Here is a 144,179-nt window from a genome sequence, read left to right as displayed (position 1 = left end):
TACATAGTTAAACAGAGACTTGTTTAAAAATATAGTTTTGGCTTAAATAATAGGCTAACGTGGAATTGTCTTCATTGTGTGGTTAAATAAGGACTCCAGAATAGAGGCCAATATTATCCTAGATATTGACCTTGTAATACACATAGATTCACATCGTGTTTAAATGGAGAGTTGCAGTGGAGAGGCTTAAATAAGTGACTACAAAATAAGCAAGTTAACTTGTCTGAGAGGAAACTATAAAACATATTATGTGGAGTTTTGTGTATTTAAAGGGACCGTCTAAGCTAGAATTTGTATTGTTTAAAAAGATTATCCCTTTAATACCCATTCCCCAGTTTTTCATAATCAAGACTGTTATATTAATTTTCTTTTTACCTCTGTGATTATCTTGTATCCAAGCCTTTGCAGAATGCCCCCTTATTTCAGTTCTTTTGAGAGACTTGCATTTTAGCCAATCATTGCCCTCTCATAAGTAACTCCATGAGGGACAGCACAATGTTTTCTATATGGCACACGTGAACTAACACCCTCTAGCTGTGAAAAACTGTCAAATGCATTGAGATAAGAGGCTGCCTTCAAGGGCTTAGACATTAGTATATGAGCCTAACTAGGTTTAGCTTTCAACTAAGATTACAAAGAGAACAAAGTATTAAAAAAGGGTTTAAGCAGAGCGCTGGTTAATAAAGGGGATACCACACAACTTACAAGAGAGAAAAGATCCTTCTGTCTTATCAAAATGTAGTAAGAATTGTAGTGATAGTAAGTGCGCTAAAAGAAAGCTAAAGGTATCCAAATATTAAAACAAATAATAGGTGTATCCAGTATACATATAAAGGAGTTGGTAATTGTGCGAGGTGTGATACGTGTAAGAATTCTACAGTACTATTAACAAAGAGAGGGGGTGATCTATAAAATAACAGTGTCCGTGAAAAAATGTAGTGGTATGCGGATATCTTACTTAAGAAAGATGATCTATCAGTAGTGTACTAATAATAAAGGATGAAGTCAAAGTATGTGTCAAAAAACGGTGTGATCATATAATATTAGGTGATATATAATATTGTCAGGTAAATTGTTAGTTAGGGTTACAAAGAAACAATGTGTTAAACTAGATACAAATTTGTGAGGAAAACTTAAATATCTAAAAAAATTCCCTTGCAGCCTTATTCATATATTAAATTTTTTTTTTTTACACAATCGCAATCAAATTGAAACTTAAAACAGAGGGACGTCTCCCCATATATAAAAATAATAAAATCAGAATTTAAGCAAGTTGAAATTCCATACTAGATACTTAGTAAGCAACTTAGTAAGCAAACTTTAGCTGAGGAAATGTGTTAGTAATCCACTGTATTATGCAGAGAGAGACAGTCTCTTATACCATCAAAAAACCTTTTTAAATTGTCGTTGCTTCACAAATAGGTTTTTACTGACCAAGTTCAAGGTTTAGGCAATGTATAGATTTCTTGTAGCACAATGCAGTCATTAAACTTTATGGATCTTAATTCTTTAAGATTCTTTCTACTTACTTCACCACTCGTGTGGCACCGATATCCTCTGTTCAGCTCCAAGTTCCCAAACTGAGTCAGTACGCCGCGTGTGTCTCGGCGTCTGACGTCATCGGCAAACTTCAACTGCTGTTACCGTGATAATCGGCTTTCTTGATATTGGAATCACAGGTTGTTTTGGAGATAATCACGCTTTGGTTTTCAAACAGAGGTACTTCCCTGCACTTAGTGCTGATTGCACGCAGGAAAAAGGAGGATGTTGAAGTATGTAATAATGTAAATAACCCGGGTTAATGAGTAAAGTTAAGAAAATCCTTAGATGTAAAATGTCCTTATTCAAGTAGTATTATGTCAAATGACACAGCCACTCAGATCAACGCGTTTTGCTCGCCAGGGAGCTTTTTCATGATAGGTGTGACTGGTCAGGTGTATCCTTATAAAGGTGTCAGAAAACCCTCATTGGTGGTTTCTTGATTGATGTATTTAAGGTGGAATCACAAGAATACTATGTATCTGTGTTTTTTCTGTATATGTCCCAGCTCATTTAAGGTGGATTAGTCTCTATATTTATTCTCAGCTTAAAGAGGAATATCATTTTAGCTTAATGTCTTGCTTACTTAAAAAAGGCTATATTATAGATGCTACTACAGTCAGTTCATAATATTCTAAAATAAGTGATATTCATAAAAAATTATAAAACTTATCAAACATTTTATAGGATATTTTATACAATAATTAATATTCATAAAATTTGTTTGACAGCCATCTGAAACATTTTTTACGATATTTTAATACTGATGTTATTAAAATAATTTTTTATATATATGTATTAGATGGCCATAAAACTTGAAACTTGTAATATAACGATTTTTATAAGACAGATTAGATCTATATGTACATCCTACAAAGGGATTGTTGTCGAGTTGATTATGACCATATAGCCTAGACAGTGTAAAAATTGCAATATAAAAAACTCCCATTAGTCAAACAGAAAGGGTGAGAGATCTAGTTCTGAATTTAAACCTTTTGGGTATAGAGTATCGTATTTATAAATTAGCTCTGCTTCTTTTATTTCTTCTCTATACTGCCACCTCTCCAATGATTATGTACTTTTTGTACACCCCAATATTTTAAATCCTTAATTTTGCCTTTATGGACTGATTTAAAGTGTTTGTATAGATGAGTATCATCTCTACCATTCTTTATATTGCCAATATGCTCTCTTATTCGGTCTCTGACCATTCTTTTGGTTTCCCCAAAATAAAAAAGGTTACAGGAGCACTTAAGAATATAGATTATATTTTTATTGGTACATCTTATGGTGTCTTTGATTGTGAAGGGTTTCTCTATATTATTAATTCTGAAATTTTGAAATTCTGAAATTTTACTAGAAAGATTTAAGATGAGAGGCTATAAAGATGATATCACAGATAAAGCCATAGAGAGAGCCAAAAACACAGACAGAGAGTCCCTTCTGACCTATAAAGAGAAACAAAAAGAGACTAGTGAGAAGATCATGGTCCCTTTTATAACAGACTATAGCACTGATCTGAATGTCATCAAACGAATAATAAGAAAACATTGGCACCTGATAAGAGAAGATGACCTGTTAGGGGATAAAATTATTGATAACCCCAAATTTATTTTTAAAAAGGCAGCGAACCTTAAAACAATTTTGGCACCTAGTGAACTGGAAACAAAAAAGAAAAATACACTAAAACAAAAAGATATAACTGGGAAAAGTATTATGGGGTTTTTTCCATGCTACTCATGTAAAGCATGTGGCCACAGTAACAAACTAAAAAATATCAGAATTAATAATATAGAGAAACCCTTCACAATCAAAGACACCATAAGATGTACCAATAAAAATATAATCTATTCTATATTCTTAAGTGCTCCTGTAACCTTTTTTATTTTGGGGAAACCAAAAGAATGGTCAGAGACCGAATAAGAGAGCATATTGGCAATATAAAGAATGGTAGAGATGATACTCATCTATACAAACACTTTAAATCAGTCCATAAAGGCAACATTAAGGATTTAAAATATTGGGGTGTACAAAAAGTACATAATCATTGGAGAGGTGGCAGTATAGAGAAGAAATTACTGATAAAAGAAGCAGAGCTAATTTATAAATACGATACTCTATACCCAAAAGGTTTAAATTCAGAACTAGATCTCTCACCCTTTCTGTTTGACTATTGGGAGTTTTTTATATTGTAATTTTTACACTGTCTAGGCTATATGGTCATAATCAACTCGACAACAATCCCTTTGTAGGATGTACATATAGATCTCCTCTGTCTTATAAAAATCGTTATATTACAAGTTTCAAGTTTTATGGCCATCTAATACATATATATAAAAAATTATTTTAATAACATCAGTATTAAAATATCGTAAAAAATGTTTCAGATGGCTGTCAGACAAATTTTATGACTATTAATTATTTTATAAAATATCCTATAAAATGTTTGATAAGTTTTATAATTTTTTATGAATATCACTTATTTTAGAATATTATGAACTGACTGTAGTAGCATCTATAATGTAGCCTTTTTTAAGTAAGCAAGACATTAAGCTAAAATGATATTCCTCTTTAAGCTGAGAATAAATATAAAGAGACTAATCCACATTAAATGAGCTGGGACATATACAGAAAAAACACAGATACATAGTATTCTTGTGATTCCACCTTAAATACATCAATCAAGAAACCACCAATGAGGGTTTTCTGACAGCTTTATAAGGATACACCTGACCAGTCACACCTATCTTGAAAAAGCTCCCTGGCGAGCGAAACGCGTTGATCTGAGTGGCTGTGTTATTTGACATAATACTACTTGAATAAGGACATTTTACATCTAAGGATTTTCTCAACTTCACTCATTAACCCGGGTTATTTACATAATTACATTCTTCAACATCCTCCTTTTCCTGCGTGCAATCAGCATTAAGTGCAGGGAAGTACCTCTGTTTGAAAACCAAAGAGTGATTATCTCCAAAACAACCTGTGATTCCAATATCAAGAAAGCCGATTATCACGGTAACAGCAGTTGAAGTTTGCCGATGACGTCAGATGCCGAGACACACGCGGCGTACTGACTCAGTTTGGGAACTTGGAGCTGAACAGAGGATATCGATGCCACACAAGTGGTGAAGTAAGTAGAAAGAATCTTAAAGAATTAAGATCCATAAAGTTTAATGACTGTATTGTGCTACAAGAAATCTATACATTGCCTAAACCTTGAACTTGGTCAGTAAAAACCTATTTGTGAAGCAACGACAATTTAAAAAGGTTTTTTGATGGTATAAGAGACTGTCTCTCTCTGCATAATACAGTGGATTACTAACACATTTCCTCAGCTAAGGTTTGCTTACTAAGTTGCTTACTAAGTATCTAGTATGGAATTTCAACTTGCTTAAATTCTGATTTTATTATTTTTATATATGGGGAGACGTCCCTCTGTTTTAAGTTTCAATTTGATTGCGATTGTGTAAAAATAAATAAAAAATATTATATGAATAAGGCTGCAAGGGAATTTTTTAGATATATTTAAGTTTTCCTCACAAATTTGTTTCTAGTTTAACACATTGTTTCTTTGTAACCCTAACTAACAATTTACCTGACAATATTATATATCACCTAATATTATATGATCACACCGTTTTTTGACACATACTTTGACTTCATCCTTTATTATTAGTACACTACTGATAGATCATCTTTCTTAAGTAAGATATCCGCATACCACTACATTTTTTCACGGACACTGTTATTTTATAGATCACCCCCTCTCTTTGTTAATAGTACTGTAGAATTCTTACACGTATCACACCTCGCACAATTACCAACTCCTTTATATGTATACTGGATACACCTATTATTTGTTTTAATATTTGGATACCTTTAGCTTTCTTTTAGCACACTTACTATCACTACCAAGAGAACAAAGCACATTTGATGATAAAAGTTAACTGGAAAGTTGTTTCAATTTGAATGCCCTATCTGAACCATGAACGTTACATTTTAAATAGACTCTCCCTTTAAATTGTTATAAGTGCATGTTGTATTATCTTGATTTACTTTTTATTCACTTCGGGAAAAGATGGGTTGAGATAAAATATTCAATGGTGACCTTTTTTTTTCTTTTGAAGAATTATATTTCATGGAGAATGGGCGTTTTTTTTTTGTTTTTTTTTTGTTTTTGGAGAGGCCAAAGGAGGCTGAAACTCCCAAGAGGGGAGTATTTTAATTTATTGGCACTATTTAGTGCTATTGTTTACATTTTCTTGTGCCGTTATTTTTTTTTTCTTTAAAAACATCTACACTGTCATTTTCTTAGCAACATTTGCATTGTTTAAAGTCCAATATATAAAATGTTTCAAAAAGTGTTTTATCTTATCTCCTCTGCTGATACCAGCTACTGACATATGCATAAGCTGTTACAGTCATCAAACAATTGCTTGTAGAATGTAGCAAAGTATGGCTTAAGTCTGCATTTACAACTATGTGGAAGCAGAAAAAAACATAATTTTCAGGGTGGTGGTTAAATAAGTAAAAAAAAGTATGTTGAACATTTTAAATTATAAACACACTATTTTTCCTATCCCTTTAAAGGGACAATCTTTTTGCTTTTTTTAAAAAAAAATGTTGTTTAAAAAGATAGATAACACCATTACTACCCATTTCCTAGCCACTCCTTATTTAGTGTTTTTAAATCTTTCACGGCAATGGCTAGACAGTGCTAGTTAATATGTACCATCTAGACTACATTGTTATAGCCTGATGAAACAGTGTGTTACACTGAGAAACGCGTTGCTGTTGGTTTTATCATTTTAATAAACTTTTAAAATTAGTTTATCAACCCTCTTTCTGCTGCTGACCATTATTTCCCAAATTTGGGACTCATCCTCCTTTTTGGAGCTGTGGACTATCTTCCCAGGCCTCTGGACTTGTGGGACTGACCATCGCTGTACAGAACCCCTCTGTGGTTTCTCTGGACTCTCCCTGGTGAGACGAAGATTCCTCTTCTACCTACTGGTCTACCGGACGACGTGTGGTTCCGGACTGCTGGTATTGCACATCTGTGCTTTACACTTTGTGAGTAGGATTCTTCTACCATTCCTGTATTTACATTGAATTACCTTTTGATCTGCACTATGTGGCGCCCTTTATTTTGATTTGTTTAGATTTTCTGGATCTGTGTCACGGCACAACACCCTAGAGGAGCGGCCTACTGTATGAGAGTGACATCATCTGGGACAATCCAGTACTAAAATAAAGGACTGCCTCACCATAATTTACCACCCTTTGGACTATTAGTTTGTATACTTATACATATATTTTTCTGTGTTATATATATATTTTTACAATTTTTCACTTCTATCTATTGGTCTATCATTAGCTTATTTATATAATATTGTATTATATCATATCATATATTATATATATTATATTTTAAGGCTCTTTTTCCCTGACCCTAGGCGCCTCTTACAAGTACTGTAGTGACGATCTTGCCACTAGAGTATTTTTCTATAGACTACATTGTGCTCTAAACATGATAATGCACTGATTGGCTAAAATGGAAGATTGTTAAAAAGCACTAAGATAAGGGTTAGTCTGCAGTTTCTTAGATACAGGTAATCATAGAGGTAAAAAGCACATTAATTTGGTTATGCAAATCGGGGGAATGTGTAAAGAAGGGATTATCTGTCTTTTTAAACATTAACAATTTTCAAGTAGACTGACCCTATAATGCATTACTTTAAAGGGAAAGTCTTGTCAGAATTAAACTTTCATGATTCAGATAGGACATGCAATTTTAAACAACTTTCCAATGTACTTTTATTTAAAATTTGTTTTGTTCTCTTGGTTTTCTTAGTTGAAAGCTAAACCTAGGTAGACTCATATGCTAATTTCTAATCCCTTGAAGGCCGCCTTTTATCTGAATGCATGTTGACAATTGTTCACAGTTAGAGAGCGTTAGTTCATGTATACTATATAGATAACATTGTGCTCATGCCCATGGAGTTAGGTAGGAGTTGGCACTGATTGGCTAAAATGCAAGTCTGTCAAAAGAACTGAAAGGGGGCAGTCTGCAGAGGCTTAGATACAAGGTAATCAGAGAGGTAAAAAGTATATTAATATAATAGTGTTGGTTATGCAAAACTGGGCAATTGGTAATAAAGGGATTATCTATCTTTTAAAACAATATAAATTGACGAGTAGACTGTCCCTTTAAACAAAAAAATACAAAAATAAAATAGAAACTGGTTTACTTAGTATCAGTGTACATATTAATAAGCTTCTAAGTGTTCTGATATCATCCTAAAGGAATTCAGAAACCTCAAATTTTCTGAGTAAAATGTAGATACAATTTATTTGTATATATATATATTAAAAACTTCAAAATAAACATTATTGTAGAAACCGTAAGCTTCAATTCTTTTTAAATTGTTTGTCCCTTTAAGCATTCCAAGATTTATTTACATACTAAAGGTACATACTTCTTAATAAATTGTCAACTATTCTGTCATGCATAATGTAAAATGTAAGGATATAAATACATTTAGTTGGATGGTATAGCTTGCAAATAACTAGTTCTATGCTATAGTGGAAATAGAAGGTAAACTGAGAGATTGTTTTCAGTGGGGTGAGTTGTCAGGTGATGCAATTAAGAAGCTATATACTCTAAAAGAATAGCTGTTGGCTATTATTAACAGGGTTTTTTTTTTGTAATTCAAATGTTTTACTGCTGAATAAATCTACAAAGATCATTACATAGTGTCACAGGTGTTGAATGAGAAGGCAAAAAAGATTACCTTTCCTGTTGTTTTTCACTGCTGCAATGAAAGATATTGCAATAAACAGTCTCCAAAAGTTGCTTTGTTTTTAAACTGCATCTCTATAGCTACAGTTTTCAACATAGGAGGAAAATGCTCATACATGGGAATTGTCCAAAAAAGCATGTCAAGTCATCAGACAATGGTTTATATTCTGCAAGAAGTTTTATGACATAATAATATTGTACAAATCAATGAAGTGAATAATTCTGGAAAAAATGGTACATAGGGACAAAAAGAAAGATTTGAAACTTAGTGAAATAGTTAATTCTTTTAAAATATTAAATAAAATATTTAAAAATATAGTTGAATGAATAGAATAACTAAAAATGTAACATTATGCACAGGTGATAAGATAACATACTGCAAAACAATGCAAATTCTGCTAAGGAAATGACATTAGCAAGTCCTGACTACTATAAATAAGGCATGTGGTAGGGGCAGTTTGACCATCGAAAAAATATAGCAGCAAACAAGGTGTGTACTAATATATTTTGACAGTCTCCACACTTGATTGGTGTATAAATTTATTGCAAGATTGAAACAAATTCTTGTAATTATAATATGGGCCAGTTATCTTTCTAAAAACAGACAAGATTCCCAGCCAGAAACCTGTCCACCTGGCATTGTGGCGAGTGGGCAGCACATGGCTTGCATTTATTATTTTTTTACCTTACAATTACTTGTGCATGTACAGCCATTCCCTCAGCTATCAAGCAGCAATTGCATGACACTAGGGCTTGTCAATCATCTGACCAAGATAATTTAAATGCTTTTTAACTTGCGCTGCAGACTTACTTGCGTGATTATGCACCAGTGGAGATCAGAAACTGCATTTAGACTTCATAAATGGTGCTCAATGTTTTTTATGTTCATTTTATTTTCAAATGCCCAGAGACAGCTGATATTATCAAGAAAAGTGGAAATATTGCCAACTAGAATTAGGAACTCTGTAATAAAGGTGACATAAAAATGTATAAAACAATTTATGAACTTGTAAAATACAAATAAAATGTTAAGTAACATTGAGTATAATGTCTCTTTCCATAGAAAGGAAAACAATTGTCTGAATAATATATACATCACAATTTTGTACACAAAAATGTACATTATTCTTTGGCAAACATATAATATTTATAAGGAGCAGAAAAATGTATTCATTTTTTTTAAAGGAAAGCTTAAATCTAAAGAGTAATAAACATGGCTGACAAAAAAGCCATACAATTGTACAGTTGTGAAATGTCGTAAAAACTGAAATGAACATGAAGCATACTGGGAACTGTCTATTTACAATATGGTAAATTACTATTATACACCACAATATCATGTTGCAAAAGGTATAAAGAGAAAATTTATCTTTGGAACGCATATGGGTCAATCATAACCTATCAGCGTTTTTCCTCAAAATAGCTTTTTGTTATCTGTACGTGTTTTCAAATGATCAGAATGAAAAATGGATCTGTGCATTAAAGCCTGCAGTCGTGTACCTGTTTTCAACAAAAAAAACAAACCCTAAAAAGGCCTTTTTGTGATGTAAAGGGACATTCCAGTAAAAATTTACATACATATACTGGACTTCTTTGCTCATTTATTATATTACCAGTTTTAATATTTTAAAACTTTTTTTTTTTTAATTTTTAAAGGCTTTTATTTATAAACAAAGAAGATAATCATACATGTTTCCAATTACAACGAAAAAAGCATAAAGCTACCAAGAGTGCACAATACAAACAATTTCTTGGCATTTTGTTACATTAATTTGTTGCATAGAGTCTTCTATACAAACTCAGATGTATATATTTTATCATATACTACTAACATAGAATAGATATATATATAAAAAAAGAGAAAAGAGAGAAAAAAGGGGAAAAAAAAAGAAGAAGAAAGAGAGAGATACAGCCACAAAAGAGTAGGTAAAAGTGAAATAGATAAGGGTCCTAATCTCAAATGGTACTCTAACATATATAAAAATTTTTCCTTACCCTTTCTTCTCTCTTTTCCTGATTCTACTTGTCTTAATATACCCCCTTGTCTCTCTCTTCTCCATAAATTATGTGGTGGATTCACCATCTTTAAAGAATAGAAATCTTAGAATAGAAATCCTATCTAATGTCTGGGTGGCGACTTGTGGGAAAAGAGGGGGGCCGGGGAGGGAGAAAAAAAAAATTGGGGGGGGGGGGGGACGACTCCTTTTATTCATTCCTAAACCACGATCTAGGAAAAATACCATGGTCTATTTGCTGTTGTACCCAAATAGATGATTTGTGTTGGAGGACCGCCTGTCTCTGCATCTCAACAGATTATAAAATCTAATAATCTGTTTTGGATTGGTAGCTCTTAAGTTACATTGTTCCATCACCATTTGATGTTGTACTTCTTTCAGGAAGTCTGTGAGTTTAGGGGAATTGTGATTTCTCCAATTTTTCAATATTAAATTCCGACCTGTCAGTATAAGTAAGTTAATGAATCTGTTGTTGGGAACAGCCACACTATAATTACCTAGAAAGAATATCTGATATAGAGTCAGCTTAAACTTTACCCGCATTGTCTTGTTAGCCCAAAAATTAATCTTCTGCCAGAATTGGGTTATTTTAGGGCAATCCCAGAAACAATGTATTAAGTCTGCCTTTTCCTTACAACACTTAGGGCAATTACTTTTAACCTGACTCCATTTTGCCAGCCTAGCTGGCGTGATATAAACCCTATTTAATACTTTCAAATGCGATTCTTTCCATGCACTCATACATGTAGCACCAGTAACAAGTATAATACTTTGCTTTAAGGTCTCACTCTCTACCCTCAGGTTTGCTTCGACCCACTTATTCGTCAGAGCCTCGATATTCTTGATACCCAAAGATTTCATAATCGTATCATAGAATTGAGAGATAGTGTTCACCCCTTCATGATAATGTATTATGACTTGCTTAACCTTGCTGTTGTTTATCTCAGGACCTGTTTCTTGTCTCAATTACTCAAGCCAATGCCTGAGTTGCAAATATGCAAAAAAGCTTGACCTTGGGAGTCCAAACTGTTGAGAGATACTCTCAAACGAACGGAGCCTGAAATTATCATTTTCACATAGCTGTGATACATAGATCACTCCTCTTTCCGCCCATGCCCCAAATGTCGAAGGAACCAAGGCCGCTGGAAAACTTGGATTGCCTAAAATTGGTAGAACTTCTGATTTCCGATAATCTATTGCCAACTCCTTACAGATGTTCTGCCAAGCCTGTATAATAAATTTGAAGGTCGTTAACTGATTAATTTTATCAGGTAGTTTGCTAGCTGTATGGTGTATAATAGCCTTTAATGTGAAGGGTTTTATCAGGCTAGATTCCATCTCATAAAATGAGACGAGATTCTTTTCAGTGATCCAATCTAGAGCAAACTTAGCTACCGCTGCATAGTTATAGAATTTCAGATTGGGACAGGCCATCCCTCCAAAAGCTTTTGGTAGAGTTAACTTAAATATGGACATCCGAGGTTTCTTACCTTGCCAAATAAATTGATTGAAAGACTGGTTAAGGAAGATCAAATCTTTCTTATATAACAGGAGTGGGAGATTCTGCAAAAAATACAGGAGTTTGGGAAATAACACCACTTTGATCAGCATAATTCGCGCTGTAAGTGAGAGCGGGAGGTTACTCCAACTCTGTAATTTGGTAGCTAGGGCCTTAATACATTGTTTGAAATTAAGCTCATACCAGAGATTAGGATCCCTAGTTAGCTTAATTCCTAAATAAGAAATCTGAGTGGATTCTATAAAAGGAAAGTTGTTTTGACTTATAGGTTAACGTATCCATAGAATTTCTGATTTTCCATAGTTTATTTTATACCCTGAAAATGAGCTAAACAAATTACAAATATTTAATAATCGCGGGATAGACGTTGCCGTATTACTGAGAAATAATAAAAGGTCATCAGCAAAAAGAGATAGAACTAGCTTATGCCTTCCTAGCTGAATGCCCTGCAATTCTTGCCTTAGGTAAATTGCCAGTGGTTCAAGGGATAAATTGCCGAGTGCCATGACCCAAAGTTATCTTCTCGGTAGCTTCTCCATTAACTATAATTGAAGAAGATGGCTTATCGTATAACTGCCTGATAAATTGATGGAAAGCGCCTGATATACCAAATTTACCCAATACCGTAAGTAGATGGTCCCAAATGATGGAATCGAACGCTTTCTCAGCGTCGATTGTGAGAATTGCAAGATCTGGCTTAGGAGAGTGTCTCTGTCTTTCAAAATTATTCCAGTAATAGTCAAGGACCAGCTGGACTTTCCTTAAATTTTTAACGGGATTTCTACCCATCATGAACCCGGTTTGGTCAGGATGCACCATATATCCTAAAGGGACTTTCAGTCTACTAGCCAGGATATATGTAAGAATTTTATAGTCCTGATTCAAAAGTGAGATAGGCCTATATGATAAAGGAAGTTCCAAATCTTTACCTTTCTTGGGTATCAAAACTACGTTAGATGCTGCGAATAGGGGGGATTGGGACTTACTCCCTATAAAGTATTCATTGAATAAATTAACTAGAACTGTTGGAATCTGTTCGAGCAGGAGCTTATAAAACTCTGCGGGCAAGGAGTCTGGTCCAGATGCTTTCCCCAATTTTAATCTTTTTATCGCGTTGACAACTTCTTCTACTGAAATCGTTTCGTTAAGCCTATGTAAATCTTCTGTCTCAATTTGGGGTAAAGTCACCCCTTGCCAAAACTGTTGCTTCGAAGAGAGATTGATCTGCTTAGCTGCATATAGTTCTTGATATGTCTGAAAAAAAGCCTCTCTTATTTCTAAGGGATCTGTTACTCTAATATCCCGAAATTTGACTACTGGAATATAATTTTTCTTCTTCCTAATCTTAACAATTCAAGCTAAATATTTAGCTGAGACCCCTTGTGCTCCTAAATAGAGGGCCTTCAGTTTAATTTCTTCTGAAACCGAATGTTGTTTTAAGAACAAATCATACACTGACTTGCTGTCTTTATAGATTTGCCATCGTTCAACCGAAGGGTTGTTAAGATATCTCCTATAGTTATTAGCTAGAGTGTTTGAGAGCTGCTCCTCTCTTTTCCCCCAAATAACCCGCATTTTTGCCATATAGGCCTTAATTTCCGCTCTAAAAACTGCTTTGGCAGTTTCCCAGAAAATTTCTGGTCTGTTTAAATAATCCTTATTATCGGCTTTAAATTGAAACCATCTATTTTGGATCCATTTTTTAAAGTGGAGATTATTAAAAAGATGTTGGGGGAAATATACTCTATGATTCCCTAAAGGGGTTCTATCACTCAAACCTATCTCCAATGTAATGACCGCGTGATCCGAGATCACAATGTCTCGAATATCTGCACGGACCTTCATCTTTAACATATGTTTAGCTATTAAAAAGTAATCAATTCTAGAAAAAGAAGAATGCACGCGCAAAACGCATGTGTATTCCCGGCGGTCCGGATTATGTGCCCGCCATACATCTTGTAATGCTAATTTCTTGCAAAATTTTTGGAGAGTATCTGTTTCCCTGGCTTTCCTGGGTGCGTACCTGGATCTTGACCTATCTAGAACATACGAAAAGGCCATATTGAAGTCGCCAGCTACCACTAAGTTTTTCCCTGCATAAAGAAATAGTTTCAAACTAATATCTTCCCAAAATTTTTTTATCTATCCGGTTTGGTCCATAGATATTACAAAACACAAAGTTAAAACCATTGATTTCAATCTCAAGAATTTGATATCTCCCATTGAGGTCATTATCCACTGCAATTATATTATAGTTCAGCTGTTTACGAATCAAAATAGCCAGTCCTCTTTTAGCTTTATCATATGGGGTAAACACTACCTCCCCCACCCACTTACTTTTAAGTTTAGCGGCTTCTGAAGACCAAGATGTCTAATTATCTGCTTCCTTTTACTTGGGCATGATATCCCACCAGTATTCCAGGATAGAAATTTTAACTTAACCATTCAAACTAAGGAAGAATTAAAACATGTGGTAAACCAACCTTCATGGGGGGGTGGGGGAGAAGGGGGAAAAAAAAAAATAATAATAATTATTGCTGATAAAAAAACGCCCCTCCCGACCCCTCCCCACATATTCCCACTCCTCTACCTTTCCCTCTCAACAAATCGTAAATTTCTTTAATCCTTTTCCAGGAGTCAATTGGGTCTTTATTATCTATCTCAGTTCCCAGTACCAAAGGCAGGGTTAATTCTGTTGTTTTAATTTTTTTGAGATTGTTTTTTGAGGCTATTTTTTCAGCTACTGTGTATGTTGTTAAAGGCCTAAACTGTGGCAATATGTCTTGATCTCTTCAAGCTTAGTAAAGCTGTGAGATTCGCCATCTTTATCCATATTTACCTTTGCAGGGTATACGAGTCTCGCCTTAAAATTAGCTTTTATTAGTTGAGAGCAAAATGGGGCCATTTCCCTTCGCTTGTTTTGGGTCTCCATTGAAAAGTCTTGGAATAGAAGAATTCTATTTGCTCCTATGGTAATATTATTCTTTTTCCGATAGAGTCTAAGAATATGAAATTTGTCTTGGAAGTTAAGGAATTTAATAATAACTACTCTAGGTCTTGTGTGTCCGTCTGAGTTTCTTCTAAGTGTTCCTAGTCTGTGCGCTCTCTCTATTGGTATTCTTATATTCTCAATGTTGCTTCCTACTAATTTCGGAAGCTGGATAGCTGCAAAACTTATCAGATCCTGAAACTCAGGAGTTTCTGGCAACCCAACAACCCTTAGGTTGTTGCGTCTGGACCTATCCTCCAACTCTTCTATTTTGGCTTGAAGCTGAGAGAGTTTACCTTCGTGTGTATTACTTGTCTGCTCTTGTATTACTGTTCTATCTTCAACCTCTGAAACTCGAGACTCTATCTCATTCATACGAGACGAGAATTGTTTTATTTCATTGGTAACTGATACCATTTCTTGTTTTAGAGCTTCAAATTGTGGCATAACAAGCTCTGAGATCTGTTGTATTAAAATAGTGTTATCTGAAATGCTCGCACCAGATTCATTCTGAATCTGTAATTCCTGGCTGTTCTCATTAGGTTTGAGCTTTTTATCTTTTGTTTTAGGTGGCATGCTGGGTGATGAAGTCTAGAATGTGAGATATATCTTTCCATGTAGTTAGTGAAAGAGTGAGAAAGTGAGAAGTGCAGACCCCTTGGTGAATATTATGAAAGAAAAGAAAGTGTCTCTCTGCTGCTATTCTGTGCTTAAATCAGCCAGATCAAGAGTGAATAATACGTGGCCATAAATAAAACCTCTGAATAAAGTTGTGTAAATACACACGGCAAAAAAAATGAAGTGAGAAGACCAGCCTTCTATACTGCTGGATTGGAGCTTAATACGTGTAGCTAAATTTGAGTGTATCAGATAGTCCACATAGGACTAGGACAAAATATATAGTGGAAAACAAAACACTGTATGTAATATATTCAGCCTAGATTCAGATTAAAACAGACAAAAAGAATAAACAGGAAAAAAAAATACATAAGCACACCCCCTGAACAAAGATGCAGTGATCTCAGGTTGTTATCTTTTGAAAGGAAAAAAAAGCCCGCTAAATACAGATAGCTTTATCAGCTTTCACCTGGGATATAGAGTTAGAGTTTTAAACTAAGACCTCTTGCTTTAACCTTCTATGGTCTTAACCCTTCTTCAGTCTTCCCCCCTCTACTTATACCTTAAATTTATTATCTTAAAAAAAGTATGTCTAACCAGACTAAGCAGAAAAGAGGGGGCTCCAACACGTTCAGGTAAAAGAGGGTTTTTCCCGGCCCTGTATATGTACCAATAAGCTTTAATAACCCCTCTAGGGGCTAAATTTAAGTTTGATTTCCCTCGTAAGGTTTAAATGAGTTGGGACTCCAAGCGAACAGTTTTTAAATTCTATAGCCCTTTTTACCCAGATTTATATGACAATAACATAGTAAGGGCTAAAAGACATAAACTACTTCCATATGTTTGTCAATGTTATAGTCAGACTTTTAGGTACTTAGTTTAGTATTGTTCATTCAAAAAGTCCTGGATTGCCCATAATGTCTCTCAAATTGTTCAAAATACAAATACAGATGTCTCTTAACTTCTCCCCAGATTATTTAATAGGGTGTTAGAGTTATATTTGGATAAGGGCAATATCGAACCTCTTGTAATATAAAAGTCCAAAGTAGACTTCGCACCTTACCCTTTCCTTAGGTGCCGCAAACTGTTAGACCAGAGTTATCATAGATTCCTTAATGTAGTGAGGTAACAACAGTCAATCCCATTTGTAAAGGAATAGACAACCTTACCAGCCATAAACAGCGTATCTCATACCCCCAAGTCCGGCACGGCTCTGAGTTTCGCTCGCTCCAGCAAGCAGATCCGTCTTTGTTTAGCGGTTCCGGATCCGGAGTGCACACTTCCTGTGTCGTAATACTATGGGGACAGACTGTGGCTCTTCTGAATGAGAACTTCTCCAGCCGCGGTAAGTTGAAAGAGCGCCAATCCCGGACACCTCCGTGATCGCCACCCTGAGCTACCGCAGCCCTGTCTCAGCTCCACTTCAGACTGTTGTTGGGTAGGATTTGTCTGATTTTCAGGATGGAGTAAATCCTTTTCAGAATGCCTTAGCGTAACGACTCAGCTCCAGAGTCAATCTGCAGAAGGGATACCGGTCTCTGCTAGAAAGGCATCCAGGTCAGGGTACACCTCACTGGCCAAGGATAAACGCAGACGGGAGATGTATCAAACTTGCCCTTCAGATTAGAGCTTGGTGCTAGCGTTCAGCATGCTGCTAGCTCCTCCCCTTCTGGTTCCCGGTCCTTAAAGAGCACTTAAAACTATTTTTTAAATATTTATATTTATTGATTTTAAAGCACCACTTTTCTGTTTAGCGGAATCTATACAGCATAAAAAAGAGAAAATCCCTTTGCTCCTAAAATCACAAAAACTTTATTGTAGATTCCTTTTAAAATATGGATAGCAATCCAAAACAGAGAGGAGAGAATAGCACAGCACACAGGCTTACGCGTTTCGGCAATCAGCCATAATCTTAGCCTAATGCATACTTTATTCTGTGGATTTAAAAAAGGTAAAATGGAATTTCATTGGATAACAGAAGACGCTATACCTCCCACTAATACCTAATTACAGGAATGCTAAACACATGTGTATAGGTAGTACAAGCTGATATTATGTTAAAGGAAAAAATAATGATAATATATATATATATATATATATATATATAAACTGCATGTGAAAAAGATATTTAAATGCAAAGAGATGTATAAATCTTTTTACTATCTATGCCATATCCAATAACTTATTCAATGTACAAAAGAGTATATACATTTGGACTCTGATGGGGATATTTCTAAAATATTATGCTAGATGGATGACTCTAGTTATTTAGCAAGATTTAGTAAATACAAGGATAGAGATAACTTAAATACAGTGACAATATCTCCTGTAAATATTTTCAACATATTTTACAAGTGTACTTATAATTCACATAAGCCTGCCACACATAAAATAAGGGTTTTTAAATTGGAAATATATAGAGAAATGTGTCCTATAAAACTGAAACCTGAATGAGACAATGTATATATACGGATGTTATAAATATTGTTACAGATAAAAGCTATTTGTATAATTCTGTTTAAAAGTATACTAATATTACATACTAATTATTTGGTATTACTCCCAATAATTGATTAGGTTGTATCTAGTATTGAGACTCCCTGGATATCTAGTGCGCAACTTAAACATACAGAAGATCTCTCTTTTTGCTAGTAGTTTATCTATGTTGCCACCTCTTTTTGATAGTTTTACATGCTCAAAAGCACACCATTTAAGTGAACTTATTTTCCCATTATGTTTCTCCACAGAGTGGCGTACAAGAGGGGTAGTTGACTTACCCCGTGTGATAGTTGAGATATGTTCTTTTATTCGAGATTTTATATCTCTTGAGATAAGTCCAATATATTAAACCCCACATATTTCACATTTTTAGCATGTATATTACCTGAGAGGACATGCAATTCATACATGTTTGAATCTGAAAAGTTTCCCCAGTTATATGTGATGTAAAGAACTTTGTTTTTTCCAAGAATTCACATGGCCTGCACTTTCTGTGCCCGCAGCCATACATGCCTCTTGTACTCATCCATGTGCTTATTCTAGGGTCCTCATTTTTGAGAGCCGTAGAGGAAAGCATGGACCCTAATGTGGGACATTTTCTGGGAGTACACCTAACTCCTGCCTTGACTAAATCTATTAGTTTGTCATCTGCTGCCAAAATCAGAAAATGTTTCCGGATCATGGCAGCAATCTGTGGGAATTGTGTACTGTAACTGGTTATGAAGTTGACTCCCTTAAAGGTTTTGTTTGATTGTGATTTCTTGGTTAGTAAAGAGATTCTTTGTCTATTGTCCACTTGTTTCCTAACCTTGGCTATAGTCCTACGGGAGTATCCTCTTTTTCTGAGTCTATCTTCCAATTCTTTAGCTTCATGGCAATAATCTCCATGCTGCAAGCAATTCCTCCTCAGTCGGATGAATTCACCCTTGGCCACAGCGGCTGCAGTGTGGTCTGGAGGACAACTCTTGCCATGAAGCAACAAATTGCCACTAATTGGCTTTCTGTAAACTTTTGTTTTTATACTACCATCTGTGGATCCTACCAATGTAAGATCTAAGTAATTGATCTCTCTAGTGTGGTATTCAAAAGTGAATTTAAGACCAATAGTATTGGAGGTCAGATAATCCACAAAGTCCTCGATTCCAGATAGGGGACCATCCCATATGAACAGGAGGTCATCTATATACCTCCCGTATGTATAAATATTACTGATATAGGGGTTTCTATCTCCAAAGATGTGGACAAATTCCCACCAACCTAAAAATAGGTTGGCGTACAACGGGGCAAACTTTGCCCCCATCGCTGTTCCACATCTCTGGAGATAGAACACCCCCTGGAATTCAAAGAAGTTGTGGGTTAGCAGAAATGTATTGATTCCAAGAATTATTCTTGGAATTCCACTAAATAGTCTGTATAATTTTTCAAAAATAAAGCAATGGCCTTGAGACCCTCCTCATGAGGGATGGAAGAATAAAGGGAGACAGCATCAACTGTGACCCAAACATTTAAGTCCTTCCACTCCAGTTTTTCCATTAGATTAAGGACATGTTTTGTGTCCTTTATATATGAAGGTAGTGCTGTAACTAGGGGTTGGAGTATTGTGTCCAACCACTGGGACAAGTGTTCAAGTAATGAGTCAATTCCGCTCACTATTGGGCGACCCTCTATGTGAGTTAGATTTTTGTGAACCTTGGTTAGATGGTGGAACAAGGGCATTCGTGGGTTCTCTGCATTGAGATACTCTGCTGTTTTGGCATCTAAAAACCCCTGCTCCAAACTATCATCCAAGATATGACACAAGTCTTGTCTGTAAATATTAGTGGGATCCCTAGGTAGAGGGACATAATTGTCACTATTTGAAATTTGTCTTAAAGCTTCCTCTATATATGTAGATTTATTCAAAACAACTATCGTGCCTCCCTTATCTGCATCCTTAATTACAATGCTAGGGTCTTCTTGCAGTTGTTTTAAGGCTATCTTTTCCTTCCTATTAAGGTTTTGTACTGCATTAGTTTCTGCAGATTTTAACTGAATAAGATCACTTTCAATTCTATTAAAAAATGTTTCTATTATGCCCCCTCTGTTGTGTATGGGATAAAAGCTAGATGATGGTTTAAAAGGAGTACCGTGCCCTCTTTTTCAGGATTATCAAATTGTAGTTCCTGTAGAGAAATGGAATCACACACCTCTTGGGAAGTTAAAACAGTATAGTCGAAATCTGTACTGTTTATCTTATCTTTAGATGGTTGTTCAAAGTCTTACTGACCATAGAAATGTTTTCTTAATGTAATATTTCTTATCAGACGATTGACATCCACTATGGTCTCGAAGACATAGAATTCGGTGGTGGGGGCAAATGAAAGACCATAATTTAGAACTTTATATTGTTCTTCAGTTAATTATTTTTTTGATAAATGTATTATATTCCCTATTTGTACTTGCTTTGTCCCCTCGACCCTCTCAACTGGTACCTCTCCTGTGGTTTTTGCTGTTCTATGGGGACTGACATCAATCCTGTGTCCAGTGGAAAAACCTGGTCTAAATCTGTTATGGCTTCCCCCTGTGAGGTAGCCCCAGTGATATATTTAGTGCCCCCTTGTTTAGAGTGTTGATTTTTTTTTTTTTGGTCTCACTACTTGTGGTTGTTCCACTGTGGTGTTTACTACCATGTTTTTAAGAATGCCAGTGTGTCTAACTCCCAAATCTTCATTCCCTGAGGATTTCTCATCTGAGGAATAATCTCCCTCACTTCCTGAAAATTAAACTGACTTGCTGGTTGTTTTACCTCCCTTGCCTTTCTTAATGTTCTTGTTTTTATTCTTATCATTAGTTTTATGTCTGTTAAAAGTATGTTTCTTTCGGTTCCATATATACACTTTTATTTTCGTAGTCTGATTTATCTCTTCAATATTTTTTATGTTTGTTTTCCATGACCAATTTCTTATTTTTAGCCAAATTATCTTTTAATACTACATCAAATCTAGCAAAGTCAGGATAATCCTTCCTTTTATTCATTTCTAACCGTGTATCTTCTATATCCTTTCTTATTTCTATGATCTGTTTGTTTTTATAATCTATCAACATTAACATAAGTCTTCAGGAACACTCAGAAAGAACCTCATTCCAAGCCTCTATGAATTCTGTGTCACCAGTATCCACTTGGAAAGTGGGAAATTTAAAGACCCTTAGTCCCCTAGGTATCATGCTTGTTTTTATATAACGATCAAAGGTCCATAAGTCCCATTGAACTTTAGTCTCTTTAATGAGTAGTCGTTCCATAGTGTCAAAAAGGTTACTCAGTGACAGAATTCCTTTGTCTTGCGAAAAAAAATCACAGTCCATGGTGTTAGCATTCCTTGCCTTAACTGGCATAAGTGAAAAAAATTGTGGTTGGTCACTATCCATTGTTAAGCTTTGCTCGCAATGACTAAATGTATTAAACAAAAACACTGGTGTATGACCGTAAAACACCTGCATACGTAGTACAGAGTTCTATGAAAGGTGTGGTTAATACAAAGTCTCAAAAAATTAATAGTTTAAATGTCTAAACAGTCTTGTAGTAAAGTTGTACAATCTTTGTATACACACTCTATTTCTACCCCACAGACAAGGAGCGGAATCTATATCTAACAACAAGAACAAGACTAGAGCTTTATATCTTCTACTGGATTTTAACTTCACTGAAACTATTGCAATATTGTATCTGCAAAGAAGATGTTCAAATGAGATTTCACCTTTGTTTTTAGTATGCCTTTATGCTCACTAAGTTCAAACACTTTCATGATAGTACGTTTTGCAGAGCTTGCACCTACTTTATTTATCTCCTAAATGGGATTGCACCTTTGTAAACAAGAGTTCAATAATGTAGGCGCGAGCACTGTAAAACATACTGGGCTAGATTAAAAGTGGGCGAGCAATCAATATCATCTTTATTCGGGTTTTTGCACACAAACGCAATGGAACTAGCAATTGTATTACACATTTGTTGCATTAGCATGACTGAAAACATTGCATAGAGGGTAGTCTGTTAAAATAAAGTTGCACTAAACACAACACATACATTTAAAATTACAGTTACACTCATATAAACACTATCTGATAGCAAGTAATCATATAAATATAAAAAAAAGTTATAAGGGATCAAAGGTATATGGTGTATGACAAGGTATGTGACTGCAAAGGGCTATCATGTATACATGTCTAAATATGTGTATATATGTATATGTGTGTACATATCTTTTTATGTGTTTATGTGTTTTACTGTACATTTACTGTACATATTTCACATCCCACTTCACTTACAGAAAGATGTTATTTTTTTATTGTAAATTCACATTTCTATATGTATCTGTATATACCTATACCTGTATCTCTATTCCTATCTGTTATCTATTTTACATTAACATTATCAGATATATATGGAAATATATATTTAATAATAAAAATAAAAAAAAGATATTTGTGAAGAACATAGGAATGTAAAATATGCTTAATGCGATTCATGTTTTGCAGTTTAGGTCTAAAACGTGTCGGTTTAGCACATGAAGAATTGCTAATCTCAAAGTGTGTTTTTGAAATATTTTATATAAAATCTTAATAATAATTATTAAAAATCATTAAACATACTGTAAAAAAATCTAATAAATACATAGAATATATATATATATATATTTATATATATTTATTTTTTACAGTTTTTTGAGATTAGCAGTTCTTCATGTGCGCGAACCTGATGCCACATTAGACCTAAAGCGCAAAACATGAATCACGTTACGCTATTTAACATTTCTTTGTTCTTCACATAGAAAAAAATTACCTTTTATTATTAAATATATATTTCTATATATATATATATATATCTGATAATCTTAATGTAAATTAGATATCTATACCTACATATCTATTGAAATAGTTATACGGGTATAGGTATATACAGATATATATGTAGAAATATGTATTTACAATAAAAATAACATTGTTCTATAAGTGAAGAACATTGTTTTATAAGTGTAGAACATTGGATTGTGAATTATGAATAACTCCTGTTGGATAGCATGTGAGTGATAGGTGTTACATTTTTTTCTTCTGCGCTCTCCATTGATGTCTAAAGGGAGAATACTTTAACGTGGTCGTGATATCGCAAAGTCCGGAAGTTAGCATGCATTGGGTTGCACTCACGCGCAATTTATTACTTTGAATTACTAATACGAACCCAACCCTACACTCACAAAAAGATTACCTCTACGAAACGTTTGTGCTCGAGCAGAAGCACTAAATACCATGTGCAAGATAATAAAATGATTCCAAATAGTTTTGGAATACTTGCAAAGATGTCCAAAAGGCCATTTTGGGGCATCATCAAATGTCTTGAGGTTTTGAATTTGAAAAGGCAAAACTGGTCTCAAAAAGGTTTTAAAATGTCTCTCAAAACTGTATTATGATTGCCAAGAACTTTTTGGCCCCATTATTAAAAATAGGACTTTTCTCTGTAAGCCAAAGGCTAGGCTTGTGAAGATTGTTTTTTTTTTTTTTTTTTTTTTAATTGAGGTTTAGTTAAAAGGCATACATAGATCATAGTAACAAATTCTTATGTCACATTAGAAAAGGCTTCAGTGTTACATAAGTAATAAAGTAGACATGAAATAGACGTATAGTCAACAAATTACATAGCTTGCAAATATTATACAGATAAGATGCTAATCTTTTATGATCCTTCTATATGACGTAATAGTTTACTCTTGGGCCAACAAAAGTAACAGGTAGTAATGAAGCGAAGGAAGGAAATTATAACTGGGGAGACCCCTTTTGGATCTCATTGATAAACCTCAGATTTTTTTTTTTAATTTAACAACAGTTTGGTTCCTGAGGATTTATGCAACATAAGACAGGAGGGGTATGAACTGGGAGTAATAATGAATCCTCAGGACTACTCATAGATTATGTAAATTATTAAAGTAGATAAGGGAAATGCTGTGAACTAAGTAAGTTGAATGGTCGCTTTGTTAAAGTATGGCATAGACAAGATAAGCCATATAGATAGCCCTCCAGCAATAGGAGGTACCTTACAGGGGGGAGGGGGGGGGTGGTAAGTGAAAACAGAATTTATGCTTACCTGATAAATTACTTTCTCCAACGGTGTGTCCGGTCCACGGCGTCATCCTTACTTGTGGGATATTCTCTTCCCCAACAGGAAATGGCAAAAAGTCCCAGCAAAGCTGGTCACATGATCCCTCCTAGGCTCCGCCCACCCCAGTCATTCGACCGACGGACAGGAGGAAATATATATAGGAGAAACCATATGATACCGTGGTGACTGTAGTTAGAGAAAATAAATCATCAGACCTGATTAAAAAACCAGGGCGGGCCGTGGACCGGACACACCGTTGGAGAAAGTAATTTATCAGGTAAGCATAAATTCTGTTTTCTCCAACATTGGTGTGTCCGGTCCACGGCGTCATCCTTACTTGTGGGAACCAATACCAAAGCTTTAGGACACGGATGAAGGGAGGGAGCAAATCAGGTCACCTAAATGAAAGGCACCACGGCTTGCAAAACCTTTCTCCCAAAAATAGCCTCCGAAGAAGCAAAAGTATCAAATTTGTAAAATTTGGCAAAAGTGTGCAGTGAAGACCAAGTCGCTGCCTTACATATCTGGTCAACAGAAGCCTCGTTCTTAAAGGCCCATGTGGAAGCCACAGCCCTAGTGGAGTGAGCTGTGATTCTTTCAGGAGGCTGCCGTCCGGCAGTCTCATAAGCCAATCGGATAATGCTTTTAAGCCAAAAGGAAAGAGAGGTAGAAGTCGCTTTTTGACCTCTCCTTTTACCAGAATAAACAACAAACAAGGAAGATGTTTGTCTGAAATCTTTAGTAGCCTCTAAATAGAATTTTAGAGCACGGACTACGTCCAAATTGTGTAACAAACGTTCCTTCTTTGAAACTGGATTCGGACACAAAGAAGGTACAACTCTCTCCTGGTTAATATTTTTGTTGGAAACAACTTTCGGAAGAAAACCAGGCTTAGTACGCAAAACCACCTTATCTGCATGGAACACCAGATAGGGCGGAGAACACTGCAGAGCAGATAACTCTGAAACTCTTCTAGCAGAAGAAATTGCAACCAAAAACAAAACTTTCCAAGATAATAACTTAATATCTACGGAATGTAAGGGTTCAAACGGAACCCCTTGAAGAACTGAAAGAACTAGATTTAGACTCCAGGGAGGAGTCAAAGGTCTGTAAACAGGCTTGATCCTAACCAGAGCCTGAACAAATGCTTGAACATCTGGCACAGCTGCCAGTCTTCTGTGAAGTAAAACAGATAAAGCAGAGATCTGTCCCTTCAGAGAACTTGCAGATAATCCTTTCTCCAAACCTTCTTGTAGAAAGGATAGAATCTTAGGAATTTTTATCTTGTTCCATGGGAATCCTTTAGATTCACACCAACAGATATATTTTTTCCATATTTTATGGTAAATTTTTCTAGTTACAGGCTTTCTAGCCTGAATCAGAGTATCTATTACAGAATCTGAAAACCCACGCTTTGATAAAATCAAGCGTTCAATCTCCAAGCCGTCAATTGGAGGGAAACCAGATTCGGATGTTCGAATGGACCCTGAACAAGAAGGTCCTGTCTCAAAGGTAGCTTCCATGGTGGAGCCGATGACATATTCACCAGGTCTGCATACCAAGTCCTGCGTGGCCACGCAGGAGCTATCAAGATCACCGAGGCCCTCTCCTGATTGATCCTGGCTACCAGCCTGGGGATGAGAGGAAACGGTGGGAATACATAAGCTAGGTTGAAGGTCCAAGGTGCTACTAGTGCATCTACTAGGGTCGCCTTGGGATCCCTGGATCTGGACCCGTAGCAAGGAACCTTGAAGTTCTGACGAGACGCCATCAGATCCATGTCTGGAATGCCCCATAATTGAGTTATTTGGGCAAAGATTTCCGGATGGAGTTCCCACTCCCCTGGATGGAATGTCTGACGACTCAGAAAATCCGCTTCCCAATTTTCCACTCCTGGGATGTGGATCGCAGACAAGTGGCAGGAGTCATCCTCCGCCCATTGAATTATCTTGGTCACTTCTTTCATCGCCAGGGAAGTCCTTGTTCCCCCCTGATGATTGATATATGCAACGGTCGTCATGTTGTCTGACTGAAACCTTATGAATTTGGCCTTTGCTAGTTGAGGCCAAGCTCTGAGAGCATTGAATATCGCTCTCAGTTCCAGAATGTTTATCGGGAGAAGAGACTCTTCCCGAGACCATAGACCCTGAGCTTTCAGGGATTCCCAGACCGCGCCCCAGCCCACTAGGCTGGCGTCAGTCGTGACAATGACCCACTCTGGTCTGCGGAAGCTCATTCCCTGTGACAGATTGTCCAGGGTCAGCCAACAACGGAGTGAATCTCTGGTCTTTTGATCTACTTGAATCGTCGGAGACAAGTCTGTATAATCCCCATTCCACTGTCTGAGCATGCACAGTTGTAATGGTCTTAGATGAATTCGTGCAAAAGGAACTATGTCCATTGTTGCAACCATCAATCCTATTACGTCCATGCACTGCGCTATGGAAGGACGGGGAACAGAATGAAGTACTTGTCAAGAGCTTAGAAGTTTTGATTTTCTGACCTCTGTCAGAAAAATCCTCATTTCTAAGGAATCTATTATTGTTCCCAAGAAGGGAACTCTTGTTGACGGGGACAGAGAACTTTTTTCTTTGTTCACCTTCCATCCGTGAGATCTGAGAAAGGCTAGGACGATGTCCGTATGAGCCTTTGCTTTTGACAGGGACGACGCTTGAATCAGGATGTCGTCCAAGTAAGGTACTACTGCAATGCCCCTTGGTCTTAGAACCGCTAGAAGGGACCCTAGTACCTTTGTGAAAATCCTTGGAGCAGTGGCTAATCCAAATGGAAGTGCCACAAACTGGTAATGCTTGTCCAGAAAAGCGAACCTTAGGAACTGATGATGTTCCTTGTGGATAGGAATATGTAGGTACGCATCCTTTAAATCCACGGTAGTCATAAATTGATTTTCCTGGATAGTAGGTAGGATCGTTCGAATAGTTTCCATTTTGAACGATGGTACCCTGAGAAATTTGTTTAGGATCTTTAGATCCAAAATTGGTCTGAATGTTCCCTCTTTTTTGGGAACTATGAACAGATTGGAATAAAATCCCATTCCTTGTTCTCTTATTGGAACTGGATGTATCACTCCCATCTTTAACAGGTCTTCTACACAATGTAAGAATGCCTGTCTCTTTATTTGGTTTGAAGATAATTGAGACCTGTGGAACCTTCCCCTTGGGGGTAGTTCCTTGAATTCCAGGAGATAACCTTGAGAAACTATTTCTAGCGCCCAAGGATCCTGAACATCTCTTGCCCAAGCCTGAGCAAAGAGAGAAAGTCTGCCCCCCACTAGATCCGGTCCCGGATCGGGGGCTATCCCTTCATGCTGTTTTGGTAGCAGTGGTAGGCTTCTTGGCCTGCTTACCCTTGTTCCAGCCTTGCATTGGTTTCCAGGCTGGTTTGGATTGTGAAGTATTACCCTCTTGGTTAGAGGATACAGAATTAGAGACTGGTCCGTTTCTGCGAAAGGGACGAAAATTAGGCTTATTATTAGCCTTAAAAGACCTATCCTGTGGGAGGGCGTGGCCCTTTCCCCCAGTGATGTCTGAAATAATCTCTTTCAAATCAGGTCCAAATAATGTTTTACCCTTGAAAGGAATGTTAAGCAATTTTGTCTTGGAAGACACATCCGCTGACCAAGACTTTAGCCAAAGCACTCTGCGCGCCACGACAGCAAACCCTGAATTTTTCGCCGCTAATCTAGCTAATTGCAAAGCGGCATCTAAAACAAAAGAGTTAGCCAATTTAAGTGCTTGAACTCTGTCCATAACCTCCTCATACGAAGATTATTTACTGAGCGATTTTTCTAGTTCCTCGAACCAGAAACACGCTGCCGTAGTGACAGGAACAATGCATGAAATTGGTTGTAGAAGGTAACCTTGCTGTACAAAAATCTTTTTAAGCAAACCCTCTAATTTCTTATCCATAGGATCTTTGAAAGCACAACTATCTTCGATAGGAATAGTAGTGCGTTTGTTTAGAGTAGAAACCGCCCCCTCGACCTTGGGGACTGTCTGCCATAAGTCCTTTCTGGGGTCGACTATAGGAAATAATTTCTTAAATATAGGGGGGGGGAACAAAAGGTATGCCGGGCCTTTCCCACTCTTTATTTACTATGTCCGCCACCCGCTTGGGTATAGGAAAAGCGTCGGGGGGCACTGGAACCTCTAGGAACTTGTCCATCTTACATAATTTCTCTGGAATGACCAAATTGTCACAATCATCCAGAGTAGATAACACCTCCTTAAGCAGTGCGCGGAGATGTTCTAATTTAAATTTAAATGTCACAACATCAGGTTCAGCTTGATGAGAAATTTTTCCTGAATCTGAAATTTCTCCATCAGACAAAACCTCCCTCATGGCCCCTTGAGATTGGTGTGAGGGTATGTCAGAACAGTTATCATCAGCGTTCTCTTGCTCTTCAGTGTTTAAAACAGAGCAATCGCGCTTTCTCTGATAAGTAGGCATTTTGGATAAAAGATTTGCTATGGAGTTATCCATTACAGCCGTTAATTGTTGCATGGTAATAAATATTGGCGCACTAGATGTACTAGGGGCCTCCTGTGTGGGCATAACTGGTGTAGACACAGTAGGGGATGATGTAGTATCATGTTTACTCCCCTCATTTGAGGAATCATCTTGGGCAATATCATTATCTGTTGCATTACTGTCCTTACTTTGTTTGGACACTATGGCACAATTATCACATAAATTTAAATGGGGAGACACATTGGCTTTCATACATATAGAACATAGCTTATCTGATGGTACAGACATGTTAAACAGGCTTAAACTTGTCAACAAAGCACAAAAAACGTTTTAAAATAAAACCGTTACTGTCACTTTAAATTTCAAACTGAAAACACTTTATTACTGAATATGTGAAAAAGTATGAAGGAATTGTTCAAAATTCACCAAAATTTCACCACAGTGTCTTAAAGCATTAAAAGTATTGCACACCAAATTTCAGAGCTTAACCCTTAAATTAACGGAACCGGAGCCGTTTTTACATTTAACCCCTATACAGTCCCAGAATGAGGCTCTGTCTATAACTAGAAAGACCCCCATCTGAAAAAGGTGTCCAACACAGTGCCTGCCGTTTTTCTAAACGTTCCCCAAGATTATAATACCAATAATTAGTTAGAATCTGCATAATATGCCTAGTAAAGCAATTGTTTTAGCCCAGAAAAATGTCTACCAGTTTTTAAGCCCTTTTTGAAGCCCTTTATTCTTTTATGTTTAACTAAGAAAATGGCTTACCGGTCCCCATGAGGGGAAATGACAGCCTTCCAGCATTACATGGTCTTGTTAGTAATATGGCTAGTCATACCTTAAGCAGAAAAGACTGCTAACTGTTTCCCCCAACTGAAGTTACTTCATCTCAACAGTCCTGTGTGGAAACAGCAATCGATTTTAGTTACTGTCTGCTAAAATCATCTTCCTCTTACAAACAGAAATCTTCATCCTTTTCTGTTTCAGAGTAAATAGTACATACCAGCACTATTTTAAAATAACAAACACTTGATAGAAGAATAAAACTACATTTAAACACCAAAAAACTCTTAACCATCTCCGTGGAGATGTTGCCTGTGCAACGGCAAAGAGAATGACTGGGGTGGGCGGAGCCTAGGAGGGATCATGTGACCAGCTTTGCTGGGACTCTTTGCCATTTCCTGTTGGGGAAGAGAATATCCCACAAGTAAGGATGACGCCGTGGACCGGACACACCAATGTTGGAGAAATAAGGTTTATGCAACTTATGTGGTATACCATGAGTAGGGATATGTGAGTAACAGAGCAGGTCCAGCCTACACTAGAAACCTATCCACTACTGTTATGTAACAGAGCTGTAAATCACATTGTAGCCCTATCAGGCTCAAAAGATTAAGCTATAGCACAAATTCTAACTTCTATTTAAATGGCTTTAGAGGTTCTGTTGCAGAAAGGGGAGAAAACACATAGACATAAATAACCCAGTATAGTTAATGGCATGCGAGGATTGAACATAACTCCTTGTATGAGATGTAGTTAATCGTGATACGTATGGCTCACCACCTCGGCCGCCGGCGGCGTCACCATACAAGACCAGTAAGCAGGGGCTATATACAAATAGTTCCAACAACCCAAGAACCACAGAGTACATATATATCCTACCCTTGGTCTGGAACGTTAGAAATTCAGAGAACAGTAATGTTGAGGTTAAGCAATTGTAAAGTGAGTGGATTAGATTGTAAGCAAGTGTACAGCCAATACGTTGCAAAGGTCCATTTAAAATAGAGAACAAGGTAGTGGTAGTGGGCTCTTAGGGGTGCTGTGAAGGGATGCGGCATAAATTATATTATGAATGTGCTAAAAGTAATGTTAAAGGTATGGGGCATAGAATGGACAATTGGATTAAAAAGAAGGCTGTAAAAACAGGGGGTTATGCTAGGCAATATAAATTGACTACAAATTAAATAAAAATATGAGAAGCTAACAGCTTGGCTGAAGTTAGACAGAGATGTGATAGGAGCACTTAGTGTCATTCATGCGTATAACTGGTTACATGCTAAATAGAACACTAACAAATGGGCAAAGCAAGTATCCTGGCATAGAGACAGCCCGAAGATATATTATATTACCATATCTGCTTCCAGACTGCTAAGTTTAATATAGATGTAGCTATATTGTTTTAAAGAGAGGAAAACAAACCATATAGGGAGCACAAATTGGTAAATACAGTTACTTCAGTGGCATATTGAGGACAAAAAGATTTGGTGGCAAACCTTATCATAAACTCCTTTACATTTCTATAACTGGGGCATTCTAATCAGAGTGATGGACACTCTCCGTGAAGATTGTTTTATGCTCTTTCAGTTTTTAGGCTAGGGAAATTCCATAATACTTAGTAAAGTAAAGAGTGTTTAGTGTCCCTTTAAAAATTAGCTGAAAATTAATTAACTGAAATTTGACTGTTTCTACCTGGTACCTAATCAGAGTACACATTGCTCTTTAAAAAGGTAATTGGTGCTACAAATGAGATGACTGTGACATAGAATATTAAAATCTATATAGCCACAATTCCATCTCCAACCTTAATTAACAGAATTATCACCTTCATTAATTAATTCATTCATTCACCCTCCACCACCAGAATATCCCACAAAATTAGCTTTTTGGGCCTGATGATCTAAAACTCTCAGACGAGATGATCTAAGAAGTCTCATTACATTGAGTGCAGAATTATTAGGCAAATGAGTATTTTGACCACATCATCCTCTTTATGCATGACGTCTTACTCCAAACTGTATAGGCTCGAAAGCCTACTACCAATTAAGCATATTAGGTGATGTGCATCTCTGTAATGAGAAGGGGTGTAGTCTAAAGACATAAACACCCCATATCAGGTGTGCATAATTATTAGGCAACTTCCTTTCCTTTGGCAAAATGGGTCAAAAGAAGGACTTGACAGGCTCAGAAAAGTAAAAAATAGTGAGATATCTTGCAGAGGGATGCAGCACTCTTAAAATTGCAAAGCTTCTGAAGCGTGATCATAGAACAATCAAGCGTTTCATTCAAAATAGTCAACAGGGTTGCAAGAAGCATGTGGAAAAACCAGGGCGCAAAATAACTGCCCATGAACTGAGAAAAGTCAAGCGTGCAGCTGCCAAGATGCCACTTGCCACCAGTTTGGCTATATTTCAGAGCTGCAACATCACTGGAGTGCCCAAAAGCACAAGGTGTGCAATACTCAGAGACATGGCCAAGGTAAGAAAGGCTGAAAGACGACCACCACTGAACAAGACACACAAGCTGAAACGTCAAGACTGGGCCAAGAAATATCTCAAGACTGATTTTTCTAAGGTTTTATGGACTGATGAAATGAGAGTGAGTCTTGATGGGCCAGATGGATGGGCCCGTGGCTGGATTGGTAAAGGGCAGAGAGCTCCAGTCCGACTCAGACGCCAGCAAGGTGGAGGTGGAGTACTGGTTTGGGCTGGTATCATCAAAGATGAGCTTGTGGGGCCTTTTCTGGTTGATGATGGAGTCAAGCTCAACTCCCAGTCCTACTGCCAGTTTCTGGAAGACACCTTCTTCAAGCAGTGGTACAGGAAGAAGTCTGCATCCTTCAAGAAAAACATGATTTTCATGCAGGACAATGCTCTATCACACGCGTCCAAGTACTCCACAGCGTGGCTGGCAAGAAAGGGTATAAAAGAAGAAAATCTAATGACATGGCCTCCTTGTTCACCTGATCTGAACCCCATTGAGAACCTGTGGTCCATCATCAAATGTGAGATTTACAAGGAGGGAAAACAGTACACCTCTCTGAACAGTGTCTGGGAGGCTGTGGTTGCTGCTGCACGCAATGTTGATGGTGAACAGATCAAAACACTGACATAATCCATGGATGGCAGGCTTTTGAGTGTCCTTGCAAAGAAAGGTGGCTATATTGGTCACTGATTTGTTTTTGTTTTGTTTTTGAATGTCAGAAATGTATATTTGTGAATGTTGAGATGTTATATTGGTTTCACTGGTAAAAATAAATAATTGAAATGGGTATATATTTGTTTTTTGTTAAGTTGCCTAATAATTATGCACAGTAATAGTCACCTGCACACACAGATATCCCCCTAAAATAGCTATAACTAAAAACAAACTAAAAACTACTTCCAAAACTATTCAGATTTGATATTAATTAATTTTTTGGGTTCATTGAGAACATGGTTGTTGTTCAATAATAAAATTAATCCTCAAAAATACAACTTGCCTAATAATTCTGCACTCCCTGTAGTACAATAAGATCCCTGTCAGGGTTTTTTCCCTGCTTTGTTTGCCCTGTGCTGCTGGTAGTCATTTTACTCACCTCTCTTGCTGACTTTGGTGCATAGTGTGTGATGCTGCTCATTTCCTGCATGCCCTTTTATGGCCTGACTGGTCTACATCATCCATGTGAGACAGGTTGTAGTCTCAGAATTGTGATGTCATCACTTATTATTTAAAGGGCCTCTGTTCAGTATGCTCTGCCCTTGCATTGTCTCAGACCTGTTTGTGAGAATTCCTGTGTATTACCTGGCTGTCTGACGTCCCTCCTGGTTCCTGATCCCTGGCTTGTTCCTTACTCTGCTGTTTTCCTTGTTCCTGATTCCGGCTCGTCTGACTACTTGCTTTGGCTCCTGACTCGGCTCGTCTGACTACCAGCTCTGGTTTTGACTCCTGGCTTGTTATTTGACTTGTGGATTTTTTTTATTATTTTTTGCTATTAATAAAGGTGTGATTATTTTTGCACTTCTTGTCTCAGTCTGATTCCTGGCACCCTGACATTACGCAAGGGCCATAAATCCTGATGGTGCTAATAATCCACCTTTACCTGCCATAATTTCCAGGATGGATGAACTGGATCACCGCTTGGATCAATTTGCACTAGCCCTGCAAACCCTGCGACTTGCACTGCACATTTGGACCAAAGTGTTCCACAAGTTTTGGCTGCTCTTGTTTCCCGCTGCTGCACCTAGTCCTACCAGGAGCATATCCGGTTTTGCACCTCTACCTCAGCGATATGGAGGTGATCCTATTCAGTGCAGAGGGTTTTTTAACCAGGTGGGCATTTACTTTGAGATGTTAACTCAGGCATTTCCCTCTGACAGAGCTAAGGTGGGATTTCTCATCTCGTTACTCTCTGACACAGCTCTTGCCTGGGCTAATCCCTTGTGGGTGACTAATAAACCTGTGATTTCAAATTACCCTGAATTTGTGGCCTCCTTTAGAAGGGTATTTGATGTTCCGGCTCGCTCCTCCTCTGCTGCTTAATTAATCATGTACATTTAGCAAGGTACGAGATCTGTTGCTCAGTATGCCATTGAGTTCCGTATGCTTTCCACAGAGGTAGGTTGGAACAATAAAGCCCTTGTTGCCGCCTTCTTTCATGGGCTCTCTGATGCGATTAAAGACAAAGTTGCTGCCAGAGATTTACCAGAGGATCTCGAGGCTTTGGTGTCTTTTTTGATCCTAATTGACATCAGACTCAGAGAGAATCCCTCTTTCAAGGAGCGCTTGCGGAAGCCTCCTGTTCCGTTGTCTCCTACGTGTTTGTTCCCACCCATGCCTTCCTCTCCTACCAATCCTCCTGGTCCCGACTCACCAGGTACTGCTGAGCCAATGCAGTTGGGATTCACGTGTCTCTCTGCGGCGGAGAGGGCCTATACGAGGAGGGAGGGGCTCTGCCTCTATTGTGGGTTACAAGGCCACCTTTTGAAGTATTGTTTTACATGGCCGGAAAAATGCTCACACCGAAGGTCTTGTCGGGGGCAGACCTTGGGTGATTTATCCTTGTCCCCGGAACTGCTAAAGGAGAAACCTTTGGTCACGGTTGTCCTTTCCTGGGTGGACTTCTCCATAGTCACCCAGGCTCTTGTTGAATCCAGTACTGTGGGCTATTTCATCGACAGTGCTTTTGCATTAAGGCACTCCATTCCTGTTTTGCCTCGGTCCGTTCCGCTTGCTATTGAGGCCATTGATGGCAGGCCCCTTCAGCCCGCACTCGTTACTCATGAGACCGCTCCGTTATCCATGGCTGTTGGGGCTCTCCATTTTGAAACCCTCCAGTTCCAGGTGATAAATTCTCAGCATTTTCCAGTTGTTCCGGGTTATCCCTTGCTCCAAAAGCACAATCCCAGTCTCGACTGGCACAGGTCCAAAATTTTGTTTGTGGTCTCTGCAATGTATTTCCACTTGTCTTCGGAAACCAGTTAAAGTCTTGTGCACTTTTTCGGTATCTCAATTGCCAGAGGAGTACCGAGAGTTTCTAGATGTTTTTGACAAGGTGAATGCCAGTACGTTGCCTCCTTACTGGTCTTACGATTGTGCCATAGACATGCAACCCGGAGCCATTCCTCCTCAGGGCCGGGTTTACCCTCTGTCTGTTGCAGAGAATTGTGCTATGGAGGAGTATGTTGATGATGCTCTGTCGCCGGTGATAATCTACAAATCCTGCTCTCCTGCAGGGGCTGGCTTCTTCTTTGTGAAGAAAAAGGGTGGTGAGTTAAGACCATGCATCGATTATAGGGGTCTTAATCGTCTTACCATGAAGAATGATTACCCTATTCCGCTCATTACGGAACTCTTTGACTGCCTAAAGGGAGCTAAGGTCTATTTTAAGCTTGATTTTAGAGGAGCGTACAATCTCGTTAGGATCAAGGAGGGCCACGAATGGAAAACAGCATTTAACACAAGGAGCGGGCATTATGAGTATCTTGTAATGCCCTTTGGCCTATGTAATGCTTCTGCTATTTCCCAGGAATTTATAAATGATGTCCTATGAAATATATTGCAACAGTGTGTTGTGGTGTATTTAGACGACATCCTCATACACTCACCCAAGCTTGAGGCTCATCGTTCTGATGTTACATGGGCTCTTCAGAGACTACATGAGAACGACCTATTTTGTAAACTTAAGAAATGTGAGTTCCATCAGACTCAAGTAACCTTCCTAGGTTATGTTATCATCGTTGCAGGGTGCTCCATGGATCCTGACAAGTTGTCTGCATTTCTGCAGTGGCCTTGCCCATTTTGTCTTCGGTCTATTCAACGTTTTTTGGAGTTTGCCAATTACTATAGAAAGTTTATTAAAAACTTTTCTTTCTTGGTCAAGCCTATCACAGACCCGTAAAGAGAATGATCCACTCCATTGGTCACCTACTGCCATTAAGGCCTTTGATAGTCTTAAGACTGCCTTTGCTGCCGCTCCAGTTCTGGCTCATCCTAACCCTGCCCTGCCTTTCGTTCTTGAAGTCGATGCATCTGAGACTGGAGTAGTTGCCCTCTTGTCTCAACGTCCTATCTTCTCGAGGGTACTAGCATACCAGTGCTCATTCTTACTGACCACAAGAATTTAACTTATCTATCTGAAGCAAAACGTTTGTCGCCTCAAAAGGCCAGATGGGCGCTAGTTTTGTCTCGGTTTAATTATGTGGTCTCCTACCTGCCTGGTAGTAAGAATGTTAGGGCTGATGTCCTCTCTCGACAATTTACATCTCTGTCTAAGGAGGAGTCTGTACCTATTCCAGTTATACCTCCTGACCATATTTTGGATACCATACGTACTAATTTGACTTCTCCCTTGGGGGAGGAGATCCTGGCTGCACAAACCAATGCACCTCCTGAGAAACCTAGTGATACGTGTTTTGTTCCTGAGAATATTCAAACTAAACTTTTGCAAACTTACCACTTTCCTAAAGCAGCAGGTCACCCAAGCAAGAACCAAATGATTTGGTCTGTCACTAGACAATTCTGGTGGCTAGGTCTTCGTTCTGATGTTGCTGCGTATGTTGCCTCCTGCTCAGTTTGTGCACAGAATAAGACTCCTCAACAACTTCCTGTGGGTCTTCTTCAACCTATTGCCAATTGTAAGCGTCCAAGGACACATCTTTCCATGGACTTCATTGTTGAGCTCCCTGTTTCCAATGGCAATACTGTTATATGGTGGTTGACCGTTTTTTTAAAATGTCACATTGCATTCCCTTGAAGAAGCTGCCTACCGCTCAGGAGCTTGCTTCAATTTTTGCCCGTGAGGTCTTCCATTTACATGGGCTACCCAAGGAGAGGGTGTCGGGCCAGTTTGTCTCCAGATTTTGGCGTTCCTTTTGTGCACAAATGGGGATCCAGCTTTCCTTCTCCTCGACATATAACCCTCAATCCAATGGGGCTGCGGAATGGTCTAATCAAGCTCTGGAACAGATCCTCCATTGCTATGTCTCAGATCACCACAATAATTGGCCTGAACTGTTACCTTGGGCAGAGTTTGCTCGTAATAGTGCTATTAATGCTTCCTCCAAGTTATCCCCATTCATGGAGAATTATTGGTTTCAACCATCCTTGTTGCCCGATTCATTCATGTCTCAGGGTATTCCGACTTTGGACGAGCATCTCCGGCAACTCCGTTCCACATGGGTGCAGATTCAGGATTGCCTTCGTCGTTTTATGCAGTGCCAAAAGTTCCAGGCTGATCGTAGGCGTCTGCCCGCGCCTTCCTTCAGGTTGGTGACAGGGTTTGGCTGTCCTTCCACAACTTGAACCTTCATGTGCCTTCCAATAAATTGGCTCCCTATTATGTTGGTTCTTTTCTAATACTCCGACGGGTCAATCCTGTGGCCTACGCTTTTGACCTTCCTCCTGCAATGCACATGTTCCAATGTTTTATATGTCTCCCTCTTGAAACCATTGGTTTCTAATTGGTTTACTGCTGTGTTGCCTCGTCCCCATCCTATCTTTGTTGACAACCATGAAGAATATGACGTAAGCAGCATTATTGACATTTGTATGTTCATGGGCCGTGTACAGTTTTTGGTTCACTGGAGGGGTTACGGTCTGGAGGAGCGTTCATGGGTTCCCTCCTCTGATGTTCATGCTCCCGCCCTCCTCCGTGCCTTCCACGCCCATTTCCCCAATAAGCCTTTTTTCCTCCCGCGGGGGAAGAGTCGTTGAGGGGAGGGTACTGTCAGGGTTTTTACTCACCTCTCTTGCTGACTCTGGTGCATAGTGTGTAATGCTGCTCATTTCCTGCATGCCCTTTTATGGCCAGACTGGTGTACATCATCCATGTGAGACAGGTTGCAGTCTCCGAATTGTGATGACATCACTTATTATTTAAAGGGCCTCTGTTCAGTATGCTTTGCCCTTGCGTTGTCTCAGACCTGTTTGCTTGAGAGTTCCTGTGTATTACCTGGCTGTCTGACGTCCCTCCTGGTTCCTGATCCCTGGCTTGTTCCTGACTCTGCTGTTCTCCTTGTTCCTGATTCCGGCTCGTCTGACTACTTCCTTTGGCTCCTGACTCGGCTCGTCTGACTACCAGCTTTGGTTTTGACTCCTGGCTTGTTATTTGACTTGTGGACTTTTTAAATTATTTTTTGCTATTAATAAAGTTGTGATTATTTTTGCACTTCTCGTCTCAGTTTGATTCCTGACACCCTGACAATCCCTCAAAGAATTCTAGAAACACAAATATTTTAACTTGAGATATGTTTGTCTTGCTGTATAGGTTTCCTGATGTGAAGGAGAAACTCCTACATTACAATATTAGGTTAAAATAAAATTCCTAATATTTTTACGTGATTTCTCTCCATAGCGGCAAGTTTTTGATCATCTGGCCCTTAATCTGCAATACCCCCAACTCCAGTTATTTTTTGTTTTCCCCCACCTTCCCCCTCTCTACACAGACATGTTTTGACAAACCTGATCACCATGTTAACCCATTCTATGCAAATTACAACCCCCCAGTGCCATCCCAAACCATCCTCATTAGGGACCCCCACACACTATTGTGATCCCAGATAAGCACAGGGAAATGAAGTAAAACGTAAATTTGCATGAAAACCATACTGATTATATCTTTGGCCAAAAATCACATGAACATTTGTAATTTGTCCTTAAAGGGACATTAAACGTCTAACTACAGTAGCATGGTTACTACTCACTATGCTGCTATTGGTTTTGCTCATGTGCCTGCAGCAGTCTTCAAAAACATTCTATTATTATAACTTAATAAGTATTACTTAATGAAGCTTAGCATCTTTACACTGGGCACCACCATTGTGGTGCTTGTATTTGTTATTTAACTTTTAAACTGTGCAAAAACTACAATAATATAACTCTTCTGCTCTCTATTATGTGAACTAAACTGAAGTGAAAGGTACAGCTGTCAAAAAAATCAGTAACATCACATATCTGTGACAGTGCCATGCTTCTGTCACATGATACAACAATATGTGAGCTACAAGATGGCGGTGCTCAATGTAAAATGCAGAGATTTACCAAAGGGATTCTCTCATGAGTTAAAATAAGAGAACGTCTTTAGAGAGAGTTGCAGGTACAGGAGGGAAAACAACAGTATGGCCAGTATTAACCATGCTACTGTAGTTGTACCAAGCAGTTTAATGTCCTTTTAATTCACACTTTTTTTTTGGTATTATAATCCTTTATGTATGTGAAACAAAATATGTGAAATTGCTCCCTTTCATGCTTCAATGATACGTACACGTTGTTGCTAGGTGCTCAAATGAAGATTCAGTGCTATAAAAAGCTGTACATACTTGTTTCTTGCCACTATTCTTGCAATTGAGTTCACCAGCAAACAGATGGAGGGAGTCTGTACCATGATTAGGTGTAGATTAATGTTTATTTTTTTTTTGAATAGCAATTTCACATAATTTACCTGATGGAGGCATGAAAATTGCAAGCCTGTATAGTTCCTCACAAAAGGACATGTGTTTGGCGAACTGTACATGACAATAGACGACTATTTATGCTGTATCACATAATTTTAAATAGCAGGTATCCCCTTATCTAACAAATATGATCTGCTTCATGTTGATTAAGGCTAAAAAAGTATATAAACTTAAATACATTATGAGCTCTCACTAAAGCTTGAAAAAATTATGCATATTTATATAAAAATATATATTTAAAATACAATAACACATTATAGACTGATGCTTTTCATTATTTTAATTATATAAACAATGTTGGTGCATTGAAAATAAAGCTGTCAGTTTTTATAGCATGATAAAGCAGATATACATAACCAGATGTCAAGAAAGTGTAAACCAATTTCAGACAAAAATCATCCAGCAAATTTCAACATTAAATTCCATGTGCCACGCATTAGCTATGTTCTTTGCTGAAGTGAAGTTTAAATTGCAAAGCTATATGGTTTTCAAAGTTAGATGGCCAGAAAAAGTTAGAGTATATAGATGATGTCAGTTAATTTGATAGTCACCTTTTGGAACCAAGCAAGTGTATGATGCCATAGGCCTAATAGATTGAAGATTTTAATTTAATTGTTTGTTGCTGAAATATACACAATTCAATGAGAACATGTGCTATTAGCCAACACTGTGGTGATGTATGAAGAATTTCTGCAAGCAACATCTAACATTTAACTATCTGCAGCTGTCCTTTTGAATCCGAGAAAAGTTTAAACTGAATGTACTGCAATACAGCAGCGAATACTCAAAAATGAGGACATCTGGAAAATTAAGTCACACTGTGGTATTATAAAAGATATTGGCAGCATTCACAAAACATTTATATGCAATTACATCTACATTGTAACATTACCTTATTTAACTGTGCTCCATCACCGTTTCTAAGTGGTAATTCCGTTTCTAAAGGATTTGACAAAATGATCTAGTAATGTTGGAAAAAAATCCTATCCTTTAGAACCTCCTATTATTGCTACAAATTAAAAAAACAATATCATTTCATATATATACAATATGTTATAGTTGCTACCCAGCTACCTTAACATATTGCTGACATACCTTAACTGACCTTGCTGGAATTTTTAAGATCAAAATTGAAAATAAAATATACAGAAAGAAATATGTTATCATGACTATAATTCTTCTAAGTGCATTGAAATCTAATTATTAACACATTATCATTTTAAATCAGCCCTAGCAGCTTTAGTTCCAGATTTATGTTGTATAATTATATATGCAAATGCATGCAAATGAGCTTGGTCTGTATTTTTTCCAGACAGGCAACAACCCTAGTCAATGCTGGAATGTTAAATTAAATATTTTAAGATTATAATCTAAAAAAATGAAGGAACAAAATGAAAGCTGTAAGCCTTGTCTACTCCAGTTACAAGTTAGGTTTAGTTCCTTTAGATAAGATTGAGTAGAGTTTGGCTATAAAAACAATTGCAGCAAACATAGGGGCCTATTTATTAATGTGCAAGCGGATATGATCCAATATTGCGGATCATGTCCTCCGCACATCGATAAATGCCGACAGCATATGCTGTCGGCATTTATCATTGCACCAGCAGTTCTTGTGAACTGCTGGTGCAACACTGCCCCCTGCAGATTCGGTGTCAATCAACCTAATCGTATTGGATCAGGTTGATTCCCGGCGATCACTGTCTGCCGCCTCAGAGCAGGCGGACAGGTTATGGAGCAGCGGTCTTTAGACGACTGCTTCATAACTTGTGTTTCTGGTGAGCCTGAAGGCTCGCCAGAAACACAGGACTTCAAACTCCATACAGAGCTTGATAAATATGCTCCATAGTGTTAATGTTTTATTAATTGATGGGGCAGTTCATTTTAAAACTACAGAGAAAAGTCTTGTAATTACGTTTTTTAAGTCCCTTTAATATCCACTGTCCTATTCTAATTAATTAAGGCTTTGGGTAACACTTTCTTTTTTATTGAAAATATTTTCAATTTGTAAAGATTTCCTTAAATAAAGTAAGTAAATTTGGGACAATTAAGAATTCATTGAAACTAAATCTTATGAGTGTGTACGTCATTCTACATGCAAGGGATTGTGGAAGATGGTTGTATCTTATGCTTCATAGAGTGACCCCTAAATCCCAAACTTTTACAGTCAGAAATTCCATCTTAAACACTTATATATATCTTTTTTTCTAAACAAGTTTACAAATTTTAAAGATAAATTACATTACACATTTTTAATCAGAAGACAATCAAGGCTCTGTTGAGAATTATGTTTCTCTGCCACAAAAATACATCCATGTATCCACATTTCTGTGATGTATTGTTGTTAAATATTATTTGTTTACTATATTGACGTTAACAAGTAAAGTTTCTTCCAAACCAACAACCCGATCAGGACCTTATATGATCATATATAACATTTAACTTGTCTCCTAGACAAACTCAGCAACAGATAAGTTACATTAATTTATATATTGCTCCTGTATTATTAGACACTAATAACAACTTTTGCCTCCACTTTGCATTCCACTTACTCCTAAATATGAGATCATACAGTTTTGGTATCAAAGTCATTGGCCGACATTTAAGAAGCACAGGGAACCTATCCGCCTGGCATCACAACCCGCAATATGTTGCCCACATTTATCATTGCAGCAGCAGCTGCTAGTTCAATGCTGCCCCTTGCCAGTGCGCTTCCAATCGCGCACCAGCAGAGGCTGTCAATCACGCCAATCTGACTGTGATTTTATTCCACCAGCTAAGAGCTGGTGTGCAAGTTAGGAAGCAGCGGTCACTTATGCACCAAAGCTATATAAAACTGCATCTCACTGCTTTATACATTTACCCCATTGCCTCTACGTACCTAGGTTGTCTTTTGATGCTAAGAATATGATACTACAAGGCCAGCCAGCCCATAAATATTATTCATTTTCTTTTACAACATAAACATCTTAAGTTCATCAAAATCAATTGCCACCTCTAGTGTGTCTGTATATATTCAAGATTTTGCAAAAAATAATGTATCGAGGTACTCTAGCTCTTCCATAATATCCTAAACTCCTGCCTTTGAAAGATTATTTGTATGAGAATAACAAAATATGCACTATTTACTAAGTCAACCATTTCATCAACAGGTTTAATTAATAATTATCTGGCTTTACTTTCTTACTTATAGAACCATTAATTTAAATGACACATGACTATGCCCTAATTGTTTAGAAAACTGATAACATTAATAAACTTGTATCTAGTTGAGAAAAACCCATCTAATCTGCCCATCTAATTAACTTCTCTATTAAAAGGCAAGATGAAGTCTATCTCTCATAAAGACAAATATATCCAAGCTCATTAAGAACATCATTAATAACATCTTTTCCTCTTGAGGACAACACCTTCCTTAAGTTAGGTTGACTGTTAATTCATAAGATAAACCAAATTATCTGTATTCAGGTCTTTAAACTGTTTGAAATCCCCAGCGTTATTGCTTGGTGCTTCTGAAATCTGCACAGGCAAAAATAAAAATGCAACATTTCTAAAAAGTCCTAAGGTTTTTGTGAATCAATATCTATTTAAATGTGCATTTTTAAAACAACATCCAGATAATAATAATAATAGTAATCCTGGGAAAGTATAAATCATCAAAATGTATAGCCTATATAAACAATGACATCATAGATTAGAACAAGAAAGCAGGTGAAAGTCATACTTTGTGTGAAAACTGGGAACAATTATACTTGGTTGATCAGATCAAAACCTTTATCACTTCCTCAATTTCCTTGAATGAAGCTCCCAAGTATGAATAAAATATATATAAATAAACTGCAGACATTTCCCGAAACCATGTGTTGTCTTAGAACTCTAGAACAATCTTTTATATCTGATATATAAATGTATCTTTACCTGAGTGGAGGGAGGAAGGGGAAAAGAGGTGAAGACTTTTTTTTTCTCCACCTCCCCTACAATGACTCTCATATGAGATGTAAGTGTTATTCTACATGCGTAAAACTGTTCCATCTGTATAGTTTTTTATATATAATATTTAAATGTTATTTATTAATTACTACATACTGATTTGGTTTATCCACATGTTAGTCTATAAATGGAATAGTTTTGTTCCTGTTACTGTTCTATCTATGACCCTTTTATACCAGAAATGCTTATAGGTTCCCTAATTATTCTAAATAGATAAAAAAAAAAATATATTTTTTCACCGGGATATTTGGTCAGTTTACTGATCACATTCAGTTCTAGCTTTTTCTCCCGACCCCCCACCTCAGTTTACTAAGTAAATATAGGATATTGTGTCCACATTTGCCCCGATTCACGTGGCAATCCAAGCTGTGGTATTCTACAGAAGGTATGAAATGGTACTGGGTGGGGCACACTACAAAATAACCAAGATTGTCTAGGAGCCTGGTCTCAGCAGCACTTAGCAAACCCACTACATTACACTTCTCTCCAAAAAATGTAACACACAAGTAAATGAAAAAAGAAAGATTGTGGGAGGCGCTTAATTTCAGTCTGCTAATAACTCCTATATCGTTCTAGATGAGGCAAAAAAGAACTATGTTCCCAAAGACCATATATGCTTAAAGTACTTGTTTGAATACTAGAGTCTCCAACTAAAAAAATATGTTTATAAATAAATTTATTAAACACCTTAAAAAACTGTGGTTAAAATTATACACTCTATTACGTCGCTAAAACTATAAGACACCGGTGTCTCAACTTAAATTTGATACTATTAAAAAACAATTGATGCAACTATACACTGTATGCAGACATACACTGAATATACAAAATACTAAATTGCTAAATTAATAATTTGATACTTGTATAGAAAAGCAATAGATATAAATGTGCAATGCAATTCTGATGTACACTCAATCCTAAACTATTCATCAAAAAAAGTTATTATACTTTTTTGGGAAATTGATTCAAGAACTTTAAATCCACAAATTCGTGTTTCTTGATATATTGTTAAAAGTTCATAAAGTCATATCTCCTGGTGTATATATTTTTGTACGTTCAATGTTATAAATTAATGTTCCAAATGCAGTCTTAATGTATAAGATGATAATTTTGCAATGTTCCAAGTATAGATATGATTAGTACCTTTGTCGTCAATTTGTGTATGGTTATGGTACCTGCTAATCTCCGATCAGATGGAGGACTCCTTCCTCGATGTTTAGATGCCCCTTCTCAGCGGTTCACAGATTCCTGAGCGGTTGGTGTTTGGTTAGCAGGAACCGTTGAACTCACCAATCAGCTACTCAGGTCATGTAGTGCGCACACTTTTTTGAATCTCAGTTCGCTGGACTCCTATCCCCACACCAGCAAATTACCCACACAATCTCCTTATTCTTCAGGTGTAATGCCGGTGTTGCGGTTCTGGGAGCAGTGACGGTATATTCCAAGGCACTTGTCTCACATAAAATGAAATCAATGATCTTTCCAATATTCTGGCTATGTCATCTGTCTTTGAAGCTAAGGTATAGATCAACGCATGTCGGCTCTCACAGAGCCTTTGTCAAGATGCTTAGTTACCTCAGCTCCTCCTTCATTTAAAGGAAATGTTGTTAACCCTTTGTTGTAGGTTAAAAGATTAAAGCATAGTTTTACTACTTAATGGTAAAACAGCTTAATAAATAAATTCACACATTCTCAGTATCATTGTCATTCTTATTTTCAATTTACAATTATTGTCTACAAATTAATTAATTTTAAAAATATTTAGTAATATATATAAAACATTAATTGCATTTTTCGTTGGAAAATCTTGTAAAAAATTGGCACAAATGGTTAAAAATTATAAAAAATGAGGGAACCATAAAATTTAGAAAAAATAATAATATATAAAAAATATAAATATATATATATATATATATATATAAAATTATTTGATAGAAGTTAAAATCAATTTGATGACATATACCTTTAGAGATATATACATATACTCTGTACATATATATAAAAAATACACATCTATCTAAAAAATGATTTATTTATTTAAAAATTATTTATTTATTTAAGAATGGGGGTTGGTGGGGGGGGAATTTGATACACTAAGGATGGCATATATGCTACATTGTAATTTAGATTACATTTCAAAGTACCTATAATTTAATAAAATTTATTACAATGTTTTGAGTGGCATATGTTAGTACCTATTCAGCTTAAAATGATTTTCAGTGCAATTAATCTTTATAGAACATATTGTCTTAATCCTCTTAAAATACTAAAATAAGTGATTTAGGTCCAATTCACTGTTAAGGCCTGTAAGGGATAGTGATCCAAAGTTATGTATTAATTCAGCTTCTAGGCGTAATAATTTCTTCTCTAAATCACCCCTTCTTCCATCCTGCATTACTTTTTTAATTTCCCAATATCTCGTGCTATTGACATTCCCACTACATGCAGGTTTTATTTTTATTTTTTTTAATCTAAATTAATCCCTTGTTTTCTCTCTCACTTGTTACATGGCTACCTCCACTGACAAATTATATTTTGTATCTCTAGATGTTAAAGGTTTAAATTCACATACCTGTACATAGAGAAGTGTATGAATAAACTATCATAAATTCCTTTAAAGTAGATGTGATCCATTAACAGGAAATGCACTGGCTGGTGAATAAACCAGTACCCATAAGATTGCCCCATTATTCAACTTTAATAGACGCCTCTTTACTGAGAAGAGTCATGGTGTTGCTCTTTTGATCCATTAAAATGGGATATATGAATCTATTAACAATGAAAAAGCTGTAGATAGCTGATATGTCATATATATCTGTAAGAGTAATGAACAATTATACAAATTGGTAAATTTATATGCTGCCAATCATTTCCAAATTACATTTTTAAGACAAGTGCTGTATTAAGCAGACTCTTTAAAACAGGGCACACTCATAGTTGGAGGAAACTTCAGCCTGGTGTGGGATTGGGCTTTAAATAAGGGTCTACAAAAAGTTAAGGTTACAGATTCATACACCTGCTCCTCTGTCCTCAGATTTAGAGAGTTGAACTAACAATTTAACCTATATGATGTATGACTGTCCTGCCACCCCGCTGATATAGACTTCACCTACTTTTCCTCCTCTCATCACTCTTATTCACACCTTGTCTATTTTTTTACAGATTCTAGAACATTAGAATTCATCTTAGCTTTCCCTATCTTTACTTAGTTCTGTGGGTTTGGTACCTAATCGTTAAAATGTCCCCAATTTATCTGGGAGGAACCTGAATTTTTGGGTTTCCTTTTAAGAATCTGTGACCATGTACTTAAATGCTAACCATGTTGGCGATAATTTAGCCCAGATACATTGGGCAGCATTGAAGGCCTTTATTAGAGGCGTCTGTATTGAGAGGGAAGCTAGGAAACATAAAGAGAAGGGGAGATTGCTAGGCTTACTAGTTTGAAAAATTCCTAAAGGAGGAAATAAATAAATCTAATCCCTCACTAACTTTTGCTACTGAGATAGTGGAGATACATGCTCAGATTAAATAAATAGAATTTTAACACAGCTTTGGCGGCTTACTACTAGAGGCTTTATAACAATCATGAACATGAAAAGAGGGAACTGACTCTTGGGACTGAGATAAAGATGTTTCTATCTACCCTTAACCTTCCTAAACTATCAGTAGCTGCATAGGAATTTTTATTAGATCCATTTACCAGATAATAAATTATGAATGGTATTAAACAACTTTAATGTAATAGAGCACCAGGCTCATATGGTTTTATGGGCACCTTTTATAAGAAAATGATCAATTTTGTCACCTCTGTATTGCAATTAGTTTTTAATGAAGTCAGAGAAGATGGTGGTTTTCATAAAGAATTCCTAGAGGCAACCATATTTGCCATTCTGAAACCTGAATAAGACAAAAAACAGTGTGGCAATTATAGGACTATATCACTTATTAATGTGGATGTGAAGTTATATTGTAATATTATAGAGAACCTTTTAGTCTGTCTCCTGCCTATAATTATTCATATTAATCGGTTTGGGTTTATGGCAGGCGGACAAGGACCTGATATTATATGTAAGATCCTGAATGTTTTTGTTAAAGTGAGGAATAACATCCTAATGGTGGCCCTGTTATTAGACACAGATAAATCATTTGACAGGGTCTGATGGGATTATCTTTAGATTTAGTTCCCTGATTATTAAGATAACTAACAACACTAGGCATGGATGCCCACTATCCCCTGTAATCTTTGCATTGGCCATGGAACATTTTGCACAAATGGTTCAGAATTCTCCTAGAGCAGAGGGTATCTCCATTTTAAAGGTTACTTAATAGATAGCATTATTTGCAGATGATGTTACTCTGGTATTAACTAATGATATGTCATCCATAGTAGAAAAATTCTACTTAATTGTGATATTTGGAAAGCTATGTTAATTTAAAGTGAATTACCTGATAAACATAAGCATTGATCATTAATCTCTCAACAGAAATATTTGACTTATCAAAAAACAGACACCAGTTTGCTTGGTCTACAGACCTGATTAGACATCTGGGGTTTTTCATAGGTGCTAATTTAGGCCTAGATTTGGAGTTTTGTTGGTAACGACCCGAAAAACTAACACCGGCTTTTTTCTGGCCGCACTATAAAAATAACTCTGGTATTGAGAGTCCACATAAAGGCTGCGTTAGGCTCCAAAAAAGGGGCGTAGAGCATTTTTAACGCAGCTTCAACTCTCGATACCAGAGTTGCTTACGGACGCGGCCAGCCTCAAAAACGTGCTCGTGCACGATTCCCCCATAGGAAACAATGGGGCTGTTTGAGCTGAAAAAAAACAAACACCTGCAAAAAAGCCGCGTTCAGCTCCTAACGCAGCCCCATTGTTTGCTATGCGGTAACCCTTCCTACGTCTGCACTTAACACTCTAACATGTACCCGAGTCTAAACACCCCTAACCTTACACTTATTAACCCCTAATCTGCCGCCCCCGCTATCGCTGACCCCTGCATATTATTATTAACCCCTAATCTGCCACTCCGTAAACCGCCGCTACTTACATTATCCTTATGTACCCCTAATCTGCTGCCCTAACATCGCCGACCCCTATATTATATTTATTAACCCCTAATCTGCCCCCCATAACGTCGCCTCCACCTGCCTACACTTATTAACCCCTAATCTGCCGACCGGACCTGAGCGCTACTATAATAAAGTTATTAACCCCTAATCCGCCTCACTAACCCTATCATAAATAGGTTTAATTGTAACTTAGGTTAGGATTTATTTTACAGGTAATTTTGTAATTATTTTAACTAGGTAACTATTAAATAGTTATTAACTATTTAATAGCTATTGTACCTGGTTAAAATAAATACAAAGTTGCCTGTAAAATAAATATTAATCCTAAAATAGCTACAATATAATTATTATTTATATTGTAGCTATATTAGGGTTTATTTTACAGGTAAGTATTTAGATTTAAATAGGAATAATTTATTTAATAAGAGTTAATTTATTTTGTTAGATTAAAATTATATTTAATTTAGGGGGGTGTTAGGGTTAGGGTTAGAATTAGCTTTAGGGGTTAAAAAATTTATTAGAGTAGCGGTGAGCTCCGTTCGGCAGATTAGGGGTTAATACTTGAAGTTAGGTGTCGGCGATGTTAGGGAGAGCAGATTAGGGGTTAATACTATTTATTATAGGGTTATTGAGGCGGGAGTGAGGCGGATTTGGGGTTAATACATTTATTATAGTAGCGGTGCGGTCCGGTTGGCAGATTAGGGGTTAATAAGTGTAGGTAGGTAGCGGCGACGTTGGGGGCGGCATATTAGGGGTTAATAAATATAATATAGGGGTCGGCGGTGTTAGGGACAGCAGATTAGCGGTACATAGGGATAACGTAGGTTGCGGCGGTGTACGGAGCGGCAGATTAGGGGTTAATAATAATATGCAGGGGTCAGCGATAGCGGGGGCGGCAGATTAGGGGTTAATAAGTGTAAGGTTAGGGGTGTTTAGACTCGGGGTTCATGTTAGGGTGTTAGGTGAAGAATTAGGAAGTGTTTCCCCATAGGAAACAATGTAGCTGCGTTAGGAGCTGAACGCTGCTTTTTTGCAGGTGTTAGGTTTTTTTCCAGCTCAAACAGCCCCATTGTTTCCTATGGGGAAATCGTGCACGAGCACGTTTTTGAAGCTGGCCGCGTCCGTAAGCACCGCTGGAATTTAGAGTTGCAGTGGCGGTAAATATGCTCTACGCTCCCTTTTTGGAGCTTAACGCAGCCATTCTGTGAACTCTAAATACCAGCGGTATTTAAAAGGTGCGGGAGAAAAAAAGCCAGCGTAGCTAATGCACCCCTTTGGCCGCAGAACTCTAAATCTAGCCGTAAGTTTAGTATTAAGTATTGATTGATGATTTCTCTTTTTTTCTAGCCTCTCTTATTAGTTTGTTCTTAAAAGTGATTAGCCTATGTTTAATATCTGGGGTACTATAATTTGTTTTAAGATTTTTACTTGATTCATAAATAAACATCCAGTTGATATCTGCTTGGCTATTGTATACCACATAAAAATAATGATTTCAGTTGTTTTACTGTATTAATGGGTCCAATGTGACCCTTGTTATATTCTCTACCTGCAATTCCCCTTTCAGACAAATAATACTTTCAGGGTCCGTTAGAGGCCCGGATTCATCTTTAGGGGATATAGTCGTATTATATATAGTATACTATTAGAGGAGTTTATATTTATAGTATTGCATTGGAAACAAAATTAAAAACTGATATATAATTCTTATTTAATTATGTGGGTATTATTGTAATTGTATATTGATAGTGAATTCCTTAAATGTACTTTATATCTGATTTACACTTAGGGGCCGATTTATTATTGTGCGGATCATGTCCGCACATCGATAAATGCACAAGCATTTAATTGCACAAGCATTTCTTGTTAAATGCTTGTGCAATACCGCCCCCTGCACATTCACGGCCAATCAGCAGCTAGCAGGGGCTGTCAATCAACACGATTGCATCCTATCGGGCTTATTGCTGTCCGCTGCCTCAGAGGTGGTGGACGAGATAAGGAGCAGCGGTCTTAGGACCGCTGCTTCTTAACTTCCGCTTCAGGTGGAACTGAAGCAGAGTGGGTCAGAAGCAGCATCCGCTACATCATAAACTGACCCCTTGTAATTTATTTGAAGTGAATATCCAATATTGTATGTTCCTCTCTGAGCATTTTTGTTTTGGAATTTATGATGTAAACCAAATATTGTGACTTGTTTTGTTTTCAGCCTCAATAAAAATATTAAATAAATAAAAAAAAAAATATCATTAAGACATAGAATAACAAAATGATCGCCCTGATACAAATAACTTTCTAAAAATGTCATGGCATGACCCAGTTAACTAGCCCAATGTTCTCCTTAATGGAAAGATCTAAATTACAAGTCATATAGGATTTTAGAAGGTATGCAATGTTCTGCAAGGTATTAGAAGTGTTCAAAAGGAGAAACACAGAATATGTTTGTCTAGATAGCACCAGAGAGTCCATGGTATTGCAGGAGTAAGCTTAAGGCAAACTCCAAACAAAGGCAGAAGCCTAGCAGAATGTGGGACAAGAGTGCAGCCTGAGGACAATAAGTCATTCTGGTATAAATTTAACTAAAAAAGGAACAGACCATAATTCAGAATTTAAGGACACTAAACCCAATTTTTTTTCTTTTGTAATTCAGATAGAGCATGCAAATTTAAGCAACTTTCTAATTTACTACTATTATCACATTTTCTTCATTCTTTTGGTATCTTTATTTGAAATGCAAGAATGTAAGTTTAGATGCCGGTCCATTTTTGGTTTTTGGTGAATAACCTGGGTTATTCTTGCTGATTGGTGGATAAATTCATCCACCAATAAAAAAGTGCTGTCCAGAGTTCTGAACAAAAAAATAAGCTTAGATACCTTCTTTTGCTAATAAAGATAGCAAGTGAACGAAGAAAAATTGATAATAGGAGTAAATTACAAAGTTGCTTAAAATTGCATGCTCTATCTGAATCACGAAAGAAAAAAATTGGGTTCAGTGTCCCTTTAAGCTTTAATGTGGAGCCAGTGATTAAACCAGTGTATGAAGAAATGTGAATGCTCACAATAGGTTACATATATTCTTTGTAGAAGATGATGGCAAAATGAGAGCATGAACTGCTTCTATTTGGGGTTAAAACATAAAAAGTAGGAGTTGCAGGAGGGGCTAAATAGGAGTTAGTTAAGAAAGTCCTAAGATCTGCAGAAGCCACAGTAGAGAATGGACTACAGGACAAAACTATAAGGTCTGCCAGATTGCAGAATCAACATTCGTCTTTAGTAGAAAAAAGTATATTGTGCTATATCAAATGTAATATTAAATGTGGAATGTTATAATTTATTTATCAAAAAAATATTTAAAATATTATTTACAGTGATTGTCAGGCGCTCCTCTCACATAATTGGTTGCACAAAAGCAGCAGGCGAGACTGCACATGCAAATGCTTGTACAATTGAAAATAAGTGCAGTGGACACTGTGGGGCATATTTATCAAAGTGTCAATCTCAGTGCATTCGCCGGCCTCAATACGCTTGCCAGACATCCCCAGACATCGCTGACGCGGATCCACATACAGTATGATCCCTTTATTTATAAAAAAAATGCCAAAAACACGCACGTCAAGTACGACGCGTTGAGCATTGGACTGTTGTTAACTAACAGTCATCAATGATGCGGTTATTCTGGTTTTTCCCAACTTTATTTATACCATTTCATTACTGTCCATGAACAAGCACATTTCTCTAAAGCTAATCTTAGAAATGTATTTCTATATCTATTTGTTATATGATACTTTCACATAAATTAATGTGTATTTTTATTTCTAGGAGTCGTGATATGCTTTTATCTCATGTTATTTTTATAAATGATTATTAATGCTAGAATTTGTATATATATATATATATATATATATATATATATATATATATATGTGTGTGTGTGTGTTAGTGTTATATCAGAAATCTTACATATCCCTAAGTTCCTTTTTTGTTCTAAACAATGTTGTCTGTTATATCGCTGTGTTTATTTATACCACTAAAGGCTCCATGTACTAAGCTGCGGGCGGACAGTTTTTTAACTCGCAAAGCTGTCCGCCCGCCTTCGCTACATATGGGCAGCGGATCTGTTGATCCACTTGCCTGTATGTATCATTACACACTCTTCGGAGTGTGTAATGCCCGCCCCTTCATTCGCGCAACCAATCACGCGACTGAAGGGGCTGTCAATCCCCAGTGTATTCTGGGACTACCTCAGGGCTAACGTATTGGTGGTAGGACGGCTCTATTTATCCCAAGCCAATTTAACACGCCCCTTAGAATAATGAAAAATTTGTTGCAACAAAAACATAAAAAACAACATTTTAATATACATGACAATACAAAAAGAAATACAAATCAATAATCTAACTAATCTAAAACAGTAATATTTAAATTTTGCAAAATTTCTCAGGTGGCGCTCACTAGGGATGGGCGAATGTTTCGCAACATTCAAAAAATGTCACAAATTTGTATACATAACATTCTAACATTCGATTTTCGAATGTTCGGTTTCAAATTTTATGATTACATTCGAAAATATTCTTTTTGAAAAATTTGAATTTAGATTTGTAATAGTATTTCTAATGCTTTCTTTAAATGTAATATTCAAATTATGCAATATTCGAATTCGAAAAATTTGAATTTATATGTTTGTAATAGTATTTCTAATGCTTTCTTTAAATGCAATATTCTATATAGAAACATTCGAAATGATATATTTGTATCTATTATGTATCAATTTACTAGATTCCCTCCCTACCACATGAACTATTGAACTTCTGAATAGTATTTGTTAAATAGAATGTAATATTCAAAATTTCGAATGTGGATATTCAATATAATTATAAACATTCAAATTCGAAAGTGACATTCGAAAACTGTAAATAGCATTTGATTATAGAATTTTTAAGAACATTTGTTCTTATCAACATTCGGATTTATAATTCGAATTTCGGTAATAACATTCGTTCTAACATTCGAAATTAGAAAATTTACACATTCACCCATCCATAGCGCTCACGCGTTACATAAAAGATGCAAATGCAACCACCTAAAGTAAGTGTAAATGTGCAAAAGAAACACATAATGAAATTCATTCATGAATCTTACAATGGGCAAACATTTTTTAAAATATGTAAAAAATATGTGTTTATTGAATAGCCATCTAACTACTGAACAAAATATTGATATGTTCATTTATAAGAAAGAGGCAAATATTTTCATTTAAGCCTCTTGGAGACAGGGTATTTAATCTATACATCCAAGCTGCCTCTTTTTGTAGGAGGACCCTATCCAGGTTACCTCCATGGTTATGCGTTATCCCTCTGTCAATGCTGATGCATCTTAAGCTACCTGATTCTTGGTTGTGGCACTGCTTAGAGTGACAGGCAACACTTGTATCTCTACCATGCTTTATGTCATACCTGTGTTCCTGTATTCTATCCTTGAAGAACCTTTTGTTTTTTCCTACATAGAACACAAGGCATGAACAATAAAGCAGGTAAACCACTCCAATTGTTTGCAATTAATGAAGTAACTAATGAAGTATTTTTTCCCTCCTGTTGTAAAATTATCTGTTTTTACTATGTGTCTACAGTAGACACAATTCCCACAGGGAAAACTCCCTTTTGGGACGGTCTTTTTGGAAAGTCAATCTGTGGATGAAGGGCTTCTAGAGAAAACGCTATGGACCAATCTATCCTTCAAATTAGGGGCACGTTGTGCAGTAAGTAAAGGATAATCCTTATTTTGCTATCAAGTTCTTTTTTACGTTCACCATATAGCAAATTGTCGCGTGTCATTTTTCTAGTTCTTGCTAAAGAATATTTAAGTTTTTTTTAGAATAACCTCGTCTTAAAAACCAGTCAGTCATTTCTACTGCCTGTTTATCAAAACTACTTCTAGTGGAGCAGTTCTACTAGAAGTAATTCTCGGGTTCTCACATTTTTTGCTATAAACATTTATTTGAAAAGAGTGCTTGATTCCCTGTCTTTTTATTGATAGTGTGTATGCACACTGTCATATCTCTCTTTTCAAAAGGTTTAACAAGTGTAGTGTAGTGTAGTGTAGTGAAAGAATAGATTTCAAACAAAAGATTACTGGAACCTTTTTTGCCATAGTACAGGGAGTCAGTGATATAGCTTACGTCCTATTTGTTGTAGTCAAGGCTGGTGGCAATCTTGCAGAAACCAGTAGAACAGAACCAGAGTCCAAACCAAATCAGAATAGTAAAATAAACAGTAGCAAGAACAAAAGGCTTTACTGTTGGAGCACGGAGTAGGATAAAATAGCATCTATTTAAAGGTTGGCTACTTGATTGATAAATTGATTGATTGGTTATTGTTGATCATCATATGTGCACTAAGATGGGAAAAAAATATAACATAGCTGGGGTATCAGTCAGCTCATATGGTAGTGCAGTGAGAAAATGTATTAGCTCTTGGATACTTCAGACGGTATTTTTTAAGGTTTAAAGGGTCATTATAGTAAAAAGATTGCATGCTCTAATTTGTAAGCACATAATTTTAAAACTAGCGACCTGTAATGCAGGGGTTAAACAAATGGTTAAGTTATCTTTGAACCATAAAAATAGGAATTGGTTCAACTTCAGTGGGAGTTGAAGTCAGGGTAGCTAGATAGGCTGGAGAAGCTAATAAGACTTCTGCTTCCTAATATTAACTTAAACTGATCCATCCGTGATGATTGACAACTCCTGGGGGCATATTTAACAATGTGCGAGAGGACATGATACGAAGTAGCGTATCATGTCCGCTGCACATCGATAAATGCTGACAGTATAAGCTGTCGGCATTTATCATTGCGCCAGTAGTTCTTGTGAACTGCTGGTGCAATACCACCCCCTGCAGATTTGTGGCCAATCGGCCGCTAGCAGGTGGTGTCAATCAATCCGATCGTATACGATTGGGTTAAGTTCTGTCCGCCGCCTCAGAGCAGTCGGACAAGTTATAGAGCAGCAGAGCTTGATAAATATGCCCCCTGGTCTTGTGCGACTGATTAGGTAAGAGGAGGTGCTGAGGCTGCAATGTTCGCCTGGGTGGTCATACATTTTGCCAGTGGCTTCTGATTCACTGGCTGCAAATCCAGGTGGACACATTTCTTTCCTGGGATCCTTGTGAGTTCACACTTTTATAAATGGGTCCCTTTGTGTTATTTTTGTAGAAGAATCATTCCCTTCTCAACAATACTAAATTTTTAAAAGCTTCTTGCTCTTATAAGGTATTATTGAAACTAATTGTACCTAATATACAGCTAGATTACAAGTCTGTGCATTCGTCTTTTAACGCTGAAAATATGGTCATTTCAGCGTTAAAACAGCACCGCAGCCATTACAAGTCTTGTCGGAATAGCTGTATCGCAAGTCTTTTAGCCTGTAATGCAACGTCAGCCCCGCACTCGTAAAAATGACGTTTTTTCATGGGATTCCCATAGCGCTGCCATTACGAGTTTTGCTGAGACAAGATCCGTACCGCCATATAAAAACAGTAGTTATGAGTTTTATGCTACAAATCTGTTACATAAAACTCAGAACTAAACTTCTACAAAGTGCACTAAACACCCATAAACTACCTATTAACCCCTAAACCGAGGCCTTCCCGCATCACAAACACTATATTAAAGTTATTAACCCCTAAGCTGGTGCTCCCGACGTCGCCGCCACTAAAAATAATTATTAACCCCTATTCCGCCGCTCTCCGACATCGTCACCACTCACCACTATCATAAAAATATTATTAACCAATAAATCGCCACCCTCCCACATCGCAAACACTATTTAAATATTATTAACCCCTAATCTGCTGTCCGCCCCACTATACTTAAGTTATTAAGCCCTACACCGCTGCCACTATAATAAACCTATTATCCCTTAAACCGCAAGTCCCCCACAATGAAATATATTTAAATAAACTATTAACCCCTAAACCAAAAGTCCCCCACATCGCAATAAACTAAATTAAACTAGTAACCCGTAACCCTAACGCCCCCCAGACTTTAGAATAAAATTATAATTTTCCTATTTTAAATTAAATTAAAATTTACCTGTCAAATTAAAAAAAAATAAGTTTAAACTAACAATTAAACTAATATAATTATTAAACTAAAATTAAACTAACTACCAATTAAATTAAACTAAACTACACATTAAATCCTTACAAACCAACGCCTAGATTACGAGTTTTGTCGGTAAAGACCCGCGGTGCTAACAAGCTTTTTTTTCCAGCGCACCCTTAAGACAACGCTGGTATTACGAGTTGTCTGAATGGCTGCGTTAGCCTCAGATAAGTGAGCGTGGAGCCAAATTTAGCTCTACTATAACCCGCAATACCAGCGTTGCCTACGGTAGCGGTAAGCTGGCTAAACGTGCTCATGCACGATTTCCCCATAGGAATCAATGGCTGAGCTGGCTGAAAAAAACCCGAACACCTGCAAAAAAGCAGCGTTCAGCTCCTAACGCAGCCCCATTGTTTCCTATGGGGAAATTAATTTTATGTCTGCATCTAACACCCTAACATGGACCCCGAGTCTAAACACCCCTAATATTACACTTATTAACCCCTAATCTGCCGCCCCTGCTATCGCTGACACCTACATTATATTATTAACCCCTAATCTGCCGCTCCAGCCACCGCCGCCACCTGCATTATAGCTATGAACCCCTAATCTGGTGTCCCTAACATTGCCGACACCTATATTTTATTTATTAACCCCTAATTTGCCCCCCCCCATGTCGCCGCCACCTACCTACACTTATTAACCCCTAATCTGCCGACCGGACATCGCCGCCACTATAATAAAAGTATTAACCCCTAAACCGCTGCACTCCCGCTTCGCAAACACTATAATACATTTTATTAACCCCTAATCTGCCCTCCCTAACATCGCCACCACCTACCTACAATTATTAAACCCCTTATCTGCCTCCCCCAACGTCGCCGCTACTATAATAAAGTTATTAACCCCTATACCTAAGTCTAACCCTAACCCTCCCCTAACTTAAATATAATTTAAATAAAACAAACTAAAATTACTATCATTAAATAAATTATTCCTATTTAAAACTAAATACTTACCTGTAAAATAAACCCTAATATAGCTACAATATAACTAATAGTTACATTGTAGCTATTTTAGGATTTATATTTATTTTACAGGCAACTTTGTATTTATTTTAACTAGGTACAATAGCTATTAAATAGTTAATAACTATTTAATAGCTACCTAGTTTAAATAATTACAAATTTACCTGTAAAATAAATCCTAACCTAAGTTACAAATACACCTAACACTATACTATCAATAAATTAATTAAATAAATTCAATACAATGATCTAAACTAAAATACAATTCAATAAACTAAAATATAATACAAAAAAACCCCCACTAAATTACAAAAAATAATAAATATTACAAGAATTTTAAACTAATTACACCTAATCTAAGCCCCCTAATAAAATAAAAAAAGCCCCCCAAAATAATAAAATGCCCTACCCTAAACTAAATTACAAAGTAATCAGCTCTTTTACCAGCCCTTAAAAGGGCTTTTTGCGGGGCATTGCCCCAAAGTAATCAGCTCTTTTACCTGTAAAAAAATGCAATCCCCCCCAACATTACAACACACCACCCACACACCCCTACTCTAAAACCACCCGATCCCCCCTTAAATAAACCTAGCACTACCCCCCTGAAGATCACCCTACCTTGAGCCATCTTCAGCCAGCCGGCCACTGATGGGCCAGAAGTGGACATCCGGAGTGGCAGAAGTCTTCATCCGATCGGGGCAGAAGAATTCCTCCAAGTGGCAGATGTCTTCATCCAAGCGGCATCTTCTATCTTCAATCAACAGGAGCGGAGCTATCATGAATCCAGCTGACGCCGAGCCATCCTCTTCTTCCGATGTCCTAAGGCCGAATGAAGGTTCCTTTAAATGACTCCTATCAGCCAATCGGAATTCGAGGGACGCCATCTTGGATGATGTCATTTAAAGGAACCTTCATTCGGCCTTAGGACATTGGAAGAAGAGGATGGCTCCGCTTCGGCTGGATTCCAAATGGCTCCGCTATGGTTGATTGAAGATAGAAGATGCCGCTTGGATGAAGACATCTGCTGCTTGGAGGACCTCTTCTGCCCCGATCGGATGAAGACTTCTGCCGCTCCGGATGTCCACTTCTGGCCCATCGGTGGACGGCTGGCTGAAGACGGCTCAAGGTAGGGTGATCTTCAGGGGGGTAATGTTAGGTTTATTTAAGGGGGGATCAGGTGGTTTTAGAGTAGGGGTGTGTGGGTGGTGGGTTGTAATGTTGGGGGGGGATTGTATTTTTTTTTACAGGTAAAAGAGCTGATTACTTTGGGGCAATGCCCCACAAAAGCCCTTTTAAGGGCTGGTAAAAGAGCTGATTACTTTGTAATTTAGTTTAGGGTAGGGAATTTTATTATTTTGGGGGCTTTTATTTTATTAGGGGGCTTAGATTAGGTGTAATTAGTTTAAAATTCTTGTAATATTTTTTTATTTTTTGTAATTTAGTGTTTGGTTTTTTTTTGTATTATATTTTAGTTTATTGAATTGTATTTTAGTTTAGACCATTGTATTGAATTTATTTAATTAATTTATTGATAGTGTAGTGTTAGGTGTATTTGTAACTTAGGTTAGGATTTATTTTACAGGTAATTTTGTAATTATTTAAACTAGATAGCTATTAAATAGTAATTAACTATTTAATAGCTATTGTACCTAGTTAGAATAAATACAAAGTTGCCTGTAAAATAAATATAAATCCTAAAATAGCTACAATGTAACTATTAGTTATATTGTAGCTATATTAGGGTTTATTTTACAGGTGAGTATTTAGTTTTAAATAGGAATAATTTATTTAATGATAGTAATTTTAGTTCGTTTTATTTAAATTATATTTAAATTAGGGAGGTGTTAGGGTTAGACTTAGGTTTAGGGGTCAATAACTTTATTATAGTGGAAACGACGTTGGGGGCAGCAGATTAGGGGTTAATAATTGTAGGTAGGTGGCGGCAATGTTATGGATGGCAGATTAGGGGTTAATAAAATGTATTATAGTGTTTGCGAGGCGGGAGTGCAGCGGTTTAGGGGTTAATACATTTATTATAGTGGCGGCGATGTCCGGTCGGCAGATTAGGGGGTTAAAAAGTGTAGGTAGGTGGCGGCGACATTGGGGGGGCAGATTAAGGGTTAATAAATTTAATATAGGTGTCGGCGATGTTAGGGGCAGCAGATTAGGGGTTCATAGCTATAATGTAGGTGGCGGCGGTGTCCGGTCAGAATATTAGGGGTTAAATATTTTTATTATAGGGTTTGCAATGTTAGGGGGCCTCGGTTTAGGGGTTAATAGGTAGTTTATGGGTGTTAGTGTACTTTTTAGCACTGTAGTTAAGAGCTTTATGTTCCGGCGTTAGCCCATAAATCTCTTAACTACTGACTTTTTTTTGCGGTTGGAGTCTTGGAGGTAGAGGCTCTACCGCTCACTTTCTCCAAAGACCCATAATACCAGTGTTAGGCAAATCCCATAGAAAAGATAGGATATGGAACTGATGTAAGGGGATTTGTGGTAGCCTCGAGTCGCGAAAAAAAAGTGAGCGGTGAGCCTCTACCTGTCAGACTCATAATACCAGCGTTAGGACCCCCTAACGCTGATTTTTAAAGCTAACGCAGAACTCATAATCTAGGCGTATCTAATTACAAAAAATAAAAAAAGACTAAATTACAAAAAACAACAAACAATAAATTACGAAAAATAACAAACATCCAGAAGGCCTCTTCAATCTTCATCCCGAAGGTGAAGTCCTCATCCAAGCGGCGAGAAGTCTTCATCCAGACGGCCTCTTCAATCTTCAACCAGGCAGCATCTTCTATCTTGATCCCGGAGGTGTGGAGCAGGTCCATACTGAAGACATCCAGCAAGGAGCATTCTCTTCATATGGTCGCCGTCGTACACTGAATCTACAATGCAAAGTAAGCGATTCAAGATGGCGTCCCTTGCATTCCTATTGGCTGAAAAATTTGAATCAGACAATAAAAATTAGAGCTGCTAAAATCCTATTGGCTGCTCAAATCAGCCAATAGGATTTAAGCAGCTCTCATTCTATTGGCTGATTTGAAATGACTCCCTTGCATTGTAGATTCAGTGTATGGCAGCAACCATATGAAGAGGATGTCTTCAGGATGGACCCACTCCGCGCCGCCGGGATCAAGATAGAAGATGCTGCCTGGATGAAGATTGAAGAGGCCGCCTGGATGAAGACTTCTTGCCGCTTGGATGAGGACTTTGCTGCCGTGATGAAGATTGAAGAGGTTTCCTGGATGAAGACTTCTCGCCGCCTTGATGAGGGATTCGCCGCCGGGATGAAGATTGTTCAAGCGGGACTTCAAAAACTGTAAGTGGATCGTCTGGGGTTAGTGCTAGGCTTTTTTAAGGGTTTTTTGGGTGGGTGTTTTATTTTAGATTATGGTTTGGGCAGCAAAAGAGCTAAATGCCCATTTAAGGGCAATGCCCATACAAATGTCATTTTATGGGCAATGGGTAGCTTAGGTTTTTTTAAGTTAGTTTTTTTATTTTGTGGGTTTGGGGGGGTGGGGGTTTGTAATGTTAGTGGGTATTTGCATTTTTTTAACAGGTACAAGAGCTGTTTAACTTAGGGCAATGCCCTACAAAGGCCCTTTTAAGGGCCATTGGTAGTTTATTCTAGATTTCATTTTAGGGTGTGTTTTTTTTTTAAAATGAGTATTAGAATAGGAATAATTTTTATTAATTTTGATAATTTGTTTCTTATTTTGTGTAATGTATTTTTTTTTGTTTTTTGTTTTGGGGTAGGTTTATATTTTTAGATTGGGGCTTGGGCAGCAAAAGAGCTAAATTCCTTTTTAAGGGCAATGCCTATACAAATGCTCTTTTCAGGGCAATATGTAGATTAGGTTTTACTTTATTTTTATTTTGTGGGTTTGGGTGGTGGGGGTTTGTATACTGTTAGGGGGGTTTTGTTTGTTTTTGTAGCAAAAGAGCTGTTAAGTTTAGGGCAATGCCCTACAAAAGGCCCTTTAAAGGGCCCCCAAAAGGCCCTTTTAAAGGCCCTTGGTAGTTTGGGGGTGGGAGTTTGTATACTGTTAGGGGGTGTTAATTTTTGTTGTAAAATAGCTGTTAGCTTTAGGGCAATGCACTACAAAAGGCCCTTGTAAGGGCCCCCAAATGGCCCTTTTAAGGGCCCTTGGTAGTTTATTCTAGATTAGGCTTTTTTATTTTGGGGTGTTAGTTTTTTTAGAATAGAAATAATTTAAATTTTTTTGAATAATTACGAGTTGTGCGTTAAGGTAAAAAAGCAGCGTTAAGAGGTCCTAACGCTGCTTTTTCACTACCGCTGCTATTACGATTCTTGCAGGTTTAGGAGCACCGCACACTTCTTTGGCCTTACCGCAAAACGACTTACGTAAACTTTGTAAAGTCTTTTTTCAATGGAACTTCCATAGCGCCGGTATTACAAGTCTGTCCTGGGAGGCTAAAAAGTGAGCAGTACACCCTCTACCTCCAAGATTCGTAACGCATTCTAAAGTCAGTAGTTAAGAGTTTTATGGTACAACGCCGTAGCATAAAACTCATAACTAAAGTGCTAAAAAGTACACTAACACCCATAAACTACCTATTAACCCCTAAACCGAGGCCCTCCCGCATCACAAATACTAAAATAAAATTTTTAACCCCTAATCTGCCGCTCCGGACATCGCCGCCACTTTAATAAACATATTAACCCCTAAACCGCCACACTCTTGCCTTGCAAACACTAGTTAAATAATATTAACCCCTAATCTGCTATCCCTAACATCGTCACCACCTACCTACATTTATTAACACCTAATCTGCCGTCCCCAACATCACCGCCACTATATTAAATTTATTAACCCCTAAATCTAAGTCTAACCCTAACACCCCCTAACTTAAATATAATTTAAATAAATCTAAATAAAATTACTATAATTAACTAAATTATTCCTATTTAAACCTAAATACTTACCTATAAAATAAACCCTAAGCTAGCTACAATATAACTAATAGTTACATTGTAGCTATCTTAGGGTTTATTTTTATTTTACAGGCAAGTTTGTATTTTGTTTAACTAGGTAGAATAGTTACTAAATAGTTATTAACTATTTAATAACTACCTAGTTAAAATAAATACAAAAGTACCTGTAAAATAAAACCTAACCTAAGTTACACTAACACCTAACACTACACTACAATTAAATAACTTATATAAATTAAATACAATTAAATAAATGACATACAATTAGCTAAAATACAAAAAAAAACAAAAAACACTAAATTACAGAAATATACTGAATATCTCACGCAAGTGATGTGGCTACCATCCCACCACCCACTTACATAGATAGGTTGCAGAGAAAAACACATCATGTAAGCGACAGGGTGGATCCTCAAAGGAAATTTAAACAGTGCAGAAGACATTTGTACACATATACTCAGTTTGGAATTAATGTTTCACATGGAGAGGGGTGTCCTAATGAGGGGAAGAAAATTGTAAAATAAATTTTAACTCTATCTAAGAAATATGTTGTCAACCACCGGAGACCATGGAACATATCAACAAGAAATAGCATATAACATCGATTAGAAATGCACACAGCGATAATACCCAACTGTAGCAGCAACTGACATTATCCTAGGCAGTAATAGCTAGCACCAACAACAGGGAATAACAATGTAGGTGTTATATAAACCTTAACAAATGTCCACATAGATAACTTCTCGGGTCCTCCATGGGGGCAAAACAACTATTGCCATTGCTTAAAGTCCGTGAGACATGGATGACATTTCGCAATTGAGAGAGAGGGTGCAGTCTTCCCCGTTGCACGAAGGTCAAGAAACATGGTGAAGATAGCTGTGTATGGAATGTATCCCCTCACACTTCCCCTAACCCGGGAGCGATCTGTCTTAATGGAGAGCCTTATCCCATGCCTGTCTTCCGCAACTGTGCTACAAACCTATGGTAAGAATCATTCCCATACACTTGAGAAGCCATGAACAGTGAGTTCCCATAGACAAGCCGCTGTAGAAGTCTTCTACTTGTGAAGAAAGTCAGTAAGCTGAGGGCACCAGCCGCAGCTTGCTCTAATTGCCTCCCATGGAGGCGGGTGGATGTTCCGTCATATGAGGAGGACAGATCACTGCTCGCCACAATTGAAGGCTCCAAGGTGCTTTCCTCCAAGGTTAATGGTGGCTTCATTGATCAACTGAATACCGTCCCGTGGCTACATATAGGGCTCTGCCGAGCAATCTCAGTAAACAACACGGCTGGGAGTGAATCCGCGCTCGTCAGGTCTCGAACAGGAGAGCAATGTTCCCTCTCCAGAAATTCCCAGAGTCTTGCATGGTGTGCATCTAGTAAGTCCTTCAGGACTGCAATAAATGCGAACGGCTCCATTTTCCAAACAATGCTAGTCGTTATTGAGTATTAGGAATGAAGTTTCCCTCAACTTGGATGTTAAGATGGCCGCTCCTCTAGCATACTGTGTGAGAGCTGCAAACAGTATCAGATAGCTCCATGCCCTTTCAGTTCTTCACTTCCACCTCAAATCCCCTAATATGCGTCCCAATGGTGTAAGCTATTATTTTATAAAATTTTAGGCATTTCTGAGCAATCCAGAATGTAATTATTTGTATTATATGAGCGGAGCTCTGTCTATGTGCAACCGCTCAGACGCCCGGCTTGCTCCGCCCCCTCCTACAGACATCTTGAAATAGGGTAGTGTTGCTGTTGGTCGCGACACTGCACTAACAAACCCCAGTACAGGGTACATCGCTGGGGCGCGATTAAATATACAGAGCAGGCTTCAGCGCAAGTGTGTAAACCTGCACTGCCTGTAATTTCACCTCGCACATCGGGGTATTACATATACTGCGCCATTATATGCTAAACTGGCGTAAGTAGGACAAACTGTCGATCTTCTGAAATGTGCGCAAATACACATTTCAGTCATCGTTAGTAACTTACGCCAGTTTTTTGTCCACGGAAAGTGTCAATAAAGAGTAGTTTTATGCAAATTAGGCTAACACTCATAAAAATGAACCACAATTTCAAATAAAAATTCAACACGTAATTACGCTATTCAAAATTCATATATAAACCCATTCGCAGCTGCCATTTTCTTCAGTGTGTTTAGATTGTTCGTTGAGCTACAGTACACTACACTGGAGTCGAGGATTAGTCAGAGTAGAGAGAGAGAGACACAAACAGAGGAGTTAGTTAGGTTAGTTAGTTCGATTAAGCTTGTACACTTACACATATTTTTACATATTGCATTCATTACATACATACATATACAAAATACACCACACTTTTTTTTCTAACACCTCACACATTTTATTTGATTTTTACAGTGTGATAGACTGAGTGTTTGGTTGTGATTGTGTGTAATTGAACTGGGAGTGATTGTGAGTAGTGTGATTTAGTGTGAGGATGGCAGGGAGAGGTAGGGAGGAGGGGAGAGGAGTGGCAGGGAGAGGAGTATAGGAGTGGACAGGAGGAGTAAGTGGAGTGGGGAGAGGGAGAGCTAGAAGGGATGATGGGAGGGGAGATGCCCGAGAGCCCCAGAGAGCAGACACATCTAGGAGAGGGACAGAGGGTGCACATGGGCACAGAAGGGGGGAGGAGGGAGAGGATAGGGAGGAACCCACACCAGGGACATCACAGGGAGGAAGCCAGGTGTCCATGGAGGATGAGAGGCTGAGATGTATGTGATTGTGCATGCATTTGTTAGGCCTTCAGGGAGTTACATTGCTTTTTTAGTCAGTGCAAGGGTTACTGTGCCTGCAATTTGTGGCAAGATGAGAATGGAGTAGATTTTCTGAATGCTGTGCACGTAAGTCCTTACGCTGTATATTGGATACCAAATTGCTGGCTGTTCTATGTTAGTCTATGGGTAAAAAAAAAATATGGCTGAAGGGTGAAATATACACGCGTAACTTGTATGCTACGCCGTATATGTAATACCAAAATTGCGTAAAATCCGGTGGCGGAGGATTTTGCAGGCGACGCTGCATATGTAATGGAGCCACTGGTCATTAAGGGCTAGACCTTGTAACTTAGCTTATACAATTTAAAGTATGAGAACTTTTTGTAATCCTGTTATAGAAGACTATATAATTTGCAGATTCGTTTGTTCTAATAGAAATTAAGTTCCTTGTGCAAGTGATATGCTGTTAATATCCTGGCAGGCTGCATACACAAATGTTCTCCTAACATTCATACTCTCTTGTGCTTTTCAAATTCTAATTTTATGTCACTTTAACTCAGTTTAAGGAGCAGATATAATTCTGCAGAATGAACAATCCAATGTATTTTAGTGACAGGATGCAGAGTGCTCAATTGCAGTTCTATCACAGACAGCCTAGAAAACTGGTGCTTAAGTGAAGTTTCATGAGGCTTTAAGAATGAAATAGTAGTTTGCTTTCCTTTAAGAGTGAATCCGTTACCACACACAACCCTTCTATTATTTATATTTGCAATGAAGAAGCAGCCTAAAAGACATTGCATTACTAGTCATTTGTTCTATTAGGGTTTGTTTCATGTTGTTAAAAAAAGGGGGGTAAGCATCATTTTAAGCAGCACTTGCTTGTGCTCCTTTAAGCATTATCTTGACTTAAACATGCTGTTACACACAAACAGCTCTCAATTATTTCTGGATTTGAAATCTTTAATGAAGGATTGCCAAAGCATCTACTTCCAACCTATAATTTATTCCACACATTCTCTGCTAAATGTCAGTACGAGGTCTTCTGTCAGGCACATTATTATTCTGATTTGTTATTTTCCACAATGTATTCAAATTTTGCAATTAAAAAAAAAATGCCCTTTGATATCTTAGGAAACATGGGTTTCCTTTTGAGAAGCCCTGGTGAAGTACGGTAAAGGATTAGGAAAATGTAGTTAGGTTCCAGACCCACATTGGACCATGAAAAGCTGACATAAGTTCTGTGGCACAACAAAATTGCTTCTATGCAAAAAATAATAATAAAAAAATCCTTTTTTATGTATATGAATAAAATATTATTGTGATTTAATATTAGGATTCTATTTATCAATCTGGGGTTGCAGCTTGAGAATCTTTCAGAGCAGGTTTGTTCATATTTTGCTTCTGGACTGCTCTTCTACCTTAATTGGTTGCGCAACAACAGAGCCGGGCCAGCACAATCATTTGCTTCTATTCTTTAATTTGATTTTTTTCTCTTGGTATCTTTTGTTGAAAGCATACCTAGGTAGACTCAAGAGTACCAATGCACTACTAGGAGCTAACTGGTGAGTGGTTGCTGCCTATTTGATGTATTCAGCTAGTTCCCAGTAGTGCATTGCTCCTCCTTCAACAAAGGATACCAAAAGACAAAGCAAATTTCAATATAGCAGTAAATCAGAATGTTGTTTAAATTGTACGCTCTATTTGAATCACAAAAAAGGGGTTTCATGTCCATTTAAACCCCAGCAACAAATGCTGCTTCTCTGGCCCTGAATGTGGACAGGTTTCCTACCTGGGATCATTGTCAACACACTTCTTTATAAAGGGGGGTATGGTTTAAACAATGTCTCATTTAAAAACAAATTCTGCACATTGCTTTAATGAAAGACTGAAAATGTGACAAAGTTTAATAACTCAGAAACTAATGTATAGATCAGGTGTAGGTAACCTTTTATTAGTTTGCTTGGTAGTGCTGCACCAAAGTAATACTTTGAGGTCTTTTTCAGTGCTGAGTAATGTTGCCACAATGTATTTTAAACTGATTAAAGAACACACAATCATTCCAAGACTAAAACTAGTGAATTCAAACAATCAGAAGGACAATAACCTTTGGATTCATTGCACAACGTCTAAAATGAAAATCTGACTTCGGAATAGAGAACTGGGGCTGTAACTCCAAATAAACTCATAACTCATATTATACCTCTGGTCCTGAAATGTCATAACCCAACAAGGCCTCAGATAAGACCCACGGACCTGCAGCCCCATTGCAAAATCCCACTGTAGATCAGAACACTGAATCTACAGTCCCATACCCAGATAACATCTCAGATAAGACCCCTTTGTCAATCTCATAACCCTCATTAGGCCTTATGCCCACTTCTGACAACATATCACCCCCCTGTCAGCTACATACCAACTTTTAATCAAAGGTCAGACCCACTAGCTCAGCATCATGCCCACTTATAACCTCAGGTAAGTTCCCTATCTAAGCATATGTCCATTTATAACCTTAGGTCAGACCCCTGTCTCATCCTCATATCCACTTATGACCTCAGACCAGTCCTCTATTATCTATGCACATTTGTTTGTGCTATCTCAACACAAGTACTAGCCATTTGTACACACACATATGTTGGTGCACATACATATACAGATGCATACAGCTATATCAAAAGCACCATAAGTACTGGCACATGCTTGAGAGTATTTGGCTGCCGTTGCTCTTGCATTGTTCAAATGTGAAAGGCTCCCAAGGGAGGTCGGCATAGATCAGAAGACCTGAGAGTAGGGGGAGAAGCTCAGGGTAGAGTCCGTGCAGGGCGTGAGTGTTATCTAGAAGAGGAGAGGACAGGGTGTGCAAGGGGCTCATACTGACAATACTATCCTACTTGTCTTGGTTGCGGAGGTTACTCAGCAACAGCCATCTGGCTGCTGTTACTTGGACTAAGAGGTAATTAAGTAAGGGGGAACTCCTGTGAGCAGCATAGTTTTTAGGGGGGTGGGGGGGTTTCTGGCCTCGAAGGCCATTCAAAGACTTGCTAAACTTTACCTGCCCTGGGAATAGATTATTTGAGTGATTAGTAAATCAATTATAATATTGTAAATAAAAGCTGTACGCATGTTAAAATGGTGTTTATTATATAAACTTAATTAGAAATAAAAATGTGGTCAAGCTGATATGCAAAAATGATGTCCTCTTTTATAAATGCTTATTTTACTTATATTTAAATAATATCTATTTCTTTCTTTTTATTTCAGTTCTACTGTTGTGTATATGCAGCCAATTTTTCTATTTTGTTTTTTTAGCGCCTTGAATGTCAATTGCTTTTATGAATTTGAAGTAATCATAGATCATTTGTCTATATATCAAAACCAAATCCTACTTTTAGATAAGTTTAGATGCTAAAAAGAGTAATATGTTAACAAACTATGACCTATACCGCTGAAAAATTGGCCTTTGCGAGCGGAATATTCAGTTCACCCGTATTACAAGTTGCAGCGGTACAGCTATACTGCTAGCGTTTTAGCCTATACCACAGTGATCTATTCCACACTCAAAAAATAGATTTTGAGTGTGGAATTTTCAGGTCACCTATATTACAGGTTGTGTGGTCCGGCTATTATGCTAGCGTTATAGCTTATACCGCCCGATCCATTCCGCTATTAAAGATCAGTAGTTATGGATTTTGCGAAACAAAAATGTTTCACAAAACTCATAAGAGAAATATTACAAATTACACTAACACCCATAAACTACCTATTAACCCCTAAACCACCACCCCACATCACAAATACTATAATAAACATATTAACCCCTAATTTGTATGGACATTGCCCTTAAAAGGGCAATCAGCTCTTTTGCTGCCCATTAAAAAATAAAAAAAAGTCCTAATCTAAAAAAAAACCAATCATCCAAAAAAAAAAAACAATAAAAAATTAACAATAAACCAGACTCACCAGGTACTCACCATTCCTGAAGTCCAGTAGTGAAGGTCTTCTTCCAGGCAGATCTATCTTCAGTCTTTATCCCAGTGTCACAGAGCCATCTTCCATCTTCATCTATGGGTCGCGGAGCTGATGCGGCGTGGATCGGTGCAGGATCATCTACGGCGCTGACCTCCAACGTGGAGCCTACTCTTCATGCGATCGTCCTCCGCACACTGAAGATTGAATTCAAGGTACCCGTTTTATATTGGGTTATCTTGCATTCCTATTGGCTTAATATTTCAAATTAGTCAAATTAAGAGCTGCTTAAATCCTATTGGCTGTTTGCACAGACTAGTATATGTATACCCCGTGAGCTTGTGCACATGCTCAGTAGGATTTTGTTCCCCAGAAAGTGTGAATATAAAATGACTGTGCAAAATTTGATAATGGAAATAAATTGGAAATAAATTGGAAAGTGTCTTAAAACTGCATGCTCTTTCTGAATCATAAAAGTTTATTTTGATTCAGTGTCCCTTTAATTGTTTTTTTTAAGGTATATTTGATGTACTATATATGACCAGAACAGTGCTAGAGCCTACGTGCTGGTGCTGCTTTCCTTGGAGGAAAAAGACCTATATAGCAATTGTAGGCTTTACAGCTACATAGCTATAGCAATAGATATAGCTAAATAAAGAAAAAGCAGAAAAACAGCAGAACTTGCCTAGCTCAACTCTTATTGGTCAAAAATACATTTCTTGGGGGTGGGACTTTATTTCAAGGGGTGCAGTCTAGCGCCCCACCATCTTTAAAATTCACCAGCCACCACTGATAGGGGTCATGTGTTTGTTGGGTTATTGATTTTGCTATTTTTTACTGTAAATGTGTTTATTATTCATTTTTTAAAGTTTGATTTATCGGGAAATGTTTATATTTGTTTGGTGTCATATGGCAAACCAATGTTACATTTTAATGCTATTGGGGAACTATATAAGTTAAAAAATGTGTTTATCATGTCCTTTTAGCTGTCGGATTTGATAAAGTAAAAAATGTCCCTGTACATATGTCATTATGAATTGTGAACATAGATTGTGATCAGAATAACACATGTTTAGTGTAGACTAATTTTTTGCTGAAATGATAATGAAAAGTGTCAACAGTGAAAACGACTCTATATCAACCATTAACATGTAGATAATTATCGAACAAAAGAATGTGTTAAATACCAATCGCCTAGATTACGAGTCTTGCATTAGCCTTAAAAAGCAGCGTTGAGAGGTCCCAACGCTGCTTTTTAACGCCCGCTGGTATTACGAGTCTTGCAGGTACAGGTGTACCACTCACTTTTTTTCCGCGACTCGAGCATACCGCAAATCCACTTACGTAAATTGCGTATCCTATCTTTTCAATGGGATTTTCCTAACACCGGTATTACGAGTCTTGGAAAAAGTGAGCGGTACAGCCTCTCCTGTCAAGACTCCTACCGCATTGAAAAGTTAGTAGTTAAGAGTTTTATGGGCTAACGCTGTAGCATAAAACTCTTAACTAAAGTGCTAAAAAGTACACTAATACCCATAAACTACCTATTAACCACTAAACCGAGCTCCCCCCCACATCGCAAACACTTAAATAAAATTTTTAACCCCTAATCTGCCGACCGGACATCACCGCCACTTTAATAAATATATTAACCCCTAAACCGCTGCACTCCCGCCTCGCAAACACTAGTTAAATTTTATTAACCCCTAATCTGCCGTCCCTAACATCGCCGACACCTACCTACAATTATTAACCCCTAATCTGCCGCCCCCAGCGTCGCCACCACTATAATAAAGTTATTAACCCCTAAATCTAAGTCTAACCCTAACCCTAACACCCCCTAACTTAAATATAATTTAAATACATCTAAATAAATATTCCTATCATTAACTAAATTATTCCTATTTTTCCTATATAATTTAAATAAAATGAAATAAAATTACTACAATTAAATAAATTATTCCTATTTAAAACTAAATGCTTACCTATAAAATAAACCCTAAGCTAGCTAGGGTTTATTTTTATTTTACAGGCAAGTTTGTATTTATTTTAACTAGGTACAATAGTTATTAAATAGTTATTAACTATTTAATAACTTCCTAGTTAAAATAAATACAAATTTACCTGTAAAATAAAACCTAACCTAAGCTACAATTACACCTAACACTACTCTATAATTAAATAAATTACCTAAATTAACTACAATTAATTACAATTAAATTAAATAAACTAAATTACTGAAAATAATGAAATAATTACAATTTGTTTAAACTAATTGCACCTAATCTAATCCCCCTAATAAAATAAAAAAGCCCCCCAAAATAAAAAAAAAATCCCTACCCTGCACTAAATTACAAATAGCCCTTAAAAGGGCTTTTTTGCGGGGCATTGCCCCAAAGTAATCAGCTCTTTTACCTGTAAAAAAAAGTCAATACACCCCCAACATTACAACCCACCACCTACATACCCAACCCTACTCTAAAACCCACCCAATCCCCCCTTAATAAAAGCTAACACTACCCCCTTGAAGATCACCCTACCTTGAGATGTCTTCACCCAGCCGGGCACAAGTGGACCTCCAGAGGGGCAGAAGTCTTCATCCGATCCGGGCAGAAGAGGTCCTCCAAGCAGCAGAAGTCTTCATCCAGACGGCATCTTCTATCTTCATCGATCCGGAGCAGAGCGGGTCCATCTTCAATCCAGCCGAGCATCCTCTTCAAACGAAGTCCAAGCGAAGAATGAAGGTTCCTTTAAATGACATCATCCAAGATGACGTCCCTTGAATTCCGATTGGCTGATAGGATTCTATCAGCCAATCAGAATTAAGGTAGAAAAAATCCTATTGGCTGATCCAATCAGCCAATAGGATTGAAGTTTAATCCTATTGGCTGATCCAATCAGCCAATAGGATTGAGCTTGCATTCTATTGGCTGTTCCAATCAGGCTGATGAAACCGTGCTGTGAAACGGAGAAACGCGTTGCTTTTTAAAACCTATTTTTTTATTAAACATTTTATCCTTGTACCTGCAGCTACACTGTGCTGCTTCTTTTGTTACCTTTGGGAAAATACAGCACTACCGTATCTGCTGTTATACTCACAGTGGTTCATTTCTGAACACTATATCCTCTAGCTGAAGGGACACCCTTGGATATCACTTGCTGACTCCCCCTGGTGGGATTGAGTTCACTTTGGGTCACCACCTAGGAACCTGACCCTTTTTCACTTTCCTCTCCTGGACTCCCCCTGGTGGGGTTTTTGGAACCTTGTAATTACCTCTAAGGGACTACCCTATCCTGCTCATTGCCTGTGTGTCTACCGGACGACTTGAGGTTCCGGTCTGCCTTATTGCACAATCTGTGCTTTATACCACGTGAGTAGCTATTTGGCTATCTTGTATATTGTGCATCCTGTTTTGCCTGATCTGCACCATGTGGCGCCCTCTATGCTTTGTTTTTTAGTTTATGTTGATACTTTGCAAAATAAATATGTATCTTTATATATGGCTGTAATTACGCATTTACTATATATTTGAACATAGATCCCACAAATCTCCAAGGTAGTGATAACCTTTAAACGAATAAATTGGTGCTACCCTCTGGTTGGGGAGTTGTTCATTTCTTCTATAATGCGTAAATAAACGTGATGTATGAAGTATACATACATAACTGTCTTTATGACATAGTGGTATTATTCTATTTGGCATAGATCCTCAGGTAAATATCTCATGATAACAGATTTCCAATAATAATTGGGTTATCCTCTGAGAGAGGTGTTGCCACTTACTTGTAACTATAATATTGCATGGATCCCCATTTGTTTTCCATGGTAGCAGATTCCTGTGGGAGTGCAGGGCTACCCTCTGGTAGGGGTGTTGCAATCTAGTAACATATTTGAAGTTTTCCTATACCGAGTTAACCATATGTAAGCTGGCCAGCTTTTGTTTTGTTCATTTTATTTTACCTTACACAACATATGTAAGATGCTTTCAACTTTTTGCACATAATAGGTTATTGCGTATGTAATACATACTAGGTTTCGTTTAGGGGACCCGGCTGTTGTGTATTTACACCGGAGTGAGAATGACCACAATACATGTTCACTTTTTTGACTTATCCAAATATGAGTGATTGTTAGTTATTTCATACAAGTAACTTGAGTGCTGAAATCCCTGGCTTTGGTGGGGACATGATAGTGTTCCCCAGTGTTTTTCTCTCTGTCTTTTTATAGTTTTGATACATGTTTTACAGGGCCTGCACCTAACATAAATCAAATTTTACTTTAATACTGTTTCCTCTCCCCATATAACTACCTGTAGTATATGTAATTGTAATTTAGGTTAGGATTTATTTTACAGGTAAATTTGTATTTATTTTAGCTAGGTGGTTATTAAATAGTTAATAACTATTTAATAACTATTGTACCTAGTTAAAATAAATACAAAGTTTCCTGTAAAATAAATATAAACCCTAAACTAGCTACAATGTAACTATTAGTTATATTGTAGCTAGCTTAGGGTTTATTTTATAGGTAAGCATTTAGTTTTAAATAGGAATAATTTATTTAATTGTAGTAATTTTATTTCATTTTATTTAAATTATATTTAAGTTAGGGTGGTTAGACTTAGGGTTAGACTTATGTTTAGGGGTTAATAAATTTAATATAGTGGCGGCGATGTTGGGGTTGGCAGATTAGGGGTTAATAAATGTAGGTAGGTGTCGGTGATGTTAGGGACAGCAGATTAGGGGTTAATAAAATTTAACTAGTGTTTGCGAGGCGTAAGTGCAGCGGTTTAGGGGTTAATATATTTATTAAAGTGGCGGCGATGTCCGGTCGGAAGATTAGGGGTTAAAAACTTTATTTAAGTGTTTCCAATGTGTGGGGGGGCCTCGGTTTAGGGGTCAATAGGTAGTTTATGGGTGTTAGTGTACTTTTTAGCACTTTAGTTAAGAGCTTTATGTTACGCCGTTAGCCCATAAAACTCTTAACTACTGACTTTTAAATGCGTATCAGTCTTGACAGGAGAGGGTCTACCGCTCACTTCTTCCTAGACTCGTAATACCGGCATTAGGCAAATCCCATTAAAAAGATAGGATACGCAATTGACGTAAGGGGATTTGTGGTAAGCTTGAGTCGCAGAAGAAAAGTGAGTGGTACACCTGTACCTGCCAGACTCGTAATACCAGCGGGCGTTAAAAAGCAGCATTGGAACCTCTCAACGCTGCTTTTTAAGGCTAACGCAAGACTCGTAATCTAGCCTAACTAAGTACACTTTAACGTTTTTAAATTGCATGCACTCTCTTAATCATGATTCATGAGAGGGCAATTTTGAGTTTCATGTCCTTTTCAGATCATAATTTTATAGTCAAGCAGTGCATTATGGGTGATATACAAATATTCATTTTAACAAATACGGAGAAGATAATACAGTAGACTGCATTACAGAAGACAAATATGCAAACATCTGAAGGAGCTTGAGCAGAGAGATTTTGTGGTTTAGGAAGCTGATGTGACCGTTCATGAGCTCATATCCACCATACACTGAGGTAATCAAAGCATTCATTTTTTTTTGCAGAAAGGAAAGAAATTCTGCTCATTTAAAGGTGCATTAAACTCAGGGCATGTCAGCAAATAAGCTGTGAATTCCATAATTAATGTTTTAACAAAGCTTACAAGGTTTTGAAAATTAAAGGAATATGAAACTCAATTTTTTTCTTTCATGATTCAGATAAAGAATATTTGTAATCCACTTTCCAATTTACTAGATTTGCTTCATTCTCTTTGTATCCTTTCTTGAAGAAGCAGCAATGCACTACTGGGAGCTAGCTGATCACACTGGTAAGCCAATCACAAGAGGTATACATGTGCAGCCATCAAGTAGAAGCTAGTACCCGGCTCCTACCAAGGTATGTTTTTCAACAAAGGACATCAAGGAACAAAGCAAATTAGATGAAAGAAGTACATAGGGTAAGTTGTTTAAAATGATATGCTCTAATAATAAGTGTATGTTGCAACATTGTTTTTTTTTCCCTTTTAATTATTTATGTATGGAGAAGATTACATTTTGAGTTGAATATCACTTTAACATCCTTAAGGGTGCCTCTCATGTGAATTGTATTACAAGGGGCTCTATTTTTGGTAATTTAGTAATTTGCTAATTTTTAAAACAGTTTCTTAGTTATTAAAATGTCTCTTTTTTGGGGGGCATTTACAGTTAATATTCATGTTACCTTGTTTACTGCATGTGTTTTTAGTAGGTACTGTATGTTGTCAGGGACTGGACTCCATAAGAAAGTTATAAGTGGGGCATCAAAGTTTATATCTTCCTAGGTTGCGGCTGTTGTTGGGCAGTGACAATGGTAGCTTATCCCCTGTCTTCTCAGTAAACTCCGAAGGAAGATCTATTACCATTTGCTAGTTTAAATCAGATGCAAACAAATAAACAACTGGTTGTCTGTGTCTTCTGCAAATAATAGAAAAATCTTCAGGATAACGTCATGGCGGTTACCTAGAATTTTAGTTAACTTTATTACTTTACATTAAAGACTGATGTAAGGATGCTTTTGTTAAGAATTTCAATCATTTGTCTTATTTTACAATATTTTTATATTTTCTATTAATGATATTAATAATAACATAAATAATGTACATAAGCGACGGAAAGAAAAGAAGAATGTGAATTGATTTTCCAGTTTTAAACAGTGAGACCATGAACAGCAGTTCATGCCTCCCAGTATTGTATCTGTTTCTGAGAAAGGATGTTGGCTTGGATAAATGTATTACATGCCTAACAGATTTGTTTCAAGGGCTCCACCTTTCAGCTGCAATCCTGAAAGAATTTTGGGGTTTGGACAAATCCAAAGTTTTCTATCTAGGACATTATGATTCAACCGTCAATTAGATAATATGATACATATAGCGAAGGACAAAGTTGGATTAGTAAGCAATACCAGTGACTTAAACTAGGAAAACTTCCTAAAGCTTGACACCATAATTTTACTTGACTCATGACTGTGTGCATATCTGTCTATATCTATCTATCTATCTATCTATTTATCATCTATCTATCTATCTATCTATCTATCTATCTATCTATCTATCTATGTATATATATATATATATATATATATATATATATATACACAGTATATATTCTATATACATATGCTAGTTTTCTGCAAAATAATATTGGTTTGGAGAAAAGGAAATTATGTGTGATCATATGTACCACTTTAATACAATGATGGACAAAAAAGGACAGTGTCCAAACATATATTTAATTATATATTCTAAAAAAACTGGCAGCACAAGCATGCAAATATATAAGTTCTTTCTCCAGCACACAAACCTATATGTATGGAGGTTTATTTTCTCTTAGAAATTCAAATCTTAACTGATCTCCTGTCTTAAATTATACCCTTCAAGTTAACATATGACATCATAAATATCATCGCCAATTGGGGGGGTTTGTGCAGTAGCCGGTGAAGCCACCTCCCTAAATGAGTTTTTGCAGGTTGGGATGTCTGCCTTTAACATCACAGTTTAAAATCACCTTGGGTTGAGCAGATGGGGGTGATAGACATCCACTGTTCTCATGCAACCAATGGCATGGTGTTTCACAAGCTGATGCTTGTGCTATGATAAATGGGAGCAGCTCACTGCAATCACAAGCAAACAGATTATCTAATTGGGAAAGATGTCTGCCTGGACAATGATAAAGGAACCCAATTTGTCCATATAAAATAATATTTACCTTTCATGTGCTACATCTGGTCACCGATTTTTAAGATTGATTGATCTATTTCAGATGTATCAGCATCCAGGAATCTCCCCCAACTAATTCTAGCATGGATTGCATATATGTAAGGATTTTTGTATTTTTATTTGAAGGTTAAGGCCAAACTATTTATAAGGTCCAAATAATCTGGTAAAGAGAATAGCAAAATAAGGGTGTGTGACAAATATCGCAGTTGCGGTAACATAAGACTTATGTTTGGTATTGTATAAATGTATTTAAATCTCTGACTGTAAGCACTATTATTTACTTTATATTTATGTACAACGTGTTACCGCGCTGGACTCAGTAACTCTGAGATCAGGTTTTTCTGCTGGAACAACCATGACCACGCTACTTAGTCCAAGTGCACTATTACCGAAGCCGGGTTCTGCATAACTAAATAAAGGAGCTGTATCAACCTTGCCATCTCCGGCTAGTCTGGGTATGCTATCCTGACAACTACCCCTTTTTTATATGCTGCCTCTCTGCCCATTCTTTCATTAATCCAGTCCTCAGGCTTGAAACCTACAGCATAATAGTATACAGAAAGGAATGTGAGAACCAACAATCTATGTGGTAAAAGTGAGGTAATGCAAAACTCCCAGTAACACTACAGGTGCTTTCACTTACAAAGGATCTATACTTTGCATTGGCTCTCATCCAGTTGAGCCACTCCCAGAGGAGGAGTCTTCCCCTATAAAACTCTGCAGCTCACTCAAACAAATTTCTTGGACATTGCTGTGAGTTTCTCAGCTCCTGTTGCGGATTTTCCAGTTTCTGTGTTGTTTTCCATATTCCTGACGTCTGCTTGTTTTCTCTGGACATCGCCTCCTGCTTGCTCCCTTTGTATTTAAGCCTTGTGTGAAATGCCTCACTGTGTTTGACCCCCGGACTGTTAACTAGACTTTGTTCTCACCTGCTTCCTTTTTATCTAAGCTTTTGCAGACTGACCTTCAGTTTATTACCTAACCTGCTGCTCTGGACTGTCCTCTGATTTACTCCTTTATTTCTGAACGGCGGGACCATCACCCAACACTAGAGATGGCAATCACCTCAGCCTGACATCAGTATTTAATTTTTAAAGAGCACCCCCTGCTTATTTAACTCTCCCCAGCTTAGTTTCCATTTCAAGCAAAGCTTTTCTACTTTCAATGGGAGACATCCCATGGAGAAAGCTCCTTTTGTTAGATTATTCCCTTAGGACTGCCCCTGTGGGTGTCGTTATGTTTTGTCACAAAGGTTTGATTACCAGGCCCTAAATGTCTTGATTTGGATATAAGGTATAAAGTATTGTTATAACTGACCAGTAAAAAAAAACACAAGAACTATCATCGATATTGAGCCTCAACAAAGTTCCAGGAAAAAAAAATAATTCAAAGAATGCCAGAACAAATATTGGAACATAAAGAAAATAATATGAAAAATAAAGATTACTTATAAAAAAATTATTTGCAGACATAGGGGTTGAATTATTAAGCTCCAAATGGAGCTTGATGCCCGTGTTTCCATGACAGCCTTCAGGACTCGCCAAAAACAGAAGTTATGAAGCAGCGATCTAAAGACTGCTGCTCCATAACTTGTCTGCCTGCTCTGAGACATCAATCCACCTGATCCTATACGATCGAGCTGATTGCTAATTGGTCTTGAATCTGCAGGGGGCGGCATTGCACAAGCAGTTCACAAGAGCTGCTTGTGCAATGATAAATGCTGACAGCATATGCTGTCGGCATTTATCGACGTGCTGCGGACATGATACACTACATCGTATCATGACCGCTCATACTTTGATAAATTGACCCCATAGAATAAAAGGACATTTAAATTAAAATGTATACCTCACTTTTACCACATAGATTGAATTTGTTGGTCCTTCACATACCGTGAAAAAAATTTAGACTGCACTTTCATTATTTATTTTGTATTTGTTTCCCTGAAATCTAAATCCGAAAATTGCATTTTTCCAATCCCCTTGAACGGTTGCAGTGCATTCTGTGGAATGCAGAACTCTGAACCTAATAAATGTTGTAAAGTGTTTGGTTAAAATGTGCACAATCCATTTGTCTGTGGCTTTGTAGATTATCCCAAATTTACAGTTACTGCAACCCTTGAAATTTTAGCCAAAGCTACAGGGAAAATTATTGTACCAATCTTCATGAATTATAATAATTACTGCCATTAGTAATAGGATGATTTTATAGACTACTATCAGATTGTTCAATTATTTTACAAATATGACTTAAAGGGACAGTCTAAATCAAACTTTTATGATTTCGACAGGGCATGCAGTTTTAAAAAACTTTCCAATTTTCTTTTATCATCAAATTTGCTCTGTTCTCTTGGTATTCTTTGTTGAAGCTAAACCTAGGTAGGCTCCTATGCTTATTTCTAAGCCCTTGAAGGCCGCCTCTTATCTCAGTGCATTTTGTCAGCTTTTTTTTCACAGCTAGACAGAGCTAGTTTACGTGTGCCATATAGATAGAATTGTGCTCACTCCCATGAAGTCACCTATGGGTCAGCACTGATAGGCTAAAATGCAAATCTGTCAAAAGAACTGAAATAAGGGGGTAGTCTGCAGAGGCTTAGATACAAGGTAATCACAGAGGTAAAAAGTATATTAATATAACCGTGTTGGTTATGCAAAACTGGGGACTGGGTAATAAAGGGATTATCTAATTTTTAAACAATAACAATTCTAGAGTAGACTGTCACTTCAAGCAAGACTCTTGGGAAACAGACTAATATTTGAAAAAAAGCATGTATATGTTTAGATAGATTTGTGAGATAACAGAGAAAATTATAAGATGTAAAAGAGTAAGATAGTACAGCATGGTCTTGGAACCTTAGAATTTGTGAGAGATAGGAAGTTTTAATCAGAGAAGGAAGTTATTATGCTGTGAGAGTGAAGAAGGTCAGATGGCTTGTGATCAGGTTGATGAGTAAATGTTGGTATTTAGCAATTAGAATTGGTCATTTCTAATGCTGACATGAAAAAAATGGACAGAGTGATAGTGCAACTGGGTTATAGCGATGGAATTAAAATAGCAACAGCTGTTTGGAGTTTTAGGACAGAACTGGTATTAATAATGAAATGTAGTTATTTTTTATGAGACATGCATGATTGTATAGCATAGGAAATCAGCAGAGAGATTAAATTTCCTTTAGTGTCACTCAGCAGAGCACATCTGCATGAATAATATCTGCTTAGTTTGCCATTGTTTAAAACAATGGAAAATAAACCTTGGTTAGATCTATACTTAATATCCTGTCATATTTAAATAGTATTTGATAGTACATTACAATAAGGGATACTGAAATGCAGTGATGAATAATCCAAACTGGATTGTCCAGTCAATAGAATGCTGTCACATCTCACCTTGTGTGGCATCGAAAGAGATGTTTGGTTAGTAAAGAAGGAAGGGTGTAGCTAAAAGGAATGGATAATAAATATGGATGATGGATATGGGTGGGTAAAATTCTAATATATTTATTTTCATTTCTAGCTACAAGTACTTACTAGACATCTGACAAGCTTTCATCATCAAGTCCCACATTCTTTTTTACTCTTCCATGGTTATCATGACCTGATATTTTGCAGCATTAATCTCGATTCAATGTTGGGCATATTTTTTAATGTATCCATTTAGTATATGAGATTGTGTGGCATATAATGTAACACTTAAACATAGTGACTGGAAATGTACAATTCATATGATAATACGTTCGCTATTGCTCTTTATAGTCCTATTAATAATCCATAAGACCTATCAATGTCATTACCATTGACAACTCTTATTTGAGTTCATTCTTGCAACGTATGTTAAATACATGTATGAATTATTCTTTAATACATGTACCAGTATGAGAGACTTATTTTGTCTGAATATGGGCCAGATGATCAAACATATTCTCCAGTTTGGAGATAAATTATTTTGCAGACTTCACTGGAGCTGAGCTCACTGGCTTCTCTAAGAAAAATGGGGGGACCTGGAGGTCACAGAGAGATGAGAGCTGACTCCCATTAAAACTAATGAAGCTCCCTGGGATACAGTTTGCAGCAAATACAATTAAACTGAAATGTTTTCACCACAATTTAAATTGCATTTGCTTCCATTTTAGTGCACATTACTTTTCTGAAAGAAAAACATCATGACTATTGTAAAAGAGATTTAGACAGATTCTGGGAACTCCCCTGTTCAGCCAAGGGAACTTTCCTGTCTTACTCACTTTCTGAAACTGTCAGTTTTGTTTTACATAGAACAAATACAAACTGCAATACAATTTGTTAAAGTATAATCCTGATTTGGTAAAGTTACACAGAAACTATAAAAGCACAATCAGAATTTGTAAAAATTACAATCCTACATATACTGCTGTATACAGAATCAAAATACATTAAAATACAAAATAGAAAGTGCAAAGCTTAATGTAATAAAACTTAAAGGACCTGATCTGGAGTCTAAGTTAAAATAAAATACAAAGAACAAAGTGTAAATGTAATTTAATTATACACTGGCCTGGTATCACCTTCTCATCCATAGATGTAGGGAATGAAAGAAAAAAAATCCTTTCTAGAATCTTGTGAGGGATCTTGCAGTGATGGAGGTTCTTTTTAGATCATCTCATCTGACCGAAGAGCTTTAAGTCTTTAAGGCTTATTTCACTATTGAACATGAGGTTTAGAGGCCGATTTATGAAGCAGGCAAGCTGCTTATTCCGCACGAACCTTCAGGCTCACCGGAATCAGGAGTTAAGAAGCAGCAGTCATAAGACCGCTGCTCCTTAACTCGTCCGCCACCTCTGAGCAGGCGGACATCAATCATCCCGATCAGATACGATCGGGATGATTGACACTCCCTGCTAGCGAAATGCTTGTGCAATGATAAATGCGACAGCATATGCTGTTAGCTTTTATCGATGTCGGGCAGACATGATCCACTACAGCGGATCATGTCCGCCTGACAGTTGATAAATCGTCCCCATAGAATTAGTTGTCTACTAATTGTATTGTTTATCTGTGGATTGTCAGATGCATTTGACACTCCTATGATGGTTCCTATCCTAGTCTTATTTATTAAGCAGTAAAAAAAGTTGTTGTTTTTTTCCAATCGAATAAGGCCATTTGTACAAATTAAATTATATTATCTAAAATTAAATGGCTGTAACTTACATTTCTGTTCATAACACATTTGTTTTTAATGATAGACATTCACTCTGCATTCCACATTTTTTCCTAGTCCTTTATTTTTATTGTTGGAAACCCATGTTTCAATCACAAGTATATTTTTAGTAGTGTTCTGTAAGCTATTTATCTTGGTATAAAATGTAACACATGCTCAATATGATTAAATAAAGGAGATTTGAGATATCAGATTTCAGGAAAAATTCTATAACATACAAACACATTTTTCAATGTTACTTTAGAATTTTTTTTCCATATGCTGACACAATAAAATATATTTGAAAAAAAAGAATGTCATATTAACATGTAATAAGGAAGTTTCTCTGTTTCTTTATTTTAAAGTTAGGGTCACCATATGTCCCGGAAAACAGGGAATGTCGATTTTATTAATCACGGTTTAATTATTATTTTTTCTACTCACAATGTTTTTTTTTTTCCCTATTTCTGCCCACACCGGAGAGTCTACAGATTCACCTATCTATTTGTGTGATGTGACCCAATCCAATTAGGACCAGGAGTAGCTGAGAATGATTATGCCTAGGTGGGAGGCCTAATAAAGCTGTGCATGTGTGGGCTGTGTAGAGATGGATATTGGGAGCTACTGTTTCGAAAAGCAGATCTGCGGGCTGTGGCACAAACAGTGGCTGTCATCATTGAGTTGGACATTAGCAGCTGACTAGTGAGTCAGTCAGTGCAGTTTGCATGAGCTGCTCTAGTCTGGGTAGAAAGCCACAAGCAATTCAGAGAAGAAGCTGGTGAGGTGCTTTGGATGTTTGTCATAATATTGTATGTGGTTATTGGTTAAGGGCCAGACAGCCTATATATTGTTTTTCGTTAATGGTTGAATCATAAACAGCAACATATTTGTACAATGCCAAGACATGTATATTTGTGTTTTTCTGCAACAGTTGACATAACTAATTGTTTCTTTTGGATATTCAAATATGTTTGGCTTTTGGTGTGTGAAATAGCTACTAACCTTAATAAATAAAATGGTGTAAAAATTATAAACATTGACAGCTACTGTAGTAATATGTTTTCCTAATTTTCCAATATATACTCCCTACCTCGATCCCCACATACTAGACATACCCGTTTTGTTGAAGAGAATTATGGCAAACCTAGTCAAATATGTTATTAAGGTTAAATAACAGCTATGTGAAAGTGAAAAAGGGGTTTATTGCTGGTGTTTGTGTGTCGGGTTACAAGTTGAAAGTAAACATGATCGCTTGAACGCAATTCTAATTTATGCAAGAATGATTACCATGATCTCAGAGCTCTGGTTTACTTTTTTACAAAACAAAAAAATGCCACAAAACACATTAAAATTACATTTAAAAGTACAGTTACACTCATAATAACACTTTCTAATACAATTATTTTTAAAAGTTATAAGGGCTCAAAGGTATGAGGTCTCAGGTGTTAGAAAAAAAAAGGACTGCAACGAGCTTTAACATTGAGATATATACATATAGATGTCTAAAGATGGATATGTATTTGTATACAAAATACATAAATACATATGTACACAATATGTCTATATCTATATATATATATACATATACACATACACACACATATATATACATACATATACATCAGACATGTATATGTATGTATTTCTATTTTAAAGCCCTATGCTTTTCTTTCTCTAACACCTGAGAACTCATATCTTTGAGCCTTTATGACTTTTGTGTGAAATATTTTATTTTTTTTAAAATAATTTTTATTAGATGCTGTTAATATAGGTGTAACGGTACTTTGTAATGTATTTTTGATGTATTTTGTACAACTTTTATGTTTCACAAAACAGTTAACCACAGCTCTAAGTATGTGATAACCCAACGAGCATTAACTTGAATTGCACTCAAGCGATAGTGTTTACTTTCAACTCGTAATATCAGCGCAATTAAACCTGTGCGCAAACAATGGGCTAGATTACGAGTGGCGCTATAATGGTAACGCCTGAGCAATATCATGTTTTTCGTCTTTTTGTGTATGTGTTTGTATATATTTTATATCTATATATGTATGTACAGATGTGTTTAAGTATTATATGATTACTGTATATTTACTGTACATACTTAACATTCCAATTTTCTTCACTTTTAGGATAATGTACATTTTATTGTAAATAAATATTTATATATATATATATATATATATATATAATGACAATACTCTTGTATTGCTTCAGACTTGATAAAGGAAGGAACTCTTCCGAAAGCTTGTCATCTTATAAATGTATAGTTAGTCCAATAAAAAAGTATCATTGCTCAATGCAATACTCTTGTTATTTTGATATATATATATATATATATATATATATAGATAGATATATACATACCCATACCTGTATATCTATTCCTATAGCTATATAGATATAGATATGTGTTTTACATTAACAGTATCAGATATATGTAGAAATAATTTTTAATAATAAAAAGTAAAAGAGAAATTCTATGTGAAGAACATAGGAATTTTAAATATGTGTAACGCGCATAGTGCTTTGTGACTTAGGACTAACGTGGTCGGGTCAGCGCACATAAAGAATTGCTAACTTAAATGCACATTCTTAAATAATACATACTGTAAACATAATTTTTTTTATATTTTATATGTAACATTTGAATAACCCGCATTAAAGTTAGCGATTCTCCATTCTTCACATAGAAATCACACTTTGCTGCAATATAAAATAGTGAGTGTACAGCCTGTATAACAGTGTACATTTGCTGCCCCCTCAAAATAACTCAACACACAGCCACAAGTATCTAAACCATTGGCAACAAAAGTGAGTACACCCCTAAGTTGAAATGTCCAAATTGGGCCCAAAGTGTTAATATTTTGTGTGGCAACCAATATTTTCCAGCACTGCCTTAATGTTCTTGGGCATGGAGTTCACCAGAGCTTCACAGGTTGCCAATGGAGTCCTCTTCCACTCCTCCATGATGACATCACGGAGCTGGTGGATGTTAGAGACCTTGCACTCGCCCACCTTCCATTTGAGGATGCCCCACAGATGCTCAATAGGGTTTAGGTCTGGAGACATGTATGGCCAGTCCATCACCTTTACCCTCAGTTTCTTTAGCAAGACAGTGGTCATCTTAGAGGTGTGTTTGGGGTTGTTATCATGTTGGAAGACTGCCCTGTGGTCCAGTCTCCGAAGGGAGGGGATCATGCTCTGCCTCTGTATGTCACATACATGTTGGAATTCAAGGTTCCCTCAAAGAACTGTAGCTCCCTAGTGCCAGCAGCACTCATGCAGGCCCAAACCATGACACTCCCACCACCATGCTTGACTGTAGGCAAGACACACTTGTCTTTGTACTCCTCACCTGGTTGCCGCCACACACGCTTGACACCATCTGAACCAAATAAGTTTATCTTGGTCTCATCGGACCACAGGACATGGTTCCAGTAATCCATGTCCTTAGTCTGCTTGTCTTCAGCAAACTGTTTGCAGGCTCTCTTGTGCATCATCTTTAGAAGAGGCTTCTTTCAGGGACAACAGCCATGCAGACCAATTTGATGCAGTGTGCGGCGTATGGTCTGAGCATTGACAGGCTAACCTCCCCACCCCTTCAACCTCTGCAGCAATGCTGGCAGCACTCATACATCTATTTCCCAAAGACAACCTCTTGATATGATGCTGAGCACGTGCACTCAACTTCTTTGGTCGACCTTGGCGAGGCCTGTACTGAGTGGAACATGTCCTATGAAACCGTTTTATGGTCTTGCCCACCGTACTGCAGCTCAGTATCAGGGTCTTGGCAATCTTCTTATAGCCTAGGCCATCTTTATGTAGAGCAACAATTCTTTTTATCAGATCCTCAGAGAGTTTTTTGCCATGAGGTGCCATGTTGAACTTCCAGTGACCAGTATGAGAGAGTGTGAGAGCGATAACGCCATATTTAACATACCTGCTCCCTATTCACACCTGAGACCTTGTAAGACTAAGGAGTCACATGACACTGGGGAGGGAAAATGGCTAATCGAGCCCAATTTGGACATTTCTACTTGGGGTGTACTCACTTTTGTTGCCAACGGTTTAGACATTAATGGCTGTGTGTTAAGTTATTTTGAGGGAACAGCAAATTTAAACTGTTATACCAGCTGTACACTCACTACTTTACATGGAAAAAAAGTGTCATTTCTTCAGTGTTTTCACATAAAAAGAAATAATAAAATATTTACAAAAATGTGAGGGGTGTACTCACTTTTGTGAGATACTGTATATATGAGCCTGTTAATATAAAATAGATATCTATACCTATATAGCTATAGGAATAGATGCACAGGTATATATATATATATATATATATATATATATATATATATATATATAGATATAGATATATATAGAAATATGTATTTACAATAAAAAGTATATTGTTCTGTATGTAAAGAACGTTGGAATGTGACATTTTCATAACTCCTGCTGGGTTATTGCGTGAATATATGTGTCAGGTTTTTTCAGTTTGCGCTCTCCTTTGACTTCTATCGGGAGAATAAGTTAACCTGGTCACAATATTTGGTTAGCATGCATCGGGTTTTGCTTGCACCCAAACTTTTTACTTTTAACTTATAATACGAGCACAAACCGACGTGTGTGCAGAAAGCTTCCATCTAGTTAACAAGCGAGTGCTCCACTTGTAATATAACCCAATATTAATGTTTCTGTTATGGTTAAGAGGGTAATATTACTAAACAAAGAAGTGCAAAAATACAATATTACTGTATCATAGTTGCCAACATTTGGTGGAAATATCCAGGCACTAAATTGTTTACCTCTTTATGCTTTTAAATATGTTCAAATAAACTATTAGACTCGATGATATAAACTTTGCCAGCTCAAACCTAATTTTTCTCGCCGACTCTCACAGGGCTGGCCTGGTGGAATGATCGTAAAAAGGGGGCAGTCCCTGCGAGTGGCAAGATGGCTCCTATTAAAAGTAATGAAGCTCGTTGGATAGGGAGGGACACTTCGCTCCTTAGTGCGGTGTTAGCAGGGAGCAGGGGGAGCACTTTAAAATTAAAATACTGCAGCTAGTATAACTTACATTATGTTGCTTTCTGCATAGAGCAACTTACATTTGCCTATATCTTCGTATGCATTTGTTTTTCTATTAGGGTTATAAGTATTTGTATTGTTTTGAGAAAAGCTTGCCACCTTTTAGTTGGCAAAAGAAAACTGTGAGATCTGCAGTGTGAAAATCTTTATAGAATTACGCTGGGATTAGAGAGACATTTTCATATACGCCCATGGAACGCCCATGCTCAGTCCATTTTAGGAAAAAGCAACAATTACACTTTGCATTTTATATTGATAAGTACAGATTTCTGTGTGATTTTTGCACATTCAGTGTACTAAAATTACGATTTACGCTGTGCATATTTAATTTGATTTATTCCTGTGTAAATTACATACAAATTTTACTTTTCTGTTAAAATACGATTCTTGATGCACCTTAACAATACAATTTTCCCTGCTTATTTTTGTGTGAATGTTTCAAATATTTGTTTTCTATGATATTTAAAATACAAATTTTTTTGTGTGCAAATTTCATATGAAAATGCAGTATACGCCCCTTATTAATACACCCTGTTTTCAGGGTAAAAAGTGGCTTTAGATCATTCCACAAGGGAAATAACATGACTGGTATAAGCATTCTTTAATAATCTCATCAGCCCAGAGAGCTTTCAATCATTGAGCCCTTAATCTTGTTGCTGCAGAGAAATGAAGTAAAGGCATTATTCACCATGCCCACTGACACTCACTCTATTCTGCTTCAAACACCCAGAGGCCTATTAATCAAAGGTCTGTCAGACCTGATCCGACAGTGCGGATCAGGTCTGACAGACATCGCTGAATGCGGAGAGCAATACGCTCTCCGTATTCAGCATTTCACCAGCAGCTCTAGTGAGCTGCTGGTGCAACACCGCCCCCTGCAGATTCGCGGCCAATCGGCCACCAGCAGGGGGTGTCAATCAACCTGATCGTACTCAATCGGGTTGAATTGTTCCGATCTCTGTCCGCCTCATCAGAGCAAATGGACAGGTTATGGAGCAGCGGTCTTTAGACCACTTCTTCATAACTTGCATTTCTGGCGAGTCTGAAGACTCGCCAGAAACACGGATCGTCAAGCTCCATTCTGAGCTTGATAAATGGATCTCCCAATGTAATTTGCTAAAAATATGCACAAAATAGTATGTTATATTTTTTGATCTATCTATAAACTGCAAGCGATTCACAGATAACAGTTAAATAGATTCAATATTTTATATTATATATTGGGTAGGGATGGGTATGAATATTTCACAACATTTGAAAAATGAAACAAATTTTAACACATTCGTTCGTTCAAATCGAATTTTGAATGTTTACATAACATTCTAACATTCGATTTTCGAATGTTCGGTTTTGAATTTTACGATTACATTCGAAAATATATGTTTAAAAAAATTCAAATTTATATTTGTAATAGTATTTCTAATGCTTTCTTTAAATGTAATATTCGAATTATGCAATATTCTATATAGAAACATTCAAAATGATATATTTGTATCTAATATGTATCAATTTACTAGATTCCCTCCCTACCACATGAACTATTGAACTTCTGAAAAGTATTTGTTAAATAGAATGTTAAATTCGAAATTTCGAATGTGGACATTCGATATAATTATAAACATTCGAATTCGAAAGTGACATTCAAAAACTGTAAATAGCATTCGATTATAGAATTTTTAAGAATATTCGATCTTATCAACATTCGGATTTATAATTCGAATTTCAGTAATAACATTCATTCTAACATTCAAATTCGGAAAATTACACATTCGCCCATCCCTAATATTGGGGCAGGAAGCTGAAAATTGAGATAGTTGTAAAAATTGCAATGTAAATAAAATAAGCACAGTGAGAGATAGATATTCAAAAAAGTCGAAATCAATGAACACTTAACAAGGTTACTCTAGCCAGTTCAGAAGGCTCTAAAGAACGCGTATTAAAAGCAGATCAAATAGATTAACTGCTACAGCTTCTTCCAGTCAGGCATTTTTTTTGTGTAGTTCGCATTGGGATCCTTATTTAATTATCTTTGTATAGTGACAGAAATCTTTAATAATATTTTAATTAAAATCTGACATTGTTTTAATGAGATGTTCTCAGTGTGTGCACTACATAGGTTTTATGCTTTGATTTTTAACATTCTGAAAATTGTTTACAAACTCAGTGCATGTTTACGTATTATGCTGATAGAGGCAAGAGGGTAGAAATCCTTTGTAAAATAGGAAAACATATTGAGGTAAAATTTCTTTTCATTGCACTCATATTGTTAAATATGATGGTATCCTAAAAAGTAAGATGCATTTCATTAAAGGCAAATATATAATTTCAGAGCTTGGGTCTGTTTAGGATAATATAAGAACTGATGAAGGTAGAATGGTAGGAGAGGCGGGCTGGCAGTACATTGCAGGAGGGGGGTGGTGGGATAGGTTTCCTATGCTACATAAAAGGGTGAGGAAGGAGGCCATAAGAACATTGGTTGGGTAAAATGCTTTAATTAACTCTTCAATTTTGCTTTTAATCTAGCTTTGTGCTTGCAAGAGAGTGCCCAAATATTTATGTGTTGTGTTAATAATTTTGTATTATAATTTCCCTTATTACTGGTAAGAACCCAGGGCTGTGAGTTTTACAGGGTGTGTACCCAGTCCAGTTTGAGAGTGAAATCCATTTCTTTTTTTGTATGTGTATAGGGCCTGTGTCTTCCTTGCTTGTATCTCAGTGTCTTTGGTTGAAGGCATGCATTGTGTGGCTGTAGGTTAGAGACCCAGGGAGGAAAGAGACCTTGACATGGTCCCGGGCCTGTCATCATTTGGCCAAATGTAACTAACCCTTGCATTTTGCTTTAAATCTAGCTGTGTTATTGCAAGAGAGTGCCAGACTTTCTATGTTGTGTATATAATTAACATAGGTTACAAGTTGAGCACAATTAATAGTGTAGGGTGCATTATATTTTGCAAAATCTTGCAAAAAGAATACTGCACAATTTTGTTATATTTTGTTATATTAACCTAAGTGAGCCAAATATTTTTTAGTGCGCCCTATACTTTTAATGCATAATGCGGGGAGCACTATTAAATAGCTGATCACACTCATATTACAAGAAGTGAATAAAGTGTTGTTTTTGAGCTCAATCCAAAGTATAATTGTGAAATGTAGTTCTTTAATAAGACCTAAAGTAAACCATTATTATTAATAGTGCAATGTGTAGCACATAATTAAATAAATAATTTAAGTATTTATGCACAATCAATTTGGAACTTGAGCAATATCTGACATTAATTAACTTCTATTATCATATTTGTTTTGTTCTCATGTTATTCTTTGTTGAAGAGATATCTAGATATGTAGCGTGCACAAGTACTGGAACAAAACATAACAGGAAATAGTGTTGCCATCTAGTGCTCTTGCTAATGTATAACATTCTTGCAAAACTACTGCCTTAAAGTTTTGTAGCCACGTGTACACTACTGAACTTAACTATTTGCTTTTCAACAAAGGGTAACAAGAAAAGAAAGACAATTTGATAACAGAAGTAAATTGGAAAGTTACTTAAAATAGTTTTCTCTATCTGAATCAAGAAATTTTTGGGGGGGTTTGTGTCCCTTTAATAGTGCTAATACTTTTTCTGCTCCACTTGTAATGTAGCCCCCGTTGGGGGTAAATGTTGTGTATAGTGTCCTCTTGACACTGTTGCTATCTATAACACTTTGCTTAAATTCACATTCTTTCGGTTGCATATTCTGAATTATGTGAATGATTTTGTCACTTATGTAATGTAAAGTCATGGTGAGAGTTTTAAATATGTGGTGCAATCACGATAAAGGCACAATATATTAATATTGAAAAGGTCCAATATGTCACATGATAAAGGTCATTTCCTGTAATTAAAGAAATCTGACATGAAAATGTCATTAACTACAACTTAACAGTGCTTTTCAAAAACATTTTTTTCCATTTGACAACACCATAGTACTTTTAGAAGATTCTATAACTCGCATATTCTAGTGAAAAATAAACTATTTGGCAAAAGTTTAAACATTATGGGCCAGATTACAAGTGAAGCGCTAAATATTGCTTTCTTGAAAGCGATTTTTGCGCTCCACTGAGTAATTCCAGTGCATGCTAATGTACGCTGGTATTACAAGTCGACAGCAATGCGAACGCCAGTTCGTGTTTGCATTGCTGGAAGCATTGCGCTCACTAAAGCGCCCTTCCATAGGCTCGAATGGGAGCCTCGTTCTGATGCCGTTAGAGATGGCACAGAATCTAAGAAGCGCAGCGATGGCAGCAATATTACATATATATTTATGTGTTTATAGGTGTATATACACATGTTAACACATAAATATTTATGTATATAAGTATTTACATATATATTTATTGGGAACCCATAGACTGCACTCCACGCTGCCAACTTTACCCCCAAAATACTGCTTGGTGCAGTTATTTTATTAAAAAATTAAAGTTCTACATTTTTTTATTTCTAATAAAATAGAGTACACTATATTTTGGTGGCATTTGGGGTACATTTATCAAATTAAATTTGCCCGTTTGCGGGCACGCAATAAATTAGAGCTCCACTTGTAATCTAGCTATATATATATATATATATATATATATATATATAATTATCAGACAGTTTTGCAGGAACGTATTTAAAGTTTAAAAAAAAAAAAAAAAACATTACATCTATACATTAATAAAATAATAATAATATTAAAACATATTTTTATGCCAGCTGAGAGCCAGATAAGATTGCACATTCCCTGCAAATTGTAGAAGCCTTGAGCCACATCAGACCCTAGATTAGCATTATATCCCTTATAGCTCTCTATATAACAGCTATAAACCATATGGGTCTTCATATTCCGAGTACCTCTATTTACAACAGCTATAAACCATATAGGTCTTCATATTCCGAGTACCTCTATTTACAACAGCTATAAACCATATCCAAACGTTAGCCTTATAACCCCTATGCTGTCCACATCAGACCTTAGACAACATTTAGATCCCACAGAACTTTTAAGGCAACAACTGACTTCAGACCTTTTGCATTCTGCAATCAATTTTCTTCCAGTTATGAGCCATAGAAATTAGCAGAGAAGACATTTTTGTTATAAATGAGATATTCTCATTTTGGATATTCAGGAAAATGAATTTTCCCGGAAATTTTTAAATGAATTTTCATTGAAAATTTACATTTGTTTTTGTTAAAACAAATATAGATTTTTCAAAGTTACAGATGAAAAGTACACCTGTTGCTATAATACTTACCGTAATGTGATTTTCAGAGTATTGAGAGAACGTTAAGGTAAATATTAAGCTCTTAAAATAAAATAAAGGAAACAAATAAATACCAAGGATTTTTATTAGTATTTATTCTTTATTTTAATTGGTTCATTATTTCAGATTTTCATTTCGTTAAAACTAAATGAACATTTGATTTTCCTGACACTCTAACTCATTTTGTGCTAGTAATGACAATAAACCCTAGACTAGTCTCATATCTCCTTGCAGCCCCTTTTTGTGTCTACTACAAGGCATTTCATATGTGTAAGCAATAGATGAAGCTCAGCTGTTTGTGAAAGCTGGAACCAGTATACATGGAATAGCTAACCCTTTTGTGCACCTCTAATCCTAAGTACACAAAGTCGTAATGGTCTTCAGCAGAGATTGTAATCATATGTATAGCAGGGCTACAGACCCCATACATTTATTTCCTGTAGGCTACCAATGATAACTACACACCCCAGACATAAATTAGTACACTTCAGTATAGTGTGTATAAACATAACAGCACATATAAAAATGTAATTCCATTACTTTAGACATACACACAGGCTGACACACACTGAAGGATGCAGACTCAGAGCTCCATATTATACTCCACTCCCTCCAGCTCTTCCTCCTCCTTCACTCCTTCCTCACATCTCTTCCTGGATGTCCTCTCACTACCTCAAGCTAAATCTCTTCAAAACTGAGTTCCTTAATTTCCCCCCTTCTTCCAAAATCTCCACCCCCAATCTCTCTATAACTGTCGACAACTTCATCATTACCCCTACCCTGCATGCCCGATATCTCTGGGTCATATTTGACTCAGATCTTTCTTTCACTCCTCACATTCAATCCTTGGCTAAAGCCTGCCGCTTCCACCTTAAAAACTTCTCTAAAATTAGACATTTCCTTACACAAGACACAACTAAGATTTTAATCCACTCTCTCATCGATTCCTGCCTCGATTACTGCAACTCTGTCCTCTCTGGTCTCCCCAGCTGCCGCCTAGCTCCTTTACAATCCATAATGAATGCCTCTGCCAGGTTCATCTTCCTTACACGTCGCTCTTCATCTGCTGCACCTCTCTGCCAATCCCTTCACTGGCTTCCTCTTGCCTCTAGGATTAAACACAAAATTCTCCCTCTGACATACAAAGCCCTCAACTGCACTGCTCCCCCCTATATCTCAGACCTTGTCTCAGATACTCTCCCTGCCATCCCCTTCGCTCTTCTCATGACCTCCTACTCTCCTCCTCTCTTGTCACCTCATCACACTCCCGTTTACAGGACTTCTCCAGACTGGCTCCCATCTTGTGGAACTCTCCCCTAGTTTTGAAAGCTTCAAGCGCTCCCTAAAGACTTTACTGTTCAGAGAAGCATACAACCTACACTAAACCTTTCTTCATACCAGTTCCTCTCCTCCATTGCTATCCCCTGAACCCCCTTAGCATGTAAGCCTAAGAGTCCAGCTGTTTGTAGATCACCTTCTTAAGAGCTGACAACAACAGTGCAACTCTTGGCAGGGCCCTCTACCCATTTGATCCCTATAATTGTTTTGTTGTATTCCACCTTTGTTTATAGCGCTGCGGAATCTGTTGGGGCTCTACAAATAACTAATAATAATATATAATAATACCAGTGAACCCATTGCAGAGTGTACCTGTCCATCTGCCTTGGCCTTCATACTCTAGCAGTGATTTTCATATCCGTCGTGTGCCAGAAGTTTGAACAGTACTCACATATTGTCTCTTTCAAATCTTACCTCTTAAGGAGTAGCAGGCCAGACCACCAGGAGCCACTGCAGCAGCCTCTTCTGTAGTGAACATTACAGCACCTTTAATGCTTTTCTTGCTGCATGATCCAGTTATATGCTCACTTCTATTGATTTCAGTGGCCATCTTGGTACTATATTGGCTACATCATCTATACATGTGCCAACTAAACCTTGCCAGGGGTTCATATTACCTCAAGGATATGTGTTCTATAGGTTGAGAACAAAGGTTCTAAACAAATATGATGGTTTAATAATTGAAGATATAAGCAAAATAATATTGATAAATATGTGAGTGCAATAAGCATTTTCCTAGTGCAGCATTTCAACAATTTTTGGATGTGTTTTACTATTCCATATTTACATATAATAACTTAGGACTGTAACTGAATGCACCTGCGTATGCCTGGCTAATCTGAGACAACTTGGAGACCGAAACAAAACCAAAGGCAGCATTAATTTATCTTTGTTGTCTGCAAAAAGATACCAATTATCATTTGTTTTATATTACCTTAAAGGGACAGTCTACTTGAAAATGTATAGTGTTTAAAAAGATAGATAATCCCTTTACTACCCATTCCCCAGTTTTGCATATCCAACACAGTTATATTAATATACTTTTTTCCTCTGTTATTACCTTGTATCTAAGCCTCTACAGACTGCCCTCTTATCTCAGTTCTTTTGGCAGACTTGCATTTTAGCCAATCTGTGCTGAATCATAAATAACTCCACATGCGTGAGAACAATGTTATCTGTATGGCACACATGAACTAGGGCTGTCTAACTGTGAAAGACTGTCAAAATGCACTGTGATATGAGGCAGCTTTCAAAGTTTTAGAAATTAGCATATGAGCCTACCTAGTTTTAGTTTTTTAGGTTTTAACAAAGAAAACCAAGAGAACAAATCAAATGTGGTGACAAAAGTAAATTGGAAAGTTGTTTTAAATTGCATGCCATATCTGAATCATGAATGCTAAATTTTGACTAGACTGTCTCTTTAAAGCTTACACTCTTCTTATTGGTACTCAATACCATATTGCTGTCTTTTTTTCCTTCCAAATGTTATGTGCAAATATAGCCTCATATGTGCATCACAATGACATGCACAGTGGCATAAAAAAATAGAAATTCAATTTTTATTATATTATTTTTATGAATCTATGAATTACAGCTAAGGATAGAGATGTAGCCAAGAAAGGATCCATATTCAATCCTTTCATTTAGCCCATAGGGGGACACTGTATATATAAGTCCATCTTGCTTCTTTATTCAAAAGACATTTATTTTCATCCCCTCCTCTGCCATTGGTTATTCCTCTATCGATACCTACAAATTTTAAAGAGACAGTACTGCTATTATGCATATCCCTAAAATGACGGGCAACACTCGTATCTCTTTCGTAGAGGATGTCATCCCTATGCTCCTGCACCCTGTCCTTGAACATTCATTTTGTTTTTTCAACATAGAACAGGGGACAGGAGCATTGTAAGAGATAGACTACCCCTACAGAGTTACAATTAGAAAAACACCTAATGTTAAACTGTCTACCTGTATTTGCTGAAAATGTCTTACACTTTAGCATCTAGGGACAGTAGACACAGTGTCCACACAGAAAATTGCCTTTAACCTGTTGGTACTTATTTAGCCAATTACTTTCAGGTTCTGACCTAACAAACCTACTTTTTACTAACTTATCTTTTAAGTTAGGAGATTTCTTAGCGGTCAATAGTGTACTTCTTCCCACTTTTTCTGCAATTTTGTCATCTAGAGTTAGAATGTGCCAATTCTGGGATAATATTGTTTTAATATTTTGCCACTGACAGTTAAAAGTTGTAATAAATCGTATATTGTTGTCAGTTCTAGTTTCTTTTTTTGAATATAGGAGATAGTAGCGATTCAATTCTCTTACTTTGTTCAAAGTTTGTTAAATTAGATTATGGGAATAGTCTCTTTCAATAAACCGTTTGCACATTGTTTCTGCATGATATTCAAACTTTCTCTTTGAGGAACAGTTCCTTTTTAATCTTAACAACTTGCCATATGGGATACCTTTTTTTAGGGGTTCTGGATGCCCATTCGAGGCTTCCAAAAGACTATTTGTAGCCGTATCCTTACGGTGATTTTCTGTTGAAATGAGATTACCTTCTTTTTTTATACAAATATCCAAGAAGGGCAGTTCTTTGTCATTAAATACATAAGTAAGAAAAATATTCCGATCATTCTTATTCAGATCAGAGACAAATTCATGTAGACAGGTCAGGGGGCCATCCCAAAGCATTAAGATGTCATCCACATATCTAATCCAAAGGGACACATGGGAGTCAAATATTGCACCAAATATTTCAAAAACATCTATCTCCCATGCCCCCAGATGAAGACATGCATAAGTAGGTGCACATACTGCACCCATGGCTGTCCCCCTGACCTGTCTATTAACCGAATTGTCAAACTGAAACACATTATTCTCAAGAATGAATCTTAGAAGATTAATGACAAAGACTGTATGTGTGTCACTATCTGGTCCTCTAGTTCTCAAAAAATGCTCACATGCACTAATTCCTTTCTCATGAGGTATAGACGAATACAGGCTTTCTACGTCTAGTGATACAAGGATTGTCTTTGATGAAACAGACAGATCATCTAGTTTTCTCAATAGATCTGGGGTGTCCTTCACGTAGGAGGGAAGGGGAAGGGGATAGGGCCTGAGAAAAAAATCAACATATTGTCCAATGTGCTCACTAATACCACCTATTCCAGACACAATTGGTCTTCCCGGAGGATGAGACCTACTCTTATGAATTTTAGGAATTATATAAAAGGTTGGCATCACTGGGCACACTGGATTCATGAATTTAAACTCATTAGGGGAAATGAGACCTTCCATTTTTGCTTCCTGTAGAATTCTATTAAGTTTCAATTTCATTTGGATCATAGGATTTCTAGGAAATTTTTCATATTGTGATTTATCAAATAATTGTCTTTTTACCTCATTTAAATAAAATGATTCATCTAGAAGAACTAAAACTTATCGGCTGGTTTAAAAATTACTCCTTTTGCTGTATTGAGTTCTTTTAGAGCATGTCTCTGTTTAAAGGTCAGATTATCGGACCAAACCCAATTTTCTGGCAATTTTTCAATTTTTTTTTCAACAGATTTAACAAATAAGGAGACAGCAGGAACTTGTGCTATTGAGGGCATAAATGTGGATTTAGATTTGAAATTAGTTCTAAAAGTTGAACTTCTGTCTAAACTGACCCCCTTGTCTTCATTCTCTTCTAGAAGAGATTCTAAGACCGTTAATGTTTCCTCATCTTTCTTTTGCTCGGAATATTGATACAAAGTATGATGAAGTACTATTTTTATTGCAAATAAGTTAAGATCTTTAATTAAATCAAACTTATTTAATTTATTTGTAGGACAGAATGACAATCCTTTTATCAAAACTTCAATATGAGTGAGATTCAAATTAAATGAGGAAAGATTATTTATTTGTAATTCATCTTCTACCACATTTGGGGTTAATAACCCTGATAGGGTCTCCTTCGTGGTCTCCCCCTGTTTCTCAACCTGTGTCTCAAATTTTCCCCTCCCCCTCTCTGATTGCGTTGGGGATATCTCCTTTCTATCAAATTCATATTTCTGATCTCTCCACCTCTTCCTCCCCCCCCTCCTCCTTGATCCATACCCTGCGATCCAGGTGTGCCATCGTTTTTTGGAATTCTTTCTAAGTCAGTCTCAATATCAGACATATCAGTTCCTGAGTCATACGATCCTCTATCAAACTTGTAAACATATACCTTTTTATTCTGATAGTCTTCTTGATCGCAATGTAATTTTCTTCATTTACTTACTTTAATATCTGCTTGTAATCTGGAGATATGTGTTTTTTTTCCTCATTTAATTTATATATATTATTATTATTATTATTTTAATTTTCAGTGGTTGCTTTTTTTTACTGCTGTTTTTTCCTGATATTTTTTGACAAAGGATATTTTAATAATAAGGTCATCTTCTTTTGATCTCTATGTTCTTAAATTACATATAAATCATAGCAGAAGATGGTTCAGCATTTTTATCCTTGAATGAGGCTTGAGTGCTGCTATATGATATTTCCATTTCTTCTTCCTGACTTCATTAAAAAAATTGGTGGGGTGGCTGAATAAAGTTTCATAAGAACTACTTGAATTACTTAAAAACATTTACAATGGATTATGAACATTAATTCTTCATTAAAGAATACTGAATAGCTCTCAATTTAATAATGAAGCAGTCAGCAGTGCACTGGCATGGCTAATCATTTTTTGTTTCTAACAGTGAAATACATATAAAAAAATCTGGTCTTTATTTCTATTATATATTTGGATAATTTAAATTATATACAAAAAATATTCAGACTTTGTGTTCTATTGGAACATATATTTAAATTTATTTTCAAAGTTATTTATAAGTCATTTAGGTTGTATGAACATATAACTTTGAAGTGGAACAAAAATATTTTTTGCCTTTTTTGTTGCATATAAAAGTAAACAATTGAAAATAATTTCCCTTTTTTTTGTTGTAAAATGCATGGACTTGTATTGGGAGAGAATCATTTTGTGTTTTTTGCTCTTTTAAGGTGTTTTCATTATTTTCAGGTAAAGCATTGGGATTTTGCTTTTATCAACCAGTAAGCAATCAGTCCTTAAAGGACAGTAAAATCAAAATAAAACTTTAATGAGTCAGATAGGGCATGCAATTTAAAACAACTTTCCAATTTCCTTTTATCATCAAATTAGCTTTTTTTCTCTTGGTATTCTTTGTTGAAAGCAAAACCTAGGTAGGCTCATAAACTGATTTGTAAGCCATTGAACCGCATCTTATCTCAGCACATTTTGATAGTTTTTCACAGTTAGACACTGATAGTGGGGAATGGGTTTTAAAGGGATTATCTGTCTTTTTAAACAATACAAATTTTTAAGTAGACTAAAGGCTCGAGTGGAAACAGGGGTATTTGCCCTCATTCGGGCCATGATAAATAGGCCCCATTGACTCAAATGAGCAGCAGTTAAAATGATTAGAATTAACTAGAATTTTTAATTTACTAATTGCTGTATAACTTTTTTCTATAATTTCTCCAAATACATAAATAAATAATAATACAAAAATAAAAAATAAAATGTATTTGTTCTTATGGTAACTAAGGCCTAGATTTAGAGTTCGGCGTTATCCGTAAAAACCAGCGTTAGAGGCTCCTAACGCGGGTTTCTTACGCACTCCGGTATTTAGAGTTTATTTACCGCCACTCAAAATACACCTAACGCTCACCTTTCTACCGCCACCTCAGACCCAGTAGTAAACATATACCGCAAAAAAAAAAATCCACGAATCACAAAACAAATATTACACAAAGTACACTTACACTCATACAAACACAACACTATCTTTATTTTTCTTATTTTTTTTTTTTTCATTAAAATACAAAGGATTAAAGTTGCGAGATCTCGGGTGTTTGAAAAAAATCCACACAAATCCATTTTCCCATTGACTTACATAGACACACGGGAAAAGACCCTCATATACCTACATCTAACTAATAACATTATCACAAACATACACTCATCGATGCATACAAACAATATACACCACATGACATACACAAAATTTCTATTTATTACAAAAAGAACACGATTTAGCGACTTTTTCACACAAGATCATGACGTCACTCACTTTACGAGGAAAACCAGTCTTAGAAAAAAAAAAGAGAAATATTTGGAGCCTCCATTGACTTCTATTGGGAAGACGTGCTCGTGCACGCGAAACCCTCATTTCCCTAACGCACGCAAATAGCGTAGACTGAAAAACTCCAAATACCAGCGCTAGAAAATACATGATTTCATGCGTTAGACCTAGCGATGATAAATAGATCAAGAAATGACTATTTCCCTATGGTGGACATATGGTTTTTAATATTAAATATTCACCACACCATAAATATTTTTAACACTTTTAGATTACATCAACTAAAAATCCCCATCACTAGTAACACATTATTATTTCAATAAAATTACATTTACAATTAAAATAAAATTCAATACACATTTCTGGATTCACAAACACTACACAATGGGAAACATCTCTCATTTACCTTTATTATTGCATTTCAGTTATTCAACTCATATGCTTGCAGCAACTGCATATCTACATAGGCTTAACACATAATCACTCATGGATGCACATACATTACGTTTAACATTCACTCATACATGTGCATTCAAATGATGGGGGACAAACACATTACATTCTCTACAGGAATCACAAAACACAACATATGGATTTGACTGTACTTGTAACATCATGATTCCATCACCAGAAAACATTATTAATTACGTACAAGAAGAACATCATTACACCAGATTACAGATGTCACTTTATGGGAAGGAACAACAATGCCAGACCGCTATATAGAAGTCAGCATATGTGGGACACAATCACAATATATACATACATGTACATAACACGCATCACCCATCACGCAACCACAAAGCACACATTTAGATTTTATTCAGCACACAATAACAATGTAGCACAATACAACAACACAATGAGGATTTCACAACTACATAGGCAGGGTAATAATATCATGACGTCATTACAAGATTCAACCATACACATCACAGATTCACCACTGTACCGCCCCTTTAGGAACTTTAACACTCAATACTACAATACAACATATACGTAAACCACACTTTTGAACAGCATTATTATGGAGATTTCAATGGGACAATTAAGAAATATTGTCAGATCGCAAATCACTTATATATACAATACTACAGATGACAGCCGGAAGTTATTCAGTATTAGTGCCATTTGAATGGGACGCATACAATATTGACAGCTCGGCAATCACTTATATATACAATACTACAGATGGCAGACGGGAAGTTCGGAATTATTATTGCGATTTGAATGGGACGCGTACAATATTGACAGCTCGGCAATCACTTATATATACAATACTACAGATGACAGCCGGAAGTTATTCAGCATTAGTGCGATTTGAAAGGGACGCATACAATATTGACATCTCGGCAATCACTTATATATACAATACTACAGATGACAGCCGGAAGTTATTCAGTATTAGTGCGATTTGAATGGGACGCATACAATATTGACAGCTCGGCAATCACTTATATACACAATACTACAGATGACAGCCGGAAGTTATTCAGTATTAGTGCGATTTGAATGGGACGCATACAATATTGACAGCTCGGCAATCACTTATATATACAATACTACAGATGGCAGACGGGAAGTTCGGAATTATTATTGCGATTTAAAAGGGACGTATACAATATTGACATCTCGGAAATCACTTATATATACAATACTACAGATGGCAGACGGGAAGTTCGGAATTATTATTGCGATTTAAAAGGGACGCATACAATATTGACAGCTCGGAAATCACTTATATATACAATACTACAGATGGCAGCCGGAAGTTATTCAGCATTAGTGCAATTTTAAAGGGACGCATACAATATTGACAGATCGACAATCACTTATATATTCAATACTACAGATGGCAGATGTTACTTTATCGTTTACAAACAATATTGCATCAACATTGATCGATCACATTCTATGCACATTATACACAACTATGCACTTTCATTCATGTTAGCCTGGACGTGTGCTTGTTACTATAAGATCGCGTTTAAGAAATATTGATTACGCATATGATCAAACATTACAAACATGCACTGTATGTGTGATATTGGACACTTTCACATTGAGAATCATTGTTTGAAACTAACATTTCAGCAAACAACAAATAAACGCCCACTGTGAAAGCATTCGCGCCGCTCACATACAAACAGGTGAATACAATCAGCAAACATTACAAACTCACTACCATTGGACTAATCGTACTATAAATCCCCCAAACAACATGGCCAATGCATCACTTGTGATCCACATCAGATCAAGTGCTTACCTTGTTACGCTGTTTTGAAAGATGGATGACGATGACATGGTAGACGCTGCTGGTGGTGCTATTGGCGAACTAGCTGTTGGTCGAATCAGGCAGCCTCGGCGGCTCAGACCGAGACGAAGGGGTCGTCTGGTTCGAGGTCCTCGTGTCTACAGGGTGAGACCCACCTTGGAAAACATGAGTGACTTTGAGGTTTTTGATAAGTATCGGCTCGATCGCGAACAGCTCATTGGCCTTTACGAGCTTCTTAAACCTCATTTGGAGCCACGTATACAAATAAGGACTGCTGTTCCCCCCATGAGTAAGATGCTAAGCTGTCTATACGTCCTGGCCTCAGGGAGTTTTCAATCCGGAGAACTGTACATGCATGGCCTGGCTCAAGGTACATTCTCTGGGGTGTTTAATAACTTTCTGGACGCCATGGTACGTATCAGTAAGCAATACATAGGATTCCCACAGAATGATGGTGATTGGAGGCACCTGAAGCGGGAATTCTTTGATATTGCTCAATTGCCCAATGTCTTGGGAGCCATTGATTGTACCCACATTGCGCTGCGTGCTCCAATTGATGACTTGCCCTTCAGAAATCGCAAACATTTTCATAGCCTCAACGTGCAGTATGTTTGTGACGCACGGATGAGGATTATGCATGTGTATGCGAATTTTGGAGGGGCTTGTCATGATGCCCGCATCCTCTCTCTGTCGTCCCTGTGGAGACAGTTTGAGGAAAGACAAATGCCCCCTGGTTATCTCGTTGGTGAGTATTTGTGCTCAACATGGTTAATTATTTTGACAATTGCCCCTGTATTTTTTAACTGTTAGCGTCATGTTCAGCTATAGGATTAAATTTAACCATTTGTTATTTACCGACGCTAATGTCTAGTTTTATTGAAAAGCAGATATGTAGCATGTCTTACCTTAAGTGTTCAGATAGAGAATGCAATGTAACCATGTAGTTAGCATTTTACACAAGGTTTGGTTTAGTCAAAATACGCATATGTAGCATGTCTTAGATGAAATGGCAAGATATTATCTCATGCAATTTAACCCTGTCATTGTCTTTTTCCGCTAATGTCTAGTTTTATTGAAATGCAGATATGTAGCATGTCTTACCTTAAGTGTTCAGATAGAGAATGCAATGTAACCATGTAGTTAGCATTTTACACAAGGTTTGGTTTAGGAGAAATACGCATATGTAGCATGTCTTAGATGAAATGGCAAGATATTATCTCATGCAATTTAACCCTGTCATTGTCTTTTTCCGCTAATGTCTAGTTTTATTGAAATGCAGATATGTAGCATGTCTTACCTTAAGTGTTCAGATAGAGAATGCAATGTAACCATGTAGTTAGCATTTTACACAAGGTTTGGTTTAGTCAAAATACGCATATGTAGCATGTCTTAGATGAAATGGCAAGATATTATCTCATGCAATTTAACCCTGTCATTGTCTTTTTCCGCTAATGTCTAGTTTTATTGAAATGCAGATATGTAGCATGTCTTACCTTAAGTGTTCAGATAGAGAATGCAATGTAACCATGTAGTTAGCATTTTACACAAGGTTTGGTTTAGGAGAAATACGCATATGTAGCATGTCTTAGATGAAATGGCAAGATATTATCTCATGCAATTTAACCCTGTCATTGTCTTTTTCCGCTAATGTCTAGTTTTATTGAAATGCAGATATGTAGCATGTCTTACCTTAAGTGTTCAGATAGAGAATGCAATGTAACCATGTAGTTAGCATTTTACACAAGGTTTGGTTTAGGAGAAATACGCATATGTAGCATGTCTTAGATGAAATGGCAATATATTATCTCATGCAATTTAACCCTGTCATTGTCTTTTTCCGCTAATGTCTAGTTTTATTGAAATGCAGATATGTAGCATGTCTTACCTTAAGTGTTCAGATAGAGAATGCAATGTAACCATGTAGTTAGCATTTTACACAAGGTTTGGTTTAGGAGAAATACGCATATGTAGCATGTCTTAGATGAAATGCCAAGATACAGATTTATATATAAATTTATTTTTTAAATTTTATCTTTCTGACAACTTTTAATATGGATTATGGTTTTTAACAAATATATTTATACAACAATATACTAGTTTAAGTATTCTGTTTGAATTATGTTCTGTTCTAAATTTATAGGTGATTCTGGGTACATGAGCCGGCCTTGGCTCATTACCCCCTTGCGTAGCCCAACTGATGTGTCTGAGGAGCGCTACAATAGGGCTCATAAGAGAACCAGGGCGGTGGTTGAAAGGATGTTCGGGCTCCTGAAGATGAGATTCAGGTGCCTGGACCGTTCTGGAGGAGCACTCCAGTACAACCCAAAGAAGGTGGCTAAGATCGTTGTAGCCTGTAGCGTCCTGCATAATATTGCACAGCGGGCTGGGATGCTGCAGGCCGTCCCGGTGGACAGAGACCTCCTCAGAGATGAGGAGGATGATCCTGTTCTAGAGGGGGAATTCCAGGACGAGGGACTTGATGTCAGAGCAGACGTCATCAACCGCCACTTTAGACGGTAAATAATAGAAGTTACACTGGAGTATTTTCAATAGATGTGAACTCTAGGGAAATGACAAGTAGAGAATTGTGCAAACATGTTAGTATTGATCAAATGTTAGAATAATCTTTATTTCTCATAATATAGGTGATGCTCTGGGCATTGGGTCCTATAGCGAGTCTTTGCCACCTGGTTTTTAAAGAGGACATCAGATGGTAAGTAGAAATGTATGGACTGTTGCTGGCATGATTTGTACACAAATACATCATATGGCATACATTTTAAAAAATATAACTTTGTTTACACATTACTTAAAATGTACATAATCAGAAAGGGATACTCTAGAATGACTATGGTTCAATGTCACACAGAGGTTTGTTCTGCTCAATATGACTCATCTTCACACTTGATAGAAAATAACACAGGTTCATACACAGGCTTAGTAAGCTAGTGATAGATATTTATTATGAAATGGGGGGTGGGAGAGGGGTACAGAACTTATTCACACACTTGTATGAAATCTTTATATATAATTTCTTACATTAGGGAGATGACTTAATCTAAAGACTGAAAGGGAACAATTTGAAGCCTGACAGTGAAGATTTCCAAGACTGACAGTGGGGAAAAAGCCAAGATTGAAATTGAAGTATACCAATGGGATCATGTCTGGCATTATATTTCAATTCTGCTGACCTTGAAAACCATACAAATACATGTTCACATGGTAAGTGCAAACTATTTGATAGAATAAGGCTGTGGAGACATCCTATTGGAGACACTTAGATGATTTTCTATTTTGTAGATGGTATTTCCCAGTCCTCTATTTAATGAACTGATGAATAATACACCTATTGAAGATCAACTGTTTACCCCTGAATTGACTTTCAAAGACCATGCATTGTCCAGGTTGGTGTACCAATGCATGCTAGTGAAGACTGTAGAATATTAGTAGCTTACATACATTAGTCATATTTAGTTCTTTATTAGATATTTAGGGATCACAATCAGACACTTAGATGATTGTACTTTTTTAGATGGTATTTCCCAGTCCTCTATTTAATGAACTGATGAATAAGACACCTATTGAAGATCAACTGTTTACCCCTGAATTGACTTTCAAAGACCATGCATTGTCCAGGTTGGTGTACCAATGCATGCTAGTGAAGACTGTAGAATATTAGTAGCTTACATACATTAGTCATATTTAGTTCTTTATTAGATATTTAGGGATCACAATCAGACACTTAGATGATTGTACTTTTTTAGATGGTATTTCCCAGTCCTCTATTTAATGAACTGATGAATAAGACACCTATTGAAGATCAACTGTTTACCCCTGAATTGACTCCCAAAGACCATGCATTGTCCAGGTTGGTGTTCCAATGCATGCTAGTGAAGACTGTAGAATATTAGTAGCTTACATACATTAGTCATATTTAGTTCTTTATTAGATATTTAGGGATCACAATCAGACACTTAGATGATTGTACTTTTTTAGATGGTATTTCCCAGTCCTCTATTTAATGAACTGATGAATAAGACACCTATTGAAGATCAACTGTTTACCCCTGAATTGACTTTCAAAGACCATGCATTGTCCAGGTTGGTGTACCAATGCATGCTAGTGAAGACTGTAGAATATTAGTAGCTTACATACATTAGTCATATTTAGTTCTTTATTAGATATTTAGGGATCACAATCAGACACTTAGATGATTGTACTTTTTTAGATGGTATTTCCCAGTCCTCTATTTAATGAACTGATGAATAAGACACCTATTGAAGATCAACTGTTTACCCCTGAATTGACTTTCAAAGACCATGCATTGTCCAGGTTGGTGTACCAATGCATGCTAGTGAAGACTGTAGAATATTAGTAGCTTACATACATTAGTCATATTTAGTTCTTAATTAGATATTTAGGGATCACAATCAGACACTTAGATGATTGTACTTTTTTAGATGTGATTTCCCAGTCCTCTATTTAATGAACTGATGAATAAGACACCTATTGAAGATCATCTGTTTACCCCTGAATTGACTTTCAAAGACCATGCATTGTCCAGGTTGGTGTACCAATGCATGCTAGTGAAGACTGTAGACTATTAGTAGCTTACATACATTAGTCATATTTAGTTCATAATTAGATATTTAGGGATCACAATCAGAAAAAGGAATACATATTATAGTTGATATAGAGGTATTTGAATGGACATGAAATATTACATTTATGTTCAGCATACATATATTGTTTACATGTGATATACATTATTATGTATAATTTTAATTTTTGATATTTAAATATAATTTTTAATCAACAATATAATGGTGTATGTATTTCATTAATTTAAAATCAATGTAATGATTATCTTTAAAAAATGTTGATCAAAGTTAGAGCATAGACACCATATGATTTTAAATGTATTTTATGAATATTTTACAACGTGTGTATTAACTTTGTTCCATTTTTATTATTTGTCATTTCAGATTGGCATCTGATGACTTCCTGGAATATTTAATTTTTTTCAATTAAATATATGTTTATTTTTAACAGATTCTAATATATATCAATATAATCTGTAAATAAATAAAACTTGGACTCCCATGACTGGTAGTTGGCTATTTGACAAGCACATGCATAAGAGAAAATAATGCATTAATAGTAGAAAATAAAAATCTTCAGAGAATATTAAAATATATCTTTTAACATTAATTGGGGAGTCAGATTCTTCAATGCTTTTATATTTAAAAAGTATATATTAAAAATATTTTGGATATGTATTAATATTATGATTGTTTTAACATTTAATAAGGTGAAGTGGTTCAATTACATGAAAGTGACAGTGTTGTTGAATGTAAAAAGAATTGTATAAGATCATGTATCTTCCTTAGGTATCTCAAAACATTATTAGAAAATATTTTACAATTATTACATTTATAAATGGTAGGTCATTTAACTTTATATTTTTACAAAATTAGTTATTGGATGCCAGGTTAATCTATGTAATTTTCTAGTGGAGTCATTTAACTATACTTAGTAATATTATGTATTTATTACAATCTTACCTCTTGGGTTAGACATCAAATATCTATATAGAATGTAATTTCCCCTTTAGTTTATTTTGTCAATCTTAAATCAAAATACAATATGTTTGTGTCCTTAAAGGGGTCATTCAAAATGTATATTTTGTATACATTGTAACAAATATCATACAAGAATTTAAACATATTTAGAATGTACTATAGAATTACATTCAGTCTTTAAATATACTTGTTAAAATACAAATAAATGCACATATCTTAGTCAATGATATAAGGCATCTATATGCAAACAACAATCAGCATCAAAATAGCCTATGTAGAGATGTATTTAATCCACGAATATATATATAATTACAATATAATGATTGAATAACAAAACATATTAAGTTGGTCAAATATAAGATTATTATACAAAATGCATACATAACATATAGCTTAATGTCCCTCTACGCTGAAGGCTAAAAAAGACATCATTTAATAAATATATTTCAGTCAGTGTGTAAAACAATCTAGAAGTTCATCTAAATTTGCTTTACTCATATGTTAGACTCATTTAGCAAAATGAAGGTGCCTAGGTTTATGATATATTAAGCATTATTGTTAAATGTTTATTTAAAGGGACATGAAATCAAAATATACTTAAAGGTAGCCATTTAAAAAAACAATGATTTATACATTCTGAATGAGTATTCTATTTTAATCAACTTTAAAACTTGTCTCATATTATGAATGCTCATTGTGATGTTGCTATCATTACTTTAGAAATAAGGCAGTAAATATCTAATTTATTTGCTTCAGTACTCTGGACAGAACTTGATTGTTTGGAATAATTGATGCAACAATCGTCAAGGACAACCCAGGTTTTTATTAAACAATTGTCCGTAATATAAAATATCATTATTGATTTGCAAAGAAACATAACAAGATAACTTAACATTTGATAATCGTATTAAATAATAAAGTTGATTAACATTTCATGCTCAATCACCAATGGTAAATTTGTTTGGACAGTGTCCCTTTAAGAGATTTAAAGAGTGTATTTACTTCTCTTCCTATCTTGACATACTTTGCTTGAAAAGCATATCGAGATAGGCTCAGTAGATGAAGATTGGTGGATGCACAGAGATGCCTTATGTGATTGTCTCAACCATGTGCATTTAAATTTCTTCTGTTGAGGATATATAAATACTAAGAGAAAATGATTTACAGTTTAAAGTCTAAACAATCTTCTATCTCTACAGATCATTTGATACAATTGTTTGTTTGTAATGTCTCTTTAAAACTAAAGACGCCATTGCACAATAACATATATGAGCACTTCAGAGAAATACAAGCTCGAGGTTTATTTGCGAATAACAAAGCTGTAGTTTAACATTTATAAACAGATTATCCAAGTTACTGACATTCTAACCGGAATTTTAACATTAATAAATATTGCGTGGGAAACGCATCTTCAAACACCAGATTAGCATATTTAAACATTAGTGTAATGTCACGCAATAGCACACAATCAATGTGCATTATAAATACATTTAATAGAGCAATGTCAATACTTCACAATCAATTTATTTAAAGAACAATAAAGACATACAATATTAAATGTCTATTTGTATTAAAGAAACAGACCGTTATTAAACCCAGAAATGTCTACAACATTAATAATGTGACAGGATTAGATTTTAAACAGTATTTAATCATTAATATTTCACGGATCCCGGATATTAAATCTGCGTCACACATATCCGCATGACAGGCCCATGAGTTACAAATAAGTCTACATGAAAAATGAAGTTACAGCACCACCAAGCGGTATGTGTAAGGAAGTTACTAAGATATGAAACATTAAGGAACGGCCAATCAGAGTTCATCACACAAACACAACTTGAGTCAGGATGGTCTCACAGACATTATAACAATATTTCAAACTTTTATCCAATCAGATGTACAGATAAATTGTCCCATGGTGCATCTCATGTTTACTTCACCATATAAAAGTCCATTACACGTTGCCATCTTTGTCAGTTCTCTAATGCCTGCAGGCAGTTTATATTATTATAATATATTTATTGGACAACCCAGCAGGCATGTCAGTTCCCAGGTTCACCAAGGAGGAGAGCGCTGCACTGGTCCACGCCGTCAAGGACTTTTATCCCCAGCTGTTTGGGAACAAGAGGAGCTCGACAGATGCGCCTGTTAAGAAGGCCCTCTGGGAGTCTATCACCAATGCGGTTAGATTGGTGTGTGACGTCCAGAGGACCCAGGATCAGATCATGAGGAGATTCGGAGATATGAGGTTGCGTTTATCGAAAAAAGTCAACCTCATAAGGGACTGGGTACAAGCCCGTAAAAGAGGGGGCCAAAGAAAGGCCCCGCGGAAACTGTACCTACTCCCTTATGAGGTGACTTTATGCGAGCTCCTCAATCTCCGGGTCCCCAAAAGATTTAGATCCTCGCCATCCTCGGCCTCCTCTTCTTCCCTCCCAGCTGCAGGATCTCAAAGTCCTGACGCGGGGGACAGGGCAGATGCTTCTCCGTCCGGTGGCCTGGGAGGAGCCGATAGAGAATCTGAACCAGGTAATTATCCAACTTCATATAATATTTATAATTTTATAAATCAAAAATGTGTATTTAGTCAGATACTAAACCTATACAGATCTCACAACATACACTACATATGATGTTTAGATATCTGATTTTAGATTATTGACACATGAAATAGGAATGATGTTTCTTGCGCTCTACAGAATATGCATCACAGAGCGGAAATGTAATTTCGCATCCACGTTAACATGGGTTTGCGGAAAGTGGCATTGCTTTATACATGTTGTTCAAATGACGGATGCGTAATTCCGCTTGGAATCATTGCGCAATGATCGCGAAAATGGCATTTCTCATCCACGTTAACATGGGTTTGCGGAAAGTGGCATTGCTTTATACATGTTGTTAAAAATTAAATGGAAATTCTTAGATTAGTGAAGAATACAGTATTCTTATTTTAAATATTATATCTAATAAAAAACGAATAATACTAATAAATTATAACATATGGCCATCAATTGATGATTATGTAATAACAAGCAGATATTCTTAAAGATACAGTAAACAACACAACTGATTGAAAATAAGAGTCCAGGATATATTTATCATTAATTTAATTGCGGAAACTATTAACTCATGGGACTACCAAAGGATTAATATTTTTCTATTGATTTGATATTAATGTAAATATTTTAAACATGGCATGATTAGTATTAATGATATGCAATCCTCATTTAATATATTACAGATATGGATGTGGCTGCTGGATCCTCAAGCCAGGGCTTGTCACAGTATGGTATGTCTCATTTTCATTGACATTTGTCTTAGAAACATGGAATGAACATTACATACTAAATACACATTGTTCAATATTTATATGTAATGTCTATTTAATAGATGAAAATTATATAATTATTCGGATATCCTTAAATAACATATTTGATTTTAATTGCATGCTCAATACCATTCATTACATCAACATATGGAGTAGATAATTCATTAACAAACAACAACATTGTGGAATCTATTTAATTTTAGATTAAAGGGATACTGAGCTACAATTATTAATATTGTCTTTCACATACAGTATGCAATATTAATAAACATAAAATATAATACTATCATCATATGTGACATATTCTATTGCTAAATGTAGTTTAAAATAAAGAAAGTACGTTTATGTGCATCTAAATATTTGTTGACCAACCTGGGTTTATATTGATGATTGGTGGATACCTTCAACAAACAATATTTATTGAATCCAATATTCCTTATCTGCCTTTAAGATTAATATCGAACAACATTCTAATTATAATAGGAGTCAATGTTAAATCATTTTTTACATTTTGAACATAGAAATCAATTATTTAAATTAATCATGTCAGTGTCCCTTTAAGACAAAATAGATTCATTCATCTTTACATTATTTTTATTAAAAACTATTGATATATAAATCTAATTATCTGTTGGAGTTACTTTATAGATATCTGCATACTCTAACAGCACCATGATTACATATTTGTAATAATCAAGTTTGTTATGTATTGTGATAAATATGTGTTGTGTCCTAAACAAGATTACTGTACATTGAAAAAATGGGTCGATGTGACACATGTTTGTTTAGATTTGTCAACAGATGCTCCTCAATATGTGGTTTGTGTGTATTCTTGTAACTTCTTAAGGACATATGACGGAATAATTCCGTCATAAAACAATTGAGCTAAGTGAAAGCTGTGTCCTTAAAGGGTTAAGAACATTGATCATTGGGTATATTTAGATATGCAATAGCAGCATCTGAGATGAATTTGATGTCTAATGTAGTCTGACATTAAACATATGTTCAATACAGATATGTTTACAGAATCCCCTTGATTCAATCAAGCATTTTCTGGTGTAATGACTGCTCTATTCTTCACAATTTAAAGTTGATTAATGTTAAAATTCTAGACAGATGTGATTTAGTGATATCCAAAATGTGTTTAATAATATATATCTATATCATTCATAGAGAGAGTTGGTGTGGGAAGCCCACAGGAATCCAGCAGTGACATAGAGCCGCCTTTGCGGTCTCCTGGTAAGTCCATTGACTCATTTATATGTAATTGAAGGTGTATTGCTAATCAATATTATGATAATGATTCCGATGAAGCATAACATTATAACAAAACATAGAATTTATCTTCTGTTTATATATTTATTTTTTATATTGAGCGATTAATAATTTCTACTTTATTAGTCTACACATTTGTTATTCATAAGATGTCTAACATATGTTTTTTTCTATTTGTTTTTTTGACAACAGTCATCAAGTGATACACACATGAGAAATCTTAAATGTTCTATGTACTATGCTTTTATGAATTTAACATTAAGACAAACAATACATTAATATTCTGATTTATTGACAATAACAAATATATTGTCATTTGTATGCTCCATCAAAATGATGTAAATCATAACTTTGTGTGTGTATATCTTTAATGCAACATTGATGTGCGTATTTGAGCAACAGTAACATATGTTATAATATCTGATCTTAAGGTGTACACAACATGTTATGTTTTACAGAGATTGATGTCACATGTGGGATGGAGGAGGAAGAGGCTGCCTTGGAGTCTGATGGTATGTGAAATATATCTATCATGTTTCCAACATGTTTCTTAGTTTGAAATCATTTTATTGAAGACATTCAAAGTCTACAGCTTTTTCCCTTTAAAAAGGAATATTATTTGTCTGTTCAAATACACTACTGCCCCCTTTCTATATCAGGCAGCATGAAAATCTGCTTGTATATATTTTTTTAAGAATATATAATTCATGCCATCATTATGTCACATGCATATTCCATGCCAAAACACAATAATAAGTTTCACATTGTACAGACAGTCATTGAGATTCATCTGAGTGCCTATATAGATACCATATCCTCATTTCAGAATAGTTTACAGATTAAAACACACTTCGAAGTATATTGAAAACATAATCAATTTGAAATGCGTTGATTTGATGTCAGGATGTATGAGATGTTAATATATTTTCTTTACATTTTCAGATGGATCCACCACTTCTGGTCATCTGGATTCCGCCCCTGCCCAGTCACAGACCCCTCCCCGTGCACACACCCCTGACCATGGCCACACCTCTGCACACACCCAGAGCACTTCCCATCACCAAACTCATGTCCATGCCCCGACCACTGCCAGCCCTTCCCATATTTCATATCCTGTCCCTCCCAAAAAACGCCCATACACCCCCCTTCGCCGCTCTCCCCGTATTCTGGCCCGTACAGCTGTCCAGACCCAAACTCCCCACTCCCCAGCTGTACGGCCTACCCTGGAGCAGCAGCTCACCACTCCCCAAGCCATTCCCATCCCTCCCCAAGCCATTCCCATCCCTCCCCAAGCCATTCCCATCCCTCCCCAAGCCAATCCCATCCCTCACCCCTGTTTAAACCTTCATTGTCCTGGGTGTCAGATTGTCCTTCCCAGGCACAGCTGTAAGTATCATTCTAAATACACTTTATAAGATACTTAAAGGTACAGTGAAGTTAAATTGGTTAAATTGTGATTCAAATCCAGCATGCAATGTTAAGCCAATGTATAATAGAATACTCTTATGAATTATTCGTCATTCTCTTGATATATTTATGGAAAACAACTTATTCCTATAATTAGTTTAAAAAATAAAATAAATGTGGCCATCATTTCTTTATTGTTGGATGAATGTATCCATCAACCAGCATGCACAAACAAAGTTCATCAACAAATATTGGCTTCCATAAAAACCAACATTCTTGCATTCAAAATATAGCTTGACAATTAAAACATATAATGAATATGTGTAATTTCTAAAGATTTGTCATGTCATGCTCTATCTGAATCAGTCCATTAAATATTTAGGTTCATTGTCCCTTTAATTGGATATCACTACATATACCAAACACCACTACTTGGATCCAAAATTGTATGTCCAAATGTGGATACATTATCTCTTGTCTAACCCAGTGGGAATTTAATTTCTTCTGGTTGCTATGTTTACACAGCTTGTCCTCAATGCCAAAATGTTTAAGGATAGGTGTGCCTACCACAGTCTAAATAGAATTTTTAAATTGCTGATGTAAGTACAATGTAAATCCTTTAACAAGATTTGATACACTCAAGCTGTATAAGTGGATCATCTAAAAACAATTAAAGGGGACAACATGTTTGAGTAACATGAGCCTTTAATGATTTCTGTCTGTCTGAATAACCTAATTCATGTGTAAAGAATATATGAAAAATAATTTATGTAAATAATTATTTTTCTTTATGATGACAATGTATGTATTAAAATATTTTATTCTGTTGTGTAATTATCCTTAATATTTAATTTTATTTTATTTTAGGCTGTGACTCAGCATGGCTCATGCTAGAAGGGATAGCAAGAGTCGAGCAGGCCGTGTTGAGGAACGCAGATGTCCTGAGAGGGATGAACAACACCATGCAGGCCCAGCTCCGGATTCAGGACTTGACTCTGCGTGAAATTATGCAATTACGTTCAAGGCCTGAATCTGGAGCTGGACATGCACAGGACAATGAAGATGATGACCAGTAAGTGGAGGATCTGGATATGCTCCATGGTGGCAGATAATAATCCTCCGTCCACATGTTGAATTAGTATTTATATTGTTGCCATTTGGCCTTTTTATCAGTTTATTGTTGTGCCTGTTGCACTCTTTTACCTTGTCATGTGTCTCCAATGAGGCTATGCTGGCCCTTGGCAACTCTCTTCATGGACTGTGATGCACTGTGTTACCTTGCCATGTGTCTCCAATGGGGCTATGCTGGCCCTTGGCAACTCTCTTCATGGACTGTGATGCACTGTGTTACCTTGCCATGTGTCTCCAATGGGGCTATGGTGGCCCTTGGCAACTCTCTTCATGGACTGTGATGCACTGTGTTACCTTGTCATATGGCTCATATATTCCTTATTTTTACAAGATTATTTATAAACGTTGTGTATGTTTTCTTACATACTAATAAAATACATTTTATTTCACAAATCTTTGTCCTCATTCTTCCTGTTATTTTTTGAAAGCTCTAGTTTATGTTGTTTATCCTTAAAGGGACCTAACAAATATATTTGTTATAATGAAATCATATATGTAAGACAATAGTAAATGACTTTAAGATTAACATCTCCAATGTAATCTTATTATTTGTGTTTATATTATTTTCTCTTAGCTCTATCATTGCCTGATTATGATTAGCAGAGTAATTTCTTTATATATGTATATATATTTTTGTATTTGTGTATATATGTATATTTAAATGTTCAGATCCATGTGTGTATTTATAAACTCTGCATGAATTGATGCACCTTTACCAAATGATCTGAGTATTGATACAATGATATAATCCCTGTAAAGTGTTAATTTTATTTAAATAGTATTGACTATGTGTATGCTCTTTTTAAAAACAAAATAATGTCCCTTTAAGTGATGTTGATCACTATTGTAAATGAATGTATTTCCATTTGTAAAGCGTTTTTGTCCTTTTTACAAGAACAAGGACATATAGTTTTATTAATAAACAATCTTATTGTAATGTTGACAGCACCTGTATTTCATTTTCAAATCTATATTATTGTCAAAGTGTAACCAAATCAATCTCTGTGTGTAATGCAAATAATGTAGATGATGAATATTAGTTAACTAATATGTTAACAAAATACATCTCCTCCCATATATGGCTATCGGTAGGCTGACAATAATTAAACTTGAATAAATGACACGTTTAATCAATACATGTATAACTATTGTTATTCAACAACAATCCAAACATATCTTAAAACATCAATGGCATATGTATTTCTCATGTGTATCTTTTAAATGTTAAAGATATACACCATAGCTATAGTTCAAGGGACAGTCAAGTCCGAAAAGATGAATCATGATTTGGTGACATTCCTAGATAGCAATCTACACACATACTAGTTCCTAAAATATAAATACGTTTCTTAGTGATATGCCAAGATGTCACTGAGTCCTTGTATTGTCTGCGTTTTTTCAGCGATCTCGGATGCGCCATGTTGCTTAAGACGTCACCTGCCAGGCTGTCCAATGATTCCTTGTATTGACTGACGTTCTTACGTGATCAGGAATATGCCTTTTATTGGATTGCGTTTTGACGCGATCAAGGATGCGCCTTTTTTTTTTGGGCGTTCTTACGTGATCAATAATGTGCCTTTCATTGGATGGCGTTCTTACGTGATCAAGGAAGCGCCATGTTAAGACGGAACATGTAAAGGTAAAAAAACGTGTGATTGGATTGCGTAGTCCCGCAATATTTGTGCACGTTAAAAACGTTTGTGACTGCATGCAATTTTACAAAGCTTGCGAATATGTATTATTTGCATCATGTTACATTGTTGACCCGTAGCTGATAAAGACCAACACATTCTCTTTTGCTGGATGTCTGGTTGAATCAACGAACGAAAGCAAAATGTTTTCATGCATAGGATATTTATAGGCAAGTGCAAATCTCTCCAGTCCATGTTTAATATGTTTGTCAACAATGTTCCTTTTTCTGAAAAATTACTGTTGTGTTTAATGTTGAACATATCTAATTAATAAATATGCGCTATTGTGTTTGAATAAAGTAATCAATATGCATTTATCATATGCTAAATATATGATGCCGACTTCTTCTAAATGTAATTTCGTTGTATATTTTATGAAAGGTTCATTAGACACTCACATTATAAATAAAAATATTTGATTTTGTCTCTAGTTAGATAGTCCATTGTTTAACCAATCGGTTTATTTTGTCTTGTGTTGTAATAAAATGTAAGTAATTTTCTTAATCCTCGCAAAGCCAATGAGTTTCATGTGAGTACCATCTCCAGCTTTGTCCAGTTTGTGTAAAGGGTCTTTTCATATGTTAATGATGGGGTATTGTGTTGTTTTACGGTTGTAATGGTGGTTCATCTATATTTTCAATATAGCTAACCCTATTTTATTTTCAAGTGTTTGAAGCTTTTTAATATTGATATCAGTATATGTTAATCTTGTTGTTTGTAGTAGTGTCTATTACATACAGTTATGTAAAAATTATAGGATACTGTCCCTTGAATGCAAATGTTGTTTTTTGTATCATGTATGAGATCCACATAGTTTAATCTTCAAATTTATTTTTGTTAGCATATTTCCCCCCCCCCACTCCTAAAAGGACTTTAAACCATATTCATTGTTAAAAAAAAATTCTTTACAATAAAATATTAACACAATAATGTCTCTTAAAGAAAATAGACTTTATTTAGCACGTCAATATAAATGTTATTTAAATTTATTTTTTTTTACAAAGTACATGTAGATATACCAACAAGCTTAAAATATGTGTTAGCATATGTAATGTTGTTAAAGGGACAGTTTAGAAAAAAAAATTTAAAAACATTATTCGAAAAGTCAATTCTGTAATATCAAGGATATCAAATGTTTATCAACAATTGAACATTTGTCTGGGTTTATTTACATTTGCTCTCTTAACCTATGAGGTTGGTGTGCTCATTTCTTAAATCTTGAAGAGTGCTTGTAATCATTATAAAATTTGAGCACTAGAGGGCATTTGGATAGCATTTGTATATGTAAAACCTTGTGCTCATACAGCATATTATTGACCATGTATTGATCATTGATATCTAAAATGTTGTTATGTCAGAACAACAAATAAGTGGTCATTTTTCATAGTCATAGATACAAGGGTAAGCACATAAGTCACACATGTATTTCTCCATGTTTTGTTGTTTCAAACTTTATAATGCGTAATACAGTGTTTTCTTTGTAATCAATAATTTTCTGACTGTCCCTTTAAGCTGTGTTATTGGCATTCAAACAGTAATATGCCATCATGGATAATTGTTATGGTAATTTAGTTAGCGATTCGGGAAACAGTTTGGACATCACATCACAGAAACCAATCAATATCATGAACAAGGATAGGTATGTGATGATGTGGTTTTCACACACTTATAACCCACACTCTGCAAAGAATCTTCCTCCATGGACCCGGTCCCATAGAAGTCGATTATATACAGAGTGTGGTCCACAAGTGTATGAAAACCACATCATCACATACCTATCCATTACACAAAAAAAATATTTTAAGATGGAAAAAAATACTTACTTCCTCTTCCTTCCCCTCTTCCCACGGGGCTGAGGCTCTGGGAGAGGCAACTGCCGACTCCGAAGAGTCCTCCTTGGAGCTGTTGTGGGAGGAGTGGAAGGAAGAGTACTGGGACGACCAAGGTGAGGAGTAGATGGCTGAGGAGGAGGAGAAGATGGATGAGGAGGAGAAGATGGCTGAGGAGGAGGAGGAGTAGATGGCTGAGGAGGAGGAGGAGTAGATGGCTGAGGAGGAGGATGACATGGGCCGGCAGGAGGAGATGGCCCAGCAGCAAGAGGCCCAGCAACAAGAGGCCCAGCAACAGGAGGTAGACCAGCATGCGCCTCCCGGAAAAATGTGAACATTTCCTGATGTAGATTAAACATTCTTGTTTGTCCTTCTTGTATTTTATTCAGTATATTGATTATTTCATTTTGGCCTTGAATTATTTGATTCTGCCCATCAAGTATTCTGCGTCGTCCTTCTATGTTTTCTATCCGGGAGGTACGCATCTGGTCTATGTACTCCAGTAGAACCCGCACCTCCGCTATTTCTTCTTGTTGTGCCTGTCGAACCCGTGCACGGCGGGGTGCCCGTGCACGGCGGAGTGCGGGTCTTTGAGGGACCTCGGGTTCCGCGGGTTCCGCGGGTTCAGCGGGATCCTCCTGTGCTTCCGGGGCCTCTTCATCATCTCCCGTGCGCTGTTCGTCACGGGGGGCCTCTTCCCTCCGAAGTGGGAATTCCTCACCACCACTCTCATCCCGGGGAGATGCAGGAGGCTGTGCTGCCTCGTCCCCAGACTCTGTATATAAATAAAAAAAAAAAAAAAAAATGTATATATTAGCATATTTGCAAATAAAGGTTTAAATGACTTAGCTTACGATACAATTACAAATGCAGAATCATTAATCCACTTTGAAATCTAACAAACAATCAATACGATTTCCGCTTTTTCTAAACCGTGTTTGTGATATCTGGTCAATGTGAATGTTTTTGCGTTTGTTTTCAGTCTGTTTAAATGCACACCTAACCTATAGCCTAGATACTGATGTAACCGCAAAGTAATAGAATGCGTGTAAACAGCGTAATAGCATTAATCTGATCCTTAACACATGAAACCCAATGTTTTATCTTTCATGATTTAGAAGCATACATTTAGTATCAACTTTCGAATGTACTTTTCTTATCTAATTAGCTTCATTCTCTGGATATTCTTTGCTGAAAAGCATATCTAAATATGCTTATAAGATGCTGATTGTTAGCTGAATATAGCTGCCTCCTGTGATTGTTTCACCGTGTGCATGGCTATTTCTTCATTAAAATATATCTCAAGAATGAATCAAATTAGGTAATATAAGTACATTTGAATGTTTTGTCAATTTGTATTCGCTACCTCAATCATGAAAGTAAATGTTTGCGTATAGTGTCCATTGAAATACATTCGTATGTGAAATTATTGTTCAATGAGCTTACCGTCAGATGAGAGTGGCAGGTTCCCGGTATCGATTCCTCCGATACCGACTACTTCCACCTCGGAGATGCTGGGCCGCAACATTTCCTCCCATCTGCAGTACTCCATTTCAAGGGCAGGGCCGCCACCGGTCCCTGCGGCATGTCGGGCCTCCAGGCTTAACTTTTTTTTAAGTTCAAGTTTACAGTCCCGGTACCGATGTTTTATAGAATCCATATCCCGGTTCCGGCCACCCACTGCATTGACTGCATTCCTAATCTCGTTCCAGAGCCTCCTCCTGTCAGTCGGGGTAGTCTTCTGGTGCTGCAGCATCCTATGCCTGGCCATATAGGCCTCTACGAGGGCCTCCTTCTCCTCCATCGTAAACCTCGCCTCCCTAGTCGCCTTGGCCTTCCCCTGTGACGATGCCCTCTGTTTCCCGGACTGTGAAGCCCTACTCTGACCGCCACTGGGCCCAGCCACTTGGTCATCTTGAACCAAGTGGCTGGGTCCACCCACCGCTTCCACCCCCGCTTCCTGCCCCCCTTCCTGCCCTGTTCCTCTCCCCCTCCCTCTACTCCCCCCTCTACCTGTCCCCTGCCTGGCCTCCATCTCCTCCCTAAACTAAACCCCAAATAATCAAACAAAAAGTGAGTGTGATGAAATGAAAGGGGGTCAAAATAAAGAACTAAAAAGACAAAAAAGGTGCTTAAAGTGTGAGGGATGTAAACAAAACAAAGAGGGTAAGGAGTATTTAAATAAACGAAAAGAAGAAGACTAAAAGGAGGATATGTAAACTAAATGTAACTAGGGGATGGGTATGGGATGGGTATGGGGTATGGGATAAGAGTAAATGGGATGAAAGGGAATGGGACTACAAGGAATGGGGTATGGAGTGTAGTATGAGGGGGTAGGGGGTATGGAGTGTATGTAGTGTTATTGATAAGTGTATGTATGTATTGAATGTGTTTGCGTGTAAATGTGTTAAGTGTACAGATAAATCACTCGCTCGCTAACTCACACTACTTCTAATTCTCAATAACAAACACTCCCACTAACGCTCACTACCTACCACTAACTGACGCTCACACTAACAACTATCACTAATAACTCCCACTAACTCACTCACGCTCCCACAGACTCTCTCCCACTCCCACTAACTCCCACTAACTCACTGACTCTCTCACGCTAACACTACCAACTGACTCTCTCACGCTAACACTACCAACTGACTCTCTCACGCTAACACTACCAACTGACTCTCTCACGCTAACACTACCAACTGACTCTCTCACGCTAACACTAACTCACTCTCAAAAAATCTCTAACTCTCTATTCTTAAATCTCAAAAGACCCACCAGCAACACAGTCAAAGAAGCCATGCTTGTGTGGTGCTTATATACCCTGTGTAAATGTTTAATGATGTCCCAATTTCCATTGAAATTAGTGTTCAGGTGTGCTTTATTAGCAATTAATATTATTGCAATGTGTATTAGGTGTGTTAATTTGCGCATGCTCATTTAGAGTTGGTATTTGTGGAATGTGTAGAATGCGATGATGTCATAGTGTTCGTTTTCGCTTTCATTGTCCAAAAGTATTCTTTTTAAATGTGAATTTGCGATGGTGTGTTCTTCGTGAAGTGTTGTATATGTATGTTTTTCATAATATATAATGATATTGAATGCGATTTTGTTTCTAGTGTATGTATATATTTTTTAATCCTTGTTGTTATTGTGCGATTTTCCGCATCTTAAAGTATATGCGTATTCCCCGTATAAATAGTATTAAAACTTCCCCCGCTTGTGAATGTGTAATGCTTGTGTGCTTTGTTGATTGATTGTTGTTGTGACATTTGCGGTGTGTTATTGTTGTGCATGATGTGGTATGCGTCATATGACCGAGCTGTGCGTATTCTCGCGAGATCGAGTGTTAGGTGAAAAAAGGCAATTTATTTGATTTCCCATTGATCTCTATGGGAGACTGTCTAACGCGGGCAGGATTACGCGTGTGACATACACGCGTTAGGAGCATCGTTAGATGGTCTTATCTTAACTCTAAATACCGGAGTCAAACAATGACGTGCGTTAGACATAAACACGCGTGGCGTTAACAGCCCATCTACCGCCGAACTCTAAATCTAGCCGTAAGCATTCTAAAAACTCTGATTTATCAAATGTCTGATACGTCTTTATGTTACTGTCCTTTAACTAGAAAATGTATGCTGTATGTTATAAATAAAGGAGACTTACAAGCAAAAAAAAAAAAGTTTTTGTGATGAGTCAAAATGTTAAGTATCTGACAATTACTGTGTTAACTTAGGTAACATGCTTAGAATTATTATCTATATATATAGGAACTGCCTTTTGTTGACCATATTAGACAAACTGATGTAATAAAGTAAAATAACTTCTTGTTGGTTCACTATCATGATACTAATGGAAGAAACCAATAATGTATAGCTATCTATCTATCTATCTATCTATCTATCTATCTATCATCTATCCACATATGCTACTTCATGGTTTCCTTAAAAATAATATTTATCTATCTATAATTTCTCCATAAAAATTACATTATCTGGATTTATTAAACCATATGTGACTTTATTTAACTCTGTGATGTTTCAGAGACTGTAATCCCTTACTCAGATCAAATCAAATACAATAGTGAAACAAACTTAATGGGACAATGAACCCAAATTTTTTCTTTTGTGATTCAGATAGAGCATGCAATTTTAAGCATCTTTCTAATTTACTCCTATTATCAATTTGTATTGTTCTCTTGCTATCTTTATTTGAAAAAGAAGGCATCTAAGCTTTTTTTTTGGTTCAGGACTCTGAATAGCACGTTTTTATTGGTGGATGAATTTATCCACCAATCAGCAAGGACAACCCAGTTTGTTCACCAAAAATGGGCCGGCATCGAAAGTTACATTCTTGCATTTCAAATAAAGATACCAAGAGAATGAAGAAAATTTGAAAAAAATGTCATGCTCTATCTGAATCACGAAATAATTTTTTTGGGTTTAGAACAGTTTCTGAGTACATAATACAAAATATGGGTTAATTGTTCCTTCCAAGGGACTAATTATCTGGTTTGTGAACTGATTTTATACACATCCTACATAATCATTTTCTACTGTGGTTATGATTTTCGACTGTGTCTTTTGTTGAATAGTATGGGAAAAGTATAAATTGGGATTGGACTTCTTTATTCAGCACACAGCCCCTTAATACAGGCAGATTTAGGTATGTTTTTGGTGTATTGCTCTGTCAAAGTCCATCGGGGTGACCTCACTTAACAACCTCTTAGTCACATTTAGATTGCTGCAGTCTTACATAGCAAGACCTTTGGTTAACATATAGTTAATTTATGTAAAAAATGAACTCAAGACAGGTATATAAAGGAAAATTATTCTTTATTCAAATACCGGGAATACAGCACACAAAATAAATTATAATTAAGCTTAATAGTTTAATTATGCATATATAAATATCCACATGTACTTCTCTGGATTGGACCAGGCTGAAAAAAAATTCAAAAATAAAAAATAGATTCTAACCATAAACATATGTGGAGACATCTCCTTTAAAAAAAAAAAAAAAAAAAAGCCAGTACTGTTTACGATTTTTTTTTTTTTAATTATCTCTTGGAAAAACCTGCAACACCACTACCAGATGGCAACCCTAACACTTTTAGAAGGGATCCATTGCCATAGTAATAATTTGTAGATCTATGCAGTAACCCCTAGAGATATCAGCAAGTTGCAGTTTGTCTAACAATGATACACATGTGCATTATATCTGCTGCAAATTATTAAGTCAGCAGCATAGATTATTTATGATGAAAACACACCTGTGACAGCCCACATAGTGTAGGTACATAGAAATACAAAACAACTGAATCATTTTTCTATCTCAAATGATTCGTTCTGGATATCAGGCCAGTTTCAGCAGAACAAACAGCTGCAAAAACGAGACAAGGTTATTAGGGCACACAGTCCACACTTTAATCCATAGTGCATACAGCCGATTGACCAACACAGTCTTTTTACAACACCAACAAATGCTTTACATGACACAGACTTGATAGTAGATCAAAGGTGTATCAGAAGTGTGTATGCTGTAGCTCACATTCAAATTGCAACATAGTTTCTTGTACTCACAGGATTTGTGTGTCAATGTCCTTGTGTATCGATTCTCCAAATAGACAACTTACACCCCAGTAGCATCCCACCAGAGTGTAGCCACCTCAGACAAACTTATTTCTGGCAGCATCTCCACAAACACCAAAATTTGCCTACATGCATTTTATCACCTTCCTTGTGAGGGGCTTCCTCAGGGCTCTAATCTATATAATGTAATAATCAGTCCATTATAATTAACATTGATGATGATTGGACTTAGTCTCCCTAGGTATGTAGATTTAAGTTGTTTATGATGGATGGGGGTGTAGCCTATGAGTTTTGATGTGTTACTGTCCCATGAAGAAAAAAATACACTATATTGAAAACAATTGGACTCTGCAACATTAATATTTAGTAGAGGTAAGAGATATTGGGGCCCATTTATCAAGCTCCGAATGGAGCTTGTGGGCCTGTGTTTCTGACGAATCTTCAGACTCGCCAGAAACACCAATTATGAAGCAGCGGTCTAAAGACTGCTGCTTCATAACCCTGATTGACACCTCCCTGTTGGCGGCTGATTGGCCGCGAGTCAGCAGGGGGCGGCGTTGCACCAGCAGCTCTTGTGAGCTGCTGGTGAAATGTTAAATGCAGAGAGCGTATTGCTCTCCACATTCAGCGAGGTCTTGCGGACCTGATCCGCACTGTCGGATCAGGTCCGCAAGACCTTTGATAAATAGGCCCTTAGGTCTATATCAAAATATTAATAACAGAGACTATTGTTTTTAGCATATACCAATGAGAGACAAACTACAAGAGTACAAAGGGGTACTTAATGATGCAGTAACTGCAATGTGGTGGTTTGAATATATTCTGTAAAGAATTTCATATGCTGTTTTGGCCATTTATTTGCTAATACTGATACTATGTTGATTTATGTATGGCTATTAGTCACCATGGCAATGATGTTTGGTCCATTTTCAGTGGGGGAGGTTCTTATAGTATGTAACTTTGTTTCATGATTGTATTTGGTTTGGTCTGAAAAAGGGGATATGTTCCCCAAAACATGACAGAGTTAAATAAAGAGAGTGCAGATCTCTCCCTAATCCCACATCTCAAAATTGATTTTTGCTTTCCAGTGGAATTGGTCCTGGTGTTTTGTTTGAGTGATGCAAAATGTATATGTGCAATAAAAGCCCACAGCTGCACAGCTTTTAAACAGAATAGGTCTTGAAAAGGTCTTTTTATGTTAAGTACCTGTTTTTGAGATAGAAACTGCAAGATCACCAGAAACTGACATATATAATAGCCCTTTCACACCAATTAAGATTATTATATAGGTATTTTGACCTTTGTTCACCCTACACTATGGAAATACATTTTGAAGGAAGAGGGAGGGATGGGTCGATACACTACATAAAAATGGGAAATCAAATAATAAAGAGAAAACTAAATATAAACTGGGTACCGGCAGACAGCTGCCAAAACCTAAGATGGTTGCTACTAGCGGGAGGGTGGAGGGTTAGAGACCTGTTTGGGATCAGGGAGGTGGGAGGGTTTAGGAGGGATTTGTACACAACAGACCCCCCTAAACTGCATAATGTAAGAGAGCTATTTGGGAGGGATCAGGGAGGTGTCAGGTGGGAGGGTAAACCCTACTCTAGAGCAAATATTAACCTTACAAGCTAACTGATTAACCCAGTCAGTGATGAAAATTTCAGAAGTGTGGTGCAAAACTGCAATTAGCAGCCTTCTAAATATTCAAAAGCAATGGCAAAGTCATACATGTCTGCTATTTCTGAATAAAGGGGATCCCAGAGATGCTTCTACAACCATCCGTGTTATGACTGCAGTATGTGAATAATTTCAGTGACAAACCCAAAAATGTCCAAAATGCTATTCCGTAGCTTTATCAAGTTCTTTTAAGTGTTGAATTTGGCCTAAAAAATATGTTAAAAAGACTCTTGGTGCTTGATATAGCCTAAGAGGTGCCATTATGATCAAATTGAATAAAAAATTAGCCTTTTTGGCCATAAAAAGACCCAAAAAGGCCTAGGCCAATATATATTGTGATCAATCCCTATGGGGGCCTATTTATCAAATGTTTTGCGGACCTGATCTGACAGTGCGGATCAGGTCCTCAAGACATCGCTAAATGCGGAGAGCAATACGCTCTCCGTATTCAGCATTGCACCAACAGCTCACAAGAGCTGCTGGTGTAACGCCGCCCCCTGCTGACTCGCGGCCAATGGGCCGCCAGCAGGGGGGTGTCAATCAACCCGATCGTACTCGATCGGGTTGATTTCCGGCGATTCCTGTCTGCTTGCTCAGAGCAGGCGGACAGGGTTATGGAGCAGCGGTCTTTAGACCGCTGCTTCATAACTGCTGTTTCTGGCGAGTCTGAAGAGATGAAATATTTCTTTGATCTGAATACACCAAAACCCAGTTAAAGCAGGGGCTGTTGCTATCTGTAATTAAAGGGACATTAAACCCACATTTTTTCTTTCATGATTTAGATAGAGAATACCATTTTAAACAACTTTCTAATTTACTTATACAGGGAGTGCAGAATTATTAGGCAAATGAGTATTTTGACCACATCATCCTCTTTATGCATGTTGTCTTACTCCAAGCTGTATAGGCTCGAAAGCCTACTACCAATTAAGCATATTAGGTGATGTGCATCTCTGTAATGAGAAGGGGTGTGGTCTAATTACATCAACACCCTATATCAGGTGTGCATAATTATTAGGCAACTTCCTTTCCTTTGGCAAAATGGGTCAAAAGAAGAACTTGACAGGCTCAGAAAAGTCAAAAATAGTGAGATATCTTGCAGAGGGATGCAGCACTCTTAAAATTGCAAAGCTTCTGAAGCGTGATCATCGAACAATCAAGCGTTTCATTCAAAATAGTCAACAGGGTCACAAGAAGCGTGTGGAAAAACCAAGGCTCAAAATAACTGCCCATGAACTGAGAAAAGTCAAGCGTGCAGCTGCCAAGATGCCACTTGCCACCAGTTTGGCCATATTTCAGAGCTGCAACATCACTGGAGTGCCCAAAAGCACAAGGTGTGCAATACTCAGAGACATGGCCAAGGTAAGAAAGGCTGAAAGACGACCACCACTGAACAAGACACACAAGCTGAAACGTCAAGACTGGGCCAAGAAATATCTCAAGACTGATTTTTCTGAGGTTTTATGGACTGATGAAATGAGAGTGAGTCTTGATGGGCCAGATGGATGGGCCTGCGGCTGGATTGGTAAAGGGCAGAGAGCTCCAGTCCGACTCAGACGCCAGCAAGGTGGAGGTGGAGTACTGGTTTGGGCTGGTATCATCAAAGATGAGCTTGTGGGGCCTTTTTGGGTTGAGGATGGAGTCAATCTCAACTCCCAGTCCTACTGCCAGTTTCTGGAAGACACCTTCTTCAAGCAGTGGTACAGGAAGAAGTCTGCATCCTTCAAGAAAAACATGATTTTCATGCAGGACAATGTTCCATCACACGCGTCCAAGTACTCCACAGCGTGGCTGGCAAGAAAGGGTATAAAAGAAGAAAATCTAATGACATGGCCTCCTTGTTCGCCTGATCTGAACCCCATTGAGAACCTGTGGTCCATCATCAAATGTGAGATTTACAAGGAGGGAAAACAGTACACCTCTCTGAACAGTGTCTGGGAGGCTGTGGTTGCTGCTGCACGCAATGTTAATGGTGAACAGATCAAAACACTGACAGAATCCATGGATGGCAGGCTTTTGAGTGTCCTTGCAAAGAAAGGTGGCTATATTGGTCATTGATTTGTTTTTGTTTTGTTTTTGAATGTCAGAAATGTATATTTGTGAATGTTGAGATGTTATATTGGTTTCACTGGTAAAAATAAATAATTGAAATGGGTATATATTTGTTTTTTGTTAAGTTGCCTAATAATTATGCACAGTAATAGTCACCTGCACACACAGATATCCCCCTAAAATAGCTATAACTAAAAACAAACTAAAAACTACTTCCAAAACTATTCAGCTTTGATATTAATGAGTTTTTTGGGTTCATTGAGAACATGGTTGTTGTTCAATAATAAAATGAATCCTCAAAAATACAACTTGCCTAATAATTCTGCACTCCCTGTATAATCTAATTTGCTACATTCTATATATATCTTTTGTTAAAAAAATAGCAATGAACATCTCATGAGGCAAATACATGCAGCCACCAATCAGAAGCTACTGAGCATATCTAGATATGCTTTTCAGGAAAGAATATCAAGAGAATGAAGCAAATTAGATTATATAAGTAAATTAGAAAGTTGTTTAAAATGGTATTCTCTATCTGAATCATGAAAGAAAAAAATTTGGGTTTAATGTCCCTTTAAAGTGATGGTAAACTTTAAATAATAAAATGCCATAAATGTCATTAAAAAGTATATGTGTACCTTTTTTTTATAATCCATCTGTGAAAAGGTTAAATTAGTGCATATAGTAATGCTTTAATTACAATGTTATGCCGGCCCACATGGATGAACTATTTTTCAGTGAACATCCAATCAACGTGTGTCAGTTGACAATCTTGAATCTGGCCCCTTTAAAGCCCATAGAAAGCCTATGTAGAGAGTGGATGTGACTGCTCTATATATCACAGCCCAGCCAAAAGAGGAAACCGCTGCTCCATAACTTGTCCACCTGCTCTGAGGCGACAGACAGAAATCAACCCAATCAAATACGATCGGGTTCATTGACACCCCCTGCTAGCGGCCGGTCAGCTGCGAATCTGCAGGGGGCGGCATTGCACCAGCAGTTCACAAGAACTGCTGGAGCAATGATAAATGCCGACAGCGTATGATGTCCGCATTTATCAATGTGCGGCTGACATGATACGCTACTTCATATCACGTCTGCTCGCACATTAATAAATTCACCCCTATAAATATTTTATTATAAAATATATATACACTTTAAAAAAAGAAATTATGTGGTTTTACTTGCAAACTAATATATGTTTTATTGCTACATTCTTATAGTCTGAAATTTACCATCACTTTAACATTCCTGCTTTTTTTTTAATAAAGATACCAAGAAAAATTGATAATAGGAGTAAATTAGAAAGATGCTTAAAACTGCATGCCATGGGGCCTATCTATCAAGCTTCGAATGGAGCTTGATGCCCCGTGTTTCTGGCGAGCCTGCAGGCTCGCCAGAAACAGAACTTATGAAGCAGCGGTCACAAAGACCGCTGCTCCATAACCTGTCCGCGGACAGACATCGCCGGAAATCAACCCGATAGAGTACGATCGGGTTGATTGACACCCCCCTGCTGGCGAGGTCTGGCGGACCTGATCCGCACTGTCGGATCAGGTCCGCCAGACTTTCATAAATAGGGGCCATTATCTGAATCATGAAAGAAAAATTATGGGTTTACTATCCCTTTAATTCAACAAAGGAAGATTAGGATCGAAGAGAAGAAGGTTTAATTTTTAAAACCAATATAAATGTATTTTGTAACACGTGGCACTTTTAAATTCCAAATTAATTTATTGGTTATGAAAATAATATCATCTTCAAGTGGTTATGTATTTTAGCAACACCACAGACAAGTTAAATAAACAGAACAAAGTTTGGCAGGGGAATAAATAACTTCCACCAGAGGCAGAAATCTTAAACAGAAAAAAACGCACAAACAAATTATACCCAAGGACCCAAGTAACCTCTGATATTTTGATCTTACTGAAAACTGTAATGTAAGGTTAAAGGGATAAAAAAAGCCCAACCTTTTTATCATGCCTTTGAAAAACCTTTCAAATGAAAAGTAGAGTCATTTGAAGCATACCAGTTTTTCTTTTTTTAAGCTGCAGCAGAAGAATATTCTTCAAACATTTTGATGCCAAAAGTGTGAATATATATATATATATATATATATATATATATATATATATGTCTATAAATGTGTATATATATATATATATATATATATATATATGTCTATAAATGTGTATATACTGTATATATATATATATATATATATATATATATATATGTCTATAAATGTGTATATATATATATATATATATATATGTCTATAAATGTGTATATACTGTATATATATATATATATATATATATATATATATGTCTATAAATGTGTATATACTGTATATATATATATATATATATGTGTCTATAAATGTGTATATACTGTATATATATGTCTATAAATGTGTATATACTGTATATATATATGTCTATAAATGTGTATATACTGTATATATATATATATATATATATATATATATATATATATATATATATATGTGTGTGTACACATACATATATACACATATAAACACATAAATACACATAGAAATACATTTATAGATATGTATATAAACACACATACACATATTTACACACTTTATATATACAGTGCTTTTTGTAAAAGAAAAGGTGCCAGTATTCAAAAAAAAAAAAGGTGCTGGTACTCATAGATTATTGATTGATATATTTTGAGAACAGCAAAAGGACAACATTAATTACAATGTCTAATGTATTTTGCAGCCCCTCTTGTGAAAACTAGTATTTACATGATGATTACAAATATTACCTGCTATGAGTTGGCAGAGGTGGGGGTACTCAGTACCCATGAGTACCCCCATAAAAAAGCTCATATATATACTTATTGGTGAAGGAGGGCACTCACAGTACTTTTGTAAGTCAAACAGTACAATTTTATTTCCAAATGCGTTTACCCATAGAATAAATGTCTACGCTTTGACCCCATTGCGGGCCTTCTTTAAGAGAAATATGATCTAAAAAAAATACAAAACATACAAATGGAATCTAAGTGGACAATACAGCATCAAAAAAATACTTAACACACATAAAAATAATTAATTACAACAGTGACAACCCTCGACCACAGAAGATAGCAAAATAGCTCAAACATGAGCCCAACACTATAAAAGCCAAGGAAGGAAAAAATGGACAAATCACTCCCTCACAGAGTACCATATATCAGCAAAACTAGACCCTATCCTGGTATATAAGATAAATCCATCAATACATTAATACGTCTATAGATAAATGAGACCAAACAGACAAATCACCCCCTCATGGTATGCCACCACAAAGCTAAATTAGACCTAAGGTAAAAAATAAGTGATATCATGATAGATACCTAACTATGTAAATGGCCACAGTCGCCTGCACAAAATTCCAATTACATCTCCACTTGACCTACAAGCATACTATGGAGGAATCATTACAATAACCCACACCGGATTGGGATCATTACATATAGCCCAATCGCATAACCTGCCCCATATGTGTCCAGATATAACAGCACAGCATTTCCACGCTGTCGCAACATGAGCCACTCATACAGCAATTTAACAAGAATATTAGAAGAAATAAAGTTAGAAATCCCCTGTATACCGCCAATACTATATTGCACAAATAGCCTGCTAGAATCCAGAATCTTATAAACTAGCCCAATGCGCAGCCCGCTATCACCAATGTAATAATAATAGTAGTCAGCCAACATGAGTGCATCACAATAGCCTGACGCGCCAGAAAAAGCATAACATTACACTTGGTACTTACATGTGCAATGCAGCGAACATCGCTCAAGACGGCATACAAACCTGACTCCCAACAGAGCAGTGGTATCGATGATACCGGAAGTGCCACACACCTGAAGATTACATAGGCCCATCTGCGGCTATATGTAATGGTCCCAATCCGGTGTGGGTAATTGTAATGATTCCTCCATAGTAGGCTTGTAGGTCGTGTGGTGTTGTAATTGGGATTTTGTGCAGGGGAGTGTTCCATTTACATAGTTTGGTATCTATCATGATATCACTTATCTTTTACATTAGGTCTAATTTGGCTTTGTGGTGGCATACCATGAGGGGGTGATTAGTCTGTTTGGCCTCTTATCTATAGACGTATTAATGTATTGATGACTTTATCTTATATACCAGGATGGGGTCTAATTTTGCTGATATATGGTTCTTTGTGAGGGAATAAATCTATTCTTGTTAAATTGCTGTATGAGTGGCTCATGTTGCGACAGCGTAGAAATGCTGTGCTGTTATATCTGGACACATATGGGGCAGGTTATGTGATTGGGCTATATGTAATGATCCCAATCCGGTGTGGGTTATTGTAATGATTCCACCATAGTATGCTTGTAGGTCATGTGGAGTTGTAATTGGAATTTGTCCATTTTTTTCTTCCTTGGCTTTTATAGTGTTGGGCTCATGTTTGAGCTATTTTGATAACTTCTGTGGTGGAGGGTTGTCACTGTTGTAATTAATTAACTGTGTGTCAAGTATCTTTTTGATGCTGTATTGTCCACTTAGATTCCATTTGTATGTTTTTTTAGATCATATTTGTCTTGAAGAAGGCCCAAAATGGGGTCAAAACGTCGACATTTAGTCTATGGCTAAACGCATTTTTAGATAAAATTGTACTGTTTTACTTACAAAAGTCCTGTGAGTGCCCTCCTTCACCAATAAGCTTCACACAACATTATCTGCCTTTTTGTGACTTCTAGTCTGTCATTGTTTGATCAGCGTTCTAATGTGTCATTCACCAGCTCCGAACCTCGACTAATTATTTGGATGGAATATGTTAGAAATGTTTATATACACACACAAATACAATGGAGCCATACCCGGTCCAAGACTTTGATATATACCATATTCATTTTAACTTTTTAAAAACTTTTTTTTTATTCATATCAATATATTTTTATTTAAAAATATATGTATATATATATATATATATATATATATAAACTTATTTGTGTGTGTATAATATGTTATTTTTAGCTGTATTGATGAGTTTTATGATATATTTTTCTAACCCTTGCAGTTTGCTTCAGGTCTGATGTCAAACAACATATTCTAGCGCAGTTTCGGCTTGCTCTTGAGCGCAAACTATTAACTTTCAACTTGTAATATCCAGAGCAGATTACCATGGTCATGCTATCCATTGAAAGAATACGCTGCATGCAAAATCAGCCATTCTAATTCTTCTCTGGTTAACTCGCTTTGCCATGAACATTTAATATCAAAGTTGCATGCTAATGGTAGAACGAAAAAAAGATATTTGCTTCCCTATCATTAGCACGCCACTTGTAAACTGGCCCATAGTTGTTCAAATTGAGAGTGACCTTGCCTGTATTGCTATTTCCTTTTATGAACTGTATAATGCTATAGTATTGTTTCTTCTCCACACAGCTCACTATTTTCCTATGCTCCCAACCAGCTGAATTACATATATAGAGCCATCTACTCAGCTCCAAGGCAGCACTGGCTGTGGCAGTGCTAGCTGTGTATTGTATATTGTATACCCCATAGAAGACAGTAGTTCTTTTTTCTTACTTTAGCAGAAATAGGAGCAACATGTAAAGGAAGTAGTTTAGGCAATTAAGACAACTTGTCAGGGAACAGTGTAAGTAATGTAAATTTCCGCTGCCCTCACTGCAGAGACTAGTTTGTTGTCAAGATAACCCAGGCTATGCAGGAACTGTAATCAACTACAGAGAAAGTCTACCAGGGCAGGGAGGCAGCTTCTGCACTACTGGTACTATTACAGCCAGGGGTGCCTTTAAGATGAGTAGATGGCTCTATGCATTCAATTTACTTATATAATGAAACACAAACTTTCTATCTTTATATCCTTTGCTGAAATTTTGCTAATTTCCTTGAGAGCATGAGTTTAGGAGCAAGCATATTTTTTGTTTGGTTATATTGACTGAATTAAGAAAATGTAGTTAGTTTATTCTATTAGTATATGTGGTCTGATAAGATCACATTTAGGTAAATGGATAGTGCATTATTTAACGTCAAGATAGAGTCATGTTTTGGTGACAAGAGAAAAATGGTAATTGGTAATTATTATGGGTGCAAAATGCTAAATCTGGATATCCTCTCTCTTATGTGTGTATATATATATATATATATATATATATATATATATACATACATACAATTCTGGTGACCATTTTGAACTCATAAATTGAATTAAGTTCTGGCAGCTTAGTGTTTCAGGCATTCCTGTAATGTAGTAAGTTAGGGAGAGAATTGAAGTTAAATGAGTGATAAATTAAATGGAGTAGATTATGTATAGGAACTGTGATCAGCTCTGCTTAGAAACCCTTAGGATGTTCATATTGTTACAGGGGATATCTTAAGTTGTTTGATTAGTATCATTAGTAGTATCAGTAATTGGGCATCCTTCACAACTAAATATAGCAAGTCATATTGATTGTTTTCTTTTTTGAAGATCTGCATATTAATTGGGAAATTATGGTCACATACATATCTGGCAGTATCTCAGCTCTGAAAAAATATATGGAAATCTATTTGTGGTCTTATACTTTATGGAATCCACATACATCTAAACTACATCAGAGTTTCAAATTGCCCCTCAGTAAGACCTAAACCATTAGGAAGTGTTTTTGAAGTTAGGTAGAGTAAGGTTGTCGACATTAGTGAATAGAAACCCTGTGGGAAGCCAAGGGCAATGCAAGGTTATACAATGACTAGATGTTTCAACCATATTACAGAAAATCTTGTCCTCATATTTAAATTAATATGTAATAAAATTAATTTTGGTTAGCAGCCAAGTATTCATAAAGTAGACATTTAGAGCCAAACAACATAGAGTAAATCATCCCCCACAAAAGAAAACTAAGGCATTGGGCTCCATGTACTAAGCTATCAGCAAGGTGTTTGTAAGCTTTTCCGTCTAAATTTCTGCGTGCGGATAGAAGATCGTATGTATCAAGCCCTGAAATCAGTGAAAAATGGCATTTACAAGTATCGAGGGAACTTGTCCGCAACTCTTATATTATAGCCTTTTTTGTGGCATAAAATTCCTCGCTCTACATAAATCTTGCAATAAAAAATAATTACTAAACAATCTATTTCTTCGCTACTTTTTCCACATCTATCTTGTGAATTATCCCTCGCCAGCATTTAGGTGGTGATCACAATATTAAACAATAGGGTCTATAAGATATATGCCTACAAGTCATAAAAAAGAAGGTCAATAGACTTGAATCTTTACTCACTGTCGATTGTGCTAGCCATGGATACACTTCTTCAACTATATATTCTTCGTCTGATTCAAATCAGGGGGAGAAGGCAGAATGCCATAGGAAATGTAATTAGAAGAAGGAGAATGCAGGTACAGCGTGTATTCCTTCCTAGGGTTCCTTTAGATGGCCTTTCCAATTGAGAGGTTGTTCAAAGATTCTGTCTGGATCGTCAGTCAATTTTAACTTTATATGCTCAAATTGCACATTTTCTAGAGCCAGTGACATAATGTTCAATAGCCATTCCCAGACTCATAAAGTTCCTTGCTGCCTTGCACTTTTTTGCCACCGGATCGTTTCAGGCCATATCCAGCGTCTTTATTGGGTTCAGTTAATCAGACTTTTCGTGTCATCTTACAAAAGTTATTGATGCACTCATGCATATATTCCCAGAATATGTTTGTCTACTATCTACCACAGAAGAGTGGCAATCTATAAAGTCTCAATTCTATCATATGGCAGGTATGCCAAATGTACTTTGAGCCATAGTTTGTATCCATATTGCAGTAAGACAGCCACGTTTATGGGAGGAGATTTATAGGAACAGAAAGTCTTGCCATTCTCTGAATGTACAGATGGTGTATGACCCAAAAATGAGAATTATAAGTGTAAGATCCAATTACCCTGGCTCCTGTCATGATTCTTACATCCTAAGGCAGACTGTACTGTATCAACAGTTTGAGAATGGAGAGATGCCAGAGATGTACAAGTTTAAATACAATTGGAACCAAAAATGGTGGATTCGATTAAAGATATGATAGACAAAGATATATTATTTATTTCCCATTGTTAACTAGAAAATTAATAAAATAATAATCACGTAGTATAGATACCTATTTATTATTTTTTTTATTTTTCTATCTGGTTCAAATGATTGCTACATATTAAAAAATGTACAGACTGAAAACAATATGGATATCATCAATGAAACCAAAGAAGGTATATATATATATTTATATATATATATATATATATATATATATATATATATATATATATATATATATATATATATAATTTATAATTTCATTTGTGGATACAAATAAGGTTATTTTGTACCTTTATTTTATTGTTTTAAGATCTTGAATGTTTTTAAGAAAAACAAGATCAAAGCGCACACACTTTTCTGGAGGATAATTTCCAAATTAAATTGGCAAGAATAAGGGCTACAATGGGAATGCTGATGGAACAAGTTGATTTTTTTTTACAAAAATATGCCATTTAAAAGTATTCCATGAAATACTTTGTGAACAAATTTTATATGTTGATCAATCTTTAAACTTTTAGTACTGTAATATAATTTTGTTTTCCATCCAAAAATATGTTCATTGTAATTAGAATAAAAAATTATGTTGAAAATAAAAAAAAAATCAATAAACCAAAAAAAATTTGGTAAAATGTTTCTTTGTTTAAATGGTAATAAAAAATTTTTTTAATGTTTTTTAATGTTTTTAATAAATTAGTCATAATCAAAAATAAAAAAACACAACTACCAGTAATATATAAATTAAATAGATAACTTCAAATAAAGGGAACTTGCAATAACAAAATTGTGAATTAAATTAGAAACCACTAACATTTAAAGTGCTTTTATAAAGTGTTCCCTAAAAAAATATAAAACAACGTTCACTCATGTCTAGCCCTCTTTGGGTCAGAAGGTCCCTCTCGTTTCCTAAGCATGGACAGAAGAGAATTGAGTGTATGTTCTGCTAAGCGTAAAGAATGATTGATCTGCTCATTGCATTCTTTATCCATTCGCCTCTGCCACTCAAACCTCTCTCTCTCCAGTTGCAATTGTCATTCAGATAATGAAGAACAACGATCCATGTGTGAACTGATCAAATTTTGTAACTCCCTATGATCCACCCTATATTGTCTTGCAAGTGATAGCATTTTATTGAGACCAAGCGGTCCAGCTATTGCAGGATTGTCGGATACCACAGGGTGCACTTGATCTTCGTGTGGAGCTGGCTGTGCAGGTTCTTCAACAGGAAATTCTATTTGAGGAGGTTCATGATTTTTTTGTGGTTGGGCATCTACTATATTCTCCATAAAATCCAGTGTCTCACTTTGAACATGCCTGTTTTGAACTTCCTCCAATCCCGGTATTTCAGGTTGTACCGGGACTACATTTAAGATTTTCTCCCATTCTTCTGAATCTGTCAAATAAAATATATTATATAAACATTAAAAGACATAAAAAAAAAAATTAAAAAAAAGGTATACTCAAATTGCTATTAACAGATAGTAAAGTACGCATTAAAAAATTGAATTCTGGTTATCTTCTGACCAGTAAAATATGTATTTTGAAAACAAAATAAAAAATGTAGATTTCTAAAATTTAATTATACCGATTACAATGAAAACAAAGTGATCTATCATGACAAATATTTAACTAATAAATATATATATATATATATATATATAGAGAGAGAGAGAGAGAGAGAGAGAGAGAGATAGAAGTATATATTTTTAAATTCATCTTTTTATATATAAAAACATTTAATAATATAAATCTCTCTCTCTCTCTCTATATATATATATATATATATAGAGAGAGAGAGATGTCTCCATATAGATGTCTCCATATAGATGTCTCCATATACATATGAGCATATATATTGATAAATTTATATAAGATTATAAGATTTAGTAAAAATGTTCATTGTTGGTGATATCACTCATTTAGAAGACTAAAGGGGTGAGGTAACAAAAACATCATATTCATTTGATGGTTCCTAATACAAAACTTAAAATTTAAGTAAACTAACTTTTCCATTTTTTTATTTTGTTTAATTCACAAGCACTTTGGTTGTATATAGCCTATATCGTATTTTTTGGATTACAATACTTTTAAATTCTAATGCTGGGTTCTGTTAGTGTAATATATTTTTTATATCCTAGGAAGGGGAAAGGTGTTGAGTCTCTGCAATTTTTAAAAATTTAATGTGTATTAAGTTAAACAAATAAACAATGTTACATTTTGATATGCAAATGTTGTATTTGATTGTTTTAGAAATAATATTTACATCAGTTTCTGTGCACATTCTTCTTATCTATTAAATGCATATGTGTGTGTATTGTCCCTTAAAGACATAGTCACCGTCAAACAACTGTGGAGGACTTGCAGTCATGCTCCTAAAAAAATAATAATAATAAATGATAAATCAAAAGTGGAATGTGTGATAGAGGTACTTTCTATAAATAAGGATTCCTTTTTTTACTTTTTAATATTGTTCGAATGATAAAAATAGAAAATGCAGGGGGGCGGAGCCTATAGCTGAAGGACGCATCTGAGTGGAGCTCATGGCTTTGAGTATCCTTAACAGACTATAACTCAAGATATTTCACTAAACTACAACTCATCTATGCTCTACAATAGCCTGAGGGGATTTAAGGTTCAGATCTGCATTGAGTTTGCTGATCGCCTATGCTCTTTAGCTGAGTCATGAAGTGATTTACTATAAAGTGATTGCCATCTTTGCAAAAGTTGACTTTCTGCATGACCTGGGCTGCCGCACTTTACCCCCCCTGGCAACTGGGTTATAAGACAGATATTTAATGCTGCGTCAAAGTCTTTAATTTGGATGATACCATTGACACTATATTCAAGATGTCTATGATAGGGGCTTCAGATACATCAGTAATCTATAATGAAACAGAAGGAATTTAATATCTATTTCCTGCTGGGAGCTGTGATCCGGTTATTAGATGAGCATACACACATGGTCCACTGAATGGTACAGCTTACGTGCACTTGTAGCACAAAATAATAACTGCCATGTTATGGCAAAGGAAAAAGCTGGGAAAAATCATAGTGGGGACGATACTCGAGTGAGTCTTACACTTCTAGGAATGACTCTGCCTCGAGACCAAGCTCCAGTTACAGACAAGCAGAGCTGATCAGTGGAAAGCCTAGAGATGATCTCCTCAGATGAGTTGCTAAAACAGAAAGCTGTGCTGCTGAGGGAAAAGAACCTATCCAATAATCCTGAACTTGCTGCCGACTCAAAAGATGTGGATTCAGTCATTGCTATCACTAGGGATCCTGTTGGCCATAATACTACGAAGTTTGCAGGTGAGAGGCATAGCTTTGGTCTCTTCCCTCCTTTACCTAAGGCCCTTGCAGCTGAGTATAACAAAGACGTCTGTGAAAACCTCCAAATGCTAGCGTCACTATCATCCAATGAGCAGGCTAAACAATTGAGAACCTACAAGGCTTACCAGAGTGGTGTACACTCACACTGTTTGCAGAGGAGAACTGGCGTGGTGAGAGCTTCCTATGGTTCTCAGTGCCTACTAGCAGGATATAAAATTTGAACATTAGAGTGGGCTAATTGAATAATATTTTCCCCAAGGGACACTAGTAATCCCCCATCTGCTTTTAGTCAGATTATGAAGCTGGATATTGAGTCTTACACCAGATGTTGCTGACTACTAAGTCAATATTTGTTTTAGCTGAGAGTTAACCCCTTCAGGGACTGATATGCAGTGACATGTATAGCTGAAAAATGCTATTTGAATACTAGCAACAATACCCTTGTACATATAAATTAAAAGCACTAAGTTATAGGTGTTTTGTGTATCAAATGTTTTATCTTTCTATGTCCTATAATGATATAGTTGCATATATCGATCATTATCTGTTTTCATGTCCTATATCTTCTGATCCTGGATGATAAACCTAGGTGTATGCATAAGTTTTCGTGCGAGGAGAGAATTTACTGGGAAGTCAAATCTACTTTGGGTCATAGGGTATATAATAGCCTTTCTTAGGATTTGTTACTCAACAAACTTTTTCTACTGGTGTTTGCCTTAGAGGAATGTCCAATGTTTGGTATGCACTTTCAATAGAATCATCTCCGTAATTGTATATTTATAACCTGACTCAATATCTATAGGGATATTTATTTTGCTACAACCAACTACCTTCTAGAAAGAGCTATACTAGTTAAAAGTTATACTGCAGTTTAGTCATGTATGTTCCCTTATATAAAGCTGAATTTACTAGAAGTATATTGACACCTCAGCATGATCTCTAACAATTAGAGCCCCATTTTAGAACTAAATTGTATACAGTTTAACTGTGTCAATGTCTTTTTGTGAGAAAACAGGCTGTCTGCGGCCGAGACAGCATGCTATATATATATAAAGTACAGGGGTACTCATTTCTTAGGCTACTACTATGTAATCTTTTGCTGTATAGTATTCTAGTTATCATTATGCACATCATTTTCAAAGCTCTAACTGCTATCTACTGAGATTTAAGTATCTGGCTACAGAGGATCGTTTAGTTTAGTTTAGTCTCCAAGAGGAGGTTAACCCTTTTCACTTCTCCTTTAGCTTTAGGTTTGGGTTTATACGCACACTGAATGTAACTAGGTGTTTATAGGTTCCTATGAATACAGTGACTCAACTGGGTTCCTAAACTTCCCCATAAATAAATCACACCCATGCTATGCACCATCTCAAGATCTAAGTAAGATTTCTGCAAAAGACTAGTTTTTCATTATATATATATATTAGGACAAACTCCCAGAATTATAATTTCCGGCACTATTTTAATTTATTTTTCATTGTGTCCCGCAGTAACTCTGTTGCTCCAAAGTCTCATGGTATCTGTATTAAGCTATACTCATATTATTTATGTCACTGTGTAAGTTCAGCAATGTCAACTCTTCTTAGACAATACTTGAGTTTACTCCCATTATAGATACCATTTAAAATATCAGTTGCTAATTTTTCTCAAATTTGTCATTTTACCCTGCCTAAGAGCAGCTCTGTATCACTCTAATTTACCAAATTTCAAGGTCCAAGAGCGACCATAGGTAACATTAGAGCACCTCCTTTTAACTATTTAGACAACATAGGTCCATGAGTGGCCTGCTGAAGGTCTGGAGGCGCATTAATTTTCTTTAAAAAAAAAAAAAAAGTGGGGTTCCAGTTTATATGTTCAGTGTTATGTTGTACAATAATACTGTATTGCTCGTTTGATTATATATATATATATATATATATATATATATATATATATATATATATATATATTTATTTATTTTTTAATGCAATATACTGTACATGAATGTGTTAATAACACTATATCTGTGTTGCTAGATGTAAATATGCAGCTGAACTTTTGGTTTTTGTTTTATTTTTGAACAACCTCAATAAAAAAAAAGAAGAAAATAGAAAATGCGGCATTAAATATGAGCAGGATAGGCATATATGTGGAAAGACCCAAAATGTTGCCAAATAACATGGATTTTCCGACATGTTGACCTAAGACGAAATTGGCTAAACTAACAGTACTAGATCATTTTAATAGGATTAACATGTAAATAAATTATTTAAAATGAAAGAAAAAAGATTTATTAAAACTTATACCTCTTAAGTCGCTATCACAGTCGTCTGTAATCCTGCTGATAACCTCGGGGGCCTAAATACTGCACCAGTCTCTGCTCGTAATCAGTCAAATCAGCGAAATAATCTATTCCTCCTCCTGTAGCACGGGAAGAATTTTTTTCTTTTGCCAATTTCGCTTTGGCAAATCTTTTGATGTCACCTCTTCTTTATCTGGTCAACATCTTTTTTCCGGGTCCCTGGGCACTGACAGCATCACTTATACAAATCCAGATACTCTTTTTCCAATAACTGGAAGTTTGCTTCGCATGACAACCAATTAAGGTGAGCTTTAGTACATGGAGCCCTTTGAGAATAACTGCACACCAGACCAATTAACTACATAAATAAATGTTTAAGTTTTAGTTTATGTTTCCAGTTTTAGCATAATAATAATAATTATTATTATACTTTATTTATCAAGCGCCAACATATTACGCAGCGCTGTCCATGGGTACAATTCATTTAAAAAAAAACAATGATATAAAACTTGTAAGAGACAGGACAACATTTTACAAACACATACAGGAGGAAGTAAGGGCCCTATTCCTGTGGGAACTTACAATCTAGAAGGGTAGGAGGTTGAGAACCAGGAGTAGGGATGGGCAAATGTGTTTATATCCGAATTCGAATGTCAGAACGAATGTTATTGTAGAAATTCGATTTACATAATAGAATGTTGATAAGAACAAATATTCTTAAAAATTCAATTTTCTAATGTTATTTACAGTTTTCGAATGTGATATTCGATTCGAATGTGACATTCGAATGTTACATTCGAATATCACATTCAAATTCGAATATTACATTTATAAAACACAATTGTAGACTAGAAACACTATTTCGAATGTCACATTCGAATCGAATATCACATTCAAATTCAAATATTACATTTATAAAACACAGTATTAGACTAGAAATACTATTTTGAATTTGAATGTCACATTCGAATCGAATATCACATTCAAATCGAATATCACATTTAAAACACAGTATTAGACTAGAAATACTATTTCAAATTCGAATGTGATATTCGAATTTGAATGTAGCATTCGAATTTGAATATTACATTTATTAAACACAGTTGTAGACTAGAAATACTATTTCAAATTTGAATTTCACATTCGAATTTGAATGTCACATTCGAATTCGAATATTACATTTCAAAATTGAATGAATACATAGTTAAACATTCTATTATTCGAACAAATTTTTTTGAATTTTATTAAAAATTCAAAAAACGAAAATTCGAAAATAGAATGTTAGAATGTTATATAAACATTCGAAATCCGATTCGAACGAACAAATGTATCAAAATTCGAATTTTTAGAAACATTCGCCCATCCGTAACCAGGAGGGGAGGACTGCAAGATTGAGAAATATGTTAATGCAGAGATAGATGAGGGAAATATTAGGGAAGTGAAATTAATATACAGTATTATTGAGTTGGGTGGTAGGCTTCTCTGAACAAAAAAGTCTTCAGGGAGCATTTAAAGGAAGAAAGATTAGGGTAAATCCTTCCCTCAAACACAATTACATTAAATAAAATAAATTACATTAAATTAAAAAAAAGTTAAAAGCCCCTGAAAACGTTTTAAATGGGAGTAAATATAATTGAATAATATATTAAATTAGTAATTAATAATGCTTTAAAGGTGCCAATTTGCAATTCTAATTTGCAAGCAGTTTAGACAATATATCATAGTTCATATTTCTGAGCTTGTATAAATGTGGAAACTAAAGCTGCCAACTTGATTCAGCTATTAACAGCTACAGTAGTTACTTTAAATATAATACCACAGTTTACACTTATGTGTACTAGAGCAACCAATTCAAAGTTCTTCAAAACTAAAGAGACACTAAACTGCTTGCAAGAACTTAAATAGCATGTTCTTATTTTTTTTTCTTGCCCCTGCAGTTCTCTTTAAACCTGTACCTTTATTTTAACCCCTTACTGGTGCTGTTGAGACAAGTTCCACATCTTCATGCTGGGTGGTGACATTTTAGAGCTTAGGTACTCCTGCACTTTGTGACAGAATTGGTGTACATAAATATATCAGTGACGTGCAGTTAGGTCAGTGGCTGGGGAAGCACTGGCTAGTATCAGAGCCAGAGTGCTGAGATATTAGATACACTACAGAGGCACATAGACAAACACAGACACACACACACACAGAGGGACATACATATAGAGGACACAAACACACACATATAGAGGACACAAACACATTATCATCACTTGATCAGCATAAAAACTAATTTATAGTCGTCCCTAAATGGCTAAGATTAACAGAGATAAATCAATAGGCTTTTCAATTGGTATGTCCCTGGACTGCATAACAATGCAAAATTTGCTTTGAAATTACATATTTAAATAGTTGTATATGTTTTCAATTGGTATATTGATATATACCATGCATATACTAAAAAATAGTTTATCGTCCCTTAACTGTTGATCAGTTCTACAAGTGTAAAGGCATCAGGTGTATCGGTCTTCATGACTGTGTTAGTTAGCATAACTGCATTCACAGGAGTGGCCTTCACCTGTATAACAAACCTCATACCCTGAATTCCATTGAGAGTGTGTCCTAGTAACAGGCTGTACTTATTCACCTTGTCCGCCAGCAGTGTGGGCAGGGACCGAAATCATAGAACCCTTTACTGGCTTCATCATCTTCTTC

This window comes from Bombina bombina, chromosome 3 (assembly GCF_027579735.1).
Source record: "Bombina bombina isolate aBomBom1 chromosome 3, aBomBom1.pri, whole genome shotgun sequence".
Classification (NCBI taxonomy): Eukaryota; Metazoa; Chordata; class Amphibia; order Anura; family Bombinatoridae; genus Bombina; species Bombina bombina.
Note: the sequence above shows the minus strand (reverse complement) of the source record.